Source organism: Lynx rufus, unplaced genomic scaffold, assembly GCF_022079265.1.
Source record: "Lynx rufus isolate CCGP_SWC_20201006 ecotype Redwood Valley unplaced genomic scaffold, mLynRuf1.p SCAF_7, whole genome shotgun sequence".
Lineage (NCBI taxonomy): Eukaryota > Metazoa > Chordata > Mammalia > Carnivora > Felidae > Lynx > Lynx rufus.
The window spans coordinates 74,875,611-74,999,921 of record NW_025814889.1 but is presented as its reverse complement, the minus strand read 5'-3'; the positions used below and the strand labels follow the sequence as shown (position 1 = coordinate 74,999,921).

Below are 124,311 nucleotides of genomic sequence, written 5' to 3'. Positions count from 1 at the left end.
AGCTTCCGACCTCATTTTTTTTCACCACTTTATGCCTCATTGTTTACCTTCTAGATGCACAAATCTGCTTGTAGTTCCCATATCCCAGCACACTTTCATGCTGCCATACCTTTATTCATACTGTTCTCCATGTTTAATGCCTTCCTTGACTTTTTTCCCCTTTAGTTTTGGACCTTAATCAGTTGTGAAATATAACACAAATATATACAAGTAAATAAACATATCTGTACAATTTAATGAACAAAGGTAATAGATGTATACTCACTATCTAAGAAACAGATATTGGAATCATCTCCCCTCCCCTCCCCAAAGCCCCCACTGCCATGCTGGAGTCAAGACTCTCTCCCTCCTACGGATGCCCACTGTCTTTATTGTCATGATAATAATTTTTCACTTTCCTACATAGTTTGTCACATGTTTATTACAACCCTAAACAAGATAGTGTGATTTTGCCTGTTTTTGAATTTTATATGATGGAATCACAATGAATTTGTTCTCTTGAACTTTATATGAATGGAATCACACAATTTATTGTTTTATGTCCTGCTTATTTTCCTCTTTTTCACAATATTAAATTTGTGAAAGTCATCAGTTTTGGGGGGGTACCTGTGCTTCATTCGTTTTCATTGTTTTACTGTATCCCATTATATGAACATACTGCAATGCATAAATATTTGTATTCTGTTGTGTCCTACCATTGATAGTTCAGTTGTTTTCAAGTTTCAGACTATTACTACAATACTGCTATAAATATTCTAGTACATGTCTCATGGTACATATAACAAGTTTTTCTAAAATAGAAGTTTTTCTAAAGTTTATACATATGGATGGACTTGCTGATCATAGGATATGCTTATCTTCAGCTCTACTGGAAAATATCAAATTGCTTTCAAACATGGTTGTCATAATTTACACTCCACCAACACATTTTCTCCAACCCTTGGTGTGTCAGACTTTTAATTATTACCTTCTCTCTGATATAATCCCAGGTGCCTAGAACAGTACCTGGCTCATAGTAAGCATGCATTACATATTTGTTGAATGAATCAATATTTCTTAATTTCCAAACATGAGACTTTTCTAATTGTCTTTTTTGTTATTAATAGCTTAAATTAATTGTAGTTGAAGAATACTTCCTATACAATATCAACCTTCCAAAAATTGTTGAAATTTGCCTAATAGAGAAATTTTTATTAATAATCTCTACATACATACATCATGAAAGAATATGTGTTTTGCATTTGCTGGATGCAAGTTTTAGATATATACATTAGTACAAATTTTTAAAGAGATTTATAAAGTGTTTATAAAAATTTTCTATATCCTAAGTTATTTTGCTACTTATATTACAAGTTACTAAAAAGGGGTTATTATAATCTTCCACTATATTTCTGAATTTACCTTCTGATAACTGATAATTTTTTCTTTATATATTCTGATGCTATGTTATAAGTGTAATCTAAATTTTTTAATTGCCATAATTTCCTAGTGAATTGAATCATTTTCATTATTAGGTGATTTTCTTGTTCACTAATAATGTTTTTTTGCCTTAAAATCAATTTTGACTGACATTAATAAGAGTTGCACCCGCTTTCTTTTGAATGGGGTGCATGATGTATCCTTTTCCATTCATCTACTTTCAACCTGTTTCCTTAAGTTTTTTGTTTGTTTGTTTGTTTGTTTGTTTTGAGAGAGGGAGCACAAGCAGGTAAGGGGCAGAGAGAGGGAGAAAGAGATTCCCAAGTAGGCTCCATGCTGTCAGCAGAGCCCCACATGGGGCTTGATCTCACAAACCATGAGATCATAATCTGAGCTGAAATCAAGAATCAGATGCTCGGGGCGCCTGGGTGGCGCAGTCGGTTAAGCGTCCGACTCCAGCCAGGTCACGATCTCGCGGTCTGTGAGTTCGAGCCCCGCGTCGGGCTCTGGGCTGATGGCTCAGAGCCTGGAGCCTGTTTCCGATTCTGTGTCTCCCTCTCTCTCTGACCCTCCCCCGTTCATGCTCTGTCTCTCTCTGTCCCAAAAATAAATAAAAACGTGGAAAAAAATTAAAAAAAAAAAAAAAGAATCAGATGCTCAACTGACCGAGCCACCCTGATACCCCAATGTTTCCATAAGTTTTAGGTATTTTTCTGGTAGGTAGAATATAATCAGATTTTATTTTGTTTTGCTTTTTATCCATTTTGACAGCCTTTGTCTTTTATCTAAAGCATTTGGTCTAATTATATTTAATATCAATACAATTAATATTTGGTTTAAACTATATTTGTAGACTTATCTATTTCTAATGTCTATTAGATCTTACTTCCTATATTTTGAAACTCTTTATTAAGTGATGATTGTTATGTTCTTTTGCTAAACTGACCACTTTACCATTATGAAATGGCTTTTCTTTATTCCTGGTAATATCCATTGCCCTAATATTTACTTAATCTCTATTAATAAAGCCATTTCAGCTTTTTAAATTAACATTTGCCTGGCATATCTTTTCCATTTTTTTCTTTTGTCATATGTATGCCTTTATGTTTAGAATATACTTAGGTCTTACTTTTTATCTAAACTGATCATCTCTACCCTTTAATTAGGATATTTAGACTACTTACATTTACTACAATTATGATAAGATTGGTTTTCAATCTCTCATCTTGCTGTTTGTTTTCTGTTTGCCCCATCTGTTCTTTGTTTCTTTCTTCTTATTTCCATTCCAGTGTTTACATTACTTGAATTTTAAAATGATTCCTTTTTACCTTCAATACTGACTTAATAACTCTCCTCTTTTCTTTCTCTTTTTCTCTTTTACTTTGCTGTTAGTATTGCTTTAGAACAGTTCTTTCCAATAGAATTTTCTGTGATGATGGAATTGTTCCATATTTTCACTGTTCAGTATGGTAACTACTAGCCACATGTAGATATTGAACACTTCAAGTGTGGCTAGTGTGACTAAGGAACTAAATTTTTAATTCTATCAAATTTTAATTTTAATAGCCACATGTGGCAAGTAGCTACTGTATTGGACAGCGGAGCTATAGAGTTTACACTATAAGCCTGCACTTTATTACAGTCAACCTTGAAATAGTGTTAAGCACCTCACAACATATTTTCATTTCCTCCTTTATATCCTGTGTTTTTGTTGTTATATCTATTACTTGTACATATGCTAAAATATCAGGTACATTTTTATTATTTTTACATTAGTCACATCTTTCCAAGAGACTAATATGTGGGAAATATTTTTTATATTTTATTTTATATTTCATCTTCTGTCTGTTTAAAATGCTCTTTATTTTACGTTTGTTTTTGAAAGATATTTTTGCTGAATAAAAACTTCTGGGTTGGCCTTGTCCGCTGCCTTGCATAGCTTTTATAAGAAATATGCTGGCATTATTTTCTTTGTTCTTCTGTAGCAGAATGGCAAACTTTTCTGTAAAGGGCCAGATAGTAAATCTTTTAAGCTTTGCAAACCATAAAAGCCTTTCAGACCACTGCAACTACTCAACTCTGCCACTGTAGCACAAAGCAGCCATAGCAAATACATAAATGAGTGTGTGGGGCTGTGTTCCAAATAAACTTTACTTACAGAAACAAGAGATGGGCCAGATTTGTCCCACTGGCCATAATTTGCCAACCCTTGCTCTATATGTAATACGTCTTTTTTATCTGCCTGCTTTTAGAATTTTTTTCCTTACCCTTGGTTGTTAGCAGTTTGATTAATATGTGCCTTGGCATGTTTTGTTTAAGTTCATTCTACCTGGATTTCATGCGCTTTCAAATTTAGAAATTTTTTAGCCTTTAAGTTTTATTTAAATATAATTTTAGCCCCCAACTCCTGAAACTTCAGTTGCATATATATTAAACTGCTTGATACATCTCAGAGATCACTTTTGCTGTGACCCTTTCTTTTTCAGCCTTTTTTCTCTCTGTATTTCATTTTAAATAGTTTCTATTTCTGTGTCTTCAAGTTCTCTAATCTTTTCCTTTGTAGTCTATAATTTACCATATTCCTCCTGTAAAATTAAACAACTTTTATTTATTTTTAAAAAATGTCTTTAGGGGCGCCTGGGTGGCTCAGTCGGCTAAGCATCCGACTTCAGCTCAGGTCACGATCTCGCAGTTCGTGGCTTTGAGCCCCGCGTCCGGCTCTGTGCTGACAGCTCAGAGCCTGGAACCTGTTTCAGATTCTGTGTCTCTCTCTCTCTCTGACCCTCCCCCATTCATGCTCTATCTCTCTTTGTCTCAAAAATAAATAAACGTTAAAAAATGTCTTTAATATTTATTTAGTTTTGAGAGAGAGAGAGCAAGACAGAGACAAAGTGTGGGGGGGGGGGGCAGAGAGAGATTGAGAGAGCCACAGAATCCAAAGCAGGCTCCAGGCTCTGAGCTGTCAGCACAGAACCTGATGCGGGGCTCAAACCCACAAACCGTGAGATTGTGACCTGAGCCGAAGTCGGACTCTTAACCGACTGAGCCACCCAGATGCCCAAAATTTTAAAAATTTTAAATTTGATAATTATGATTTTGTTCAATATTACATTTGAAAATTTGCGTCACATTATCACGGTATTACTTGACTCACAGTAACATTTTACATATTTAAATTCAATACAACCACGAAATAAAACTACTTAAACAGTATAATTCTCCTTTCATAGAAGTGGCTTTGTGTAACAAGTTTGATTTCAAACTGTCATTACCATTCCGCTCTTTGCCCCCCAATGCCCAGAGACAGGCACATTTCAACTCATTTCTGTAACGAATATTTTGTAACCAGCTCCCGAAGTTTGCCATTTCCTTTACCCTTGTAGAAATTCTTTAAAATGCATTAAACAGGGATACTATTTTTTGTCTGGTTAGATGGAATCCATAAGTGGACCTACTTTCTGGCATGTCCGCTATCAATTTCTCTGAAAACAAGGCCTTCAAAGCAGTGCCCAAACCCTGAGTTGGACTATTTCCCTAAAGTTGACCTTTAAGCCAACAAACACAATCCATAATGTTTGAAACATTTCTAGAAGGCAGCCTAAAGTCGCCTTTAGTTAGCTTGCTCCTTTTTCTATTCTAAGCAAAAAAAAAAAAAAAAAAAAAAAAAAAAGAAGAAGAAGAAGAATTTGTATAAGAATGCAAAAGAATGTATTTAACTTTATGGAGTATTTCTAAGAATATCTACTGAATCTTAAACCTTGTTTCCACTGAACAGGTGAAAATTTGGGTGCTCAGAGAATGGTAGCACTTGAGATAAAGGCCTTAATTCGTTTATGTAGAGAACGTACTAGTTCTTGAAATTTCCATCAAAACCACTGGTGAAATTCTATAATGTGCATCCCTATTTCTTTTCCAAACAGGTATATTGTGAGGTCTGCCTTACACTCAGATGCACATCAATGCTTGCAGGCAATCCAGATATAAGTTTATTAAATGCCCCTGCCCCTTTCTTTTACATGGAGCCCATCTGTGAAAAATGTTCTCTTCACATTTCCCTTGGCCAGAAGCTAAAATATTTGAAAGTATTAAACAATTTTCTTCATAAATGATGATACTCCTTAACTTCCAAGTGTCTGATCCCTTATAACTGTAATTCTGTAATGCTCAGAATTAAGAACAATCTGGAGTTGTCTGAGGAATCGTGAGGTTCGGCCCATGGAAGATGTCTGCGATCCGTCACTCAAAGATTCATCCATAGCTCTAAGTCATTCAGCTTGTTATTCTTCAGTAAGATTATTGCCTTCTTCAGAATACCTATGGCTTACAGATTTAATTTGAACACTCAATTTTTAACTTATTTGATTTTACATTTTTATTACTTCTTACACTGAACTTATTTTTATTTGCGTTCTCCTATACTGTACATAAAATGTTTCATGATACCAATATTAGTATAAACAATAAAATTACAGAATGATGTTTAGGATTCTTCACAGTTTGTTTTGTTATTAGGATATATTCCACCAAGGAAGGACAAAGTCTTGTATTCAAAGGTCATTTGAAAGAAATCTTTTGTGTGTGTGTGTGTGTGTGTGTGTGTGTGTGTTACCAATCACACACTTAGGTTTACTTAATTTGTTTTCAGTTTCAGGGATTGCCCTTTTTTCCCCCTCTTTTTGACTTAATTTACTTTTTGAATATGTAAAATAATTACATGATTCTAAAGTCAAAACTATATCAAAAGGTTTACTCAGAGGAGTCTCTTTTCTAATCCTACCCCTGATCCTGGTTCCCCATCTCCACCCACCTATAAGTAACCATTGTTATTCATTTCTGGATTATTCTTTAATGTCTAATTTTATATAAGAAGTAGCTATGACAAACATGGATGGAACTGGAGAGTGTTATGCTAAGTGAAATAAGCCATACAGAGAAAGACAGATACCATATGTGTTCACTCTTATGTGGATCCTGAGAAACTTAACAGGAACCCTTGGGGGAGGGGAAGGAAAAAAAAAAGGACGTTAGAGTGGGAGAGAGCCAAAGCATAAGAGACTCTTAAAAACTGAGAACAAACTGAGGGTTGATGGGGGGTGGGAGGGAGGGGAGGGTGGGTGATGGGTATTGAGGAGGGCACCTTTTGGGATGAGCACTGGGTGTTGTATGGAAACCAATCTGACAATAAATTTCATATATTAAAAAAAAAGTAGCTACGACATATACTGCTCTTCACCTTGCCTCACATAATGTATTGTCATGATCATTTCATAGCAATGCAAAGAAATATTCCATAGTCTGTATGACTATGTCTACTATGTACTATAATTTATTTACCTATTCAGTTCCTCTCTCTTAATGGCATTTGGGATATTTATAGTCTTTTGCCATTAAAAATAATGCCACAGTGAATAACCTTGTGCATGTATCATTCCAAATTTGTACAGATGTACTTTTAGAATAGATTCCTAGAAAATGTGCTTGCTGGGTTAAAGGGTGAATGCATCTATTTGTAATTTTGCTAGATAGTACCAAATTCCCTTCCTTGAGGGCTAAATCATTCTACACTTTCAACAGTGGCATATCAGTATGTCTCTTTCCCCTGTCCTTCGGCAACAGTGTGGTCTCAAACTTTTGGATTAGTGCCAACACGGTAAGAAATGCTACGTCAGTGTAATGTAATTTGCTTTTCTTTTTTTGAATGAGCGGAGTATGTTTTACTACTTTAAGGGACACTTGCATGAATTTGTTAGCTTTTTTATGTCTTAGTACCTATGTATATGTGGAAAATACATGATTTATGTCTTTATTTCTAGGAGTTCTTTATATGTCAGATTAACTTTTTCCCATGGCTTAAGTTGCAATTATTTGTCCAGTGAAACTTTTGTCTTTGGCCTTACATGTGGTATTTGAGTCATGCAATTTTTAAAAAATATTTATGTAACAGAATTTATGTCTTTTATTGACTCCAGATTTTGAGACACAGAAATGCTTTCCTACTCATGTTTTCTTCTATTATTTTTAAGGTTTCCATTTTTGTTTTGTTTGGTTAACTAATCCATGTGGAGTTTATCTTACTGTGCAGTATAAGCTATGAATCCAATCTTACCTATGTCCAAATGGTACCTGGATGTCTCAGCAGCATTTATTACAAAATCCATTTCTTCATTGTTTTTCAATATCTTTATTATATATTAAATTCCTTTATTACTGGATTTCTATTATGTTTCAGTAGTGTATCTTTCTATTCATGTACCAGTTCTACACTTTTAATTATGAACGCTTCATTGTATTTCAAACGTCTGGTAGGACTGGCCCCTCCTCATTGCTCTTCTTTTCAGGGCTTTTTCCTGGAAAGTTTTGTTTATACAAAGATAAACTTGTTTATTAAAAAAGTTTCATATGAACTTAAGAATTGATTTATCTAACTAAAAAAAACTTGTTAGAATTTTTATTGGAATTATATTAAATTTGCAAATTAAGGTATGTCTTTCATTTGTTAAAGTCTACTTTTGTGTTTGGGGGGAGTATTATAAAGTTTCCCTCACTGGTTTTTACATATTTCTTATTAACTTTATTCCTAGGAATCTTATAATTATGGCTGCTATTGCAAATGGGATGGCGAAGTTCTCTTCTACGTTATTCTCTCTCTCTTTTTGAGTTTATTTATTTACTTTGAGAAAGAGAGAAAGCTGGGAGGGGCAGAGAGAAGGAGAGAAAGAATCTCCCAAGCAGGCTCCATACTGCCAGCGTAAGGCCTGATGTGGGACTCGAACACCGCACAAACCGCGAGATCAGGACCTGAGCTGAAATCTAGTCTGGCGCTTAACCCCCTGAGCCACCCAGGTGCCCCACTTCTACGTTATTTTCTGCTGGTTCTTCCCTGTATGTATGATGCCTACCAACTTCTGTAAATTGCTCTTTTATCCTGCTAACTTACTGGATCATCTTTTTATTTACAGTAGTTCTCCCATTGCTTCGCTTTCATTTTCTAGACACACCGTCATATTATCTGCAATTCTCATACATCTAATTGTTTTCTCTGTATCAGTGCTGTGGCAAACACCTCCAACCCCACATTAGATGTTATAGTAACCGTGGACATCCTTGTTTTGTTTCAAACATGAGCAGAAATGCCTCCTGTGTTTTCCCATAAAAATAATAAGATGCTGGTAAGCAAGATGCTTTATGATATTAGGAAAAAACTCTTTTATTCCTCTTTTCAAAATTAGTTTTATTAGAAATATATCTTGAATTTTCTCATATATTTTTCCAGAATCTATGGAGATAATCACAAGACCTTTCTTCTTATATATAATAATATTAATAAATATATTAATGTATTTTTTAACATCGAAACATTTTTGCATTCCTAAAACAATTTCCACTTGGTCATGACATATTGTGCTGTTTGATTCCATTTGCCAATATTTTATTTAGGATTTTTGCATTGATTGGTCTGTAGCTTTTTTTTTTTTTTTGGTCTGTAGCTTTATATTTTGTATAACCTTTATCAGATTTTGGTTTCAATGTTATATTTATTTCATTAAAGAATTTTTGGGGGCGCCTGGGTGGCTCAGGTCACGATCTCGCGGTATGTGAGTTCGAGCCCCGCGTCGGGCTCTGTGCTGACAGCTCAGAGCCTGGAGCCTGTTTCAGATTCTGTGTCTTCCTCTCTCTCTGACCCTCCCCCATTCATGCTCTGTCTCTCTCTGTCTCAAAAATAAATAAACGTTAAAAAAAATTAAAAAAAAAAGAATTTTTGAAGTGGTCCTTTTACTGTGCTTTGGAATGGAGTTGGGATTATAATTCTTTAAAGAATCCTATTTGAAACATCTTGGATACTTTTTAAGGAGATTTAAAAAAAATATTCTATCCAGTATTTCAATTGTTTTCAGCAGATGGCTGAATCAATTCCTTCTTTTTCCGGAAGGAAAAAAAAAAGTCCACCTTTCTTTACCTTACTTACCCCTAATCCTTTAAGGCTCTGTTCAGTTATAATCTTCTCTAAAAAGTCTTCTCTGAGCCCTCCAGGTTGTGCTAAATTGTACCTTTTCTGGGCTTCTATTGGGTGGCATTTATTCTTGCATAGCTGCATAATACTGAAATAATTCATTAATATTATCATTATCTTCCATTAGTCAAAAGTTTCTTGTGGCAGGAATCCTGTATTGCCTCCATTTAAAAAAATTTATTTTAATGTTTATTTAATTTTGAGAGAGAGACCGAGCGGGGGAGGGGCAGAGAGAGGGAGACATAGAATCCTAAGCAGGCTCCAGGCTCTGAGCTGTCAGCACAAAGCCTGACGTGGGGCTCAAAGTTGCAAACCGCGAGATCATGACCTGAGTTGAAGTCCAATGCTTAACTGAGTGAGCCATCCACTCAGTTTAATTTCCAGTGTCTAGTGCCAAACACACTGCCTGAAAGTTACTAGGAGCCTTAATAAATATTTCATGAACTGATCTTTGATCAGATCCCCCCCCAACACACACACACGCACACACACACACACACACACACACACACACACACCTGTTTCCTCTCAAGTTCCTACCTTTGTTGATGGCTTCTCAATTCACCTAGGAGCATACAGAAAAAATCTAAGAATCACTGTTGGCAAACTGTACCCTCTCATCTTCAGTTTGTAGTCAATCACTCAGCCCTATTAATTCTAACCTAAAGTATTTCAAATTCACTTTTCTCCCTTTATATGGCCACCACTCTAGTCCAAGTCCCCATCACTTCTTGCCTAGATCACTTAATTGCTATTTTTCCTATTTTAGTCTTTACTCTGACCCTTCTATAATCCATTCTTCATCAGAAACTCAAAGTGATCCTTTAAATACATAGACATGATTATGTCACTTGCATAAAACCTATCAATAGCTTCCTATTCTTTTGGGATAAAGTTTAGAACCCTTAACATGTCCACCAAGACCCTGCCTGATTTGGAGCATCTGTTCCTTTTTGGCCTCAACTTGTGCCCTTGGTCTCCTTATCATTCTGGCTTCTTATTCTTCTTCCAATTTCGTAAGCTTTTTTGCTCTCACAGTCTTTGAATACTCTTGTCTATTTGCTGCAGTGCCCACTCCCTTCACCTCTGATCCATAGCTTTTATCTGGTTATATCCATTCATTTTCCAGTCTGTGCTCAGGGAAGTTTTCCTTTACCTCCCAGTGTTATAGAGGCTCTCTATTGAATGACCATATTACCCTCCATACTTTCCCTTTATAGAACGTTGTCTAGGCATTTGGGTGATTCTTTATCTAATGTTTATTTCTGACACTAACTATAGTTTCCCTGGAGGCAGGGACCATGTTGATCTTATATTCAATTGTATCTTAAGAATCTATAATAAGGAACAGCACATTAATAGAATTTAATAAGTATTTATTGAATGAATGGTTGAATGATGCATGAATGAACACAGAACTACTTGCTGAACGCTGAGCAAGAAGCCTGAAGGAACAAATTCTCTATTTCTCCTCTAGGGGGAGACCTACTCCTACTAGAAATAGCATAGACCTCAAGAGAGCACAAAATCATGAAGTTAACAGTAAGCTTCTTAAATCCCTGAAATTGATTCAGAGAATTCAATAATTCCTTGCTAGTAGAACTCTCCAGATCAGTCTGGACCACCCAGTGGTACCATAAGAGTGAGCATTTCCTGTGTTAATTTCCCTTCCTTGAACGATCTTAAAATCTCTCCTGCTAGTTGTCTATTCCAGTCTTGGTTTGCTAGGTGATTCAGCTGTAACTGATCACATTCTTGGAAAAATAGTATCTTTATATATTATCATTAACATTGTTATTTGTATTTTTACTGCATTCCCCCCTTCCAAATCCCTCAAGCGTTCTTTCTCTGTGAAGTCTCAAAATGTCTTAAAATTATTCTGATAGTGTAAAATATTGGTAACCTATAAGGCCAAAGTAATTTTCAAAAAGTAGTTATTTGTAAATTTCCCTGAGCCTTTGGGGAAAGTTAAAGGGAAAAAATAAAAGAACAGTGTGAATATTGGGAGCCTGTCTGCCTCTGAGCAGATTCTGAAAGAAGTCCTTGTTTAATCCTGATGACATGTCTTGGGAGACTACCCCTGCTGCACATTAATTCGGTTCTTTTCTCTGCTGAACTACTTTCTCTTGGACAAGGTTTAAGTGTATAAAAAGCTTCAGGAGGCTTATATTTCTCTGAACTTTTTTTTTTCTTTGCTCTATTTCCAAAGTTCCTTTTCAAATTTCCCTTTAAATGTAACTTCTGACATCTTTCTCGGGATCAAGGACCAGTACGTAGAGGCATTCTACTATTCCTGTCTTTGGGAGGTCAGTTCACTTTAGTTCAATCCTGTTTACATTTATCCAATACCTACTGTGTGCTGTGGGGAAGGGAGCAGTGAGTGCAGGAAATCTAGATCTGTGCCTTAGAGGCATTTATGGTGCAACTGGGAGAACTAGACAAATACAAAATATTACAAAGATGACATAGATAAGAACCAACATTTATATAGCTTACAAAACCACCTTTCACAAATGTGATCTAAGTTTTGTGAAATTAACTCTTGGGGTAAGTGTTGTTACTCTTGTCCTGTACAGATGAGTAACCTGAGATTTAGGTAATGTAACTTGCTTAGACAAGCAAAGTAACTGGAACTACTGTCAGAACTGGAAACTTAGTCCCTATGGCATTTGCAGATTATGATGTCTCTAAAATAAGAGATATGCAATAAACAATAGTTCTAAAAACTGAAGAAATTCAAAGAGAAAAACACTATTATATTAATGAAGCAACACTATTTTTCCTAACTAGTCTGACACTTAGATCTTATTTTTTCTTACCCTACTTTGTTAATTTTGACTGATCCCTTCTCTCTCCTTGGCTCTTAGGATATCACAAACTTCCTTTTGGTTCTCCTCCTCTTCCCCACCCCCTCCCCCACTTTGGTGACAAAAGCTCATTTGAAGAAATTACTTCTTACTTAAGTCACCTTTCTCTAGGAAGGGTGTCAGGAAAACTTTGCATCAACATTAGCTGAGTGGCCCCTGAAGAAAGATGAGTCCTTTTCAGACAGAAGAGGAAGAGATAAGCTCTGGCCAGAAGCCAGAAAACTGTTGTGAAAGGCTTTGGGTTACCACTTACAGAGGCTGCAAGACAATTCCTCTCCCCCAGCACACTGTCACTCTAGAGGATAGCACTCAAAATCAGGAAAACGTTTGGAGCCAGCAGGTGAAGAGAGGAGTTTTTCACTCCAAGAAAAGGAGTTGCACAAAAGCCTGTGCCTGTTAGGTAGCCGCCAGACTCAAAAAGTAAGACACCCAGGTCTGTAACCTGGGACACTTCAATGGCACCTACCCAGATACCGGACGCTAATACATGTTGAACAGCAATGGCATCAATCGTTACAAGCAAAACAGCATTATCAAATTTCTAGTTACGTTTATGCCAAGGTCTGAAAATAGGAACACTAGTTGTACTGTCAATCAACACCATCTAATGAACACTTCTTGAGAGCAGGACTGGAATTAGCAGGGAAGAGAAGACAACATAATGACCTAAAAGTCATATGAGAGACACACAACACATTTAAAACAAGCAAAAAACAACTCATTTGTAATCAAAGCACGAAGATCACAAATAACAGACTAAAATGTATAGGGATGGGGCTGGAATGTTGAATGCAAAATTCACGGATGTGATCAAAATGCCATTTTGGTTTTTGGCTTTTACCATCTTTTAAAGATACGGGGAAGGGATAATCTTCCCCTGAAATTTTCCCTGAATGGAAAATTGGGCAGATTCCCTGACTTTTTGGTTCGTTCTTTGATAACTGACAATCCTTTAAGTAAGTCACTTTAAGTCAAGAAAGAGTCTTGATTTGGTATTTAGAATGTTTCCCGTCCAAGATGGCAATCAAATACTTCAGTCTTCATTCTAAGCACTAGTTTAAGACTTCTCCTCCCCCTTCCCCACATAAGGCTTCTTGTGGCTGGTGGCTGCCTGCCTTCAGCTTTCTCCTTAACTTACCTCCTCCCCCTCCCCCCCCCAGCTAGCTGCTGTTTGACTTGCTGTGTAAAAGTGGGAAGCAAGACAGCTCAGGGATATGACAGATCTGTACTACCTGGGTCAGGCAGATGATTTAAGTTGAAATTTTCCTGTAGGGTACTTTAAAGGTTCTTTGCAGATTGCTCTCATCAGAGACCTCTCACTCCAGTCTTTTTGGCCTAAATAGATGCAGATGGTTGCCTCTGACATCCTCTGGGTATTCTAGGATTCCTATGTTTGTTCACCTCTAACTTCTGGTCACTGGGTCTCTCCACACCTCTAGACAACCCTTTTTGAGTAAACCAAAGGCAACACCATGCTGACTGTCTTCTGTATGGCCCATATCTGATCTTGGAAACATTCACACATTCGTCACTGCTATCGAATCTGGGAGTGCTGCAGATCCCTCTGCAGCCACCTCCGTTTTGTGGCTACTGCCTTTAAATTTTAGGCAAGAGCTGGTGCAGGCCACTGTGTTTCACAACTGTGGGAAACAGTTGCCAAGCTCTCTGGTCCCACAGAAATCCCTCTCTGGGCTGGAGGGCAAGGATGCAGCACCAGCACTATGTCTCCTTCTGGGTGGGAAGGTAGTGGGAACAAATTGAAGAAGCAAATTGTTCCTCAAGCAGAAACAAATTGTTCCTCAAGAAACGTCTTCACAGACCCTTCCCCTCTACTATTCTTTTGATATCACTCTGAAGTAGAACTGTTCTTCACCATTGACTTTGCATGTGAAAACTTTATTGAAATTATTATCCTGAATTGCAACTGACTGTTTGCAAATCTATATCCAACCCCTGAAAATAAGGGAATGTGTTTCTCCATCACTGTCTTCCCTGCACTGTGAGCCCTGAGCCTGGAACAACATAGGTGCCGGCAAATGTTTGATAAATGTATGAATGAATGGACCTGAAACTTCCTTCGGTTGTGCAGTGGATTCTCAGAAACATTATGAAATAATCTGCATAGATGGCCTATGCGAGTCTCCCTGGGAGACAAATAATTCTATATTTATAAGATGTTGGGAGTTTCGCAGAGTTTATACACCTCAAAATTTACCAATGAAGAAATTTTGAGAAATGAGACAACACAGGGAAAAATTCATATTTTTCAAGGAAGAAATGGATAAATAAACATGAGATAGTTCAATTTTTAGAAAACTTATGGGATGTCAAATCAAAACTTCCCCCCAAACTGTGAGAAGTGTGGATATTATCTGAATAGTTTAACTAAAAACCCTAAAGCTGAACAAAACAACAAAGAAAAAAATGATTTAAAATAATTGGCAAAATGTTACTGTGTTAAATATAGATGATGGATAGGAGTTCATCATACTATTCTCTCCAGTTTTTTCAGTATGCTTGAACATTATATAATACCAATGACATTTAAAAATTGGAAGCTTGGAAACAGCACTGTCTTTACCTTGCTTTAGAAAGGAGGCAACAGAAGAAGCAAAAATGGAATGGAAACTGTGTAGACTTTGGCATCCTATAATTAAGACTTCAAAGTTCCCATTAATATAGTAGTATTATGATAGTCATAAAACTGTACTCGTTTGATGAAAGTAAAAAATTTTGGAAGCAGGAACTTTTGCTTAGGAATTAAATAGATTCGGAATTATAGAAATGGAAGGATATTCAGAAATGATTTCAGCCAATGCTCTCACAATGAGAAAACAGATGCCCAATGAAATGGAATGAAATAACTGTCAGTCTCAGAGCCAGGACAAAAGCTAGACCTTCTGTACTCTGGGTACAGGATGTACTCCACCATCCTGGGTAGTATATGACATTGAACAAAAGCAGCCTGCAGTCACCATTCCCTCAATAGGTCAGTTGTCTGAAGCTCATTCTCCACTTAGAGAAAGCTATGGATGGTGCCAAGCAGAGCATCACTTTACTGGATCTACACACAGGGAGACTTAGCACACCTGGGCCCACTGCATGATGCAGTGGAATTTATTACACATCTGACTCTCACCTCATTAATTCCCCAGCTAAGTAGGATTCAAGGGGATTTGGGGGAGAATATACCATTGGGGTATTAATGTGAGTCACACAGTTCTAGACATAGGGATGGGAGTTTTGAGAGGTACTAACTGAACCGAGGTTAGGTTTGACAACACATGTAGTGGCTTGATTTTTCTATGATCTTCCCTGCTGGTGGCCAGGAAGGGTTTAGGTTCACAGGATGAACTTCCCCATTTGTGATTAGCACCAACACAGGTATCTCTTGCCCTTGTGTTTGGAGATTTAACAGTCTCTAGAGCCCTAATACAAATTTCTGGTTTAGAAGCAATGGGCACAGAATCAAACTGTTTCCATTCACTGAATTTGATCAAATGCTTTAGAGCAGCTTGCAGGGGAGGGGGGAGGGGTCTAGCCTCCTTCAAGCTTTCCTAAGTAAATCTATGAATTAAAAGCAATGTAGTTAATAGGTAGCTACAGCTTCAAGTCAACTCCCCAGAACCCCTCCCAATCAGAGAGCTACCCCTAAACCCTTCTTCCATAGAGCTGTCAATGACCAAAGCAGCCTTTAATCCCGACCAAAGCAGCCCTTTCTTTAATCTAGAGTATAGAATTGGTGGTTTACAAGGCTGAATGTTGCCTGCTTTCAAAATGATTTTTTTTTTTAATGTTGCCAATATTTGCAACTTGGAGGATTCACTTGTTTTAAAAAAACTGGGTATCAGCTTCTTTGGAAAAACTGAACAACCTCACCACAGCAGAGTGGCAGAAGGTGGGGGACACATTCCTGCATGGCAAAAATCTTTCCGTGCTTTCCGGAAAGATTCCGCAGGGAGGCTCACTCCTCAGACAAGGCGTGAGATTCTCCAGTTCACCATCCCCTCATTGATGTTCATGAACTGTCTGGGCCCTGCTTTATTCTCAAACTGGTTGATGCTGCTGCTTAGAACAAGCTTTGGGGAGTAGGTGTTGGGCTGTTCTTGGTTAAACAGGCAGCCAGGTAGATCACAGCACTTAAGAGTCAGCCTGTGCAGGCTGCTTCACTCTACCTGCACCACTACGTGCTGCTGGCTTCCAATGTTTATGCTTTTGCTTGGGAAGGACATCACGGAGACGCTGCAGCATCTCCCTGGCTGGGAAGGGTTACTGTCAGCGGGTACATCGTTTTCAGTCTTCGACATTTGGACTGCTACGCCTCTTAGGCGGTTGTTTATCTTCTGTATAGTTTCCTTTGAGGAAGGGTGGACACTATCCAGGAGGTTTCAGAAAGCACACGTTTCCAATATTATGAATAATGATGGAAGTCTCTTATTTTCCGAAGACACTTCTTACTAACAGTTTACTCTCCTAAGCAACTGAACCAATGTAGCAAGGTTAGAAATGAAGTGCCCAGGCCCGCTCTCAGCTGGAGACCGTGGGAGGCAGCGGAAAGCACGGAAGGACCCACTACAGGCCTGGTCCACATAGGGGCGGCCCCACAGACTCGGCCCGATAGCCGGGGGCGGTGAGCTTTTTGCCTAGAGCTGCGCACCCAAGACCCCGGGCAATGGCCGACAGCGCTACATTGCGCCGGCGCACAAACCCTCCGGCAGGGAAAGAAAATAATCCGTTAACTATGCCTGGGTAGGACGGAGGCTGCCTCACGACTCTGCGCAGGCGCCCCCCGCCTGCAGCCATTGGCCGGTGCGCAGGTGCCCCAATCGCTCTTCACATCCTGTAAACAGAGGCCAGCTGGAGACGCCAACTTCTGTTTCCGGGTCACACCTTGACAGCGGCTTTCACCGCCCAGCTCTGCCCCGAGGTTCGGTGAGTGCGTCCCTCGCTGCGGGCCTGCCTGCAGCCAGGTTCCCTAACCCGTGGCGCTACGCCCAGTAACTCCTCCGTTCCCCGCTCGGGTTTCGTTAGCCCTCGCGGCAGAGACAGGTTCCCGGCCTTGGGGAAATCAGGGAGGGGGGTGGTTAACCTCCGGGGCTCCACCGGTGTAGGTTGCGCGACCCTCTTTCACCCCTCGTTCCGGGAGACCTGCCGGGGTTGCTGCGATCTTTTCGGATCCCATGAGCAAAGTGACACCACACGTACTCGCATTTCGTGTCCTTGCCCTTCGGCCCTTTGCCTCGGCAACACGTAGCGGCCGCGAGCTCTCCTCCTCAGCAGGTGTGGTGGGGTTGGGGCGCCTCTGACTAGGCTGAGGGTCTCTCAGCTCGGGCGGAAGCTGAGGCGTCACTAGCACCAGAGCTGTTGAATGTCGCCTCTCTTCCACTGCTTCTAGCATCGCAGTAGCATACCTCTTGGTGTTTTCTTTGGATCCGAAGTGAAAGAAAATGTGGGAGAGAGGACTCTTAGTTCCAGCAGAGGAAAGGGGCCACTTGGGGTCAAACCGCGCACGGGCTGCTGTCGGAAGATAGGTCAAGTTTACATTGCCTTGACCCTTCCCGACAGTGCATATCGTCAATGTGCCCCGAAGTTTCACTCTTTACCGGGAACTTCGATGCAGCAGCAGAAGACCACTGGTCATACCCTGACTTAGGAGTTCTTAGCCTAGAGTCCCAAGAACGCCTCGAAAATGATTGCAGGGTTTAGTTTCTTCAGATCATCCATTGCCCAGAAACGGTTAACAGAGCAAGTCCAGTCTAAGCCTTCCACTTTAGATGCTCTGTCTTCTGCCCCCTTTCTTGGGATCTCTAGTTCAAATGCACCGGCTGCTTTTTTTCTCCTTTCGCCTTGCAACAAAGAAGTGTAAGATACACACCCTTGTTTCTGAGTTTAGTGGCTGTTAGATTAAAATTATGTCAAGTCTAAATTATCTAGAAAGTTTCAGAGAGACATATAAACAGGTGTACATGTAAGCTTATTCATTCATAATAACGTAGGGGAGAAGAATGCCTGATATGAATTATTGATACCTATGAATTGAATATTTTAACTTGCATTCTATTAATTAATACTGTATACAGTTTAAACAGATAAATAGTAAAATAGAAACTATTAAAGTATAAGGAGATACTTCATTACAAAAAGCAAAATTTACATAATTTGAAATGACCAAAGTCATTTTAGGTTTTTTCCCCTTAGTCTAAGTCATATACATAACATTTTTGATTATGCAAGTCTTGACTTTTTAAGGATCTAAAGTAATAATTTTTACATTAACTCAACAAATATTTATTGAGAAACTGCCATGTGCCAGGAGCTGTTATATTTGGGGCACCTGGGTGGCTCAATCGGTTGAGCATCCGACCTTAGCTCAGGTCATGATCTTGCAGTGCACCAGTTCGAGCCTCACGTTGGGCTGTGTGCTGACAGCTCAGAGCCTGGAGTTTGCTTCAGATTCTGTATCTCCCTCTCTCTGCCCCTCCCCTGCTTGCTCTCTCTCTCTCTCTCTCTCTCAAAAATAAACAAACATTAAAAAAAAAGAAAATAACACTATATTTACCCCCAAGGAGCTTATAGTTTAATAGGAACACTTATTCCTAAGCAGTTACACCTAGAGAGCTGATGCTGCATAGTATATTTTCTCTACAGTTTTTGATATATGCCTTTTCATGGAAATGTTCCACCTTGTTTGTTGTAATTTTAAATGTTTCCCAACTAGTATATGGCTCTTATATAGCCAAAACTTCTATCAGTTAAATTTAAGTACATTGCATTATGTTCTTTTCCATGCTAGAACCCTCTGTCATATTGTGGTTTGAACATATATTTGCCCAAATCTATTTCTCAGTTGTCATGAATGGCCAATTATTAAAATTTTTAATTCATTTTGCACTCTTAAATCTGCTTGTTTTCCTGTAGCTACAAACATACGTCGTTGGTGTGAACTTTGATTTTTTTTCTTATATACATGACTAATTATACTTTTGAGTTTTTTGTTTTAGAATACCACTTCAAATATTTCCCACTTTTTTCTTTGCTGAAGACATTTTAAACTGTTTCACAGATGTCTTGCCATTGTTAACATAGATGTATTTGTTCCATAACCTTTTCCCTCTCTTCTCACAGGTATCGATCACTTCTTAGCCTTTAGTCAATCAACCGGTATTTATTAAATACCTACTTTTGTGAGCCTCTGTGGCTGGCCTTACATGGACAATAATATAGAAGACAGGGACCTCGCCTTCTAATTGATTACAATTTAGACGAGAAACAATATAAACATAACTATACTGCAGGGCCAACTGTAACAAGTAAGCTAAAGGTGATGCTGATCGTAAAGACCACAAAGTCCAGAGGAGGAAAAGAATGTTTAGTGGCATTTTCTGCCTTTAAAAAATATCTTCTTCCTTGCCTGGTCTTGTTTGTAAGCTACACAGAGCTCCATAAGGGTCTTGGGGCCTCTTGAGGAAATCTTGTTCCAGACTATTCAGAGAGTAGAATTGAGGTTCTGAGGGTCAAAACATTTTCGTCCAGGTTTACCCAGCTCCCTGAACGACTATTATAATCTATTTCTCTGTGATTAAGAAAAAATATTAATTCATCATTGACCTCTTTGAAATCTACTTTTACTATTGGGAGGGCCTGAGAACTAATCCCAGGGACAGGTATGCTCAGTGATATTGTATATGCCTAAAACTTCTTTGTTTCAGGCAGTTTGGAGCATGTGAACATACTCTGAGCCTTGATGAGTTCCAGTATGTGGTATATTATGCAGAGCATTCAGAGCAAATACTCTCTCTCAGAGCGCTTAATCCGAACAATCGCTGCCATTCGTTCCTTCCCACATGATAATGTAGAGGACCTCATCAGAGGGGTGAGTTTGCTGTATTGATGGAGAGTACTTTGGGAGGTGAAGCGGGAAGGTTCCTGGGGAATCGTGATAGATTACAGATTTGCAGCATTGACTCAGCGCAAGATGACAAGGAGTTTTTACAGTCCTCATACATGTATTAACTTGACGATGCAAATACATTTTCCTTGTGTTTTGCTTCTCTTTCCTTCTCCCTTTCACTTTGTGCATCTGATATTTTTCTTCAGGAAATATGTTCTGGATGACCCTAGTCTCACGTTCTTTGTAAAATCTCTGTCTGGATATGATGCATATGGGATCCAGCAAGCTCAAAGTCTCCTACACGTGTTCTAAGGGAGGAAGGAGACGAGCAAAGCAGAAGCAGTTTTCAAATCCTTGTGGTTTATAATAATCACATAGAGAGATATCACTTGCCGTCTATCTTAACAACAGCTACCACTTTTAATTCTGTAAGGAATGTCAACCTTTAAATGCAGGGTAATTTTTGACTTAAGAAAGCATCTTAACATCTTTAACCACTGCCATTCAGCGATTGTTATACAACTAGTATCCTAGACAGTCTTTGAGATCTTCTCCTGAGTATTATTCCTGCTGAAGAGAAGTTACAGGGTAATTTTTTGATAACTAGAAAATGCATCCAGATGGTTGCTTTTGTACATTTCTTTTCAACAACAGTGGAATCCTTATTTACCGCCTGGAGCTCTGTAGCTGCTTCGGGGTTGTGTGGTGCACCTTTGAGAAGGAATAGTCCTACAGCGTTAACTTGTTCTCAGCAAAAGTGGTACCAGAGGATTCAGCAGTAGGAAGTTTGTCACGTTCTAATTCTAGCTCTGCTGCTGAGTCATTCGGCGACTTTGGTCTGACTGTGAGGTCCCCATCTCCTTTCCTCACATTTGAAAGAGCCATACCTCCGGAGGCTAGGTGGCAGATACTAGTATGGGCACATACTCAGAGGCTACTTTGAAGATGTTTATAAACAAAAAGATAACGTTAAGATGACCTTACTATTAGTGATGGTCATCCATTGAATGACAAAGAGGGTGCCAGGTCTCCTGGTTTCAGTCTGACCGACTCACTTTCTGGACTTTTGTAGAGCATGGCGGCCGTAGAAAGTGGATGGGTTTTCCAGCTTTCCTGAGTGGTGAGAAGTTTCCCATTGCTTTTGCACATAAGGTTATGTCCTCAGTGATGCTTAGATGGCCATCTGGCAAGTTACCTTGTGGAAAAACTTAGTAACTTGATCTAGGGAATTGATAGCTTCTTTCTTTCATCTTCAGTGTGTTCCCTCGGTTTGGATATTAGCATTACATTATTTTAATATGTAGTAGAAACCGGGACTAGTAGTGTTTCCACTACAGTCAGAGCTAGAGCCGTCTTCCAACCTGGACTCAGTTCTGAGTCTCATCCTACTCAGTGAGCCAGAGCTGAGCACACTGACTGAAGTTTCCTTGTGCCCGTAGGGAGCAGATGTGAACTGTACCCATGGCACACTGAAGCCACTGCACTGCGCCTGCATGGTGTCAGATGCTGACTGTGTGGAGTTACTCCTGGAAAAAGGAGCTGAGGTAATGTTTTTAACACTGTCGCGTTAATGAGCCACTACAACTGAGCTTCACGTTTTCTTAAAATTTCTGTCTCTTCTCCCGTCCCTTCCCACCTTCTAGCCCGTGGTAACATTGGCATAGCCAATATCAAAGCAGAACGTAATGGTAAATATATATGTAGTGATCCAAAGGATTTCATCCTTTGCCTTTCTTTCTTTAAAATTCTTTTTTTTTCAACGTTTATTTATTTTTGGGACAGAGAGAGACAGAGCATGAACGGGGGAGGGGCAGAGAGAGAGGGAGACACAGAACCGGAAGCAGGCTCCAGGCTCTGAGCCATCAGCCCAGAGCCCGACGCGGGGCTCGAACTCACGGACCGCGAGATCGTGACCTGGCTGAAGTCGGACGCTTAACCGACTGCGCCACCCAGGCGCCCCACCTTTGCCTTTCTTTCTTAAGTTGTCCCGGGCTCCAGGAAGAGGGAGTTTTATCTCCCCTTTTTCTCTCAGCCTTCTTTCTGGAGTTGTTTGCATTTCCATTCAGTGCTCTCACGGCCTGTTGACTGTCCAGGAGCTCTAAGTACCGAGGCCCCTGGAGTGATTAAATCTAAACCATTTGACACCTGCTACCAGACATGCACTTCTAATACCACTGTTTCTGGGGGATAGATGTCATTAGGTAACCCATTCCTCAGGATTGGGCTACTTGTGCTAGTTCTGCCCACTAATTATTTTCCGTTTATTGTATCCTGTTCCTGTCTTCTTTCTGACGTATCTTAAGATAAGAAACCTAGATTAATTTATATCGGCATCAGCAAGAAGCAGCATGGTATAATGAAAGGTTAAAAGAATAGACTCTGGAACCAGACTTCATGGGTTTGAATCCCAGCTCTATCACTTCCAGCTGTGGGACTTTGAACAAGTTACTTAAGTTTTCTTTGCCTCGGTTTCTCCATCCATAAAACGGGGGTGACAATGGTATCTTCTTCATAAGGTTGTGAAGTGTTTAGTACACTGGCATGTAGTAATTGCTAAGTAAGTGTTTGTTAAGTAAATAAATAAGTAAGCAGTTTTGACTGTAAGCAATCTGGAAGTTGCACGTGCTGAGGCGCCAATTGGAATCAGACATGCCGCGAAGCTGGTGGGCAGGCCCCAAACATATTGGTCAGTAAGCCTAAGGGGCCAGCCCGCAGCACCATCCACCCAGCCATGTTGTTCTCTACTTGTCATTATCTGTTACATAACTCTTGTGAGTGACCCTGAAATGAAAGCCAGTGATTTAATGTCAGTGATGAAAACTATCCCCGGGGGCGTGGAAAGTTTTTAGCTAAATAGAAAGTTGAATTGAGTTAAATATATCAGCTTATTTTTATTGCATTTTATGGGGGAAGATAATATGTTAGTCTTAAGTTTGGGTTTTGAAGTCTTTATTATAGGGAATGTTGATTTGTAGCAAGTCAGCTGCTTTTGCAGTATTGCAAGGTTGTGCTCTTCTCTTCACATGCCTTTATTGAGGTTCTCTTATGACTGCACGGCATAGTTTTGCAAGGGGCTGATCGGATTAACAATTTGAGCTTCTCAGTATGGTTAAAGAACGCGGCAAAGCTATATGGGTGGAGTTTGGCCTCATTATTTTTCAATCTGGTTGCCATCAGCCACAGGTTAGAGTGAGTTGGGATAAGTAAAATAATTCAAAACCTTTACTCTGGCTCATGTGTTGAAACTACTTTCCGATAAATATCTCCCAGAGTAGTTACAAGGATTTAGACTTCATCTTCTCTTTCTTTACCCTTTACCCCATGGTAGAGATCCTAGTGAATAGTAAAGAATGTAGCAGAAAAACCCTAAATAATGCAGGCCAGCTGATCAGTGCACATAATAGAGTGCTCGTTGTTTTGAGACCGCTCTCTTCCTATTTGCTCCGAAGCTCCTGACATCTCTCTGTCTCGATCACCAAGACTCCCTGGGAATTGCTTGTTGATTCTCATATTCAGAACATGACAGAGCACGGGTAGTGGATAAACACATGCAAGCTTCTTTGCCCACCCATCTTCCTCTCGGTAGTCTAGCTACTGTCATATAGTTCCTCCGTCTTTACAGGTGAATGCCCTGGATGGTTACAACCGAACAGCCCTCCACTATGCAGCTGAGAAAGATGAGGCTTGTGTGGAGGTCCTCTTGGAGTATGGCGCAAACCCCAACGCGCTGGATGGCAACCGAGATACCCCACTTCACTGGGCAGCCTTTAAGAACAATGCTGAGTGTGTGCGGGCCCTCCTGGAGAGTGGGGCTTCTGTCAATGCCCTGGATTATAACAACGATACCCCGCTCAGCTGGGCTGCCATGAAGGGAAATCTGGAGAGCGTCAGCATCCTTCTTGATTATGGAGCGGAAGTCAGAGTCATCAACCTAAAAGGCCAGACGCCCATCTCCCGCCTGGTGGCTCTATTAGTCAGGGGACTTGGAACAGAGAAAGAAGACTCTTGCTTTGAGCTTCTCCACAGAGCTGTTGGACACTTTGAATTAAGGAAGAATGGCACCATGCCACGGGAAGTGGCCAGAGACCAGCAGCTGTGTGAAAAACTGACTGTTCTGTGCTCAGCCCCGGGAACTCTAAAAACACTGTCTCGCTATGCTGTGCGCCGGAGTTTGGGCCTCCAGTATCTGCCAGATGCAGTGAAGGGCCTTCCACTGCCAGCCTCTCTGAAGGAATACCTCTTACTTGTGGAATAGGCTGGAGAAGTTGTTTGCACCATCAGGCAGGCAACTCTGGGTGAGATTTTTCCCTGTGGTACTGTCTCTTTGTCTTGGAAAACAGGAAAAGCAGTTGTTCCTGTTGTGTGGTTTATATTTAGAGGCAACATGTCACAACAGTCACCTCCACACCACGTCCCCTCCCCAAACCAAGCAACCAAACAAACAAACAAAAAAATCCCTTACTTTTGTTTTCTCTTTATTGCTTACTCGGCTTTTTATATTGCACCCTGCAAGCGAAGAGGTCTCCCCCTACCCCCCTACCCCCTTTAGGGAAAAAGTCAACAATGCAACTGAATTCTCTAGGAAGATGAAGAGTATTTAAAGAGTGTGTGTTTAGTTTTCCTTTGGGAACATGATTAACATTTCAGAAGAATCCCTCTAGAAACATTTTAACTGGTCAGTGAAGAAGTCTAAGAAAAGTCCAGCTAACAAATGTGGCCCAAAGGTGAAGATACTAAAAGCTCAAATGGTGTGCAGATTCACAGTTGGGCTGGATGATATTCCTAGAGTGCCACGTCATGGAGCATTCAGAAGGGACTGGCCCCCTCTCTCACCATCAAAGGAAACAGCGGTCTTGGCCTCTTTTCCACGGGTGTGCCCGAGGGTTCCAGTAGTTCAGCAGTGTTATTTCAGAACTAACATTTTCTTACTGCTTTCCACATAGTAGAAGAGGTAGCAGGTTCTGAGCAGTCCTAAGAACTTTTCTAACGCAGTTCTTTCTCTTGGTGAACGCCAGTTTGCTCCAATGGGCTTATTAGCAGGTGCTCTTGCACCTTAGATGAAGGTGTTTACTCTAGCAGGGAAGGAGATGGGCTGGGCTGCCTTTTCCCATGGGTCGTCTTCATTTCCCTTTAGGGAATTCACGCTACTAAGGGTTCAGAATTATTTTCCTTTCAGTTGTTTTGGCAACTTTGATTTTTACGGATCTATACAAGACATTGGGGGAGGCCAGCGAGTGGGGGAAGAGCATTATAAGAGCTGCTTTCAAGCTGGCCCACCTACTCAAAAAAGAACTGTTTTAGTGAACCATACTTAGTCAACGATACTCTTCCTTTTCATGTCCCTAAACTAGATCAAGTTGTTATTATCTTGGATGACCCAGATGCAAATTTGAAAAACTTTTTTTAAGTTGATCGGGAACTACAAATAAAAATGACTGCAATCTGCTGACACAGCTAATTTGAAAAAACATGTCTGCTTTTGCCCTTTTGCCATTGGTGTTTTTTTTTGTTTTTTTTGTTTTTTGTTTTTTTTTTTTTTTTTGCTCACTTAAAAAAGAAATAAACACTTCTAAAAGCAAGTTTGGCAGTTTCTACTGTTCCTGCTTTTCTCCACATTGTTTAATCACCCGGAGCCCCGTTGTCCGTAACTTTGAAATGGGCTGTCACCACCTCCCTCATAAGCTGTTTTGAGGATGCAGTGATACCAGGGCTTAATATTTACTGTTAATTTTTCTTCCCCTTAATGAACTGCACAAAGAGGATTTGGCTGCCTTAAGTCTGGACTCCTGACAAGCCTTCTCAGTTGCTGTTCAGAACTGTTTTCAGGGTGTAAAGGTAATACTTTGGATAGCCAGCAAAAGTGACATATTAGAGATCATCATTCCTCCACAGCTGGTAAAACCTTGAACCTCTTCCTGCTTCATCAGGCAAGTGAGGAAACTGGGTTGGGAGGAGTATGTACGCTTGTGCTGAGAGTCAGGATCTGGTTATTGGAGGCTAAGCTTAAACTTGGCATCAACAGGTGCCATCCTGTCAATTTGGGTAAAATCTGCGGTCTCGCTCCTGAAGACCAACTACATTACATGGTTACTTGGCTGATGAGGAAGAAGCTATTGTTATGGAATAGAAAACAAATGGAGCTGAATGAGAACTGACCGCTTTCTCAAGCAGTATTTCAGCCAGCCCACCAAACCGGGTCCAGGAGTGGGGGTCTCTTTCCCAGGCTTTCAAAATGTGCATTCTCCCCACAAATGGGGTCTGCGTTTCATCTAGGAAGGAATAACAGGGGAAGAGTTGAGAAGGAAGAACCCTGAGTTGTCAGAAAAGAAGTAGAGATCATGGAATGGCTGGAAAAACCCCTAGGTAATGGGTATATGATCACGAGGTGAAACACAACTTCATGCTTAAGGGAGACTGGCAGGGCACCTTATGGCTACAGAGGATGCAGGAGGGACTAGTGTGCGATAGGGGGTAAGGACCAGTATATGATGTTCTAGGACCGTATGTGCAGAGCCAAGAGATGGAGAGGAGTACATGGGGTGATCATATGGGCTGCATTTTCCCACATGTCTGTCTGAGCAGGGTCTGGTGCTTTGGGTTGACAGTATGACATTCTACTTACAAAAGTGACAACAGGAGAACCAAAAGCACAGTGACCAGTTGGCCTTTATTAGTGTTACTGCAGTCAGAGTAGTAGAGGAACCAAGACTTTGTTATCACAAGAAATAAATAGAGCTTATTTTTAGGAAGATTCTAACCGAGTAGTTGAAATCTAGCAGTAGCACTAGAGGAGCCCAGTCTTGTGTGACAGATGAAGCTGGGGTAGAAGTGATGATAAATTCTACCTCAAAGGACCTTCTACGCACTGCCCACTGCCTCAGCTCCCTGGCCAGAGCTGGTCATGGCTACAGGTGCAGATTAAAAGGAAACCTAATGAAAAATGGGCTAAAACACTTGAGAATGCATGGACTTGGATCTATCAGGGGGTGAGCTGACCATGATCAGACAATCCATTACCCTCACTCCAAAGAGGGTTAGATAGAAGCTTCTCCAGATCGCTTCCGGCTGATGTGCTCCAGGTGGGCGTGCTCTGTGGTGTCCAAGTCAATCTCATACTTGGCTAGGATTTTGAGGATGGGCCTCAGCTTCAGCCACCACTGCTCCTTGGGGATGCGGTGGCTACAGAGGAATGAGACAGATGATTTAATCTTTCAGCACCCCAACTGATTTCTATCAAAAGCTTATAGGAACAAGTTGAGCAGAAGAGGCTGGATTTTAGGACATGGCCTAAGATCCAAAACGGGTACGAGTCCAGGTGTTACTCCTAAGATAAAAGGATCGAAGACAGCGAACAGGTTGGGAAGAGCAGATCCTGAAACTACCGGGGAAGTAGATGTACTCACTCAAAATCCGTCTGCTCCTTCAGCTCAGTCACCGGTTGAAAGACCAGAGCCCTCTTACGCATCCCCAGAACACAGCCTGAGTCTGGTGTATTGGCGAAGATCCTCCCTGCAATACAGGATGGTCAGTAGGCTTCTATAATGGGGAACCAGCCACTATGGGGGGGTCTTACCCTCTTACCCCACCTACCATTACGGTAACTCTCTTTGATTTTCCCAGACATCCAGTTCATAGCCTTGGCACCCATCTTAGTGGCAAAATTCCTGTCAAACGGAGTTGGGCTTCCACCCTGGAAAAAGAATCATAAAAATTACAGAGGGAAGGACTCTAATGAAGTGGCAGAGATACCTGAATACACACAGAAAAAAGGAAAGAACAGGCCCCAGCTTTGCAGCTGGAAACAGGAATCCAAAAGTCTAACCATGAAGGAAATCCTGAGACAGCGCTGAGAACAGAGTGAGCTGGCACAGCTTATTTGGCCATTTACCAGGGGTAAGAGTAGCTAATTAGATATGGGGGGACCTGGTCTCACAACTGCTGCTTCTAGCTCCACAGCTGCCAGATCCTGTTCATTCACTTCCAGTCTGATTGGCCAGTCGCCTCCTTGCCCCTCTTCAGCCTAGCAGCTTTTGTCAGTCACCATCATCGACAGAAGTGTTCCTTGTGAACCAACATAGATGTCCTTGGTAGCACCTCAGAATAATATAAAACATCATGCAGATTTTCTCTGAACTAAGTGAAAGGAGGTGGGAAAGTGGGGAATAGATCGCCATGCTTTATCCAGTCACACCCCATTCCTGCAGGGGCTAATAAGCTCATTCAAGTTGAGGATACTGGGAATTCATAGGTAGGTAGACAACAGTCAAAGGTCCATACTTAAGCAGAATCAGCTGGGGACATTTGGGATGGGGAGGCCTAAGACCACCAGTACCGTCTGTGAGCGAGGCCTGCCGTAGGTGGGGATTGAATGTGGATAGCAGAAGGGAATTCGTTTCCCCCGGAGTGCATTCTGGCTCTCACCCAAGCTTGATGAGTGGCCCTAAAAAAGTTGTTTCTCCCGTCTGGGCCTCATTTTCTTCATCTGAATTAGTGGTTCTCAACTGGAGATGATTTTGCCCCCCAGGGGACATTTGGCAAAAGTCTGGAGACATTTTGTATTTGTTACAACTTAGGAGGGAGGTGCTACTGGCATCTAGTGGGTAGAGTCCAGGGATGTTGCTAAAGCATCCCGCAATGGCACAGAACAGCCACCCGCAACAAAGATTTATCCAGCCCCAAATGACAATGGTGCCAGTGCTGAGAAGCCCTGCCCCAGGAGGGATCACATAACCTCGAAGGCCATTTCCAGGGTAATGCTGTTTCGATTCTGTGACAGTAAAACCTGCAGGCTCGTGCTCTGTGGTGGCACCGACAGCCTCCAGCAGATTGGGGACCAGTGGGAGACCCAATGGCTATCGGGGATTGTGGCCGTCTGGTGAAGGGTATGACTGGGGTGTCTTCCCGACCTGCTGCATGTGCCCAAGCACATTCTTCCTGCTGTCAAATATGCCCTTCCCCTCCTCAGAGTACAGGTTGAAGATGAAGTCCGTGGTGTAGTTCTCATTGCACTTCTCATTCCTGCCAAGTAGAGACCAAAAGCCTGTGACTTTGGTTGTCTCCCCATCCCTCCCAACCCTTTTCTGCTTCAGTAGGCTTTGTTCTTCCCTTTTCTGTCTCCTCCCATGGCTCCAGTTCTCTCACTGTGTCCCCAAATTCCTCAGGGCATCCCAACCATGGATTCATTCTGTGGGCTAGAGCCAAAGCCTAACTGTTCTCTTCACTTAGGAACACACCATGGATGAGGTACCTTAACACCAAGCCCCTTTTCACAGTGGTTTTCATCTTATGCACCAGATGTTCAACATTTGCCTGAAAATAAGAGAGTAAATCTTAAGCCTTGCCAGGAGTGGATAAGGCCGGGCAAGTGCACGGATCTCTTGTTCCCCACCAGGCCTCTCCAGATGGGGAGAGAGACTGGAAGAGAGCAGTTTACAATCTGTGCCTAGTCCCTGTGAGAAGTTCAGTGCACGCTGCAATGTGAACAAAGACTCCAAACGAGCCAGGCAGAACCGGGAGAGGGTGAGTTAAGGACAGCCGTGGTAACTGCCGGTCTTCACCTTTCCACCTGCTCCCAGTGTCCCCTTCCAGGGGATTCTGCTTCCCTTCCCTCAGAGGGCCGACTCTGCTCTCAGTGTTGGCCTTTGAATGGGTTGCTTGTCGGTGCAGCAGTGATTCGCTTGGGAGGAACCAGTTCCTTCATCTGGGCTTTGAGCTGGGGATGAAGGAGGAAGACTCCCACCCTCCATTCCCAGCAGGGACTTGAGTTCTTGCATGAGGGAGTTCCCTCAGCCTGCTGCCTCTGCACTTTGTGGCTCTTCTTCCCTCCAGTGAACTGAGATCTTGGAAAACTAGGATCATACGGCCCCTCTGAGAAAAAGGAATCGGAGCGCCCTACCCCAACCCCGGAAGGGACAGGAAAGAGAAGAGTCTGCTTTGGTAGCAAGGGAGCCCAGGGCGGGTGGCATGATCAGTAGAGACACCACCGACTTTCTCTGTTAGTTAAACCACCTACTCACAAGTTTAGAAAAGTCTTTTAACCTCTCTAAATCTTTCTCGTCCATAACACGGAGATAATAATAGCTCCCTTGCACGTGTGTTTTGAAGACAAAATGCAAAAACACGTTGAGAAGGGCTTAGCAACATGGGGCTTTCAAAACGAATGCTCCAGAAACAGCAGCTGTGGTCATGCGTGTGAGGTTACACCGGAGATGCCCTCTTGCTGCTCTTTCTAGTTTCCTCGCAGGGCCCCAGAGACCAAGCAGCTATCCTCATCTTGAGCTCTCACAGCTCAAGATGCTGTGGGGACAGACTAGGGCAGGGGAGAGCTGCATAACAGGCTCTGAGTGACCATCTACCTGCAGGTCCCGAATGGTGAAGGGCTCCTCAAAAATGTAGGCAGCATCGGCCCCAGCTGCCAGTCCTGCCATGGTGGCCAGGTAGCCACAGTAGCCACCCATCGTTTCGATGATAAACACCCGACGCTTGGTGCCTGCCGCTGACTGCTTGATGCGGTCACAGGTCTGCAAAGACAGCGGGGTCTCAGTTAGAAAGACAGAGTCCGGGGTCTGATCCTTGTCACTTCTCTGCCCCAGAATGCCAACCTCCCCGGCTCAGCCAGGCCCCTACGCCTCATCAAGTTCTTGCCTTAGGGGGCGGCCGGCACACCTGCCAACTGCCCTGTGGAACTCGCCTCCTGGGAAGGAAGCTGTACTTACCCTCTGTGTTGTTCAGGGCAGGGAAATTAGGCTATCTGACCTCAGGACGGAAAAAAACATTTGGGACGCAGAGTACTGATGCGTTGGAGGCTGACAGGTGAGAATGAACACCGTAGCGTGGAGAAATAAAGTGCATAAGGGCCTGGGCTCGAAGAGGCACCGTTCGAACACTGTCACTTGGTTAGTACAAAAACAGTAGCTCACTCTCCAGCACACGTGGTCCAGGGATTACAGAGCTGGCCAGAGGCCTGGGAAGCGGGGGCGGGCTCTCACCGTGCAGATAGTATTGAGTGCTGTGTCAGCCCCCACGCTGAAGTCCGAGCCGGGGACGTTGTTGGAGACCGTCGCGGGGATGACCACAAACGGGATGCACAGCTCGTCAAACAGCTTCCTGCCCTCCATCAGTTCCAGGCCCCCTGTGTAAGCCTGAGAAGGAGGGTGGCAGCCATGAGGGGAGAGGGAAAAGTGGGGAGGAGGGGAACAAACGGGAGGGCACTCACCTCAAAGCCCCCAATGATGACAAGGCCCTGAATGTTAAACTTAGTGATGTTGGCACTGATCTGCTCAAAGCTCTTCTTGGGTAGAGTCCTAGTTGATTGGGATGAGGCGGGGTGGGCGACGAGGTGATGGAATTTGGAGAATTAAGCAAAGTTGAGGGAGAAAAAAGCTAGAATTAGAATGTGCTTTATGTGTAACTTCTTGACCTGTGCCCCCTTCCCTGCCACCCCTCTCATGGCTGTGTAAGTACACATCCTGGGGCTTAAAACTGCCTGAGCTGCTAAGAGATGTCTAGATATGCAGGCCTGCCCTCACTGAGGCAACTGTGAGCTTGGGGACAGAAGATGCAGACTACAGCAGTGTAGACGCTGACCTAATGAACTGACACCCACATTCCAAGGGACATCTTTAGGGGTGACTAGGAGGAGGTGCTTCCAAAATGCCACTTACCTTTTAGTCCCAAGTTTGGAACCACCTTGGCCAGTCCAGCCCCCAACATAGCTCCAGCCAGCTTCCTCGATCTGCAGGAAAAGATCACACAGGTCTGCCTTGTGGACTGAATGCTACTTCCTGAGTTCTGATCCCACCCCGACACCCCCCTGGCTGGAAGAGGACCACCACGCATCGGCTTTTCCCCACCTCAGTGAACTTCCTCTGGTCTTATTGCCCATTCACAAATAGTAAGCACCTACTTATGCCAGGCACTGCACTGAGCTTTGGGACAGAGAATTAAACAAGGTGGTTGCCTGTAAAGGGTTCATTTCTGTGGCTCCTGCCTATTCATACTGCCCTAAAATTAAGCATCTACTTCTGCTCAAACCCTGAGAGGAAAGAAAGGGAGAGAGAGAGAGGGGAGGGGCCAGGAGAAAGAAAAAGACCGACAGGTCACCCCTGCTACGTGCCTCAGAGTACGTGCCCTCCTCCTTTTAGTCCCCGTACCTGACCCTTGGCCAGGCCCTCGAAGCCATCATGTACAACCAGCACCCGGTTGCCCTGGATGAGGCCAATCCTCACGGTGGAACGGACGGCAGCGTTCATGCCTGCAGCTGGGGCCCCCACGTTCATCACGGCCACTGTGTGTATGCTACTCTGGGGAGAAGAAGTGGAGAGGGAGCAGGGCGAAGAGGGGGACAGGTCAGTAAGGGAAGCTGAACCCTGTGTCCCTCATGGTCCTAGGGTCAGGACATGTGCCTCTGGACAATGTACCCCCTCTCCAGGAATGCCAGCACAGCCTGTTCCCTCATCCTGTGGAAGCAAATTCTTTATCACAAATCAATAAGGAAAACCGCTGTCCCTGCCCGTAGATAGCATTACGTAACGAATGAGGCCTTCCAGAGCAGCATTTCCCAAAGTGTGATATTTGGACCGCCTGATCTCGGGAGCCTGTTAAACCAACCTATTCCTGGCCGCGACCCCAGAGCTAAATCCTCTCTGAGGGAAGGATCCAGCAATCTGCATGTTAAATAAGCAGCCCAGATGATTCTGATAGACACTCAGTACCGAGAACCACTACTTCAGGGGAAGAAGTGGCTGAAGTACACTCATATGCTCATTCCCAGGTCTGCCCAAAGGATTAACCCGTAAATCTCTTTCCCAGTCCTTGCACGCTACCTCGTCGATCCTAAATTGGATGTGGGCCTTGGGGCAGAGACGTCCGGGGCACATTAAGAACATGGGGCTGGTATCTGGGGGGGCTAAGAGAAAACTTCTTAGTAGGGTCAGGGACTCGGCACTGGAGATTTTAGTGGGGCGAAGAAGCTGGCCAGGCTCTAGGTTATACGAGTGGAGGTGGCACTTCACGGAGAGAGACTGAGAGACAGAGTCAAAGGGAGAGAACTCACCGGTCCCTTAGAGACTGGGGGTCTGACATGAGCCAGAAGCTTGTACACTTCCCAGTTGTTCATGAAGCTCCTGGAAAAAGTACAGGTGGGGTGGGGGGTCTTCAGGCCGCTCCTCACGGCCAGCAGCCAAGGGGATCTAAAGTTCTGTTCCCAGTGTGAAGTCCAGCTGGGCAAACCTCAAAGGACATAACTGGGACCTGGCAGGGACTGGGCAGGGGCTGAAAAAGGGCCAGTAACCGATCAAACCCTCCCTGAGGACTCTTCTCCCAGGCACTGCACTCAGCATGACACGCTGTCCCTTGGCTAGAGAAACTGAAAACCTGGCTGGAACCCACACAACAACCACCGGATTACAGCAGGCCAATCCCAGGAAGAGCATCCCTGGGACAAACTGTGCCTCCTGGTCACCTCACAACCAACTCTCTCAGGAAGGAACTGTCACAGAGACAATAAGAACAGGGAGGGGCAGAAGCTCTTATATTGGGTCTGAAACCATGTCCGTTTTTTGCTCCATTCCAATATCTGATTTCTGTAGCTAGTGAGCTTCCGGTCATTCCTCACCGGCCTCTCAGCTTCATGGCTTCATCAAATTTCCTGTCGTTCATGGCCTTGGTCACATCTTTGGTCTGAGGGAGGAGCACAGCAAGAGTCATGACTACAGGGCAGGGTTCTACACAGCTGGATTCCTAGCCCGTGGTAACGCTCTGTCTCCACTCTTATGCCTGGATCCTACCCACCACGCCTCCCACCTTTGCTATGCTCCCCAAACATTCACAGAAAGCAGCATCTTTGTTTTTCCTTAATTTTCGGAGAAATGAGCAGCCAAAGGAAGGAGCTGATTCAATGCTCTACTTATTCGAATATTTTTCAGAGTGGAGGAGTGCTCACAGATAAAATAGCATCTTCCTCCATTCCGCAACCTGAAAGTAGCCTCTAAACTGAGTGTATGAAGAAGACCCTACGGATCCCAGTTAGGAAGAAAAGCTGATCCCTGCCGTGTGTCTCCCAGCTACTGATTTCTGCTCTGTGAGCCCGCGCTTTAGCTTTTGGGATACATAGTTCCAAGCAAGGCTGGAGCCTGTCTAGGCTGTAGGTTTCTGGGACTCCCAGTTTGAGGGAGAAGCAGGCCAGGAAATGGGGAGCCAGCCCTGAGCATGCAGGCCAGTCCTAAGAATCAGCCAGACACCTCAGCCCCAGACACACTGGTCTGTGGTATCACAGGAGTGATTCCTTTGTAATAAGAGCCATTTCCTGAGCACCCGGTATTTTCCAGATACTGCATCAGACCTTCTACAAAGCTTCCCTCCGCTCCTTACAGTAGCCCTCAGGGTGAGTGTTAGGAACCTCACGTTGTTTCAGAGAAACATGTTCAAGGTAGAAATCATAGAAACATACGAGCTAGCCAGCCAGACCATAATACTATTCCCTGCTTTTAATAACGTTTGGAGACATACTCTGTTTCTTTTCCAACAAAGACATGGCAAAAGCATCCGAGGCTGGATATTGTGCGACGTTGGGTCTCACTACTTGGTAAGATGTAGCGTCTCCCACGTTTCTTAGGAACATTTAACAGATGGGGACACTGAGGCTTAGAGAGGGGACAGCTCCTATGCAAAGCCTACTGTGCCCTTTCCTCATTTGACTCTTAACTACACCATGCTGCCTTCCCATCTCCAACAGGAGTTCCAGTGGCCTTCGAAGTTGGTCTCTTTCCCTCTAAGCTCTAGCTCAAAGACAGGGGCTTGGGCTGTTAGGAAGGGGAGCTGAGGTCGGTACTTACCATTTGGACACACTCCATGAGGGGCAGGCGCACAGCCTGGTTCCCAGAGAGGCTCACCACACAGGCTGGGGTGTCTGGAGTCCCTTCCAAAAGTGCCATCACTGCCTCCACACCCATCCTGCTGCCCTGCAGGAACCCAGGGAGCAAAGACAGTCTGGTTCAGGCCTCCCCATCTGGACTGGGCCTGAAGAGCCAGGGCACCTGAGGCCCTTCCAGATCACAGGGTTGAATTGCACATTTAAGGACTACAGCTAAGAGCTTATGGGGCTTTATCTCCCTACCCAGATTTCATCTAAAGCTTGATTCTTCATCCTCTTACCATTAGAATTCTATTTGGTTCCAGAGAAGCATGTCCATTGTAGTAATCAAGGAGATTACTGAGGCTTAATATGCCCTTCTTATTGATAAAACAAGGGAGAGTATTGCCTCTCTCTTCTAACGAAAGTAGGATGAGAGGGTTCAACCTGAGTGTCTAAGGTTAGATCTTAATAATTTTACTAATGATCAAAGCTGAGATATTAGACCTCACTATTTGGAGAGCATATAATTTCCCATCATTTTTTGCAACAGAAGAGAACTCGGGTGGATGGGAATGAGTCAAGGGCCACTGCAGTCCAGAAGCTGGAGGGAGGCGGCATGGCCAATGGTGTAAGCCCCTGTCCTGGGAAGTGGGATTCTGCAGGGGAAGGACAGCAAGTCCTGGGTTCTAAGACGCAAGGGCCACAGAACCCCATGACTTACCAGGATCCGGTCAAAGGCTGATGGTGTCCCACCCCGCTGCACATGCCCCAAGACAGTGACCCGGGTGTCATATCCCAGACGCTTCACCACCAGCTGAGGACACCAAAAGAGGGACAGAGAGATACAGAGTCAAAGAGAAAAAACAAGCAGAGGCTTAGATAAACCACGATGGCTTAGCCTCTTTTATCTTCCTGGGAAACCAGGGGGCAGGAAACCTGGGGAGAGATGTACAGAAGGACTAAGGGGAGACTCAGAAGTCACTGGGGAAGGGGGTGGGGGGTGGTGTCCAAGGCCTCTCTGGTTTCATTCATACTAACATTCTTGATGTCTTCTGAGGTTATGGGTTTCCCAGTCTTGTCTATGGCACCCTCAGCCACAATGATGATGTTGAGACGAGAACCACGGGTCCTTGTCTGGTCAAGAACAAAGAGGAAAGAGGTCAGTGGGATGAAACCGATGGAGGGGAAGTGCATCATCAGTGAAACAGGCGAGTGGTTTTTCAAGGGCAAAATAAAGTGCCAGTACCTCACTGAGCCGGCGACAAAGATGTTCCTCCCAGTCGTCATCCGGTGGACACTCAGGAATAAAAACCCAGTCAGCCCCACAGGAGAGAGAGGTGACAAGGGCCAGGTATCTGAGATGAGAGGCAGAAGCGTCACACTAGGAGCCACGCTCCACAGACTGCCTAACCCGTACCTGGCAGGTCTGCCTGTTCCCATAGGTGGTGAAATGTGTGAGGATCTGTGCTTTCATGCTTGGGGTGAGGGTAAGAGCGCCGCTGAGACAGCCTCTCAGTGAAGTTTTGTCCCTGAAGGGCACCGTCTCTTCGTGCTCACCTGCCATGGTGGCTTCTAACCTCAGAGCGGTGTCTGTCCTGTGCACGGGCACACAGGCACACCCTTGCACGCGTGGGTACGGGGGTGGGGAAAGGGGGCCATAACCGAGACAAGCATGGACACCTCTGAATCTGCTATCCCTGGGAGACCTCTTTGGACTCTCTGGGGAAGAGAAGGCTACTGCTGGCTCCACAGAACAGATGAGTCGAGACGGGGATCTTACCCACAGTGCCGGCCCATCACTTCTAGCACAAACGTCCTCTGGTGGCTGCAAGAGACAGACACAGAACGTTTACAGTCCAAGTGTCCTGATGGTCCCAAGCCGCCACTCACATGTAGGCCGCAAAACCTCCCTGGGAGACGCATTTATATTGTTAGACCTCCCAGCAGGTTTCTGGAGAGACCAGGAAGACCAGGCTGACTAAAACATAGCAGTAAAAGGTGTCAGTACTGTGGCTCTGTTCCAGGGAGCAATGGGGTCCAGGAAAGGAAAGAGAAAATAGGAAAAGAAGTGAAGAAGTGAGGACTCGACCAGCATCAGCCTGGAATCCCCTACGATGACCCTGGCAAACTGTTACCTTCCGCCTCCCATTCTCCCACACTGCCTCCCCAGGCCGCCTACTGAGCAGCGGCAGTGACGGCCTCTACAGTCTACACTATAGCTGAAAGGGTGGCTAAGGTTTGGAGCTCCCTGGATTTGTCTCAAGTTGGACACTGATCATTTGGGAGACCCTACAGGTATCAAAGCCCTCAGAGCTACACTGTGGACAGTGGGCAAGACAGTGACAAGGGGCAAACATACGGCCTGTAGACAGCAGTGCAATTTCAGGGCTTTAGGGATGCTTCTTCATTAAAGACAGTGTTCCCACCCCAGAAAATGGGTCATTGGGGGTCTAGAGCCCAAGGGCATTAATCTTCTCTAGACGCCCTAGCCCTGTAGCCTGCCCCAGCTGCGATCCTCCTCCACTGCCCCACCTGCCCCCCGCAAGTCCCCTAACCTCTGAGCAGTGGTGGTGATGGCGTCCACAATCTCTATGATCCGGTGCAGGGCGGAATCAGTGCCAATGGTCATATCAGTGCCACAAAAGTCATTGTCAATTGAGCCCACCAAACCCACGATATTCAGATAGCTGGACTTCGTAGCCTCCTCCGCTGTGATCTTACCTGGCAATGAGAAGCAAACCAGGAGCCACCTTGACATGCCTAAAGAGCAGATGACTGGAGAGAGAAGGAACTGCAGCCAATGGGAAGCATAAGCAATGGCAGAGAAAGGAGGGCAAAGACCTCCCTTTTGTGTCTGGGTGATGATTTCCTCCAATGGGAGGAGAGGGGTGTGTGTGCATGCGCACAAACAATACTTATGACAATGTCTCACCCGCTTTCTGGAGGTCACTCAGTAAGTCACTCCACTCAGAACGGAAGGTGTCAGCCCCAGTGAGGCTGCCATCACCCCCGATGACACACAGATTAGTAATCCCACGCTTCACCAGGTTGTGGGCAGCGCGGAGTCGTCCCTCTCGTTCACGGAAGTCCTTGCACCGGGCACTTCCAATGACTGTGCCTCCCTGTGGGGAAGAAGTAGAAGTCAGCTCCCCAGATGACACAGCCAAATTTGAGCTCGACATGCTAAGATTTCCCCTATTCCAACATCGTGATGAGCTATCATAACTACCTGGCTTTCTAGAAAGTGCCCTGACATCCTTAAGAGTCATTTGTCCTTTCTAGGGGCATCTGGGTGGCTCACAGTTGGTTAAGTGTCCGACTCTTGATTTCAGCTCAGGTCACAATCTTGCAGTTCGTGGGATTGAGCCTTGCCTCGGGCTCTGCGCTGACAGTGCAGAGCCTGCTAGGGATTCTGTCTCTCCCTCGCTCTTTGCCCCTTCCCCACTCACAACTCTCTCTCAAAATAAATAAATAAACTTTAAAAAAAAAAAGTCATTTGTTCTTTCTAAAGGAAAGGGAAATAATTCTGGCTGAGCTATCATAGGGTCATTCCTATATTCTGCTACACCTCTTAGAAGACTGCTAAGATTAACCCATTTCATTGAAGGCTTTGTCATCAAAGTGATTATCCTCAAGGAGAGCAAAGGAATACATACATACTGTTGGCTTTTGGACAATCTCCGTCTTTCACATGTTCTTAGAAATGTAAGATGTAGCACTGACTTTAGTCTTTGGAAATTCTCCCCAGTGGCCTGACTTTATTGGATCGTGTCCACACTATAATTAGCAGTTCATCCCAACGTGCTTGGTCATCCCAATGTGCTTTCCCTCTTGAACTCACTGATTTCTAATTGTAACCAGGCCCTGCCAATCCTTTCCCCTTCACTCCTCGGGATCTATGGTGCTCGTGGAAGGAGACACAATATCCACATATTCACAGGAAAAGTAGTTCTGAGTATAGAAAGCCTTAAATCCCCAGGGACTTATAGATGCCCCAGGAGAGGTAAGTATACTTAGGGTTTTCACAAATCGTACAAGCTTCTGGCATTCATGCCTTTGGGAGTACTGATAGAGAATTCTGACTCATTTTCAGACCACTTAACAGCAGGCACCATTGCCTATAAAGAATCTTCGCTAAGTACTGCATATTGTATTTCTTCCCATGGATTTTTAGAGGACTGCGGTAAAGAATGGGGGTACAAATGTAATTTGTGGATTTTTCAGTAAATCAGAAAATAGGTATATAATGACTTACGGAAAGTAGCACAAAGGGTTATGGATACAATCCGCATAATCTTAAGGTATTTTTGGAAACTCTAAAAGGCTGTGCTGGTTCCTTCCTCCCTCAAACAGTGTGGTTTCAAGTGACCTTCTCATCATCACATGAGGACTGGCAGATTTCAGCTCTACTTCTGGCTCTGGCTCCAGGCCTCTGGGAAGGTTATTTTCCTGGCCAGACCCTCCCTGTGACTCCAGAGCAACTCCTGCTTACGTGCCAGTTCCTTAAGTCTTGCCTGTGACCTTTCCATAAAGAGCAAACTGTCCTGTGACCGCACCCCCACCCCCATGCCACCCTAGGAAACCAGGGTGATGTTTTCAAACGCAAAGAGTAAAGGGCAGTCGTGGCACCTCTCTTGTCACAGAACCCTTCACGTCGAGCCACATGGGGGGAACTTGAGCAACCATGAGGCCAAACCAGAGTGGGGTGGGACAAGGACAGGACAAATAAGGAACAGGAGTCCTCTGGAACATACCAGCTGAAGCATCATCGAAACGCTCTCCCAGGTGGCTTCCCTGATGTTATCTCCACCATCCACCAGGCCTTGATAACCCTGTGGAGCACATTACACCCATTCAACTTCTGCTAAGCCAGTTTTCCCTAAACCCCCACGATTAGGACAGGATCTCTGGGAAGCAGTTCTCTGAGAATCAAGTCATCTCCTCCCATTACTGATCCCTGGATGCCCATGACACTGTCATATTTAACACAGTCCAAGGAAGAAGACATCAACCTTTCAACACCCTCTTCTATTTCCCTGCAATCTCAAAAGGTCAGGATGTCCTTCCTAATATTTCATCCTAATTCTTCTTGCTTCTGGTTTATCCTATGTCCTCCAATCTGCTTTCCCGGGGAACTAAATAGCAGATAGTTTTGATAACAGTAGAGGGAAAAGAGAAGGGTGGTGGAAGAAGGGCAGGAGAGAAATGGGACTTGAAAAAATACAATTTAGGAGAAGGCAGATAAACCTTACAGGGAGAAGAGTGGGCAAAGAATGAGAGGGAAGGGAGAGAAGGAAGAGGAGTTAGAACTTCAGAAGGTACAGCAAACTGCAGAAATCTGATGAGACTTTGTTCTTTCCAAAGGCTCTGTCTCAGGACATACTAAATTTTCTCTGAAATACTCATTTCAGCTTCTCTCTTTGTTTTGGTGGAGGTAAGGGGAAGAGAGAGTTACTTCTTCCTTTAAATTGAACGGGCAACATGAGGACCCAATCTGTAGATCCCTATATCCTACCATCATTACTGGAGACTGGAGTCAGGGAGAGACACTCTTGGAGACAGGGAGCTGAGATAGGTCAGGCATAGCATGTAACTGGGAGGTGAGGAAACAGGAAGTAGGGAGGGGGGAGCATAAAACAGAGAAAGAATGATGGAGAACAAAGTAGAAAACCAACCTCATGGACAAAGAACACACGGGCACCAGTAAAGATACCAACTCGAACCACAGCCCTGACAGCAGCATTCATACCTGAAAGGAAGGAAGGAAGACGACAGGAAGAGGTTACTCCTGAGAAAAGCAGCCTGGACTACAAGATATCTCAGTCCTTCTCTTAGGCTTTTCTCTGAATCTAGAATACTCTTCTCCTCCAAGTCTTCTGGCCTCCCCCCCCCACCCCAACACTAAATTATCGTGTTCAGTGTTAATGTAGCTCCATATACCTCCAATTCATCTCCCTTCCCCCCCCCAATCCCATCTTTCTTAAGACCTTTCCCTGCCAGGGCAATCTGGGGAATAATAATCTTGAATGCTTACAGTAGGGTTAGACACTGCTAAACGCCTGTCAAACCTCATCTCATTTAATCCTCTCCACAACCCTGAAGTTACCTCTATTTTACAGATTTGGAAACTGAAGTTCAAAGAGGTAAAGGTCACAGAGCCCAGTCTCTCCACTGGGAGACAATCAGGACTAAAATTAATTAGGACTAAAACAGAGAGGAGAGCCTTTCCCCTCTCTCCCATGTTAAGTAGTCTCCCTTTCCGGTAGCTACTCAGTGACGAGAACTGTCTCTCCCAAGAGTACTGTGGAGGAACCACCCTGCACAGCACACAACACAAGGGGGAAGCTATAACGGCCTCTGTATTAGAAACAATGCTACTGATAATTGTGCTGAGCAGAACTTCCCCAGTGAGACATGGAACGCATACCTGGGTCTTGATCCCGGTAACCCCATCCTGCCCTGTCATGTGAGAAGGGGCTCACGGTGATGCTCAGGGAATCTCAGAGCCCTGATAGATCAATTTCTTGTGAACCATTTTAGCCACCTGCCCTCAGATACCCCAGAACATTTTTTTGTTTCAATCTACAATCTATTCCTAGGGTCCTTAACCCTGCCTGGAGAAATACCATGTGCCAGTGAGCACTAGAGAAACCAGTAATTAGAAAAATCTGCTAAAATCCATCATGAACTACTGTAAATTCCAAAGCTACCTGGAGCAGAACAGAACCAACAAAACCAAAATGTCTATTTTGGAGGGTTTTTTTCTGCAGGCTGACGAAAGTTGGTGTTAGATGACTATAAGCACCAAATCAAATTGAAGGCCCATTCACTCACTGAGCAAATATTGACTAAATACCTACCATACTCCAGGCACTATCTAGGCACTAGGGAAATAGCAGTTGAATGATACAGTCTAGGGATGCAAAGATACAGGAGACGGTAACGGTCCTCAAGACTTGTGAAGAATATAACATGGTTACAATATGGATCCCTATGAAGGAGATTTGTACAAAGTGCAGTGGGGACAAGGAGAAGGAGCATCCAAGCTGCCAGAAAGGAAGTCAGAACAGGTTATACAGAAAAGACAACATTTGACCTGAGACCTAAAGGACAATTTCCTTATAAATCTTTTATGTCAGGTGGCCACTTTGGGGGACAGTGCTCTAGGCAGGAAAATAGCACAAATAAAGGTGAGGGTCAAGAAACAACCTTAGGTAACTGGGTATTACAAAGGATAAAACGTAAGACAGGAAGTGGTGAGCAGTGAAGCTTCAAAGGTAAGCAGGCACCTGTATGCCACGCGAGGAAGCCTGGCTCTTATTCTGTAGGCCAGGATTTGATTGGGGATCCATGGGTGATGGTTTCAGGAAATCCATGAACCCATGAAACTGTATGAAAAGTTTTCTGGGCACGGGAATTTCCTTTGGGAGAAGGTCCACAGCTGTCATTTGATTCTTAAGGAGGTCTTTGGCCTAGAAAACAAAAGTTGCAAATGATGGAGAATCTCTGAAGAATTTTGAGAGTGGAGAGACATGACGCTATCTGTATATCAGAAAAGATCACTGGTGGCAATGTGGAGGACGCTGGGATAAGATGGCTCTCTGGCAGCCTAGACGAAATGAGGGCCTAGACTCAGAGAGTGGCATTTGGGACAAAACAGAGACACTGGACAGGAGGCAATGGGGAAAGAGAAGCACAGCACTGTGGTTAGATTTCAAAGTGTTGGAGAAGAAGATGGAAAAGCCCCATGACTGACAGGCAAAGAGTAAGACTGAGGTGCAATTAACTAAGCAGAGGCAAGTTTTGATTCAGGCAGGTAGGGGTATGGATGATACATTCGTATTTGGATATGTTGAGCTTGAAGCTCTTGTGGGACACCCATGTGGACTTGGGAGAGATGGTCTCACAAGAATATGTAGAATTAGAATGGGAAAGGCAAGGAATGGAACGCTGAGGAAAACCAACGCTGAGGGAATGGGCAGGGGATGATGGGTTCCATGAAGGAAACTAAGGAGCAGCAAGAAAGGCAAAAGGAAACCCAGGTCTTAGCCATGTCTTGGAAGCCAAAGGGAACAGTTTCAAAAAGTTGTAACACTGCCAAATGCTTCCAATAATCGATCTAAGATAAGAACGGGAAGGTTGGGCTTGCCAACAAGAGGTCACTGGTGAGCACTGCTGTCAAAGCCCACTTCCGCCATCACTAAAGCAAAGTCACATAAGTCTAGAAGTCTAGGTTCACATCCTCAAACTGAAGGAATCAAAATGGAAAACTCTGTGATGGGAGCAGGCTTCTCAGAAGCTTTAGGAAAAGCCTGCATGTATGAAAAGAACAAAGTCAGGGTCAATGCAAAGCCATCAGTGCCTTAGTAAGGATAAATCAGTAGGTCAGAACAGAAATGAAACTATTGTTGATTTATTTTCTAGACTTTCACAATTCCTGTGGGCTTGTCTATTGGATACCTACAGTTCTGGAGTATGAATTTGTAATCTTAAGAAATAAGGAAAAAACACTCTACTGAAATCTATAGGTTGGAATGCTGTTTCCTACTCCTAAGCTGAGTAAGGGTAGGGAGAAAAGATTTAAGAAAAACAAATGACTTAAAAGGTTTTAAGTACAAAGTAAACAATAGATGGCAGGTAGGAAATATCCAAATCTATTGGGCAGAAGAAAAATCCCATAAGAAAAGAAGATTCTTTCTCTTCTCTCATCCCTTTTTACCTTCTTACCTCAGTCTTATCAACCTCCAGAGGTCATCCTGCCTCTAAGCTGGACAACTGTTTTCCTAGAAATCAAGTTTTAGGACTCTAATTGTCCCCTATACCTGCATTTCAAACCCCCCAGTTCCCTAGAATTCACCGACCAGTATGTATACACATAACTTATGCTAGGGAGTCCCAGTAATTCTTTGGGCTCTCCTACTTAACATCACTGGCCTATTCTGGCCTCAGACCAGTCCTGGCCAGGATCTCCTTAGCTGTACCATGTTGCCCTAAATAACTCCCTATTCGCAGCTGTCTGACTTATTAGAAGCAAGACGAAGGATAAGATTACAGGCACCACCCAGGGGGTATTCTGGGTACAGCCAGGAGGGGCTCTGGAGAACATCAGAAGCACATACTTTGGCGTTTCTAATTACAGCCTGTAGGCAAGAGGCTTTGGGGAGAACTATGGGTAATGAGTCTCTATGACATGAGATAGAAAAAACTAATAAATGACTTGGTCACTATCTTTTTGAAAGCAGATGTTAGAAAGTTTCTACCTTAATTGAACTTTGAACAGGAAAAAAAATCCTTTAATTCCAACATGAAAAATAAATGTTAGATCTGAATTACACTTCTGACAAATATGTAATTAATATTATGAATCCTAGAATAGCAATCCAGAGAGGTAATAGAATCCCTGTTCCTGTAATCCTTTAAAAACAGGATAAACATGTATTTGGAATGGACTGCCCATCTGAAGGCAGAGGGCTAGAGCAATGACTGAGATCCTTTCCAGCAGAATAAGCCAATGTTGTGTGGGCAAATGTGGTATGGTTTAGCAGAGCTGGGGCCATTCCTGGACTGGAATTTGTATCTACTCAGCCCAGTTTCTGAGCTCAGGGTGTCTGAAATCTGGCCTCTCTTCTGCTTTAAGAGGTTATTGGCTTTGCTAAACTCAGGGAATGACAGAGCTGTGGCCTCTGTGGATTTTATAGAACCCAACCTTCACTTTCCCATGTGGCCCACAGCCTCTGGGTTAAAAGTCATTTCTGTGCCCTCTCCCTCGGAGAACTGAAGATCATTAAACCTATCTCTGGGCAGGCCGCTACTTTATTTGAGCTGCTCCTTCAGCTGAGACCTCTCAACTCTACTTTGAGTTTTCTGCTTTGCTTCCCTGTCTCCCTTAGTTTCTTCCTGTACCACCTGCTCACATGCACCTGTGATGTTATGTGGCCTCGCAGTGGGATATTTCCCTGGGTACACTGTGCCTGTCACAGGATCCCCTAGGCCTTGGTCCAGCTGGCCCTCCAGAAATCAGCTTATGCTAGCGCCTGCCTCCAAGAATGATCTTCCCTTAAAGCAGGTGATGGTCCCTCTAGAATAAGAGGGTTTCTGTGCTCAGGATCAGAAGCTGAAAGGGCTCTGCTGCTCTTAGACCCAAGTTAAATCCTAGCTCTCTCTCTCTCTCCCTCTGTCTCTTTTTTTTTCCTCTTTCCCTCTCCAGAGAGCCCTTCTTTTTCATAAATTCTTAACTTTGTATGCCTCACTTGGATTTTTAGCAGGCTCTTCTTGCTTCACTTAATCCAATTTCACAGGCCACCCTACCAAGGTTTTAGGATCAACACTCAAGAGTTTATGGAGCATGGGATTCTTTCCAGGAGAGAGCAGAGAAGCAATAGAAAAGCGAGGTCAGCCTCAAGTAGGGCTCTGCATTCCTAATCTGGCCACTCTTCCTGAACTCAGACCTCTGTGCCCCTCTTCCTAAGTGTCCTCATTCTGGCATTCTCATGTTCATAATACATATCACAATTACAATTAAATATACATTAGATAAAAAATATACTTAAAGCCTAGATTTACTAACATATAATGAGGATCATAAGAACAATGTGTAACTTTTTCATTGATGTATCCTTAGTGCCTGCCATCCTGCTTGAAATGCAGGTGCTCAATAACGTCCTTTGCATTTAACTAAGAATACGTTTATATAGCACCTACTTTGTACACCAGACACTGTGGAATGAAGAATTCATTCAATGAAGAGTTCAGTCTCTTGAAATCTACCTTCTCTGTGAACTCTTCCCTGGTTAATCCAACCAAAGCCTATCTGTTCATTATAGAAGTGGGTTCTACTTGGTTAGGCACACTTGATTCTTGTTATTTATAAGCCTTACATAAGAATTCCAGTAATGTATGCTATCTTTCCTCCTAAAACTATAAGTTTCCAAAGGAAATTAACCTCTTCATAACATACAAGGCAGGGCTCTAAGCAAAGTGGGTGCTTAACACAAAGTTTAGGAAGCCTACAGAGAGTGGTGCAGAGTGAAGGGGAGACTGGCTGAAATCTCTTTCCTTCTCTATTTTTCTCAGCACAGTCTCCATGTCCTGGTATCCCTCTCAAAGAGATTCTGAAGGTAGATTTCAACGTATTATAAATTACAATATACAAGATCATCAGGAGGAAAAAAAATCACACATTCCCTATCTCCCACTTCATTTTTCCATATACCTGATTTCCCTGACTTCCAGGCTTCTGGGACTCAACCCAGAAAGGGGTTCTCTCTGGCTTTGCTTTCTGCCCCCCCCCCACCTCACCCCATGGGTCTGTACCGATTAACTGCTGCTATTCCTGCTTATTCAAGGGACGAAGGAATGGAAGAAGAGGAAAGGCCAGAGAAAACTAAGCATGAAGCAGAACTGTGCCCAGTAGAAGGAAATGTGCTGTAGGAGTGTGGTGCCGGACCCTGGCTGGTACAGGAACTCTACGTACCTCAGAGGTAATACCTGAAGATCTAGCTAGGGCCCACCAAATACCAATTTCTGCATCTCCCCCTTTCCCCACCATTTTCAATGTATTTGAAGTGAATCCACCTACTGCTTTCTCAACAAGTTTATCTCTTTAGTCTCTTTCTTCCTAGTGATGCTTGAGAAAACACCAGTCTTTTAGGTATCAAAGGAACAAAATGGTCCCAAATCTTCAGAGAAACTTGGAAAGAAGTTTTATGAAGATTTGAGTAAATTAAAGTAGAGGAAATAATATCCAGAAGCACTTGGGGACTTAGACCTGACAGAGATTCTTGGGAAAGCCCAGGATTCCAGTGTGAATCTACAGCAGGAGGACATTAAGGACAGTTCTATTCTACAGGCTAAGGGAGTTAAGAAACTCAAAAGGGCCTACCAGCCATGGTTTTTTTGTCCCGCCCCAAGCAGGGCCTTCCTCCTTACCTTGGGCATCTCCACCAGAGGTTAACACGGCGATGGCTTTGCCAATCCCCAGGGTTTTGGCTGCATGGTGCTCTTCATGGGTCATGATCCACTCTAGAATCCAAGAGCACGATCAGTTAAGACACAGGTGGATTGAGGTGCTCAGGAAATGGCTCTGTTAGACTGGCTAGAGCCACCCCAGTCAGGCTCTCCTACTATACTAAGTCTGAGCTTTGCAGCCTGGGTGTTTTGGACTTCTTCCAGAAGAGGGCCACGCCCCCACAAACTGACAAGCTGAAATGTCACAGTAATCAAACCCAAGACTGCAAAGGTCCCAGCTAATCCCTCCCACCTGAATTGGAGTCTATTTGGAGAACAAGCTAAGGTCAAGGGGAAGGGCAGTTGACTGAACAGAAATGAGAGGGGCGCCTGAGTGGCGCAGTCGGTTAAGCATCCGACTTCAGCCAGGTCACGATCTCGCGGTCCCTGAGTTCGAGCCCCGCGTCGGGCTCTGGGCTGATGGCTCAGAGCCTGGAGCCTGTTTCCGATTCTGTGTCTCCCTCTCTCTCTGCCCCTCCCCCGTTCATGCTCTGTCTCTCTCTGTCACAAAAATAAATTAAAAAAAACATTGAAAAAAAAAAAAAAGAAATGAGAAAAGAAGGAGGAAAGTTAAGGTGGCCTCAAGGATTCCTCCTTTTAATGAAGGGAAGGGCTGCTGCAGACGGTAGGAATCGGGTGAGGTTTGGGGCACTGATGAGAACCAGCCAAGTGGAAGCAGAAAAGTGAGGGAAGGCAGGGTTATGGTGAAGATGATGGTTTCGTTTTATGCAATTGGGCTAAGCTGGAACTGGGGTTTGAGGTTTTACATGCACATTTGAGCCTGCACAAAATGATGGTTCAGGCTCAGGAATGGTTAAAGACATTCCATGCCTTCTCCCATCGCTCTCCGGCTTCCTGCCTCCTGAGCCTCTCTTGACTCATCTTCAGGCCTTGCCCTTCACACTACATGCTATCAAATGGGAAGAACAACACAGAATCATAGCCAGATATACATAGATTATGTACACACGCCATGTGAACACCTTCCTATTATTGTCTTTAGGGCTTATCTCTCTCAAAGGAACACACAAGACACACTTTTGTGTCCACAAAATGTCAAAGGAGTCATCACTCTACCAGTTATCCAGGTTAAAATCTAAATTTTTAAATTGATCTCCTCCTTACTCTGAGAGTCAAAAGTTACCAAGTCCTATTCTTCTCCCTTACTATCTTCCCTTATCCTTCTCTTATTTGCGATCCTCGGCGCCTCTCTCCACCTGAATTGCCTACTACAATAGCTGGTCTCCGTTTGTGTTTCCCTTCTCCACTCTACAAGAGACATAGAATAAACCTCCATGGGTAGGTCATAGGACCCTGAGGATGCATTCACTTGAACTGGGCCAAATCACTTGAACCGGGGCTGATGACCTTTATGCACAGCTCATGTTTCTGCTGTGAATCTGGGGAAATCAGGGTAGCCGCTGATAAAGACACAGGTCACATAAACACACAAATCTGCATACATACCAATAAAGTACATGCAATGAGACACTCGTGAAGACACACAAACACAAACATATATAGCGTTATTATGGGACACAGATTCACAGACATACTACATATAATCCATTCTGATGGATAAAGTCCAAATTCTTGAGTTGGCATTCAAAGCTTCCATGATCTAACCCTTGCCAAAGCTTGAACCTTTGTTCCCATGAATTTTCTGTCCCATCATCACCTGAACATTACTTTGCTCCTTCCCATTTGTGTAGCTGGGCACACTGCATTCCTCATCCAGAAGGCCACCTTGGCCCTTTCACAGATATCCCACTCCATCATTTAAGGCCAGGCCTAGCTGCAATCCTATGAATATTAAGACTATTAACTCTTCACTGATTACCATAGGAGGGATTCTTTGTGGACCTCCTCTAATCACATATTGTCTGGTATTAGATCATTCATTTAGCACTTAATTACTACTTTATATGGTATTTAAATTGCTTCTTATATATTGACAATAAGGTTGGACTGGATCAGGGGTCAACAAACTACAGAGCACAGGCCAAATCCAGCCCTTTTTTTTGGTTTTGTATGGTAGCAAACAAAGAAAGGTTTTTACATTTTTATTTTTCTTTAAGAAACTTTTTTTTAGAGAGAGAGACAGAGAGAGAGAGAATATCTCATACAGGCTCCACATTCAGCAAGGAGTCTGATGCAGGGCTTGATCCTACAACCCTGGGATCATGACCTGAGCCAAAATCAAGAGTCAGATGCTCAACTGACTAAGCCACCCAGGTGCCCCAGATTTTTACATTTTTAAATGGTTTAAAAAACCATTTCAGGACATGTGAAAATTACATGAAATTCAAATTTCAGTGTCCATACCATTCTCATTCTTTCACACATTATCCTATGGCTGCTTTTGTGCTACAACAGAGTAGATTATTGTGACAGAGACCAGATAGCCTGCAAAGACTAAAATATTTACTATCTGGCTTTTTACAGAAAGTTTGCAGACCCCTGGATAGATGACTGCTACGAGCCACTTTCCCTAACTAGACTGAACAATCCTCCAGGGAGGGATCACGTTCATTTTTTTAAAACTTTCCCACAGCTTAACCAAAGCCTGGTGAAGTCCATGCACATAACAGTTCAATAAATCCTTGTTGAAGGCATTAGTGAACTGACGAACAATACAAAACGCACATAGACCTATGAAAGCTTTTATTTAGTATGCTTGGATACAGAGAGCTCCATATTCTATTTCTAACGCATAGAGATACAAATAGGACTTAAGAAAGCATATAGTGACAGTGAAAGGAATGTAATAAACACATATGGATACAGACACTCTCCTATTAACTGGAGTGTTCATGTCCAAATTTCTGCTGTTCTCAAGAAAAAAAAAAAAGACTAAGTAGCTGGTGCAAATAAGAAGGCAAACATTTGGAAACGAAAGAACAAAACATGAGTATGCTGATCCCATTTTCCTTGAGTTTTTTCTTCTCATTCACTCTGGGAGCTCATCACTGACAAACTCACACAGGGATCTGCCACCCATGGAGTTTTCAGTGAGGGAGAGAATTCACCATTAACGAGGGGGAAGGTTAGGAGTGCTGACCTGCAAAAAAGAACCTTCTCCTGTATCTCTAAACCAGTTATAAGAGGCACAGGACACAGAAATGCACGCAGATTCATATATAAGCAACCTTTATAGATCCACAGTGACACACACATAGAAACACACAGACATAAAACCTAAATATAAAATCACATGTGTGAAGATAAGCAGGCGGGAGGGATAAATACAGGGAGGCAACATCATAGGTGCACTGATTTGAACTGGCTGAGTGCCAGGATAGGAGTGAGGCAGCCAGGGGTAACGAGGTCCGAGCACCACCCACCCATCCCTGATTCCCAGGGGCGGGGGCTGTGCGTGCTAGCGGAGGGAAATGAACCGAAGGGCTAGGATTCTTCACGGCTCCCCTACCCATCCCCCCTCTTCGCTCCAGCTTCTGATGCCATACCACCTCTTCTTTTCCCGTCCGCTCCTTCCAGTTCTCCCCAGCGCCTCCTCCCAGCACGGTCATCCCCACCTCGCTCTCGGCTTTCCCCCGCGGTCTTTACTCAAGGGCCCCTCTTGCCTTTTAGTCTTAGCTCTCCTCCGCCACGGCTTCCTTGCAGACTGTCCTTGGGGAAGGGGGAGGGGAGCTTGGAGAACGCGGGGAGGAGCCAGGTGGAGGCAACAAGGGAGGGGAAAGAGGAGAGGCTTCCCAACCTCCACTAGCTGATGCTGGCCCGGAGGCTCCGCCTCCTCCTGCTCCTGTTTCTCCACCCCTCCCTCCTCCTCCCAAGGACAGCTCAGATATGGCATCAGCTTCTCCTCAGTCCCCAGAAGGTTCTCGGGTCCCCATCTCTGTCTCGGGAGCCATCAGCTCCTGTACATAGTGGGAATCAGAAATTATTTAGTTGCCTCTCATGTTGTCTGCCGAGACAACTGTTTCCTAGCCAGACTGAGACTCCTTGCATTCAAACATCCTCAACAACTAATAATAAACCTCCCCCTCTGGCCTTATGCATTATCTCACACCTCTGTCACTCTTTGAACAAGCATTCTTGGAAAGTCTTTGCGCCAGGTTTTGTATTAGGTGCTGAGGATGAAAAGATAAATGAAATAGAGTCCCTGCCCTGGAGGAACATTGAACACCGGTATTTTCTGTAGAGGGACGCCAAAAACTCCTTTTATATTTATGTACCTTTCTCTGAGAAAATACAGGGCTACAAAGCAAACAGTGTCCCTGGAGGCAACATGGGCCAAGAACTCCCAGAGCTAAGGGTGCATCCTTTCCTCAGATCCTCTTTACTCTTTCCACTTCACCCAGGTCTTTGTTGCAATGCCTCTCCACAGGCATCTCTCCTCTCCTGACTTCCTATGCCCTCCCTCTTGCTTACTTTTTTTCTGCCCCTGCATATTCTGGCTGCAAACAATAAGAATAAAGATAAAACCACTGGAATACACAAAAGTAACTTTTGTGATGCAAATGTTACCATCCAAAGACAGCCTAAAGAATGGAAGAAAATATCTGCAAATCATATATGTGATAACAGATGGGTAGGTATCCAGAATATATAAATAACTCTTGCCACTCAATAATAAAAAAGATAATAACCTTGGGGCACCTGGATGGCTTAGTCGGGTTGAGCATCTGACTCTTGATTTTGGCTCAGGTCATGATCTCACAGTTCATGAGTCTGAGCCCCCCCCTCACTGATGGTGAGGAGCTTGCTTGGAATTCCCTCTCTCTCTCTCTCTTTCTCTCTCTCTGCCCCTCCTGCATGCACACTCTCTTTCTCTCTCTCAAAATAAATAAAGAATTTTTTAAAAGATAATAACCCAATTCAGAAATGGGCAAAAGGTCTGAACAGATACCTCACCGGTAAAGATACACAGATGGCAAATAATCATATAAAATGATGCCCAGCATCGTATGTCATTCGGGAACTGCAAATTAAAACAGAGAGGTACTACTACATATTGTTAGACTGGCTAACATCAAAAAAATTAATAAACCTGATAGTACCAAAAGCTGACAAGAATGTGGAGCACCAGGAACTCTTATTTTTTGTTGGTGGGAATGCAAAATGGTACAGTCCCTTTAAAAGACAATTTGGCAGTTCCTTACAAAGCTAAATAGAGCCTTACTGTATGACCCAGCAATCACATTTCTCTAAGTATTTACCCAAATGAGTTGAAAACTACATCCACACAAAAACCTGCACACAAATGTTCATAAGAGCTTATTCATAGTTGCCCAAAACTGGAAGTAACCAAAATGTCCCTCAAAAGGTGAATGGATAAACTGTGATGCATCAATTCAATGGAATAGTATTCAGCAAGAAAAAGAAATGACCTATGAAGCCAAGAAAAGATATAGAGGAAACTTAAATACATATTGCTTAGTCAAAGAAACCTGTCTGAAAAGGTTACATACTATATGTTTCCAACTAAGTAACATTCTGGCAAAGGTAAAACTATAGAGATAGTAAAAAGATCAATGGTTTTCAAGGGCTTAGAGTAGAGAGGGAATGATAAATATGTAGAGCACAGGGGGGTTTTAGGCCAGTAAACTTATTCTGTATGATGCTATAATGCTGGATACATGACATGGCATATTTGTCAAAACTCATAGAACTTCACAACACCAAGAGTGAACTTTAACATAAACTATGGACTCTAATCAATAATAATGTATCAATATTGGCTCATCAACTGTAACAAATGTTCCTCACTAAGTAGTAATAGTAAATGGAAACTGACCACAGGAGAGGAAACTGTGCAAACTGCTCAACTTTCTTTTTTTTTTTTAAATTTTTTTTTCAACGTTTATTTATTTTGGGGACAGAGAGAGACAGAGCATGAACGGGGGAGGGGCAGAGAGAGAGGGAGACACAGAATCGGAAACAGGCTCCAGGCTCCGAGCCATCAGCCCAGAGCCTGACGCGGGGCTCGAACTCACGGACCGCGAGATCGTGACCTGGCTGAAGTCGGACGCTTAACCGACTGCGCCACCCAGGCGCCCCTCAACTTTCTGTAAGACTAAAACTTCTGTAACAAACAAAGTCTACCAATTTAAAAAACATATTCTGTTCAGTGAAATATCTAACAAAATTGTAATATTAAAAAACAAAAAAATGGGCAAGGGTTTAGACATTTCTCTAAATAAAATATACAAATAACCAATAAACATATGAAAAGATGTTCAACATCGCTAATCACTAGGGAAATGCAAATCAAAACCACAATGAAATTCCACTTCACATCTATTAGGATGACTATTTTAAAAAAAGGAAAATAACAAGTATTGGAGAGGATGTGGAGAAAGTGGAACTCTTGTGTCTTGCAGGTACAAGTGTAAAGTGATGTCGTCACTATGGAAAACAGCTTGCCAGTTCCTCATATTAAACAGAGTTACCATATGACCCAGCAATTACACTCCTAGGTATATACCCAAGGAAAATGAGCACATATGCATACACACACACACACGCACACACACACATGCACACACACACATGCACACACACACAAATGTGTACACCAGTGGTCATGGCAGCATTATTCATAATAGGCAAAAAGTGGAAACAGGCCAAATGTCTCCAGTGATGAATGAATAAATAAAATGTGGCATATCCATATAATAGAATATTACTTGCCAATAAAAACAATGAAGTACGGATACCCTGCAACCATAAAAACATTACGCTGAGTAAAAGAAGCTAACACAAAAGACCTCATACTATATGATACCATTCATATGAAATAGGCAAATTTATAGAAACAGAAAGCAGATTAGCAGTTGCCTAGCACTATGGGGAAATGAGGAGTGACTGCTGATGAACACAAGATGTCTTTTGCATGTGATGGAAATGTCCTAAACTTAAAGTGACTGCAAAACTCTATGAACATAGTATATACCATTGAATTGTACGCTTTCATTTTAATGAAGTTGAGCTTATCAATTGTAGTTGGCCCTTGAGTCATGTGACCCCTATGCAATCAAAAATCTGTGTATTGGGGCGCCTGGGTGGCGCAGTCGGTTAAGCGTCCGACTTCAGCCAGGTCACGATCTCGCGGTCCGTGAGTTCGAGCCCCGCGTCGGGCTCTGGGCTGATGGCTCAGAGCCTGGAGCCTGTTTCCCACTCTGTGACTCCCTCTCTCTCTGCCCCTCCCCCGTTCATGCTCTGTCTCTCTCTGTCCCAAAAATAAATAAACGTTGAAAAAAAAATTAAAAAAAAAATCTGTGTATAAATTTTGAATCACAAAAAACTTAATTGCAGTTCACCCTTGAACAACATGGGTTTGAACTGCATGGGTCTACTTGTGCATAGTTAATAGTTACTACTGTTAGTAGTTAACTTTTGGGGGAGTCAAAAGTTACACGCAGATTTTCAACTGCATAAGGGGTTGGTGCCCTTAAGCCCTGTGTTGTTCAAGAGTCAACTGTACTAATAGCCTACTGTTGACTGGAAGCCTTACCAATAATGTAAATAGTTGATTAATACATATTTTGTATATTATACTATTATACTGTATTCTTATAATAAAGTGGGCTAGAGAAAAGATTATTAAGGAAGTTATAAGGAAAATACATTTATAGTACTGTACTGTAAAAAAAAACAAACCTGTGTATAAGTAAGTGGATTCACACATTTCAAACCTGTATTGGTCAAGGGTCAACTGAATTTCCTTCATGAGTAATGTCTTTGGTATTGTATCTAAAAAGTCATCACCATACCCAAGGTCACCTAGGTTTTGTCCTATGTTATCTTCCAGTAGTTGTATATTTTTTCATTTTATATTTAAGTCTATGATCCATTTGTAATTAGTTTTTGTAAAGGGCATAAAGTCTGTGTCTAGATTCACTTTTTTGCACATGGATGTCCACTTGTTCCATCATCTTTTGTTGAAGAGACTATCTTTGCTCAATTGTACTGCCTTGACTCCTATGTGAAAGATCAATTGATTATATTCATGAGGGTCTATTTTTGGGCCCTCTATTCTCTTCCCCTGATCTAGTTGTTAATACTTTGACCAATATCACAATGTCTTGATTAGCTTCACAGTAAATCTTGAAGGTGGGTAGGGTCTGTCCTCCAACTTTGTTCTTCTCATTCAATATCATGTTGGCTATTCTGGGTCTTTTGTCTCTTCATATAAAGTTCAGAACCAATATGTTGATACCCATAAAATTACTTGCTGGAATTTTGATTGGGATTGCATTTAATCTATATATTAAGTTGGGAAGAACTGACATCTAGACAATATTGAGTTTTCCTATCTGTGAACATGGAATATTTCTCTATTCAGTTCTTCTTTTATTTCATTCACCAGAGTTTCTAAAATTTTCCTCATAAAGATAATGTATATATTTTGTTAGCTTTATCCCTAAGTATTTCATTTTGGGAGTGCTAACGTAAATGGTAGTGTGTTTTTAACTTCAAATTCCATTTTTTCATTGTTAGTATACAGGAAAACAATTGACTTTTGCATATTAACCTACATCCTATAACCTTCCTATAATCACTGATTAGTTCCAGGAGTTTTTGTTAATTCTTTGAAATTTCCTGTGCAAACAATCATATCACCCGTGAACAAAGACCGTTTTATGTCTTCCTTCTCAATCAGTACACTTTTTATTAGCTTTTCTTGACTTGTTGCATTAGCTAAGACTTCTAGTACAACGTTGAAAAGGAGTAATGAGAGGAAACATCTTTGCCTTGTACCTTATCTTAGTGGGAAAGCTTCAAGTTTCTCAATATTAAGTATGATGTTAACTGTAAGTTTCCACTGATATTTGTTATCAAGTTGAGACAGTTCTCCTATAATCCTAGTTTACTGAAAATTTTTATTATGAATGGGTGTTGGATTTTGTCATATGCTATTTCTGTATTTATTGATATGATCACGTGATTTTTCTATTTTGATCTGTTTATGTGATGAATTATATTAATTAATTTTGAAGTGTTGAACCAGCCTTGAATACCTGTGATAAATTACTCTTGATCATGGTATATAATTCTTCTTATACTTTTTTGGATTCAATTTGCTAATTAATTGATTTTCAAATGTTGAACCAGATCAAATGGCTCTTGATCATGGTATATAATTCTTTTTATACTTTATTGAATTCAATTTGATAATATTTTATTGAGGATTTTTACATCTATGTTCATGAGAGATGTTGATCTGTAGTCTTCTTTTCTTTTAATATCTTTGTCTGGTTTGGGTATTATGGTAATGCTGACCTCGTCGAATAAGTTAAATGTATTCCCTCTGCTTCTATCTTCTGAAAGAGATTATAGAAAACTGGCAAAATTTCTTCCTTAAATGTTTTATAGAATGCACCAGGAATCTATCTGGGCCTGGTGCTTTTTTGAAAAGTTATTTATTAGTTCAATTTCTTTAACAGATTTATGCCTATTTGGGTCATCTGTTTCTTCTTGTGTGAGATTTGGCACATTGTATCTTTCAAGAAATTGGTCCATTTCATTTAGGCTATCAAATTTGTGGGCACAGAGTTGTTCATAATATTCTTTTGTTGTCCTTTTAATTTCCCTGGAATCTGTAGTGATGTCCCTCTTTAATTTCTGATAGTAGTAATTTGTGTCCTCTCTTTTTTCCCCTTAGGTAGCCTGTTTAAGTCTTACTGATTTTATTGATATTTTCAAAGAACCAGCTTATGGTTTCATTGATTTTTTATTTTCAATTTTATTGATTTCTGCTCTAATTCTTATTATCTCTTTTTTTCTGCTTACTTTGGATTTAATTTGGTCTTCTCTTATAGTTTCCCAAGTTGGAAACTTCAGTAATTGCTTTTAGACCTTTTTTTCTTATATATGCACTCAATACTATAAATTTCCCTTTAAGCACTGCTCCCACTACATCCAACGAATTTTGGTAAGTTGTGTTTTAATTTTCATTTTGTTCAAAATATTTTTAAATTTTTCTTGAGATTTCTTCTTTAATCTATGTGTTATTTATGTGTTGTTTAGTCCCCACGTATTCAGGATTTCCAGTTTTCTATTATTGGTTTCTAGTTTGATTCCATTATGGCCTGAAAACAAACATTGTAGAATTTCTGTTCTTTCAGTTAAGGTATGTTTTATGGCCCAGAATGTAGTCTATCTTGGTGAATGTTCCATGTGAGCTTGAGAAAAATGTGTATTCTGCTGCTGTTGGATGAACTGTTGATGTCATTTATATCCATTTGATAGATGGTGTTGTTAAGTTCAGCTATGTCTTTACCTATTCCCTGTCTGCTGAATCTGTCCCTTTCAGAAAGAAGAGCGTTGAAGTCTCCAATTCTGATAGTAGATCTATTTCTCCTTTCACTTCTATCAGCTTTTGCCTCAGGTAGTTTAATGCTGTGTTGTTAGGTGCATATACATTAAGAAGTTATATCTTATTGGAGAATTGACCCCTTTATCATTATGCAATGCCCTTCTTTATATTTGATAACTTTTTTCAAATTTTTTTTTCAACGTTTTTATTTATTTTTGGGACAGAGAGAGACAGAGCATGAACGGGGAGGGGCAGAGAGAGAGGGAGACACAGAATCGGAAACAGGCTCCAGGCTCCGAGCCATCAGCCCAGAGCCTGACGCGGGGCTCGAACTCACGGACCGCGAGATCGTGACCTGGCTGAAGTCGGACGCTTAACCGACTGCGCCACCCAGGCGCCCCTTGATAACTTTTTTTACTTTGAAGTCTGCTGTGTCTGAAATTAATAGAGCTATTGCTCCTTTTTAAAACTAGTGTTAGCATGATATATTTTTCTACCTCTACCTTTATATGTATCTTTATATTTATGGTGGTTTTCTTATAGTTAACACATAGTTGGGGCATGTTTTCGATTAACTCTGACAATACATTAATTGATGCATTTAGACCATTGACACTCAAAGTGATTATTGACATAGTTGGGTCAATATCTACCACATTCATTGCTGTTTTCTATTTATTGCCCTTGTTCTTTGTTCCTATTTTTGTCTTCTACTCTTTTTCTGCCTTTTGTGGTTTTTTTTTTTAATTTTTTTTTCAACGTTTATTTATTTTTTTGGGACACAGAGAGACAGAGCATGAACGGGGGAGGGGCAGAGAGAGAGGGAGACACAGAATCGGAAACAGGCTCCAGGCTCTGAGCCATCAGCCCAGAGCCTGACGCGGGGCTCGAACTCACGGACCGCGAGATCGTAACCTGGCTGAAGTCGGACGCCCAACCGACTGCGCCACCCAGGCGCCCCTGCCTTTTGTGGTTTTAACTGAGCAGTCTATATCATTCCATTCTCCTTTCTTAGCATATCAGTAATGCTTTTTTACTTTTTCAGTGGCTGCCCTAGAGTTTGCAATATTTATGTACAACTAATCTAAGTCCACTTTCAAATAGCACTATACCACTTCACGAGTGGTGTGAATACCTAAAATAACAAAATAATCCTAATTCCTTTCTCCTATCCCTTGTACCATTGCTGTCATTCATTTCAGTTATATATAAACATACATAAGCATATACAGTTGACCTTTGAGCAACACTGGTTTAAATTGTGCAGGTCCACTTACATGCAGATTTTTTTACAGTACCGTAAATGGATTTTTTATTCCTTATGATTCGCTTTTTTTCTTATGATTTTCTTAATAACACTATCTTTTCCCTAGCTCACTTTATTGTGAGAATATAATATATATAACATACAAAATGTTAATTGACCATTTATGTTATTAGTAAGACTTCCAGTCAACAGTAGGCTATTAGTAGTTAAGTTTTGGGGCAATAAAAAGTTATACATAGATTTTCAACTGTGCCCTTAACCCCCAAATTAGCAACAAACTCCCTCAATTAGTCTGAGAAAGTCTATTTCTTCACTTTTAAACAATAGTTTTGCAGGGTACAGAATTCTGGTTCTGATTTATTCTCTCTACATTTCAAATGTTTCACTTCACTCTCTTCCTGGTTGCATAGTTTCTGAGAAGAGGTCAGATGTAATTCTTATCTTTGCTTTTCTATAGGTAAGGTGTTTTTTTCCTTTGGCTTCTGGTACTTTTTCTTTATCTTTGATTTTCTGTAATTTGAAAATAATATACCTAGGTGTAGGAGCTTGATTTTATTTATTTATTTATTTGTTTATTTATTTATTTATTTAGCATATTACTGAGCTTCCTGGATCTGTGGTTTGATGTCTGACATTAATTTGGAGAAATTATCAATCATTGTTGATTCAAATATTTCTTCTGTTCCTTTCTCTCTTTCTTTTCTCCCTCTGGTATTCTGATTATGTGTATGTTACATCTGTTGTAGTTGTACCACAGTCATTGGGTATTCTGTTATATGTTCTTCAGTCTTCATTCTCTCTCTCTCTCTCTCTTTTTGGTTTTTGAGAATTGTATTGATATATCCTCTAGTTCAGAGACTCTCCTCAGCCATGTTCAGTTTACTAATACAAAAGGCATTCTTCATTTCTGTTATAGTGTGTTTTGTTTTTTTTTAATTTCTGGCATTTGGGAGGGGGTGCTTTTTCTTAGGATTTCCATCTGTCTGCTTACATTGCTTCTCTGTTTCGCATGCTATTTTATTCATTACAGTCCTTAGTACATTAGTCATAGGTTTTTAAAATTCCTAGTCTGCTAATGCCAACATCCCTGCCATGTTTGGTTTTGAAGTTTGCTCTGTCTTTTCAAATTGTGTTTTTTGCCTTTTTATATGCCTGTAATTTTTTCTTGATAGCCAGACATGATGTAATGGGTAAAAAGAAGTGCTGTAAATAGGCCTTTAGTCATGTGGTGGTAAGATGTGGTGAGGAAAGGAAGCATTCTATAGTCTTATGATTACATTTCAGCTTATGCCTCTAGACTGTGAACTTCACAAGCATTTCTCAGGTTTTTCTCCCTTTAGGTGGGACAGGATGGCTAGAATGGGCTAGAGTTGGGTATTTCTCCTCCTCAGGTCAGTTAGGCCCTGGTTAACTAGTTTCCTCTGAAGGCGGGGCTTGTTAAAGGAAAAGAATGCTCTCATGTATTTCAAACGTTTCCTTTTCTCCTCACCCTGTTGGAAGTTCCAGGGGATTTTTCTGATATTGCTGTGAGAATCTAATTGAGCTCCTGAAAGTAAATCTCACAGTATTATGGGGACTCCCTTTGACTCGGTCCCCCTGTAGTTTTTAACTCTCGGAATTCTACACTGAGCCTCCAACAACTTGTTACCTCATCACTGGTTCCGAGAAGACATCCGCTCATGGGTCTCTGCTCTAGGAACCTGTGATTAACTCTACTTGCCTATCTGTCTCTCCAACTTTGGGGCTAGCAGTTTCTTATGAATCCAAGAAGAACTGTTAATATTTCAGTCTTTTTACTTTTACTTATTACTTATTGATGTGGTGATGACTTCCAAGCTACTTACATGAGGAATGAGAAGTTGGAATTCCAAAGCCCAAATTATATACTTTAAGTAGGTGAATTTTACGATATGTGGACTATATCTCAATAAAGATGTCAAAGTTTTGGGAAAGGAAAATCTGGAAAAGTTCCCCCTACATTCTGGAGTTTCTAACTTTAACATAAAGATTGAAATTTGAGAAGAAATCCATTCCTGCCTCCTTCTACCAAATACCAACTCTTTATTTATTTGTTTGCTTGTTTTTTAACTGTTTATTTGTTTTGGGGGGAGAGACAGAGAGACAGAAAATAAGCAGGAGAGAGCCAGAGAGAGAAGGAGACACATAATCCGAAGCAGGCTCCAGGCTCTGAGCTGTCAGGACAGAATCTAATGCAGGGCTCAAGCTCATGAACCATGAGATGATGACCTGAGCCAAAGTCAGACGCTCAACTGACTGAGCCACCTAGGCACCTCTCAACTCTTTTTTTAAAAAAATATTTTATTATTAGGGGTGCCTGGGTGGTTCTGTCGGTTCAGCGTCCGACTTCAGCTCAGGTCATGATCTCGTGGTCTGTGAGTTTGAGTCCCGCTTCGGGCTCTGTGCTGACAGCTCAGAGCCTGGAGCCTGCTTCAGATTCTGTGTCTCCCTCTCTCTCTGCCCCTCCCCCTCTCATGCTCTGTCTTTCTCTCTGTCAAAAATAAACATTAAAAAAATAATAATAATAAAAACTTTATTTTTAAGTAATTTCTATATCCAATGTGGGGCTCAAACTTACAACCCCAAGATCAAGAGTCACATGTTCTACCAACTGAGCCAGCCAAGTGCCCCTACCCAAAACCAACTCTTAAGACTTCATTGAAAGTGTTCTTAATGAATTACTGTATTAATTAGTCTACCTTAACTAGGTGAAAGCAAGGAAATGTCACTGTTACTTATAGTCTTATCCCAAGACACTTGATCCTTTAGACTCCTTTTTCTGTCCAGGGATCAATCATGCCCAGGAGTTTCTGGAAAACTATGTAAGCACAAATCAAGGAAATACTATCTCAAAAGGCACGTAGGGAACTTTCAGGTCAGTTGGGGGTGGGAGTGCCAGAACAGAAGCATTTTCTCAGAAGTACTTAGGCCTTGCTTATGGTCATCTTAGTGCAATCTCCAAACTTGAAGATGTTATTTTCTGAGAATTATGCTAGTAAAAACCAACACAAAATAGAGACAGCTGATGGAAAAAATACATCATATTGAGAAATAGCTATAAATGTCTTCCACTTTTTAAAATGACTTTAATTAATTAATTAATTAATTAATTCAGAGTGTGTGCAAGCAGAGGAGGGGCATAGAGAGAGGGCAAGAGAGAATCCCAAGCAGGCTCCACACTGTCAGCTCAGAGCCAGAATCAAGAGCCATCCAGGTGCCCCTATATAAATGTCTTCCTAATAAGAATCTTGAGAGATCCCTATTCATTATTAATTCATACATTCAACAAACATTTATTGAGGACTCATTATATGCTAGCCACTGTGCCAGGTAATGAGTTATAATAAACTCTTACGAGTTTAAATCTGGAGGGACTATCAAAGGTTCACAGGAAGTTTACATTTCACTGGACCTGGGATATAATTAAAGAAATAAATAACCCAACTAATAATTATAATGTATCAAATTCTTATGACATGAATATATTAGTTGAGGGTAAATGAATTAAGAGAAAATAGAACCTGGATAGTAAGAATTTGGCACTGTTTATTTGTACTGTTCTTGAGTAAAACACTAAGGGATACAAATTTCCAGCATTAGAGAGATGGATGAGATAATGAAACAGTGATTAGCTCTTTAAAAATAGATTTTCTTATCAGGAGACTATAGATGCTGGAGAGGATGTGGAGAAACGGGAACCCTCTTGCACTCTTGGTGGGAATGCAAACTGGTGCAGCTGCTCTGGAAAACAGTGTGGAGGTTCCTCAAAAAATTAAAAATAGACCTACCCTATGACCCAGCAGTAGCACTGCTAGGAATTTACCCAAGGGATACAGGAGTACTGATGCATAGGGGCACTTGTACCCCAATGTTCATAGCAGCACTCTCAACAATAGCCAAATTGTGGAAAAAGCCTAAATGTCCATCAGCTGATGAATGGATAAAGAAATTGTGGTTTATATACACAATGGAATACTACATGGCAATGAGAAAGAATGAAATATGGCCCTTTGTAGCAACGTGGATGGAACTGGAGAGTGTGATGCTAAGTGAAATAAGCCATACAGAGAAAGACAGATACCATATGGTTTCACTCTTATGTGGATCCTGAGAAACTTAACAGAAACCCATGGGGGAGGGGAAGAAAAAAAAGAGGTTAGAGTGGGAGAGAGCCAAAGCATAAGAGACTCTTAAAAACTGAGAACAAACTGAGGGTTGATGGGGGGTGTGTGGGGGGGGGTGATGGGTATTGAGGAGGGCACCTTTTGGGATGAGCACTGGGTGTTGTATGGAAACCAATTGGACAATAAATTTCATGTATTGAAAAAAATAAAAAATAAAATAAAATAAATAAAAATAGATTTTCTTTAATTTTAATCCTAAATTCCAAGACCATATGTTTCACTTTTACCTACTTTTCTGTTTATCAACCAACTTTTAAATTTCAAATATAGTTTCTAAGGAATGTGAACAACTTGTAAAGGGTATTTTAGCTGGCTATGGTTGATTTATCTTACATATCAAAATTTGGATACATAATTTTATGGTAGATTGATAATGGGAGAGAATTTTGAGATCTGGGCAGTTGTAGGAAATATGACATATGTCCAACCCTCATCCCTCTAATGGGGGAGGCTGAGAAGCATCCCTCAGAACAGGTACATGAAGCCTACAGGTAAACACAGTATGGTGGCTAAGGAAGAGGGGGTTGAGGAAGAGGTCTAAACATTGCCATACAAACTAGGGTGCCTAAGAAAAGTGTCAGGAGTAAATTGCACAGCCTATTAGAGTTTAGGACCAGGAATTACAAGAGCAAAGCAGCAAGTTGGATAGACAAAAAAGAGATGAGACCAACAAATTCTCCAGGCAAACAAACTAAGCCAGCAGCTGAATTTGAACTCATTCCAAGATTACTTTCATTGCTGGTGTGGTTTAATGGGGCTGAAAAAGGATACCCTGGACACTTCCTCTAAAGGAGAAAGCTGAAATGTCCTCGGTTTGCACTGGGGCCCTCTGATAGGCTTCTCAAGGGGGCCTATGCCTGTTCTAATGATTTAGGTAACTAGGGGGCTGGTGGAAATCTAGAACTTTGTCCAACTATAATCAGCTTTATTCAGTTGTTGCGGTTGGTAGCTAAAATTCAGAATTTAGAGGACTTGGCAGACAATGAGGGGGGAAAAAAAGGACTGAACCCAAAAGAAGGCCAGCTGGACTGAGAAGCCCATGTGGTTAAAATCCACTATTTCTTCTTTCCTGTACTATCTGGTGGTGGTCTTCCTGTTTTCAGCATGTCAGGAAAAGCTAATATGCACATAGAAATGCCAAATGATATCTCACCTCATATGTCATGCCTTGGTAACAATGAAAGGCATATTCTTTATATTAATTTTCAGAGAACAGGAAGGTATTTAGAAGGTCCTCTTGGACTTCACAGAACTCTCCAGATACCAGTTAGCTACTGAGATGTTGGCATGAAGTCTAGGCAGAGAGTAGGTGCAAAAATTATAGTTATTATAAAAGAAGGCATTCTGGAGGAGAGAAGTGTCCAAAGATGTTTAAAGACAATTCTGCAACACCTAGATAGGTGCTTTGCTCTGCTTTATTTTTCTTCAAAGCACTTATCACTACTTGATTTATTTGTTTATTATCTGTTTTCCTCACTAGAATGTAAGCTCCATGAGGACAGATCTTTTTTTTTTTTCCATCCTGGATCCCCTTGAGTCTAGAACAGTGCCTACCATGTAATAGGTGCTCAGTATTTGCTGACTGAATGCGTGAAACCTAGAGTAATGCTATTTCCTATTCTTCTGGGTTAGAGTCATACCTGGACAACTGCCATACCTACTTCTCATCCCCAAATGTCCTGGTACACCATTACTAGCATCCTGAGCTAGTAGGGCACTTCAGTAAACCAGCTGAAGTATTCTAAAGTATGCGGTTCATATGCCCTGACCATTAGCTCTGCTAAGTAGTGGGTAGGTAAATGAAGATATAGAAAGCTTTGGACAGTACCCTCCAAACCAGTATAAAGCTAGACATTATTACCAGAAAGTTGAGTAGATCATGAAGACAGAACATCTCTTTGACAATGATTACCTAACGCTGGCACAGATTGGGGGGGGCAATAAAGAGAATGATGTATGCCATACTAATGAGCCATTCATTACCACAAGGATGGTGTCATGACTCTGGAATGGGTACAGATCTACATTTAGACCACTGTGATGAGATGATGAAGATGATGTTAAGGATGCTAGTAATGGTGTACCAGGACATTTGGGGATGAGAAGTAGGTATGGCAGTTTTCCAGGTATGACTCTAACCCAGAAGAATAGGAAATAGCATTACTCTAGGTTTCACACATTCAGTCAGCAAATACTGAGCACCTATTACATGGTAGGCACTGTTCTAGACTCAAGGGGATCCAGGATGGAAAAAAAAAAAAAGATCTGTCCTCATGGAGCTTACATTCTAGTGAGGAAAACAGATAATAAACAAATAAATCAAGTAGTGATAAGTGCTTTGAAGAAAAATAAAGCAGAGCAAAGAAGCAGAGTGACAGGGGCACCTGGGTGGCTCTGTCAGTTGGTTTTGGCTCAGGTCATGATCTCGTGGTTTGTGAGTTTGAGCCCTGTGTTGGGCTCTGTGCTGGCAATGTGGAGCCTGCTTGGGATTCTCTCTCTCTCTGTCTCCCTCTCTGCCAATTCCCTGCTGTACACCTGCTCCCTCTTAAATAAGTAAACTTAAAAAAAAGAAGAAGCAGAGTGACAGAGGTGCTATCTTAAATAGGGTGGACTGGAAAAACCTTGCTGAGATGACATTCTAGGAAGAGGTTTGAACATACAAGAAAGAAAACCTTGCTACCTTTGGAGGAACAGCTTTCAGATAGGGAGAAGGGCAAATGCAAAGGTTCTAAAACAGGAATAAGGTAGGAGTGTCATACCAGAGGATCACTAAGATTTGGACTTGACTCAGAATTGTAAATGGGCTACAATGATGTGGTGGGTTGATGTTGTGAAATACATGCAGCAATTGGGTATGAGCCTCTCTCTGAGTTGGAACATCTATCTGGTCCTCTCACTCCTACAAAACTCCTAGATCTCATCTAGTAATTATCTGTTTCCTTCCACCAGAATGGAAAACTCCTTAAGGAGAGACCCTGGCATAGACAGTAAACCACTGTCTGCACTGGAGAGTCATCTTTGGCTCTGGCTGGGAGAGGATGACTCCTGGAGACAGAGCAGCCGCCACCAGCCACTGATACTAATGTTTCTGATGTAGGGCACTGGTTTAAGACAATGCCAGTCTAGCAGATTCAGCATCATCTGGATATTTGTCAGAAATGCAAATTCTTGGGTCTGACCTGGAACCTACTGAATCAAAAACTCTAGGGGTGGGGTCTCAGCAATGTGGTGTAACAAACCCTCCAGGTATTCTGATGCACAATAAAGTTTGAGAACAATTGTTCCAAGTTGTGGAGGTCTGAGAACACCATCACTTGAAAAATGAACTTGCATGCCAAAAAGGCTTGAATAGGTCCTATGAAGTCATTTTCACCAATTACTATCAAATTCTTGGGAAAGCTAGCTCAGGAAAGAAGTCACAGGTGTCCAGATGACCCCTACTATAGGCTGAAGGCACTAACTTCAAGCCTTGATTAAGGCAGAGGAAAATGAACTCTTCAGCTAAGATATGTAGCCTCAAGCTTAGACCAGATAAACTTTTTCTTTCCTTAAAGAGGTAAGCTTTGGGGGGTGGGTGGGTATCAGAACAGAGAAGACAAATAATAATTACATAAGACAATCCTGGGAGTCTTCCACTTCAGATCTACTAATACCTCATCAAGCATGTGAAAGGGTTAGATGTTTTAGTAAGCACTATATTCCAAGGAATATATATTTAGTTCTTAAATCTATTTATCTGGGTTGACTTGAGAGGCAGTTTGATAGGGGACCACCCAGCGTAGGGTGGCCTAAGAGGATGCATGAGATTTTCTCTATTAATCAATAAAAGATGGGGGGAAAAAAGTGTTCCACAGGTCTAATGGTATCCTTGCATATTTGACTGAAAGAAGAGAATTTGTAAGGCTATTTTCTTACTCAATGATCTTCCCAATTCAGTTTACATTTGAAGAGTCCTGAGAGTTTCAGCTTCATGAAAACTTAAGTTCTCTGCAGCTAGTCCTAGAAGGTTGGGACCAGGAGATCGATGTTGAATGGCAACTAGTTGAGACTAAGATGATCTTTATAGAGGCAGAACCGCCACTGATTTTCCTTCAACAAGGGTACAGGTTCTTGGGTCACTTATAACATGGCATCTGTATATGGAGAATCTTGTGTCTGATGCAGAAAACAGTATAACCTGCTTGGAAGAAACTTTGGCTATGGTGACGTCTTTACGTATCAGTTGCATTCACAGTGTTGGAGAAACTTTGCATCCTGGTCTGCATAAACCAGGGCGTGAGCGGGTTTGATGGTCTCACTGTTAAAAGAACAGAATGGTGGGGGGAACTTCGGCAATGCTGGTGACAGACAGCCTAACTGAAGTGAGGAATCTGGTAGTAAGGTCTTACCCTTCCAAGGAGAAGTGGTAACACAGGGGCAGATGGGTGTCTGGTATGCTCCCTCATTTGCAGCCCGATATGTAGTCATCTCAGCAGTCACAGGTTACTAAGGCCGGTGAACAGGAGTGGTATATGCAGAGGAGAGGCTCTAGGTCTAGTGGGCAGCTGGATCCGCTGGACCAGAGTCTGGCCCACAAAGCTACCTGCTGCCCATGAGCCATTCTGCTGGAGATGAAGGTCTTACACTCTCGGTTCCCTGGGAATTCTAACCACCATTCTTTGCAAAGGTTAGGGCCTAGGTGACTCACTCCTTTGCTGTGCTCCAGTGTGGGAACCAATGGCTTCCCTATGTTAGGAACTGACACTCTAAAGGCCAGAAACACACACACACACACACACACACACACAGCCTGCCTCATCATAGTACAGGCAGAGCTGTCTATTCTAATGTGCAGGGATTTGGAGAAAATAGTAACTGCAGCTGCTTCCCTGCCAAGTGTGAGATTAGAAACAAAATGTGTTCCATTTTTCTTCAGGATTAGAGCTCAGCATGTCCACATATAGCTTCACTTGGGGCAAGAAGCTGACCATCCTAGAAGGAGTCCCTATGCATTCTTCAGGCTGGCAGCAGCAGCAGCAGCTGAGGGACGCCAGGCCAGGTTTTGGGGGTGTTTTGGCATCAGTAGCTCTGGGCTCACCTCTGCCAACCATGCTATTTGATGGCATGATTTCCTCACTCATGCCCTACGTGAGGAATGGAGCAAGGCAGTGACATTTCCCATCCCACCAGATCAGGTGACCACTCTTGCCCCCTCCAATTCATCTTCAACCCAGGGGCCAGACCTGTCACTCTTCAGTGATTTGACCTAGAAGGCATAGCATGATTTGGCTCTTATACTATCCTTATAGTTCACTCTCCAGCTACTCTTCCCTCACCCAAGTTCTACTGGTCTTCTCTATTCCTCTAATGAGCCAAACTCCTTCTCAACTCAGATTCTACTGTCCTCTTTCCCAAAAAGCTTTTCTACCCCCTCTTCCTGGCTAAGTCACACTCATCTTTCAGGACTTCCTTAGAAAAGGTGTTTCCAGGGGCGCCTGGGTGGCACAGTCGGTTGAGCGTCCGACTTCAGCCAGGTCACGATCTCGCGGTCCGTGAGTTCGAGCCCCGCGTCGGGCTCTGGGCTGATGGCTCAGAGCCTGGAGCCTGTTTCCGACTCTGTGTCTCCCTCTCTCTCTGCCCCTCCCCCGTTCATGCTCTGTCTCTCTCTGTCCCAAAAATAAATAAACATTGAAAAAAAAAATTAAAAAAAAAAAAAAGAAAAGGTGTTTCCAACCTCTCAGGCCAGGTTAGGTACCCTGTTTTTACATTCTAATTATGTGATATTATTGTTTTCCATGGTACTAGGACCATTCGAATAATCCCACTGTGTGTGATTATGTGATTACTTCTTACTCCCACAAGACTAAAACTTCATGCAAGTAGGCAATGTACTTGTTTTGTTTGCTGCTTTATTCCCAGTGCCAACTATAGTGCCGGACATAGTATGCGCTCGACCAATTTTCTTGGAAGGAATAAAAAGAAGGAGGGAAGTAGAGAAGGAGGAAGAAAAGGAGGAAGGGAAGAAGGAAGGAAGGAAACAAAGGGAAGCAGGCAGGGAGAGAGGCAGATAAGGAGGAACAGAGGTCCCAATATAGATTCTTCATCTCTAGTGGGAAAGCTGGAAGGATTCACTGTAGCTCTTACCTGGGGTCTCAGTGCTTAAAGGCAGAAGTTAACATCAGAATTTTTTTCCATGGGATAATGCTGAGTTCAAACCACAGAAGCAGGTCCAAATGAGTCATCAGAGCTAAGGGGGTCTGAAGTGAGTATTAGGTATAGAGCAAAATGAGAATGAGAAAAGCAGGGAAGATAAAGGAATAAGAAATAATCTATACAAATTCAAGGAACTGTAGGACAAGGCCACCAGCTGGGCTTATTTCTTATTCCTAACAGCTGTTTATGGATGGGCAAAGCAAGTCTGATTAAAGGGACACAGACCCCACATCGTTGTCATATATAGATACATATGACTCCAAAGTCATCATAAGTTGATATTCTTGTGTATAAACCATTTTCTTGTGAGTATGGTTAACTCTAGGTTCACTTATGAGACTGAATTAAGCTATAGTTTATGCATTTCAAAGCTTAGGACTGGCTCTTGGACCATAGTGCCCTGCCTACATGGTGCCCTGCTAGAGTTCAGTGAAGCTCTGCCTAAGCAGTCAGTTGGTACCTCCCTTCCCTACATCTCTGTGGCATCCTCTTTTGAAATTCAACATTTTGAACCAAAGGTATCCAGCCCTTCACTTACTTACTTCACTTACTCACTCGCTCATTTCGAACCAAAGGTATCAAGCACTTCACTTACTCACTTACTCAAAACTATCAAGCTCTTCACTTAACTCCCTTCTTGATCAGAGGCTCCTGGGGGAAAGGGAAAATGCTAGTTTGTGTTCACAGCTATTGAGCCTAGAATAATGACTTTGAATAGTAACTGCTCAAAAGATTATTGGATAAATGCTGCAATATATTTCACAGGTGCTGAGAGTGATTATTCCAATGAATTTAACTTCTTGAGGAAGATCACTTTAGACTTGAATTTCTTCCTGAAATATAAGGAGTTGGACTAAATAATCTGGACTAAATAATCTGTCAAACTGTAAACTATTAGAAAAATGACAAGGTTATGTCTTATATGTGTAATTTGTACAATGTCTCTATCATTTCTAGTCTATTTGGGGGCACATGTGGGAATGCAATGTTTGCAGTGAACTGACTCCAATATAGATGTATTTCATTTGAGAGGAAACCTAGGGATGTGTTTCCAATGTTTCATATAAATTGTGAGTTAAACACTATTTAAAATATACAACAGAAATTTGTTACTAAATGGATTCCTAAGGTGAGTATTTTTTACAATATTTGGAATCACTTTGCAATATAATAACTCCTTTATATAATCCATTGAGTTTCACATTTTTACATATCCAGGTTGCTAATAATAGTATAAACTAGATTAGTGCCTTACAGTTATGAGCCAGTTGAATTACTATTGACTAAATTAAGGTGTTCTTCATAGAGAGAACTGTCCCTCTCTAGTTTCCCAGATGATCTCCTACTTTCTCTATGTCCCCTCCACCACACACACACACACACACACACACACACACACTTTCTCCCTTGCGTCTTAATTCATATTTCAAATTTGGTAGTTGTATCCTAATTTATAATGTATGCATAAACTTCATTTTCCAACACTCCTTTCCACCTCTCCCCACCCCCTTGTTTAACTACATGCCTCACCAGTTTTCAAAATAGGTATGCCTTCCACAGTGTCTGGACCATCCGTAGCATGTAGATACTTCATGTTGTCTATCTCAGGTGGTGGCTTTTGTATGAGCATGCTGGAAGTTGAAGCTTCTCCCCCTGAAAAGCAGTATCTCTAGGTTACTTGAGGTTATCCTCAAGGTGGGATTCAGGGAAGGAAGTGCTACTTATTCTCCTTCATTTTCTCTGTAACTCTCAGCTGTCCAGGGCCTTTTTTCCATAATTCAGTGAAAAATTAGAGAAGTGATGACTTTTCTCAATATTATCTTACCTTAAAAAGGTTCTACTCCTTTGACATAAATGAGAGAAAAGCAGAACATATCTCTAGATACTTTGAGACTGAGATGTAATAGAAAGCCATTTTTCTTTGGAACTCTATCTTATAGGTTTTAGAGTATCAATGACAATTGTAACCAGGACTCCCACAGATGAGCCCAGAAAGGTTAAAATAATTCACAAAGGACAGAGAAATCAACTACCAGGTCATGTGCTATAAATTTTGTTCTTCCTTAACTCCCAAGTCCTCCTTACCTGCCTGGGCCTATTTCCACATATCAGACCAAAATCTCAGCTGATACTTGTGCAAGGAAGAGACATGACTCAGTGACAAATATTTTACGATAGTGGGGATGGAATAAAGTCAGTTGACCCCTAAAGCCTACATTTAGACTAGTAAGTTTTACATCCTGTATCGAAATTCCTGCAAGAGAACCCATTTGTCACTGGTGTATAATCAGGAGACAATGGTACCTGTGCTCTGAGGAGTCCTGACTAACCCGCGAGATTGAATCACACACATGAAAAATTTCAGATGAAATTCCTCCTTATGCATCGCTGTCTCCTAGAAACAGAGACGGAGTTTAATCCATATGAACAGATCTATGGAATGATTTAAGATGGACAAAACTGATACGGATCAGGTATGCCCAATACTACATGACAATATGTAGTATCAGCATGTGAAGTGATGCAAATAATCTACTTTTATGTATTTGACAGGGCAAGATCTCCTGAATTCAGCAAGCATCTCCTTTTTTCCAGAGTAGGTAAGAGGCTGGGGCCTACAGAGACTCCCGTTCTTTTAATAAAGTCTGAGCTCAGACTTCTGAGGTCTAAAGGGTCTACTCAGAAGCATTTCTCCAAAACTTCTAGACAGGGCCTGAGTCCAGAGGCCAAGTTGAAGGACTTTGTAAAAAGTCTGAATGAATAAACATATTTCTTCCAATTATTTTTTTTTTTTAAGTAGAGCACAGATTATATGTTAATCCATTCAGTCACAGGAGCAACACCAGGGCCATTTAGTTCTTCAGAGGGCAGACTCCTGGATCCTTTTCTATTTTTACTCGGAAAAGTAGGTCTTTGGTGGACCGCCAATAGCTTTCCTCACACCTCTCCCTATGTTTCAAACTCTTCCAGAGGTCTGTAAAGTGCCACAAGTTTCCAGAATCTAACTTAAACTAATCCCAAACTGCTTTTTTTTTTCTTCTCCCGAATGGCCAATCAAGCATGATGTAGTGCAAAGACTACAGGCCTGCAAATTAAGAAACGTGTTTCCTAGTCCCAGATCTCCCATGCACTTTATAACTTTGGGAAATGACTTCACTTCCCTGAAACCGTTAGATTAAAATATTTCCTACAAGCACTAACGTTCCGTGATTCTCAATGAAACACGGTATAGAGCTCGAGTTAGCTCTCAGGTCCACATCCGTCAAAGTGGCCACAAGTTTCCTCCGATTGACGGCCACAGCAAAAAGCTGCCATGGAAACCTGAGCGAGAGCAAAAATCGACAAGCGGAACCAGAAGACGCCGTGCAAGGGGATCGAGGGAACAGGAAAAAGCGAAGGACGACGGGCACACTAACAGTAATCCGAGAACGAGAACGGGAACGAGAAAAAATCCCAAACTGAAAGGGGAACAGGGAAATTATGACTTCAGCCTTAGATGGTCCCCGGGCTTCTCAGGCCTGGCCACACTGCGCAGGCGTCCCCCGAGTCCTCAACTCTGCTCTTTGACCTCCCGCCCCACCCCCGCCCCTCCACAGCCACCGGACGGCTCTTCCGGTGTTGTGGAGGCTGTTCCGGTTCGCGGCGGTTCCCGGGTTTTGCGTTCCGCGCCCGGCCGGAAACCCCTTCGCATAGCAGCCGGTTCCGGTTCGGTGAGTGGCGGCGGGAAGCTGGGGGAGGGGTGAGGATGGAGGGAGCCTGGGCCGGGAGGCAGTGCCGGTCCGGGCCCAGCGGCCTGGGTTGGGCTGGGCGGAAGCTGGGAGGGCTGTGGGGACGGCGCTTTTTCCTCTGCCCCGCCCCCTGGGACCACCTCCCCTCCCCCCGGCTATCCGCCGGCCGGGATGTGGCCGGCGGCCGTTAGTTAGGCTTCCCGAGGCCGTTCCTTCAGGCCTCTTTCTCCCGGGCCGGCGAGAGGCCGTCTCCCTTGTCGTTACCACAGGCCCCATCTCGGCGCCCAGCCCTCCTGGGGGCAAAAAGGCCGGTTGGGATTTCGGGGCTTTCCCGCCCGAGCAGGGTCTTCTCTCACGGGAAAGCTGTTTTCACCGGGAAGCTCAGCTTTCTGTTACACCTGCTTCACCTCCCGCCTTCCTTGAGACCTGAGTGATATTTCTCGACTACTTCTGCGTCTCACGTAAACATTTCTCCAACTCTTTTACTCTGTGGTATCTCCCTGAGACGTGATATCGCTAGTGTGCCACCACCAGAAAGAAACGTCTGGACCCTCCTGCCCAGGTTATGAAAACCCCCTTAACTGCCACGGTTTGCTTACCTGGCTCATCGCCTCCTGGTAATTCCCTTGAACCGTCTCTTTCTTGGTGTGCCCTAACGTGGTCTCTCTGGGTATATGCCCGGCTTCTCTTCAGTTTGGTGATTTCTGTTTATCGGTGCCTTTGCAGTATTTTCACTTATCTCGTTGGCAATAACTTACTCCTTTATCACTTTCAAGTCAGCCTTGTTGAGGTCATTTCACTTCACGTTTGGTACACTTATTTGGGGGGGGTGCTTCTTATAAAATTTATATAAAGCCTTAATAGAGGCTACCACTTACTTTACTTCGCGTCTTTGTTCTAATTGGATATTCTGAACGGAGTAGATCACACCATCTCCTCAGTCTTTGTGGAGCTAGTTGGTGTCACGGGCTCCTGTTGAAAGGTAGATTACACAGAATTTGGAATTACAGTTACAGTGAAACCTTATGCATCTCTTAAGCATGATCCCTGAATCTTCTTCCAGTTTAGAGATCCCTTTTTCCCCTTTAGTCCCAGTCTGGGAGCCTCATTTCATTTTTCTCTTGAGAAGTCTCTTTCTTCTCCCCCCCCCCCCCATTCCAATTCATCCCGACTGCAGACATGGTCTTCATGTCACCCATCTGATGAGTCAAGTCTAGAGGGAGCAAATGGATTAAAAAACAGGTTCTGCCACTTCAGGCCAAGGTGATGTAACTCGACTACTGCTTTGAAAGTCTTTTCTTTATCTGACTCCCACGCCTCCTACCAATTGCACTGGCTTTATTTTCTTGCTCTGAGGATCTTTTTATGGATCTGTTTTCCCCCCAGTTGGCAGTGTTTCAGCAGCAGGGACCATTTCTTACTCATCTTTGTATTCCTAATACCTTGTATGTAATTGGTGCAGAGTAAATGTTTGTGTATGAAAGGAATTGAATACTCAGTGTTTTAAGGCGTTACAGTGTTGAGGTGCTAGAGTCTAACTGGGAGAGATGGCATGTGAAAATACGAGAAACACAAGCAAATACGTGGTGTATACTACAAACTGTATCATATACATTTCCAGAGTTCAGACTAGAATGATTCACTTGGTCATTTCCATATTTCCATTCCCTTCTCATATCATAAATTATTCTAACCGCATTTGGTCCTGGATAAAGCTAATCGCCTCTCCTCAAGTAAATACTTTCTAGTAACTTCATTGTGGCTCTAAACATTCTCTTTTATAGTCACCTGTTTGCATGTAAGCTTATACAGGTTTTGCCATACTTGTTACATTTTGTTACTGTCAGGACTTCGCCATCTTTTTTTTTCTTTCAAATTTCCTATTGTTTTGTGTTCAGCTATTGACTTCACCTGAGTAGATGTAATAGCTTATATTCTTTTAGTAAATTAAATGAACAATGTGTGAACTAGGAAATATTGTTTGAATACTTTTTTAAAAAGTTTATTTTTGAGAGAGAGAGAGCATGAGCTGAAAAGGGGCAGAGAGAGAGAGGGAGAGAGAGAATCCCAAGCAGGCTTCGCACTTTCAGTGTAGAGCCTCACAAACCGTGAGACCATGACCTGAGCCGAGATCAGGAGTCTGACACTTAACCGACTGAGCCACCCAGGCACGCTGGAATACTTTTCTTAAAAGGCAAAAAAATCTTAGGGTTACAAGAGTTTGGTGGCATTAACGTTTCCAGATCCAGCATTTCATGTTGAATCTTGGAGTAAGATATCCCTACTTCTAACACAAAGGCAAATGCCAAAGAGAAAGTAACATAAGCACACTGAAGAAGCTGGATGCATTTGTGTTACGATGTAAATGTGGGGCTTTAATTATTAATGTGGAACCCAGGGGATTCTGCTTTATTTAAAAAGGAAGAAGAGGAAAGAATACCTGGAAAATTTCCAGATAGAAGCCTTTTGTTACGTTGAGCATTTGGAAATATATTTGAAGCCTGAATATAAGGCTTAAATTTTTTGGGAACCCTCCCCAGCAAGACTGGGTAATCAGATGATTGCTCTGCTTAGTCTGTAGCTATGCCAAGAAAAGCTCAAGCAGGCTTCCTTTGTGCCTGCATTTCATTATTGTGACCATAAGGAATACCTGTTATCATCATCTAGCCCTTAGTAGATTGATGCCCTGATATTGCTAAAGTTGATGAAGTTGATTGATAAGGTTGATGACAAACTAAAGTTGATGATATGCTCAATCTTTTTAAAATATGGTGGGGCGTCTGGGTGGCTCAGTTGGTTAAGCGACTGACTCTTGATTTCAGCTCAGGTCATCTCAGAGTCCTGAGATCGAGCCCTGCCTTGGGCTCTGTGCTGGGCATGGAGGCTGCTCTGGATTCTTTCTTTCTGTCTCCCTGCCCCTCTCCTGCTTTTGCATGCATGCATGTGGACTCTTTCTCAAAAAAATAAATAAACTTTAAAAATTTGGTAATGAGATTATGACGGTAATAAGTGTGACTGCTACCATCCCTAGTCTCCTCTTCAATCTGCCAAGAAGCTTGGGTGCCAAGGACATGTTTATTAACCTAGTTCCATGCAGTTAGGCTTCTAACTTCCTTTTTCTGGGAAAATTGGATACATCAGAGGAGAAAATTTCATGTAGGTAAAGGGGCTTTGGTTTGTAGCAGTTTAATTAATGATGGGAGAGAAAGTACTTTAGTACAATTGGGAAATATTCCTTGATTGTTCTTAGAGTGTCAGTAGCTTTATGTTTGGCCACTGAGTAAAACTTCTAGAAAAGAAGTCTAATAGGACCACCACAAGATCTATCACTTTTTAATTAAATGGTTTAGCATGAGGTAATAAAGGAACAGTTTGTGAAGAATTTCCAGGTTGTAATTTCAGTTCAGTCACTAACTTTATGACCATATATATACAAATCAATCTTTAAGGTTTGGCACTCCCAACTTCCTTCTTGCTGTAATGTTCTGTCATTCTGTGGGTAGTCTGTAATTGCTGTCTAATACAGCTCAGGTTCTGGAAATGTTTCAGATTGCCTCCGGTTAGTTTTAGTGTCTGTTTTCTCTTTCAAATCATCTCTTCTTACCATTTTATATTTTTCTTTCCTAAGAACACAAATGTCACTTTGAATGGCTTCCTATTCTATAATTGTATGAAAGAGGTGTTCCAGTATGTCACATTTCCGTTTTCTGTCTTCTTTTATAGAACTTTGTATCTTTGCTAAAGTCAGTGATGTGAAAAGACCTGACATGGGTAAGTCTAACTCTGAAGTAGTAATTGAGTCTTTTAGTTACTCTGATTAGTTAGGTTGGAATGAAAAAATGTTGTTGTTTTGTTTTGTTTTTAACATTTTCAGTATTTGCATCTTTGTGCTTAATAATAATCTTAAGAGAGATCTCAACTTAATTATGTAATACTGTAATACTAGACAATACTCTTGGTTGAGACATTGTTTATAGCATCATTTGGAACCATTTTCTCATTCATTGTATTGAAAAAGCCAAATACACACTAGCAAACATTTACTATGTGCCAGGCCCTGTTCTGAGTACTTAAAATATATTAATTCATTTAATTTTTTGCAACTGTCTTACAAGCGTGTTTAATATCAACAAGGAAAGTGAGACACAGAAATTAAGAAACAACTATAACTGGCAGAGCCAGAATATAAACTCAGGCAGCCTGGTTTCAGAGTCCCTGTTCTTTTGTACTATGTTATACCACCATCTATGTGATAAATAATTTGATTAGGGTAAATTTTAAAATTTCACTTAGCTGGTAACATTGAGAATTCACTATGAATGCAACATTTTGCATTATTCATAGTTCTTCATGTCTAGAAAGGGGATCGATACAAGGTCAGGACTAGTAGCCAATTAGGAATAGGTTGAACAGTCTATACAGTTAGATCTTACACATCTTATAACATCTCATGTGCTCCTTTTAGATTCACATTAGTCTTCTCTCTTGTTTCTGTTTTTTCCTTTTGCTTAGTCTACCATCTCTCTTACCTGGTCATTTGTTTCCCTTTTCTCTAATTGCTGATGTCAGTGTAAGTCACTGAATTCTGTCACTCTCATTTGCTTCTATTCTCTTACATTAACAAAGGTCTCAAAGATGGTTATAAAGTAAGGTTCTGCCACAGTATTATAGTAATTGAGCTGATATCTGTCAAGAGCCATATGTATACATTATACTTTTTGCAGAAAAGACAGTGCAGGTGGATTCATTTTTAAGCACTTTTTGAGTTAGACAAAGGAAATAAACAGTTATTAACTGTTTTTGAGTGTTTGTTTTTGAATGATGAGTTTTTTTCCCTGTGTGTGTGTGTGTGTGTGTGTGTGTGTGTTTTAAGTAGTTAACTTCTTTTCTAGTGAAAACATTCAACATTTCTTTAGGGAAAATTCAATTTTTTAAAGAAACTTTGAATTAAATGTGGTTTGTTTTTTTTTTTAAATACTTGTACAGGTTTTGAACTGTTTGGCAGATGATCTCAGTCAATTCCAAATGAGCCAATTTCTGCACATGGGCCTCTTTTTGACAATGACATTTTGAGATTGCTGGCCAATGGTTAGTTATGAAAGAGGTTTTATTTGACTATAGAGCTGTTCTTTGGGAATCATTTTTATTAGGTGAAAAGATTTGTTCATAGGAAAGTAGTTATTGAAGAATTATATGACTTGAACTAATTTTGGATTCTTTTCACAGATGATATTGCTGATAGGATGAGGATGGATGCTGGAGAAGTAACGTTAGTGAACCACAACTCCATATTCAAAACCCATCTCCTGGGACAAACAGGTTTTCCAGAGGACCAGCTTTCACTTTCTGACCATCAGGTTAGGAATAATTTTCTTCCCTTATTTAATGAATTATTTTGGTTTCAGTTTTCATCTAATGTAATTTAAATGCCATACTCAAAAGGACGAATGTATATATAAACTTTTTAGAATTGGTATTTCTGGTGTTCTGAATTTTGTTTGATATATTAAAGTTAAAACAAGAACCAGGCTATGTATGAGTTCTTTGAGAACTGTTTATTTTAGAAAACATTTTATTCCTGTGCATATTATAATCATGAAAACACAGGTCAGTGTTCTTTTAAACTAGTGTCTTAAAATTGTTGGGATTAAATGGGTAATTTGTAAATATTCAGAGGCTCTGAGATTTCCCAGTGCTATAAAAAGTGTAGTTTCTCAAAGGACCAGCAACAACAGCATCCCTTGGGAGCTTGTTAGAAATACGGAATCTCAGGCTTCACCCCAGACCTCCTCAGTCAGAATCTACAGTTTTAAAACTTTTTATCTGATAAAGAGAAATACCATGTGATCCAGTAATTCCTCTACTGGGTATTTACCCAAAGAAAATGAAAACACTAAATTAAAAAGATGTATGCACCCCTGTGTTTATTGCAGCGTTATTTACAATAGCCAAAATATGGAAGCAACCTAAATGTCCATTGATAGATGAATGGTATACATATACAAATGGAATGTTATATAGCATTTAAAAAGGATGAGATCTTGCCATTTGTAATAGCATGGATAGACCTAGAGAATATTATGCTAAGTGAAATAAGACTGAGAAAGACAAATATGATTTAGCTCACGTGCGGAATCTGAAAAACAAAACAAATAAATGAATAAACAAATAACAGAATAAGATCTATAAATACAGAGAACAAACTGATGGTTGTAGAGAGGGGAGTGGAGCAAAATGGGTGACGGTGAGTGGGAGATAGAGGCTTCCAGTTATGGAATGAATAAGTCACAGAAATAAAAGGCACAGCATAGGGAATATAGCGTGACAGATGGTAGCTAGATTTGTGGTGAGTATAGCATAACACATAGAAAAGTTGGATAATTGTGTACACCTGGAACTAAAATGAATACTTTTTTTTAAAAAGGAAAAAAATGTTCAGCTGGTTTATTTGCACATTAAGGTTTGAGTAATAAAGCAGTTTTTCTCAGTAGGAAAGCCATTACTAATATGGATGAGACAATTCTTTGCTGTGTGAATCTCTTCCAAGCATAGCAGAATGTTTAGCATTCTTGACACTTGGGCACTAAATGCCTGTAGTATCTGCCCCCAATAATCATTTTTAATAATTTAACTGAATATATATCCACACATTTCCAGATTGGTACTGGGGTGCAGTACCCACCCCTGATTAAGAACTTCTGTATGAAGTTATCAAAAGATTCCAAACAGGTACATTTTGTCACCCCCTTTGATAAATGATACAGCTGGCTTGCAGAACAGGATATACCACATGCACGTTTACCTTCTAGTGAACATCCTTTGCATTAAGTTGTGTAACAGATACTTTGCCCATTTTTCCCCTTGAAGCCTCAGTAGTTCCATCAGATTGTTTATGTATTTTTCTTTCTTATTAGTACGTAGTTTATTTATAGTGTATAAAAATACAATTATATTGAATTTTGAAATATGTCGGGGCGCCTGGGTGGCGCAGTCGGTTAAGCGTCCGACTTCAGCCAGGTCACGATCTCGCGGTCCGTGAGTTCGAGCCCCGCGTCGGGCTCTGGGCTGACGGCTCAGAGCCTGGAGCCTGTTTCCGATTCTGTGTCTCCCTCTCTCTCTGCCCCTCCCCCGTTCATGCTCTGTCTCTCTGTCCCAAAAATAAATAAACGTTGAAAAAAAAATTTAAAAAAAAAAAAAAAAAAAAAAAGAAATATGTCATAATCTTGTTTAATGGTACATTTTTCCTAGTATAAATTTTTATCCCATTTTATTGTAAAAATATGATTTATGAAAAATCTTTTGCTTTGTTTAGATATTACCTTCCAGGGAAGGAAATTTGGACCGATCTTATACATGTTCTACAAGAAGTGCAGCTTATAATCCAAATTATTATTCAGGTATGACGCATTGCTTGGAGTCAAGGCATTTATACCATTCAGATTTCTTCCTAGCAAATTGTTTGTGTTTACTATCTCTAAAGTGAAAACATTGTCAAGAGCAAAATTGTATTTTCTCCCATAAAACATCACTGTGTGTGTGAATGGGGAAGGAGCATTGCTATAATACTTTACTGACCTAGTCTCAAACCACATATTTTTAATGGAAAAGGTTTTTTTTTAATCCATTTCCTTACTTGTTCATGATGTCATTGTGAAAAGCAATACAGCTTTGGTTTTGGCTTTTTTTTTTTTTAATATGCATATATGATGTAAAGGATATTTGTTTTGGATGGATTTAAAGCACAGAGCTAGCCTATTTATTTTGCTTGAAATCATGAATCCTAAAAAATTATTTCTACACAAGCTTGTCCCTCCATCAGGGCAGGAAATGTTAACTACATGTTTCTGTCTAGCACCTGCCACAGCCATGCTTGCATATTCAAGGGCTTGCCTATTCAGCTTGTGATCCATGACAGAAGTCAGCATTCTCTAGGCTATTCCTAGTCCTTGGCCTGCCTGACTTTCCATCTGCCCCCTTCCTAAGGTTAGGACTTACAGTTATCTTCTGGCTCTGTCTTGGGGAAACTAAGAGGTTTTTGTTGGTTAGCTTCCTGGCACTACAACCCAGGAAGATGATGGTGGTCTTCCCATGTCTTTTCACTACTAATTCTTCAATCTCCTCACCTTACCGCAAATATGGGAATACTAGTAATACCATTGAACCTGCCCTAATGGGATTTTTATAAGGATAAATTGAGATTATAAATATGAAATGCAAATAATAATTATTGTTATTTGGCTTCCTCAGGATTCTTTGTCAGCAAGATGAGATCTCCTCCCCTAAAAAGACGTTAGTATGATGATCTTTTAGATTTATATTATATTTAAATGTCATTTAGGTGGGTGGTACTTTACCCTGGGCTCTGGATTTCCTCTCCTGGTATGGGAAATGGTCTCCACATAGTGTGTGCATAATTTGTATGGAAAAATCAGTTAACTGGCTCAGAAAGTAACTCTGCCATCATTATTATTGCAAAGGCCTTTCTGATGAGCAGAGAGCCTGAAATCTGGTTGGACAGCTCATTCTAGGGGAAGGACAGTTGAGTGGATAATGAAATGAGATCATTAATGAAATGAGATCATTAGTATTTCAATTTGAACTCAGGCTGTGTTTTCTTGTAATTTCATATGTTGATTTTCCATTGGGTAGAATATTTGCTTGTAGTTTAAAATAATTGCTTAATAATACACAGTTACATAAAATTATACTCAAAATCTGCTGACCATAACAACTCAACTCTGGCCTTTTCTAATTTTTATCTGTGTACATGCTTGGTGTACATCGTATGATTCAATACATGTAATCTTTTTTAGCCCATATATTTTTATTTTTACTTTTCCATCTGTTTACATGTTACTCTTTGTATCTACCTTTTTATGCTCATTTCTAATAATCCATGGAACTGATATGCACATTCACAATACTTTATGTACATTTCTAAAATCCAAAAAGCTCTGAAAACCAAAAATTATTTTCTTAATTCATTTGGTATCAAAAGTGACCTGACCTGAATTAATTCCTTGGCAAAACCTACATGAATTGACCTGAAGCTGTTTGTGTCTTTTATTTATCTATAAATATGAGTATTTATTTTACTGCAGATATATCACCACACATTTCACTGCAGATCCATCAATATGTTTGATTACAGGGTGCAGCTTCAGATTATACCTTGAAGTGCTACCATAGTATATACCAGGATATCTCTCTAAAATTCCAAAAATTTTAAATTCAGAAATGCAGTGGGACCCGAGGGGCTATGAGTTAGGATAATGGGCCCATGCAATCATTTGCTTCATTATTTTGCCTATAGTTTAGGTCCCCTTCACACTTACTGTTTTTAGCTATTGTAAAAAATATGACTTAAAAACATCTGTATGTATAGCTTTTTTTCTTTTTCTTTTTTAAAAAAAATTTTTATTAATTTATTTTTGAGAGACAGAGCATGAGCAGGGGAGGGGCAGAGAGAGAGAGACAGAATCTGAAACAGGCTCCAGGCTCAGAGCTGTTAGTGCAGGGCGCAATGTGGGGCTCAAACCCGTGAACCATGAGATCATAACCTGAGCCAAAGTTGGAAGCTTAACCGACTGAGCCACCCAGGCACCCCTGTATAGCCTTTTTTCTTCTAAATTTCATTAGACCCTTAATATTCACAAAGGATATATCTGAGATTATCTCAAATCCTCATGTTCTTGACTGTGGTGATATTTGGCCAGATTCTTGGCTTTGTACTCAGTGACATGATTCTTGAGAGTTAGATTTTTCCTGTTTGTCCTCATACCATAAATTGATCCTCGTATCAAAATCTTACACTGAAGTTTTTCTCTGTCGCTTGAAGGCCATTTTTTTTAGGAAAAGCAAAAAAATAACTTCATAACAGTTACTGTATATGTGATGAATAACAAATAACAACAGCCATGTTGAAATGGGGATGCTGAACTATTAGATTCATTCTCTAAATTAAAGCGTGAAGCAGAGGATTCAGATTTGTGCCTACCAAATTTCATCTTATCCCTGACCAAGCAAAGGTATGGCATGTCACAGACCTCCAGGGTTGCTCTCTGACCATCAGAATTTTTAATCTGTGAAGGCTAAGAGTTATATACTTTTTTCTTGTAATAAAACGTTCAAATCAAACCTACTTTTTATTGTGTACTTTTCCTAATTTCGTTCTCCTGCCACCCCCATTCCAATTGATTTTAAATCCTGCAGAATTTTGTCTCTACTATCTCTTTTGTATGTATTCTTTTCAATAATCCCCACATTAATTTCTGTGGTCAGTCACCATGAGCTTCACTGCTTGATTGGGCTAGATGTGGTTATCCCATTTACTGCTTTAGTCTTTTCATTCTGACTCTCTCAGCCTTTCATTCTGACTCTATTCTCTTTTCCATCAAGGTGAAAAAGAACATGGGAAAGCCCCAAAACTTTAGAATCTAGGGTCTGGAGCTTACCATTTACTGCTTTACTGGCTCTGCCTCTCTATATCAAGCTTTTAAAAAATCTGCTTCTTAATCCACTCAAGATTAACCTATTTAAAAACATTGATTTAAAAAAATCATTTTTAGAAAGCAGAGAAAATGTAAATCTTTCCGTTAATAACAATGTTGCTCAGACTTCAAGAGCTCTTGATTTGATTAAGAACACAATTTATTGTGTTTATTATTAAGGACACAAGAGAAAATTAAAATATTTTAAACCCTAAACAAAGAAAAGTAGATAAAGATGAAAAGAAATGATTTTGCTCAAGCTTAGAGTCATTATCAATGTCTTATCTTTGGAAAATATGTTAAACTAGGTTGCCACACTGGCATTTAGTAGATAATTTAAAGCATCCTGCTATTTATAACTAAATAAACCTGAAAGTTAACAAGAGCAACTGATGATGGTTACTTTCATAGTAGTGATTGCTTGATCTACATTTTTTAAAATATAAGAGTTTATTTCATTATGTTCATAAAATATTGCCTTGTCCTTGTAGAAAATTTGTAGAGAAAGTAGAAAAATACCTATCATTCTGTTATTGGAACACAACTAAAATTAAATTTTTGGTGTATTTCCTTACAGTTTTGTGTGTGTATGTGCACATAATAAGTAATCTTAATTGTGGCATTTGCAATCTGATCTCTTAATGATGACAGAATACCAGGCTAAACCAACACCAAAAAGAGAGTGTCTGCAGCCCTATGTTGGTCCCTCTCTATCGCTGCTTGATTACATCAGCAATACTGGACTATTCATTGCTTTCATTGAGTGGGGATAGAACCACCTTGTTCTGGTTAAACAGACTGCCTGATCGTGTGCTTTCCCCTTGCATTTGAAAGCTGAAGCCTTTGTCAAATGCCATTGAGGAGGCTACTCTAGCTTCTCCTTGGTCTCAAATTTCACACTTGTCAGGGTAATTTTGCATTTTTTGGTAGACTTATTCCTTAAGTAGACATCTCTAGGCAAATCATTCCCTAATCATATTGTAGCAAAAGGTGTGAGAGACAGATTTCTACTGTTATTACTTTGCATTTAAAGATAAAAATGTTCTGGCCTTTAATAATACTCATTTTTATTAGTCTTATGTTTCTCTCCTTAAAGTAACAGTGATAGATGTTATGCATAGATACTGATTACAAAGGTAAAAGGTTATAATTCATTTTGAAAGTAAATATAATTTCAGATTAGGTTAATCCACTGGTGGATCAACTGGTACTAACACCACCCTTGACCACTGCTGTTTTTCCTGTCTTATCCCAAATCCCGATATTCCTGATCCTAAAAAAACAAAACAAAACAAAAACAAACCTGCAATACAAACTTATTTTTGTCACCTGGTCTATTTTTTGGATACAGTATCAAGAGCTACATTAAATATTTGAAATAACATAATATTATGCAGAATTCTGTGGTAATTCACTTTGAAAGGTCTTCAAAATGATGTCCACATTAGGCAAAAATTCAAGAAGTAGACAATTATCATTCTCAGTTTTCCACTGGTGTTCCTCAGAGTTCCATAACCTAATATCTGAAGTTATTTTGAAGGTGCTGTTTTAAGTTGTCTGATCCTGCTGATAGGGAGAGGTGGGTTTAGAAATTATTCTAGTCTTAGGTGAAATTTCAAGAAACTTTTCTTACCCCAGCCTGTAAGCCACAAGTCAGAAGATTCAAATATAATTCTTACTTAGTCTGATTGCAATATCACGCATTGGAGGGAGTATTGATATGTCTGATGATTATGACATTAAGTGACTGAAGATAATCATACCAGAACCAGATGCATATGATGGGTCATTCCTGCCATAAGCCAGCCAGAATAAGCAGCAATGAGGTTATCTCTGCTCTTAGAGAGAGCCCCTGAGTCGTGAACATGGTAATTAAAAACAAAGTGACACCAGCTGCTTATTAAGCAATAACTGTTGTTCATTTGAATTACAATTCTCCTTGGCCCTCCACCTGCTTTCTTACTGGTCTGGCCTACCTTCTTTCAGGCCCAGGCCTGGGAGTGCTTGCAAGATATAGTTGGGGTAAAATGTTGACTTTTGGTGGACACCACGGAGTCACATTGATGCAGATAAGGCACATGGCTGTGGCAGGATTCAGCTCCTTCATCAATTTTCAGGTTAGTATGGCTGAATCAATTATAGTTTGTAGAAGTTCCCTTACTGCAGACTTTACTGGCAGTTGAGACTGGGATCTTTCTTCCATGAGAGACATGGTGCTATGCCACATTACTTTGGAATACAATGTTGGACATGGTTGCAGTCATATGGAAAACTACTACTGTCGGTATTTGTCTAATTATTCAAACTTTTATTCTTTTAGACAACCCTTCCTCAGACAGTTTTCTTGGCTCAGGAGATTTAAGAACCTTTGGCCAGAGTGCAAATGGCCAGTGGAGAAATTCCACTCCAGCATCAGGTTCAACTTTACAAAAATCAAGAAACAGCCGAAGTCTTTACCTCGAAACCCGAAAGACCTCAAGGTAGGTATTCTGGCTGCTTAGTTCACAAGTCTTTCCTCTGGTATAAGAGAAAATGGCCATAAGATAGTTGTTAACATTGGGATTTTAAAGGTGTAACACCATTTCTGAACTTTAAACCATGAAAATATGGACAAATGCATTTTAAACTTTCAACTTTTAGTTGGTGCTGAATTTTGGTGACATCCAAAGCTTCTCATTAGAGGAGAGTTTTAAGGGAAATCTTGGTGCATATGAATGAGTATTTATTTTGGGATTAATATGGCTATTATGAATCTTAACGTGGAAGTCGTTCAATTTCTACAACTTCAGTAGCAAAGAAATCAGCGCATTTTTATAGGCTTTCACATGAGCAGAGACCTGGCTCAAACCAAAGAAACTCTGCACCCCATGGCCTCAGGGCTTTATCCTTTCAGCCCAATTTCATAAGCACTACCTGTTCCCTTACTAAGCTTATAAAGGTTTCCCTCAAGAACTTTATTAGTAAAATATTTCTTTTTTAAAATGGTATTTATGATTTCTTAAATTTTACTCTAGTGATGGATTTTAGGAATATGGTATCATTTAATTTCCTGCTTAGTTAAAGCTAAGCTTGCTGGCATTGATAGAAACCAACGAGATGGCTTTTATTTTATGATTATCAGCACATGGACTCTGGAAACATGTGTCAATACTCCCAGGGATAGTCTTCTCCACTCCTTATTTTTTTTAATTACACAAGAATTCATTAATGCATTCACATTGTAAAAATTAAAACATTGCCAAAAAAGCTGAAGATCCCTTGGCCACTGCTCACAATTTTATTCCCCTCCCCTTGGTGTATTTCCATCCACACCTTTCCCTATGTTTGTTTCTCTTTTGCTCTTATATAGCGTGAGATATATGCATGTGTACTATGAAATGTATAATGTTATTTTGTCTTCATTAAAGATTTTCTATATGCATCATTTGGCAAGTTGCTTTTTTTACTCAGTAAGGCTATACTGTTATTTTTAAAAATAACATTATTATAGAAACAAGTACATGTGCTTTGTGAAAAATCAGAAAATACAGATAGGTAAAAATAAAAAATAAAAACATCATGTTTCCACCAGTTAAAGATCACCTCTCTAATATCTTAGTATATTTCCTTCCAGATGTTTTGTTCTGCATTTATACACATTTTTTCAAACATGAATTCATACTGTGCATACTTTTATAATAATCTGCTTTTTAAGTCAATCACATCTTCTTTTCCATTCAGTAAATTTGTCTTGTACACTAAACTGTATTTAAATTTTCCTAGTTGACCCAAAATATCCTTTATGGCTTCTTTGTCCAAACCAGTATATAATCTAGGATTGCATCTGGTGGTTATTGCCTTTAAGTCTCTTACAATCTAGAAAACCCCTTTTTTTCTTATGACATGATTTTTATACATAGTGTTCCACCCTTTGGATTTGACAGGTTTCTTCATAGTATTATTTTGTCATTTATCCTCTGTATTTTTTTGTAAACTAGATTTTTGTCTTCAATAAAAACTAGTGATGTGTTACATCACATTAGAAAACCTCTAAATCTGGTTCTCCTATCATTAGTGATTCTGGAGTAGAGAGGTAACAGTCTGGTCCTTTCGTACAGTTAGGTATTCCCCCTTGTGACTAGAATATAACTGATGTAAATGATGTTACTTTGGTGTTCTATCAATGACCAGTTTCGTATCAGCCTAATAGTTATTCACATCAATTGATAATTGTTATCTGATAATTATTTTAAATTGAGGTATATTTGACATATCACATTATATTAGTTTCAGGTATATAAACATAATGATTCAGTATTCGTATGTATTGCAAAATGATCACCATAGTAAGTCTACTTAACATCTATCACCATACATAGTTACAAAATTATTTTTTCCTGTGATAAGAACTTTTAAGACCTCTCAACAACTTTTAAATATGTAATATGGTATTAATTATAGTCGTCATGCTGTACATTACATCCCCAGAACTTACTTAGAACTTGGAAATTTGTATCTTTTGACCTTCTTTGGCCTGATAATAATTTTATTAGAGTTAATGAAATAATACTTTTCCAGTGTTATCATTTCTTCTACACTTATTGTCACTCTGCTGTGAAGGAGAGCTTTTTTTTCTCAGTAGATAGGGTTGTTTGGTTACCTTAAGATACATCTACTGGGAAGGCAGGATATACGATTAGATCTTCTTTTCCATTACCAATTTTCAAAGTGAGGTTTTTTTGTTTTTTTTTTTAATAGCCACTTCATGTGGTTCAGAGGAATTTTTCTTTTCTTTTTTAATGTCATTACAGATTCAGTGTGTTTCAATCTACCACCATCGTTACTCTTGTAATGTTCACATTCTCACAGCTTTATCCAGTGGGAGTTCTTTCAAGCTTACTGCTGTGTCTGGCCCAACCTCATTAATTGTTGGAAGCATCCTTGCTCTCTGGCATTGCAAGATGTTCTCCCACTGTTTTTTTGTTTAGAAAATAAATCTTTTGCATTAAACACACACACACACTCTAGGAAGCATCAATAAAAAAGACATTGTGAAGAATTCATTATATCTTCACCAAGCCAATTATACTTGCCTTTCTTTTTGTAGCTGCATCCACCCATCCTAAGGCCTATTCCCAAAATTCTGAGTCCTTGTTCCTTTCCCCACTCTAACACACATAGAAACCACTATAATTTGAAGAGTTAGAGGCAGAGCATGTAAGTGCTTTTTTTTTTTTTTTTAAGTTTTTAATTCCAGTTAACATACAGTATTATGTTAGTTTCAGGTGTACAATGTAGTGATTCAGCATTTCCATACAACATCCAGTGCTCATCAGAAGTGTATTCCTTGATCTCCATTACCTATTTCACCCATCCTTCCACCACCTCCCCTATGATAACCATCTGTTTGTTCTGTATAATTAAGAGGCCGTTTCTTGATTTGTCTCTTTTTTTTTTCCCTTTGAGAGAGCATGTAAGTGCTTTTTGATTTTCTTTAGACTAGTCTGATTTCATTTGGATCCAGACTAATTGTACTGATTTAAAGAGTTGTTTTCATTGAATTCAGCTTAGTCAGCTGTGTATTCTGCATCCTCAGCAAAAAAAAAGAAAAAGAAAGAAAATTCAGTATGCTAAGAGCAAGTACCTTATACTTACTGGGTAATAATAGATGAAAAAGACCACATAGAAAGAACTTTAAATTATTAATCAAGTCTTAGAGATAAGACTGGGCTTTAAGTTCACAAAAGCACTTTTCCTGCCAGTGTTTTCCTTTATTTGGGGGCACAAACAGTTTAAAGAAACAAAAAAATTCTCCTTCAGAGGAGGTAAATAGGCCAGAAGGAGAATTGGCGGAGAGCGATGCAGCCTAAAAGAAAGCCTTCTGGTTGTTTTTAATGAAGGATGGGAGCCCTCTGTTGGCTTTTTAGGAAATTTTAAAATTCAGTTTAGATTTTTTTTTTTTAACATTTATTCATTTTTGAGACAGAGCACAAGCAGGAGAGGGGCAGAGAGAGAGGGAGACACAGAATCCGAAGCATGTTCCAGGCTCTGAGCTGTCAGCACAGAGCCCGACGCAGGGCTCAAACTCACGAACCGTGAGATCATGACCTGAGCTGAAGTCAGGGGCTCAACCGACTGAGCCACCCAGGAGCCCCTAAAATTCAGTTTAAAAGCTTCTTTGAGAGGCTTTAGCTTTATCCATCTTTGCATAAATAATTCCCCACAAAGGGCTTGAGGGAGGGGGTTGCAGCAAGTAAATAGAAAGTGTAAGATATATAGACCCCAAGTTTACTGAAGAAGTCTGACCTGATATACTTTTTGTCATACTGCACAGGTCTTTGGTTCCTGACCAAAGGAACTATAAAGTTAAGAAATGCAATTTTAGATGTTTGGTAATTATGTAGTATGGTAATCTAGGACTTCTTAAGTTGCAGAACCTGGTGCAGCAACCCATGCATCATTTCTTGTATATGTCCCTCAAATGGTACATCCATTATTCTACCTGTTGGTGTTTTGTTTTTGGTATTTCTTGAAAGTGAAAATCACTAGGTTGGATTTTCTTGCTGTTTTTTTCTTATGAACTTTTTTTTTTTTTTTTAGTGGATTATCAAACACTTTTACAGGAAAGGCAAATCATCACTGCCATGTGTCTGCATACGAAAAATCTTTTCCTATTAAGCCTGTCCCAAGTCCATCTTGGAGTGGTTCATGTCGCCGAAACCTCTTGAGCCCCAAGAAAACTCAGAGGCGACATGTTAGTACAGCAGAAGAGGTAAGGAAAACCTGCGACAAACGCTGCTAAAGGTTAGAATCTTTCCCTGTATTCTGCCGTTTGTTCCTCTGATTCAGACATTTACTAACCATCTGTTCACTTAGTCCTTTTTCTGCTTTTTGTTTCTTAATTTAGATTTTAGGAGGACTTCATTATTTTTCTTATCATTTTCTCTATTCCTGTTGGGCAGCAGACTTACTTTTCAGTATTTTCTAAATGAGTTCTCATATATCGAACTATCTCTGTTTTTTTTTTTTTTTGGGCCCTTCCTCAACTCTTGTTTCATATGGCAAAACTGTTAATCTTGCTGGATTTGATGAAATACCTGCCTTTATTTCTTTATTAGGACAATTTTCCCTTAGTGTAAGAAGAAAATCAAGAAGCCAGCTAAATAATTTACAACCCTTCATTGAGTAAGAAGATCTTTGAGATCATAGATGTTCCCCCCAAAAAAGATGTTTTGTTGACACTTTGGTTGTTATATGCATTCAGTAAGCCTAAAGGAGAAATTCAATTCTGTAAATATAATATAGCATATAACTTATGTGGTAGGAAATGTGCTTGTACCTGTTAAGTTAAATACTATGCATCTAGTCAGCTTTGGACTGCTTGCTATGAAGATACAAATAAATAACAATACCTTACATTTATATTGTATATAGAGTTTCCAGTATGCTTTCCACATGTATTACTATGTTGAGTCATTTTAATGCTGTGAAATAGGTAGAGATGATATGCACATTTTATATATTAGGAGAGTAAAGGTGAGAGGTCACACAGTAAATGGCCAGCCTACAACCCAGGTGTTTTGGAGTCTAGTCTGGTATGCATTGTATTAGACAACCCAGCGGTATGGCTCCAGCCCATTGGAGCTTACAGACTGGAGAGTCAAGAATATAGCACCATGTGCCAAATAACTAGATAATTTGTTAATGATGATTGTTTAAGTGGCAGAACTTGATTATTTGTGACACGGTTAGTAAAAATGCTGTGCATTTTTTTTTTGGTTTTAAGTTTGTATTGAATCTAAAATATTCAAGCGGAGGGTGGCAGAACTAGTAAGTCATATTTAGTAGGTAAAGGATAGATAAGAAACTGGCAGCAGTTGCCTTTGGTGATAAGAACTGAGCAATAGTAGAGATTGATTTTTCACTTTTGTACCATTGAATTTAGCACCATGTATGTATTAGTTATTACATACATAAATCATATTTTTTTAACTACTGGGGCTGTGCTTCTGCTGGATCCTAGGCAGCCTATGGGGTACAGAGAGACTTGTGGGGGAGGAGACAGCAGCATGGCAGCTGGATACTGGCCTCCCAACCCTCCCCTGCCCCAGGTGGCTGCTGCTGAGATCACTAGGATCCTTAAGACTATGTGCGTTCATTGTAATCCCACTAGCTAACCAGTCCTTTGGACCACTCAGCCCCTCCTCCTTTCACCTCTGCCTTCAGCCTGAGGACTTGGGCTAGGTGAGTAATTTTATCCTTCCAACCAACCCTCTAGGCCAATGTCCAGGGTGGGCCATTGGAGGACATGAAGGTGGAGTTTTTCTTCCTTCTACAGTGTCAAGAAGATGCCAAAGATTGAATTTATTCTGTGAAACGAGATGCAGAAAATTTTGCCTCATTTGTTTTTTAGGTCTATATTCTGATATGAAAATCAAGTCACTTGTAGTACAGGAATATGGGATTGCCCATATAATATGAGTAAGATAAAATATTGGACCAAATTTTATTAAACTATCAACAGATTAATTATTCAGATATTTAGTCTTGGATAGTACTAGATAATCTGGATTAAAATATAATTCTTTTTCTTCCCTTGGGAATAAAGAATTTACTGATGGGAGCTTACAAACTGAAGGAAAAATTATTTTCCATGGAAATGTTGGGATCTCCAAGGGAGATACAGTTTCTTATGTTAAGGAAGGAAAATTAGATATTAATCTTACTGCTGGATTTATTTATCACCTTCAGGAATATAAAGTCATTTATAAAATTAACATGATGTTAACCACTGCATTGTTCAGCCTTACAATAGAAGTTTAAAAAGAATACATAAAGAAGAATTTGGAAATATGTAAGTGATGGCTAGACCACCACTTGGCTGAAGGCTGATTCAGGGATATCATTAAAGAACGGTACTAATAGGGTAACCACTAGCCATATGCACTACTTAAATTAATTCAGATTAAATTATAATTTATATATGTAATATAAATAAATAAATGTATAAATATAAATTAAAATTTCCTTTCTCAGTCATACTAGCCACATTTCAAGTACTCATTAGCCACATATTGCTAGTGGCTACCATACTGGACAGTGTAGAGTATTTCCTTTTTAACTGAGAGTTCTGTTAACGTTGTTTAGAGGAAATGAATTTCTGTTTGGGAAAGAGAAAATACTAGGGACAATAAAAATGTAAAATGTTAAAAACACATGTAGTTTCTTTTCACTGATATGTTGCTTCCAGACATCCTTCTCTGCAACATACTGAGCAACATTTTAAGATGTCGGGCTTTCTTAATAGCACTGATGGTTTTATTCATAAGAAAACCCAAAACCTTTTACAATACTGGGGTTTTTTTAAGCTTTTTAAAAAATGTTTATTTATTTTTTGAGAGAGAGAAGGGAAGGGGTAGAGAGAGAGGGAGATTGAATCCCAAGCAGGCTCTGTGCTTTCAGATGTGGGGCTCAAACCCACAAATCCTGAGATCATGACCTGAGCTGAAATTAAGAGTTGGATGCTTAACCGACTGAGCCACCCAGGCGCCCCTACAATTTTGTTATAGCCAAGAATTTTGGACTTAAAAACAGAAGGTTGTTGAATTATGTACCTTTGATAGTTGAGGTTTATATAGTATAAAGCTTTTACTTTAAACAGAATCAAAATTGGAGTATTTATGAAGTTTTTTGAGTAATTTGTAACAATAAGTTATACCAGTTTCCTACAATTTATTTTGTGTTCTCTGTTAAATTTTTATAATCTTACAGACAGTTCAGGTTTATGATGGAGCCTCTTACAGATGCATTTAAGTACAAGAATCTGGCACATATTTTAAAAATAGAATCCAACACCTTAATTACCTTTATACTGTTTGAAACTTTCCTTGGTCCTTTATTAGGTTTAACACATAACATTATCCAGCTTCTTTTATTTTAACATGTTACCAATTAGTACTTCCTTTCATCCTAATTTAATAATTTGCTTACTCAGTAGAAATAGTTTAATAAGTAATATACAAAGAAGGATGTTTTCTTTTACTTTATTTGTAATACCAGATGCTCCAAAAAAAGAATTGTGTTTGAAGTTTCAAATGACTTACCTTTTTGGATTTTCTTTTGGAAAAGTCAAATATTACATACATGTTCTTTTGAGAGTTGCATGGACTATCTTTTCTTTGCCTGAAATGGTTCTAAATAGAAGATAAATTCTTGTGACCTCTAAATTAACATTTAGAGGCTTAAAGAGACCTTAGATAATTGTTTGGAATATAGAACATCTATTCCTGTTCATTTTATGTTGTCTAGTAACTGTGAGGTTGTTCAGGCTTAGAAGAAGCTTTTCTTTGAAGATACATGTACTGGGGAAAATGATTTGTGGGTGAGTTATGTGTGTTTAATAGACTTTTAAAAATCAGTTCTTACATTAAACTGAGGGTTACTGGAGGGGTTATAGGAGGAGGGATGGGCTAAATGGGTAAGGGGCATTAAGGAATCTACTCCTGAAATCATTGTTTCACTATATGCTAACTAATTTGGATGTAAATTTTAAAAAATAAAAAATAAAAAAAAAAAGAATGAAGACTAATTAAAAAAAAATCACTTCTTACATTGAATTAATCTAGGTGAGTCACTTAATGGCACTTTGTTTCTTAATGTTTTATTTATAAGGATAAAAACTTATTCCAAGAAACCATTTTGCTATGTGTTGGGAGGGAAGAGAGAAACATTTTTAATTTTATAGGGTTGAAGTCAGTTTATGAAGGTTGAAGGGTACCACAAACAAAGATCTTTTCTATTTCACTGTTCTCAGTGTGCTCTTGAAGTCTTCATGGGATGGGGATGTTTCTCTACACCTTGGTGTGCAAAGTAACCTCTTACACCAGTTTATCTGCTTTATTCTCCTTCCTATGATGTGATAATGCAGTCAAAGCTTTTTAAAATCTAGTTTAGTAAGGAGGTGGAAATGAACTAAAATGACTGGTTATTAAGAGTTATGGGTGCCTGGGTGGCTCAGTTGGTAGAGTGTCCAAGTTTGGCACATTGGGCTCTGCACTGACAGTACGTAGCCTGCTTGAGATTCTCTCTCTCCCTCTCCCTCTGTCTCTCTCTCTGCCCCTCCTCACATGCATGTGCTCTCTCTCTCTCAAAATAAATAAACTTTAAAAATAATTTAGGGCACCTGGGTGGCTCAGTCGGTTAAGCGTCCGACTTCAGCTCAGGTCATGATCTCGCCGTTTGTGAGTTTGAACCCCGCGTCAGGCTCTGGGCTGACAGCTCGGAGCCTGGAGCCTGCTTCGGATTCTGTGTCTCCTTCTCTCTCTGCCCCTCCCCCACTTGTGCTCTGTCTCTCTCTATCAAAAATAAATAAATGTAAAAATAATTTTTTTAAAAAAGTGTTAATTTCCATGACCCAGGTGGTATTATTCTTCTGATTTCCCTTCATGCCCTCCATTTTACCACTCCTGAAAACGTGTTAACCCCATTGTATTGTGGATTATGAATTCAGTTATTTGGTATAGTGGGAAAGTGGAGTCAAAATTTACATTGGGAGGTACTGAAAAATTTCAGTCATGAAAGTGCCACATAACACAGCTTTCCTGTGTATAGATCACTATGTAGTTGGTTGTCAGTCTCTTACAACCTAAATAATTGTAATGATGCTTCATTCTTCAGACTGTCTACTTAAAGAACCTTTATGATAGCAAATTTAGGCTTTAATAAAAAAAGACATTTATTTTAATTACAGTTTTTAAATTTATCTCTCAGATACTCATGGCCTCCCCAGTAGAATAGCTAAAAACTACAGATTTGGTAATTGATATTAATGTATACCTGTTAATGGTCTTTCTCTACATTATAATTTTTGTGCTGTCACTGAAGTGCCTGTCCAATACTGCAGACAATCTCTTCACAAACACTAGAAAAAGAGTATGTCATCATCTTAAATACAGTATTAATGTATAAAGGATAAAATAATGCAGTTTATTTTCTTCATATAGAAAATTGCAATTTGTTTTTCCTCCGGGTCTATTTTTCCACCAAATGCTCAACTAATTCTACTTATTTTCTTATTATCCATCTATTCAAATTTTCTCATTATTCATCTATTCAAATTTAAGGATAGCTCTTTTTCATAAGGAGTATTTATTTACTCATGCCTCATAGTTCAAGGTGAATCTTGTTAGAACAGTAACATTATAGTGACAATGTAATTGAAATTTACTATGTAGGAAACAGTGATCAAGAAGAGAAAACTTAGTGTGTTTGCCTTTGCATAGATAATTGCTTAATTCATTCTATTTTTAGCAAAATGCTTCTGCGCATATTGAAATGTCACAGTGCAGGATGCTGCTAGCCTTGCCACAAAGTATTATTTTTTGAAGATTGGTGGTTATATTAAACTGTGTATAAGATTTTTTTTAAGTACCAGAGTATATTATTTAGTGAATGCTTCCCATTGTTTCTCTGGATCAGTATAGAATAGATGCTTTAGTATAGTTACAAGTCCTTATGTAATCTGGTTCTCTGCTGAGTGACCTCATTTCTTACTGCTCTTCTGATTCACGCTGACCTTTTCCTTGAACACATCAGGCACATACCTGTTTCAGGGCATTTGTATTTGCTATTCCTCTACCTGGAATAGTCTTTTATAAATTTCTATGACTTACCTCTTCCCTTGATTTAGGTTTCTATTGAAATATCACCTTTTTAGAAGGGTCTTACCTGTTGCTGCTATTTCCCCTCCATCACTTTCTATTTCCTTGTCTTTATTTTTTCATTTTCATTTTCCATAATTTTTGATTAGTCTCGCTTGCTAGTCCCTTTAACTGTAATATAAGCTCCACAAGGACAGGAATATTACTTTATTCAGTGCAGTATCTCTAGTGAGTGGTGCTTAGTAGGTATTCAAGTCAATACACGAGTGAATGAATATTATGGAGTATGTGCTTTTCCCTAAACTTATTATTGGGGTTTAGGAAAAAAGAGTAAATATTTGAGATAAAAACCATCTTTGGAAAATACTTACAATGTTAAAATTGGACAGGATAGAAGACAGCAAGGTATCCCACTCTGATCTTGACTATTCTAGTTGCTTCCTTGTGACTTTTTTAGTAGATGTCAGGAATCATGGGGTTTCTTGGAATCCTAATTGAGAAGTCCTCAAATGTTTTGTTTCTGGGACTGTCTCAGTTGACTCAAAAGTGATTGCCTATTGGCCTTCTGGTTTCATATCCTATAGTTTCTCTGCACTATTATTTACATATATGTCCCATAATTTTCCAAAATATAATATCTGGTATTTATTTCATTTAATTCCTGTTATAATTTTCTAGATATCCCTAATGATAATTCTTAATTATCTTGAAGGACTCTGCCTTAACTTTGGCAGAGCTTCTGGGAGTCTAGATGCTGCTTTGAGAAAAAAGTTGCCTTATTGGATGTGTTTAAAATTTCTTCTTTTTTTTTTCTCTAGACAGTCCAAGAAGAAGAAAGAGAGATTTACAGACAGCTACTACAGATGGTTACAGGGAAACAGTTTTCTGTAGCCAAACCCACCACACATTTTCCTTTACACCTGTGAGTCACAGAAACATATATCAAATGAATTTAATTCTGTACTTTGTTATGTGATATTAAAACTGTACTCTCCTCTTGCTAGGTCCCGATGTCTTAGTTCTAATAAGAATACTTTGAAAGACCCACTGTTTAAAAATGGAAGTTCTTGTGCAGCTCAGATTATTGGCTCTGATACTTCATCATCTGGATCTGCCAGCATTTTAACTACCCAGGAACAAGTGTCCCACAGTGTGTATTCCTTATCGTCTTATGCCCCAGATGTTGTTGCATTTGGATCCAAAGATTCTGATCCTCTCCATCAACCCCAACATCATCACTCTCTTCTACATCAGCCAGACAACTTACCAGCTTCAAATACACAATCGGAAGGTAACAATGGTTTCGTATATTTTCAGTAATAATAACCACTTAACTGTTTATGGGATCTATGGGAATTGCAAGGTTGTAATGTGCATGTAATTTAATTAACATATAAGATATTTTAAATATATATAATTCAGTTAGCCGTACCACAAATAAACTAAACCTATAAATAATTTACTTTTTTCTTACATGGAGATGCAAATGATTTCATATAATATTTTACTTAAAAAGATTAACTTCCTGAGCAACGTCTAGAATCAGAGTATAATCATCCCAATTACTTCAATACTTTCTCTGTTTCTAGTACTTTGTGATGAACATTAAGTACTCTGAAGTTCTAAGTTTTGGAACATCAATTAAGTATTGAAGTAAAAGTTCTTAACTAGGTAATACTTGGTAGAAAACCTGCATACTAGGTTTATGCATTTTAGAATGGTCATCAGCAAATTTTGGAAACAAAAAGTTTTCTGTTTAACTTTTAGCTAACCAAAATATCCAGACACTTAGCATTCCAGTTAATTGAGGTTTTCTATGATAATTTTCTTTGTTTGCTTAGTTTCCCCTTTCTTTAGGTGTGTGTTATGTGTGTTTATGATAGTATGTATTTAGGTATATAACTTAAAACGAGTTTAAGGTTAAGTGATTAGACATTAGGGATTTTTTTTTTTTAATTTTTTTTTTTTTTTCAACGTTTATTTATTTTTGGGACAGAGAGAGACAAAGCATGAACGGGGGAGGGGCAGAGAGAGAGGGAGACACAGAATCGGAAACAGGCTCCAGGCTCTGAGCCATCAGCCCAGAGCCTGACGCGGGGCTCGAACTCACGGACTGCGAGATCGTGACCTGGTTGAAGTCGGACGCTTAACCGACTGCGCCACCCAGGCGCCCCTAGGGATTTTTTGATAGATCAGTCTCTAAGGCTCTTTCCTCCTTCCTTAGCTTTTTTTTTTGTTTTTTTTTTAAGATATTTCTCACTTTCTTAAAATTTTCACTTGGGGATTAAAATTGTTAGTGGCATCACTATATAGCTATACGTATTCATGAAAACCTTTATAAAATTTTGTGAGATGATTTACTGGGAACTACCATTAAAAAAAGCCTTTAACTCAAAAACATAGCATTGTATGACAAATGCTTAGCTACAACTAAACTGAAACGAATATGCTATAGTACATTGAATGTTTCATTACTTTCCTTGTACCATTTAATAAATATCCTAAATGAGGTGTCAGTCATTTAGAAGGACATGATTCCTGCCTTTATCAATAACACAAAATAAATGATAGAATTTGTACTTTTTTAGACCCTGATACTTCTGTAGCTTTTTCTCTTTCTGCCTCTGCCTCCCCCTTCCCTCTCCCCTCTTTCACCTTATTCAGTCTCATGGTAGTTCATGAACTAAAGACTTTTGAGAAGTTGTGGCTTATTCTTGTTCCCCAGGAACAGAAAGAAGCAGCATAGGAATCAAGTACAGCCCAGGAGTAGATGGTGAAGGGCATATATACTTGTATTTTTGGAGCGACTTCTTTCTTTGTGAGGCAGGCTCTTCCCTAAGCCCTATTTCTGGCTCAGTGAAAGTGGACCTGCCTCCTTTTGTCTTCCATCTTACCTTTGTCCTTGTGCTGCATTATTTTTATGAAAACAGAATACACTGAAGTATGGGAGCTTAAACTATAGACGCCTGGAGTGTATAACTGGGTAGAATTTTTTAAATAATAATATGCTGTTGTGTTTCTTTTTTTAGGATCAGACTCTGTGATTTTACTCAAAGTGAAAGATTCCCAGACTGCAACTCCCAGGTAAACTATGGAAAAAAAGACATTCTTGATATATTGTTTTCTTTTCCCTCTCTTTAATCACAATTTCTTCACTAAGAGCTGCATAACGTAAAAGTAAAACTGCCTCAATTCAGATTTCTCGCCTGTGTTATTTGAATTATTTCAATGACTTTTTAATTAGTCGTCTTCTTCCATCTTCCTTGTTGTGCTTCATTCCATCTTCCGCCATATTCTCTAATCAATTCTTTGCCTGTTCTTTTCCATCTTCCATTCTACATCCAGAGTGGTCTTTCTACAATGCATATCTGATCATTCATTAAACTCCCTTAGGAGTGGCTATCAGACATAAAATCATGCCCAAACTCCTTAGTATGGTATACAAAGCATTTCCTCCACATGCCTTACTTCCTATCACACATTCTTTCCTTTAACAAGTACGAATTGATAACCTACTGTGTGCTGTGTCCTAATATAGACATTGGGGATAACAGCAGTGACCAAAATGAAATCCCTGCACTCAAGGGGCTTACATTCTAGTTGTAAGGGGTGTAAGGAAAGAGGTGGGGGACAAATTATGAACAAATAAATGTGTATGTCTGATAGTGATAAATGCTGTGAAGAAAAATAAAGCAGGGCAATATATAGACTGGGGTTAGGGGGGCACTGTTTATTTGGGTGGTCATGGCAAGGCTGAGAAATGACATTTGAAGAGAGACATGATAGAGGTGAGAGAAGGAGCCATATGGGAAGATGGGAGTCTTTCATGTGTTAATTACACACACATTAGTAGTGTGTGATATGTGCTTTCTTACCTGCATAGTCATTGTTCCATCTGCCTTGTATGTAACCCTACCTCAACTTGTCTATCTAAAGAAGCAGGAGTCTCTTTCTTAGCTTTTAAGTCTCAATTCAAATGTAATTTTCTATGATACTTCTATATGGAACTTCTTGCTCTGTAATTCAGTAGGTTACTACTTAGATTGCAGTTTCTTTGCCATTAGCAGTTCAGTTGCTGGAATGAAAATAGTATCCATTTTCCATTGAGAAAATTAGGAATAATGATGTTTCTTTTTTTTTTTTTTTTTTTTTTAAATTTTTTTTTTTTTTTCAACGTTTATTTATTTTTGGGACAGAGAGAGACAGAGCATGAACGGGGGAGGGGCAGAGAGAGAGGCAGACACAGAATCGGAAACAGGCTCCAGGCTCCGAGCCATCAGCCCAGAGCCTGACGCGGGGCTCGAACTCACGGACCGCAAGATCGTGACCTGGCTGAAGTCGGACGCTTAACCGACTGCGCCACCCAGGCGCCCTGAATAATGATGTTTCTTTCTCATCTCAGTTTCTGTACTTCTTTGCAACTCTCCTGTGTGTCCTAAATTTTAGATATTTTAAAAAAATTCTGTTATAATTTCTCAAGGAGACTTTACAGTTTGGATTCCTTATTCTTTATGTGTGGTTTTATTTTATTTTGTTTTGTTTTTATTTTGAGTCAGACCTGGGTTATGATCTTGTCCAGGCATCACATAACTTTAGACAAGTTACTGTTCTGAACCTAGTTTCCTTATCAATAAAAATGCCAGTGTTAATACGTTACTGTTTATTGAATTGCTGTGAAGGTTAACATACAGAAAAATACTTAACAATGAAAGTGTTTCAGGGTGCCTCAGTTAGTTGAGTGTCCAGCTCTTGATTTCAGCCCAGGTCATGATCCCAGGGCTGTGATATTGTGCCCTGTATCCAGCTCCTCACTGATACGGAGCCTGCTTGAGATTCATATTCTCTCTCTCTCTCTCTCCCTCTCTCCCTCTCTCCCTCTCCCCTTCTCTCCCTCTCCCCCTCTCCTTCTCCCTCTCCCTCTCCCCCTCTCCCCCTCTCTCACCCCCACTGCCCCTCTCTCACCCCCACCCCCTTCCCTGCTTGCTCACTTGCTCTCTCAAATAAAATAAAAGTCGTTTAATGCGTAGTGCACAAAAGTAGGTATTCTTTATTGGGAAAAAGTCGATCTCATGTAGAGAATGCTTTTAATTCTTCAGTAGTTCTTTACTCTGTGTGCCTTTCCTTTATGGAGGATTTCTATTAGTGATGCCTGAAGAATGAGAGGGAGGGAGAAATGATCTGTTGGATAAGGCCGATTGAATAGTGCTGTTTATTGCAGTTGGAGCCTGCTTTCCCAAGTCTTGGCCAATTGGCTCTTTATTCTTAATCTCCCACCACTGCCTGTCCATTAAATTCTAGCAGTGAAGATCTGCCCTTATTTCCTAGAATATAGCATGCTGTTTCCTGTTTTTGTGCCATTGTACATGCTGATCCTAACCCCTGGAATTTCCTCTCTTTCCTTGTCCACTTGTTAATCTCGTTTTGCTTTTCAAAATCTGACTCAGGTGTTATTTTTTTCTCAAGACATTACTCTGACTTCTCCAGATAGTATTAGTCTTTTCCTCTGGTACTTTTATCCCTATATCTTATTTATTACTAATACTTTTGCATTTACCATCTAGTGTGGATCATAATGCCTGGCACATGATGGATACTTAGTAAATAAATCTTTGTTAAACAAATGAATTTCCTAGAAATCCTAAAAGGCTCTCTTGCATAGCCCAAGAACTCATCATCTTCATGTTGGTTTAAGGCTTTGGTTTATTGAAAGGTATGTTACAATAGTAGAAATCACAGTCTTTGGAATTGGACAGACACAGTTTCTAATCCTGACTCTTCCAAGACAGTTGATCCTTCTAAACTTCCCATTTCCTCTTCTATACACATGAGTAATAATTCCTTATTCTATATTATATTGAGGTTTAACTAAAAGAGAATTATCATGAGGCTTAACTAATATAAAGCAGCTAGAGCAAAATTTCACACAGAGTACTAAGTAGGTGCTCATAAGTAGTTGTAGTTATTTTTACTGTATGCTTCAATCATAATGAGAAATAATACATAATCTCTTTGAAAAGCAAGAAGATTTTGTTTTTTCCCCCTGCATTTTACTTTCCTAATCCATCAAATACCTATGTCTACTGAAGAGAAATACTTTTCCCTTACATTATTCACGTATTCAATAAACACTGAGTACTTGCTGTGTGCCAGGCACAATTCTTGGTGCAGAGGATACAGGAGTAAATAGAAAAGACAAAAATTCTTATCCTCATTAAGCTTATGTTCTAATAAAGGAAGCAGGCAAATTTCAATAGCAAGATCTACTACTATGAAATTCTGGGCAATTCCTGTCACTTTATGTTGTGCAGTCAATGTGTTTTCATGTTGATTTGTTTTTAATATCACATACTAAGCCCCTCACAGTGCTACCACTGATCTTTGTGGCTTTCTGTCTTGGTTGTTACATCAGTATCCACTGTGCCAAAGGCATAGGCCGCTTCTCCTATGTTTTCCCCTTATTAACCTCAGTGACAGTGGGGAGGCAGTAGAACAGCATATTCATTGCCAAACCCTAGCCTAAGGATGATTGGGAATACTAATTCTCAAAAGGTAGTCTGGGGAGCAAGGGATACCTTCTGAGTCCTTGTTCTTGCCTTCACTAAGACAGACTGTAGCAATTCAAGAACTGAAAGGGATTCTAACCTCCATGTTTTAGAAATTTGAAGCTAAGGACCATGGAAATGAAGTGACTTGTTCAAAGTCACACAGTGAATCCGGGTCCACTCCAGGAGATCCAGGTCTCTTAACTCCCAATTTCATGCTCTGTGCACTTCTTCTACTTGTATCTGAAAGTTTTTTTTGGAAAAGTGTTCACTCTTCTGTTTGTTTCTGTGAGAGATCACAGTTAGGGATTGGCGAGGAGATGAGGATGTGTGAGAAGAGCAAGAGGCTCTGGAAGAGGGAACATGCCTGTGACTATGCTAAGCATTATTCATTTGGGTTGTCAGCAAGAGCCTCGTGGAATAGAATTGGTTTCTCATCTTTGGAGTGGAGCTGTATCTTGCTAATTCTTCACTTTCGTTCATTGGCTAACTAACCATCTGATACAGACTATTCTGTCGGTGGGGATTTTCAGTATCCATTATGACTTGGTTGAATATATTTTGATTCAAGTAGACTGACAGGAAGAAGTCCAAGAACCCATAAGGTTTGACTAAATCATTAATAAATCTGTCAATCTAAACCATTTTGGAAGAGTAACGTTCTAGTTTAATATATTATCTTGACAAGTGATGTACTCTTTCACGTTGGGTTGGTCTCATAAGGAGCAAGGTGCAAGTAAGGACCTGTGTTACAGTTAATTTCTCTGCTGAACTTTGGGCCATCTTTTTAACTACTATGTATGTGAGTGACTCATAGCTGTATTCCTTTAGTTCCCAGTTGCAATTATTTTATGTAATTTATGACCTTCGCTTTATTGTATACATATAAAGCATTCTTTTAAATTATTTCAATGATTGATTTTCTTGGTGAAAATATTTGAATTTTCTTATGAGCCTCCTGTTCATTTGCCATTTTTTTTTCCCCACCATAGTCCTGCATTTTTCCAGGCAGAGCTGTGGATCAAAGAATTGTAAGTTATTGTTTTTGGTATCATTTTTCTTTCTCAATCTCTTCCTTCTCAGAAGAAGTCAATTAGCCAATCACCCTACCTATTTTTAGTCAGTAAAAATTCCCTATTTATATCTATTTATAAAACAGCTTTTAAGTTGTTGGGTTTTTAAAATTCTCTTGGGGTTGGGGCATTTCTATGCTCAGGTTTATTAAATATATAACAATTGCTGAAGCTAAATTGAATTGGAAAACTATTTTGATATTAAGTATTACATAGAAAGGAAAATAAGTGCCCTTATTTTTACATTGGTAGAACTAATTTATTGAATAATTCACATTTCTGGAGTTTGCAAAATCACTAAAAGTTTTTAGTTTCCAGTTTTAATAACTCTAAGGTATTCAGATCCCTGGACTTGTTCACTGTTTTTAGAGAAAAAAATCCATATTTTTTCTTTTGGATCATAAGTACAGTATTTGAATTAAAACCTTGATAGTATCTTGTATTATTTGCTCCTTTGGGATTCAATCACATTTTTGGATTTCTAGAATGAAGCTTCAGTCTCTCCATAGTCTTAGAGATTATGTTAATCTCTAAATTTTAATGTTAAAAAAAAGTACTACACATTTACACATAGCCACAAATATCACCTGTTCACATTTAGCAACAAACTAATAATTTCATCATTTGATTAAAAATAGTTGATAATTTCAATAACACCATGTGGTTTCACTCTGTCTTAAATAGCGATAAGGTTAGTGTAGGCACTTTAGACTTTCTATATGGAGGTTTTATGTTTAGTGCTCATTGTTCATCAATAACATGCATGATGCTAAGACAGTGGTCTGCATTTGTGTCACATTCCTTTTCATTTCCTAGAACTAGTGTTTATGATTCTCGAGCACGGGAGAGATTGCGCCAGATTGAAGAGCAGAAAGCACTAGCATTGCAGCTTCAAAACCAGGTAAAAAACAAAATTGGGGATAAGATTGTAAATAAATAGCACATCCAAGTTGCAACTAATTTGGAAGATTACCTGGATTTGGGATCAAAGTTGTAATGGCGAGCTGCTATGATAGCATAGCACTTATATTGTGTGATTTAGTCTATGTGCTTGGTCTCTCCAGATGGTTCTACTCAGTGTATGTAGACAAATAGTAGTTTTCTTTATCCCACTTATTCTAAAGTTCTGTTTTGCAGAGACTGCAGGAACAGGAACATTCAGTACATGATTCAGTAGAACTGCATCTTCGTGTACCTCTTGAAAAGGAGATCCCTGTAACGATCACCCAAGAAACAGAAAAGAAAGGTCATAAATTAACTGATAGTGAAGATGAATTTCCTGAAATCACAGAGGTAAATTATGTACTATGGATTCCTGTGCTAACAAGTGTGTTTAGAAAAGATACTTAGAATGAATTTCAAACACAGAAATAATAGAATACCTGGCATTTAAAGTATCCATTGTATTGCATACTCCCGCTTTCATTTGTATTACTAATCTTGGCTTTATTTTTAAAGGATTACTGAAAATTGAAGAAAGAATTGTGAGTGGTTTTTCATGACTTCAGTGAAAAAACATTTAATAAATTTGTGTTTTATGTACATTTTTACTTTTAATGTATATGTACGGGTAGTTTGACATCAGATAGTAAGTTGAGGCTTACTATTTTTTTAAGTAATAAAAAATCAGTTAAATATATTAAAGTCTGTACATGTTTTTAATATTTATTTTTGAGAGTGCATGTGTGCATGCACAAGCTTGGGAGGGTCAGAGATAGATGGGGACAGAGGATCTGAAGTGGGCTTTGTGCTGACAGCAGAGAACCCAATGCAAGACTCAGACTCACAAACTGTGAGATCATGACTAAGGCTGGGTTGAATGCTTAACTGACTGAGCCACCCAGGCACCCCAGAGTCTTTGTACATTTTAAGATAATCTGTTCCTTGACTCATTCTTCTGTTTGAAAAACTATCATATAGTTAGTAAGTATAACACATGTATTATAGTGTGCTGGATTCCATAATTTACATTTTAAAAACCCAAATTTGTCTAGAAAAATGTCTGAAACACACTACCTGTATCCCCTGCTACCTTTTGGGAAAGAGTCTATTTGTTAAGAAATTGTGTGGGCCAAAGATATGAAGTATAATTAGGTCTTCTTGTAGACTTAGAAAATTTGATAGCAGAAGGTTATTTCAGACTTTAGGAATAAAAGGAAGAAAGGTCTGAAATGTTGTGCTGCAATGAGAAGGGGGGACAGGACAGAATGAAAGGAGATAACCCAGGAGATTACTGGAAAGAATAAAAACCAAAATGTTAGAAGTGAACAGTTGATTACTGATATAGTCTGGGGGTTATATGGGGTTTGGTGAGAAATCTAGTGTGTCTGTAGCCATGTACACTTCATCTCTGGTACCTCTTGGTTCCCTAGGAAATGGAGAAGGAAATAAAAAATGTATTTCGTAATGGGAACCAAGATGAAGTTCTGAGTGAAGCATTCCGCTTGACCATTACACGCAAAGATATTCAAACTCTGAACCATCTGAACTGGCTCAATGATGAGGTAATCTCGCACCTGTTTTTATATTAAAATAGTAAGCATTAAGTGGAAACTAAGTCAAGGTGTTACCTCACTGTTTCTTGAAATGTGGTCCTCAGATGACCTGTGTAGAATCAGCTCTCTTAGGGTTTCTCCATTCTCCTGAATAAGTATGAGACAGTGTGGTGGAGATACTCATTTTAAGCAAATACCCCAGTTTATTTTTTATGTACCTTCAAGTCTGAGAACTGCTGATTTCCCATTTTATGTATAGACAGTTTAGACACTGAGGGAGAGGACATTCATTCTCACTCTCTTTAAGGCACCTACCCAGCAGTTCATCTATTGAACAAATGTTTAATAGTGGACTGTGTTGTAGCATGAAGGAGTTCTTTGGGATTTCCATTAGGGATTCCATTTCTACTTCCTTTTTTATCTCTACTTGTTCTAGATCACTTAGGATATGAGAGATAAGCTTTCTCAAGTAGCCTACATTTATAAGTAGCCTACATTTATTACATATATGATATATATATTTTGGAAGTGCTTATTTTCGAGAGCGAGAGTGCACATGTGTGTGCAAGTGGGAGAGGGGCAGAAGGAGAGGTACACAGAGGAACTGAAGCAGGCTCTGTACTGACAAAAGAGAGCCCAGTGCCAGGCTCAAACTCACAAACCGTGAGATCATGACCTGAGCCAAAGTTGGATGCTTAACCGACTGAGCCACCCAGACACCCCCGTGATATTTTTTAAACTGACATTGAAAAAGCTGTATTATTAAATATTTGATGTACTGGGTTGAAAGAAAGGAAAGAAAGCTATGGCTCTCAGCTTCTGCTAATAATTTTAAGTAGATTAATTATACTACAGTCTTTAAACAATCTTAAACTTGTAGGAGCCTATTTTATTTCAGAGTGATATTTTCGTGGCAAAAGAAGAGAACTGGGTTGGGTTTTTTCCCTGAGTAACTTCTTCCTTTCTTAGGCCCAGAAGAAACATCCTTGCCTGATATATTGAGTATACTCAAAACTTCACAGCTGTGGGAGATTTTTAGAAACTCAGTATAGTATGCACTAGCTATTCTAGATACCTAAAGTTTTGTCTTGCATGCTTACAGTCTTCCAAATAATAATATTGGCTAACATCTTTTGAGCATTTACCTCATGCTAGGCACTATTATTGTAAGTGTTTTATGTGTTCTATTCATATAACAGTCGCCACAAACCTTGGAGAGGTATATACTGTAGTTTAACTGTCTCTGTTTTATAGATGAAGAAACAAAGCCTGGAAAGATTAAGAAACTTCTAAAGTTATATGGCTAATAAGTAGCAGAGCCAGGATTTAGACCCAAGCGTTGGGTCTTATCTGTTATACTATACTGCCTCAGAATGTTAAATTGGATCCTGTCTTAGGATTAGATGTATTGAATGTGAGAGCCATATGCCATGCCCAGCATGTTGATTTTCTTTAGGGCCAGCTGGACTAGCCCCATTCTTTTTGCCAAAGGTCAGTTTCTAAAATACAAATTTCAGAAGTTCATCACTCCCTGAATAAATCTTTGAACAAAAATGTTAAGGAATATATGGTTTGACATTGTCTTGCTTTAGGGGAAACCACCCTTGCTCAGAATAGTGATAACTAGAACATTGGATCAAATAACAGAAAGAAAAAAAAAGAGTTCACCAAATCAAAGGGCAAAATAGAAATCAAAGACAGTCAAAAGTATCCACCAATTAAATGTTTTTGATTTTAAGACATTAATCTGTGGTTTCTTGCCATTTTTTGCCTACTACTGCTAAATGGGAAGAGGTCAGTTATTCTATTTGGCTTGTAGCTCATTTGTTGTAAATTACGCAAAACCTCCTAGAGGGCAGCAATGAGTAGGATATGAGCTGAGTCCTTGCTATTTACTGTGGCAGTTACCTCAGTGAGATACCTTACAGAGGCAGCATTCATCAGGACATATTTTCCATTCCCTCGGCCCATCAAAGGTTTGGTTTCTAGCAAGCAAAGTTAATGGAAATTACATTATGTAGGAGAGTCGAGGAGAAGGAGAGATTCCTTGTCTACTTTATCTCTACTACACCTACCCATAACTTGTGTAGGGAGTGCTTGCTAGAATTATGTTAACCTTGAAAGCAGGTACCAGTTCACATGTCTGTGATGATGATAACTATTTTGAAGTGCACCATTGTCAAAGTACTGTATTTTTCAGGCTTTTAAGGTTACTGTTCTTGAGAAGTTAACATTCTGATGAGGAAATAGTAGATACCCTTAAGTATTCATGTTCATTTAAAAATAAGTTATTCGTTTCTCAGTTGTGAATTCTCAGTTTTCTTTTGCAAGTAATTTGTCCTCTCTTCAATCCTGTTCTTCCCTCAAATATATATTTTCATTATAACCATTTCTCTTCTTTCTGTATTTCCTATCACTTTTATAGGCTGCTTTAAATATTTCTCCAAAATAAGGTAACTGATATAATATTCTTACCATTTTATAGACAAGGAATATAAGATCCTAGAAGTAAAAGGGATCAGATTTAGTTTAATAAGGAAAATAAAACCTAGAAGTCCTGTATTTAGAATATGTACAGAAAGCCATTAGGCTACCCTTTCTCTGATCTCTTTACTAAAAGAAGAGTTGGCTACATTACCTGTTCATAAAATAGGTAACTGGCTGCCTTTGTAAAGAATACAAAAGGAGGCTGGAAGGCTGATAACACCAGGGACATTATAGATGGGGATTTCTATACTGGGTCTGGCAATTAGTTTTGAATAGAAATATCTAAAGAAAGGAGGTCAGGGTTAAGAAGAGGTGGAATTAGTTGCAAAACTAGATTAAAAATCACAATCAAGAAACAAAGGAAATGTTTTAAAAATATTTGTTTACTTTTAATATAATTTATTGTCAAGTTGACTAAATAGTATATACAGTATGCTCTTGGTTTTGGGGGTAGATTCCCGTGATTCATCGCTTACATACAACACCCAGTACTCATACCAACAAGTGGCCTCCTCAGTGCCCATCACCCATTTTCCCCTCTCCCCTGTCCCCACCCCCAATCAAGCTTCTGTTTGTTCTCTGTATTTGTCTCTTACGGTTTGCCTCCCTCCCTCTCTGTTTGTAACTATTTTTTTCTCCTTCCCCCATGGTCTTCTGTTAAGTTTCTCAAGTTCCACATATGAGTGAAAACATATGATATCTTTATTTTAGAGAGATTGAGAAAGAGAGAGAGAGCGTGAAGAGGGCTGGGGCAGATAGAGAGGGAGACATCAAATCCGAAGTAGGCTCTGGGCTCCACACTGTCAGCACAGACCCCAGTGTGGGGCTCAGACTCAAGAACCATGAGATCATGACCTGAGCCAAAGTCAAATGCTTAACTGACTGAGCCACCCAGGTGCCCCAGAAAGGAAATATTTTTAAATGGATGCCAGCACTAGAAATTATTTGTTGATTCCTGGCGATTGATTTAGGTAACTTCTGTGATTCAGTGGCTTGATGTTTGTGCTTTATAGCCTGATGATTCTACTTCTTAGAGGGCTTAAGCATTGTTTTATAAGTCTTCAGATAAATTTAGAAATACATGGAAATTATGTAGGCATACAAATAAATGGATCTGACTTCTGTTTCTGGTCATGATAAAATAAAATGGATGACGTTTGCCCTTTCAGTTTAGCTAGAAAACTGAACAAAACATGAGACAACAATTTTCAGATGGTGGACAACAAGATCCCTGAGAGAAGGAAAATGAAAGGGATGAGCTGATGATTTCCCCACCTCACTAGGGTGGTATGTTGAGGGTAGAGAGCTGGAAGAACCTGGAAGTATCTAACAGTCTTGCCAAGTGGAGGAGACAATTCAGACATCAGGGAGGTGAAAGTCGCTAAGGTTTGTGAGGTACAATACTGAAGGGAGGGTGGCTGCACAAAGAGAAAGTCCCAGAGACATGCAGAGGCCCCACTTAAATCTTTGACTGAGCATTGATCTGTACGTATATAGAAAGAAAATACCAGAGGCTAGGGAAAGAACACCAGAAAAAAGGAATCGGAACAAACCTCAAAGCTAACACAGGTGCTTAGAGTAGTTCGTATTCCAACCAGTTAGAGTGGAAAGGTCATGAGGCATTGAATAGAGCCTCAAAAGGATATTACCTCAGGAGTTGGGCCAAACTGGCCCTAGAATAGAGGCTACTCTGGACCTATGGTAGCAAAGTTTAATTTAAGCCTTGAAAACTTGAAAATGAGTTGAATGACTTACCTGTATCACAGAACAAAAGCCCAACAATATTTAAAGAAATACAAACATATTCTGGTAACAACAAAACCTAGTGACATGAAATCACAATATCCAGCATCCAATCAGATGTTACCAGGCATATAAGGTAGAAGGAAGCTACCTTTTTCAGATACTGAAGGAAAAGGGTGCTTGGGTGGCCCAGTCAGTTAAACGTCTGACTCTTGATTTCTGCTCAGGTCATGACCTCATAGTTTGTGGGTTTGAGCCCCACATTGGGGCTCTGCACTGTCAGTGCTTGGGATTCTCTCTCTCTCTCTGCCCCGCCCCCATCTGAAAAAATAAACTTAAAAAATTTTTAAGAAAAAGGTACTGAAGGGAAAAGAAAACTTGTCAACTTACATTCCATACCCAGCAAATACATCTTTCAAAAAACAAGGGTGTACTTTTTACAGACAAACAAATGCCGAGAAAATGCATCACTAACAGACCTGTCTTATAAGAAATATTAAAGGCTATTCTTCAGGCAAAAGGAAACTATGAGGTAGAAATTTGAATCTATACAAAGGAATGAAGAGCAGTGAAAATGTCCTCATTTTTTAATACCTCTGTAAGACAATTGACTAGTGAAAGTGGAAATAAAACAATGTATTGTGGGATTTGGAATATAAGATATGACAGTCATAACACAAAAGAGGGGGGAAGTGAAAGTACATACTAGCATAAGATTTGTACACAGTATGTGAAGTGGTATAGTGTTATGTGAAGATAGATTGTCATAAGTTAAAGACCTATATTAAAAATCCTAGAGCAACCACTGAAAAACAAAAATAAAAAACAAAGAGGTATAAGTATAAGCAAATAATGAAGATAAAATGGAATAAAAATACGCAATCCAATGGAAGCCAGGAAAAGAAGAAAAAAGATATGAAGAACAGACCCAGCAATATCAATAATCACATTAAATGTAAATGGTCTAAGCCAGCACACCCAATAGAAATATAATGTGAGCCACATATGTAATTAAACATTTTTTTTAATGTTTATTTTTGAGAGAGAGAGAACGAGCAGGGGAGGGGCAGAGAGAGGGAAACACAGAGTTTGAAGCAGCCTTCAGGCTCTGAGCTGTCAGCACAGAGCCCGACACGGGGCTCAAACTCGTGAACCATGAGATCATGACCTGAGCTGAAGTCAGGTGCTTAACCGACTGCGCTATCTAGGTGCCCCTTAAATTTTCCAGTAGTCACATTGAAAAAAGGAAAAAGAAACAGGTAAAATTAATTTTAATAGTATATTTTACTTAATGTGATGTATGCAAAATGTGTCATTTTAGTGTATAGTAAATATTAAAATATTATTCAAGAGATATTTTTACCTCCCCTTTAAAATTTGTACATGGGGGGCCTGGGTGGCTCTGTCATTTGAACGTCAGACTCTCAATTTCAGCTCAGGTCATGATTCCAGGGTTGTGGGATCGAGCCCCACACCCAGCTCCACTCTGAGTGTGGAGCATCCTTAAGATTGTCTCTCTCTCCATCTGTCCTTCTCCCCTGCTTGCATGCAAGTGTGCTGTCTCTGTAAAAAAAAAAAAAAAAAACAGAACTGTCACAAGAAAGAAACCCATTTTGTTTTATTATTTATTTCAAATCCCTGTTTTTGCTTTTTTTAAATTCTTTTTAGTAATCTCTACAGGTAACATGGGGCTCAACTCACAACCCTGAGATCAAGAGTTGTGTGCTCTTCCCACTGAGCCAACCAGGTGCCCCAAGAAACCCATTTTAAATGTGAAGACACAGACAGTTAAAAGTAAAAGGATGCAAGTACTAGTCAAGAGAAAGATGAAATATAACTGTATTAATATCATATCAAGTAGAATTCAGAGCAAGGAATATTACCAGTGACAGACATTTCAAAAGGAGTAGGTTCTTCAAGAGTACTTAACCTAGATATGTATACCCCTAGTAACAGAACTTCAAAATATGTGAAGCAAAACTGATAGAACTGAAAGGAGAAATAGATAAATCTTTAATTACTGTTGGAGACTTTCGCATCTCTCTCAACAATCAATAGAAGAAGTAGAAAATCATTAAGGATATAAAAAGCCAGAGTAGGGGCACCTGGGTAGCTCAGTCAGTTGAGCATCCGACTCTTGGCTTCAGCTCAGGTCATGATCTCGCAGCTTCATGGATGCAAGCCCCACATTGGACTCTGTGCTAACAGCACAGAGCCTGCTTGGAATTCTCTCTCCCTTTCTCTCTGCCCCTCCTCCACTCAGGCTGTGTCTGTCTCTCTCAAAATAAATAAATAAACTTAAAAAACCAAAAAAAGCCAGAGTAGGTACCCAAATGCTTGTGGGCAGGAAACACTTCCTTCTCTACATAGCACTAAATATGCCCTATTCCATGTGGAGAGACAGGATGATGCTGTCCGGTCTCTTTATTTTCCCTCCAGGACCCTGTTCTTCCTATCATCCCTTACTATTAATTTACATGGATGAATTAGGAAAAGAGCAAGCAGACATGTCTTTCCTTATTAATTATTGTCAATTATTTCCAAAGTGCAAAATCATTAGACTGTTGGAATTTTGTATTTCTGACTTCTTTCCAGCTAGGGAAACACCATAAGGAAAAGACTCATAGCATTTATGGGGAGTGAGGGAGTACAGGTGAATTAAGGTAGAATCTATGTAGCAGACTGACTACACTGATGACAAACCTAACTAGCCAGGCAGACTAATTACCTATTTTGTAAGTCTCATCTCTGAAAGGAAAGAAATGTCTTTCAACTATCCTGTATCACAATAGCCTTGTGTATAGAGAAGTTAGTCTTACTTGATTGATAGTAGGGAAGTAAGAAGTAAGACTTAATAAGTGATATACTAAGATCATCTGACTTTTATTGCAGAATCAGCATCTGAAATCAGAGCACATAACTCTGCCTAGCATTCTGACTTTTGTAACAAAAGTGGAAATGGAGAATTAGCAGTGATCGCAGCTTCCTGGTTGTTTCCAAGAAGCCGTTAAATTTAAGTGATGCTCAGTAAAGAGAGCAAAACATTTAATGTAAAACATTAAGCCCAACTAGATAAGCCTAGCACAGGGAATAGGTTTTCCTTAGGGAATAAAAAGTGATTCCATAAGAAGGGGAAAGAAACTAGGCAAAATGAGATAAATTAGTTAGGTGAATATGATGTGTCTACCATATGCTCTGTACTCTTACATGTAGAATAGTGATCAGATTGGAAATTTCAGTGTTTCTAACATGACTTACTGGTAGGTTCCACATCATTGTAGTTATCTCTTAAAGGTGTTTCTTAATAGAACTAGTCCTTTTGATAAACCAGGGAATTTATGCAGGGTCATAGGGAGAATAGTAATTGCAATTATCACAACTCCATAAAAATAGATGTTGTCTGTCTTTGTCTAAAACTTTGGCAGTAATTCTAATAAATAATTTGTTACTTGAATTTGCATGTGAGAAAAATCCTGGGTATGTGTTCACAGTGAGGGATGCAGTACACAGAGCTTACCTGAAGTCTGCCTTCTGTATTAATTAGGTTAGATCTTAGGGGCAAATGACCTGACTCATAAGTGCTGCTGCTTGTCTTATCTTTGTGGTTTGTGGTTGACAAGGATAGATTTAATTTAACCATCAGAATAGGGAGGTCAAGTTGAAAATGTAGAGAAGTAAAACAGGGAAAATGGCTCCCCCCAAACTTGCCTTGGTCTCTGCTTAGGAGCACTGCTAAGCCCAGGACTTTCAGAACATTTTCTAAGCCAGTTAGAAAGGTTTAATGTGTAGAATTGGGAAGGGTTAAAAGTTAAGATAGTATTGTTATTGAGATGTTTTACTTCTAAATGGATGAGAAAACAATAGTTTAGCTGGTTTACTGGGTGAGAAGGAAGATACAAATAGCAGTGGTCATTTATGTCATTGTGGTAACATACAGGGAAAATATTGAGTCCTTAGTTTGAAAACATTGTAGGCTTCTTTTTTTAAAAGAGAAGCTTTTCCAGCTTCAACCTGGCAGCTCTTCAAATAAAATCACAAAGGAACAAGACACTATAAACAACAGTCCCACCCCTCAAAAAGCACTGCATAGACAAGCAGGCGCTCATGGCCAAGGCTGTGAAGGCAGGAGGAGGGGCAGCCCCTTAGTCACTGGAGCCGCAGCGGGCATACAGACAAGTGTGGGCCCCAAAAAGAGTGACAAGTGGACCAACACTGGCAGTTGTCCCCACATACTGGTATATTGGCAAGACAAACACAGCACAGGGCTGATTTACTACTTTTAGCCACCTTATTTCAAGGGGAATTCAAGATCTTCTGGCACTAAGAGAGTCTTGTGTGCAAAAAAGCTCTCACTATAGGAGGGGAGAGACCCTTGCCTTCACAAAACACAAGCAAATGCTCTATCACTGCTTCTCTTTCATCTTAAACACTGTGATCCCTTCTCTCATTTCTTTTTCCTTCATCTTCAGCCCTCCTCTGTGAGATGACACGTAGGATTCTTTTTGTTCTCTAACTCCTAGCTTGTTTTTTTTGGTATGATTGTGTCTTGGCTGACCTATGGCAATTTTCCTCATTTGGACAGAGTAATAGCTGAAAAACTGAGGAAACTTGGATTTTCGTTCTGCCTCAGATGTCAGATTATACATCCTCAGTTAATGGGAAGGAACATTGAGGCCACCAAGCTCCCTCCTACTGGGATACAGGGGAAGTGAAAAAGAGCCCAGATCACTCCTTAGAGCTAATTAACAAGCTGACTTTGGAGGAGGTCCTTTCCCTCACAGTGGACAGACCTTGGTTGGAGGCAGAACTGAAGCGATGGAAGAGGGATTCTCAAAGGAATTAGACAATGTGGTATCCTGATCATTAGGTCTCTTTTCTTCTTAAGTTGGGTTGGTCTTCAGCTTTATAGTCCATGCTTTTACAATTAAAACATAAAAATAAAAAACCTAACAATCCAGGCTGTGTAAGTCTAATTTCATTGGTTTCTAGAACTCCTTCCTCCTAGGAAAATCATGGGTAGCATGATACTCATTTATGTCATCCTTTTTTACTTCAGGGTAATGATCCCAAAGGTGATGCTCCTCTGATAGACACCTAAGGGAGATACCTCTTCATGGCTTTCATGTGCTTGGGCCTCCTTATTTCTGCCTGATTCTTTCCATCTCCTGCTCGAGTCTTTATTGCCTTTTAGAGTACATGACTTGTCTGCACCATGGAAAATTTGGCTTACAATGAATGGCAGTCATCTGCCTATTCATTTCACCCCTTGGATTGAAGGGTTTAGCCTCGTAACATGGCTAATGCTGTGGGATGAGTAGAATACCAGAGGAATCAATCCTTTCTTGCTGATTTTTTTCTCACTAGAGAATGTAGTTTATAGCCTAGAAATCTGTGCCTGTTGGACAAGTCTTCCTGCATTCCTGGCTGCCTTTCACAGGCCTAGAATCATCGTTAGCACCATTATCCTTGGGGGCAGAATTAGATTGAAAGCCTCCATTTGAGAAATCTGTGATCCTAATTATGTTTTGATTCATCATCATTATTTAAAACAACTGAGCTCCTGTTATCTATTGGGCATCACACTAGGCAGAGGATTAGCCACAACCCAAGTCCTCTGGACCTGTTGGGCCTGTTGCTCAGACTTCAGAGATGCAGGCAGAACAGTGTCTGTCTTCAGTCCTAGTCTTCCCTCCCACCCCCACCCTCAGAGCTCTGCTTCAAGGCGAGTGTGGTTTCCCTGCAACTGCCTAAGCGTCCTCTTCTATAGGCCCTTTCTCTAGTCTAGACCATGTTTTGGTGTGTTCCTGGCAGTGTTCCCTGCTGCCTACCCAGTATGTAGTTGCCTACTGTTGGGCAGTAGCTCACTGCTCTGGCATCCTAGTGTGTAAATATTTGTCAAAGGACAGGGGCGTTTTCCCATTCCCCAAAAAGCATTCTGAAAAATGTGCCTGTTTTCTTAGTCATATTTCCAAGCTGTGGATCAGTTAGCCCATTCATTCCTTGCAGTTGACAGACACTGGCCTGGCCTTAGCTGGCCACATAAAGTCAGTATGCAGTAACTTCCGGCACGGTAACTTTCAGGCTTGAGTACCACGATGTCTTGGACCTACAGGAACCATAGTGGACACGGTCAATATTAGAGAATACATTGTTTCATTAACAGAAAGTATCACGCATCTTCCATAACGTGAATTAAATTTCTTTCGCTCATACTTGATACTGGAGGCATAAATAGAGTCAACAAAAATGAGAAAGCTAACCATATGAATTCTGGAGGAGAACTTTACTCTTCATGTTTGTGACTGGGCTTTCAGGTCTCATGTAATGTAGGTTTTTATACAACATCCGTGTCTGCCTCTGTAAAGGTACAGTGCTGAGCTGTCAGTTTAGAGGTGTTTTTCCCAGTGCAGTTGATGGTTTATCCTGTCACTCAATTCTACTTGAGACCAAAGCAGTTTGCCTCTGCAAGATGGCTTATGAGGCTGAAAAGGCAGTCTTTAGCCATGGAACAGTTTTCTGTCTGTGCAAAATCATGTGACCCACATGTAAGGATTGAACTGTTGGTCTTAGCTATTATACTAGACTGTGAGCTCAGGATTTCTTTAAGTTGTTCACCTAGCCTCAGTAGATTAAAGTAACTACTACTGTGTCTTATCAAAATGTTTGGCTCCTTCCTTTCCTTTTCTCTTAAGTCTCGCCTTCTAGCACCCCTTCCTCCTCACTCTTGTTTTTTGACCTAATCCTCAGTCTTCTACAGATCTGACCAGTATGCTCTCATATGGATCCTACAACCCATAATATGTGTGTGTGTGTGTGTTCACTTTTTCTGTTTTCACTGTTTACAAGTACCTCAACCTTCCAGAATTTGATCTAGGGGCATGAGGCTGTTGGGTGTTGAAGTCTTAATTGATTAGGAAACAATAATATATGCTGTGCAATACAGCAACTGCTTTTCCTTCATAAAATACAACTGTTTTGAAAGGACTGAATATCTATTTTAATACATAAATTTCTTCCCATAGATCATCAATTTCTACATGAATATGTTGATGGAGCGAAGTAAAGAGAAGGGATTACCAAGTGTGCATGCATTTAATACCTTTTTTTTCACTAAGTTAAAAACGGCTGGTTATCAGGCAGTGAAACGTTGGACAAAGAAAGTGGATGTGTTTTCTGTTGACATTCTTTTGGTGCCCATTCACCTGGGAGTGCACTGGTGTCTTGCTGTGAGTACCTCTCCTTTAATCAAATTTAAAAGAAATCTACATAATTATAGAATATACAGAGTAGTGAGTAGTAATTCTACATTTTCACTGGATGATTGTGAGAAAGAATAGTATTTAGTTGGCTGAAAATTGGATAGATCAATGAACTTCCTGTCAAGAGTGGGAGATACTTAGACTTTGAAGAAAGTTGTGGAATTTCCTTTTCTGGAAATATTTAAAAGGGAGTTGTAAGTCTATAAACAGCCTCAAGGCAAGGCATGGGGAGAAAAAGTGACTTTTTATGATGCTGCCAACTCAGATTCTGTGACTATTGTTTTCTGCCTAATCATGATTTGCATACTTGGTAATTTAATACTTTTTATGACCCTGAGAACATGAATACATTAGCTTAATATATTAACAAAAATATAAAAGTTATTTCACAACCTATTTTGAATTACATTTTAAAAGCATAAAGCCAAAGAGAAATTCTGTACATAAAGAACAAAACCCCAAATCTTTTACCATCTTTCTGACACTGTTTGGAAATGATTTTATTCATCTTACAGTCTCTGAAGAGCATGTGTGTCTTCACTGTTGTCTGCATTGCAGATGAAGAACCTACATACGAGAAAAAGATTTCAGGGCCACTAATGAGGTCACCATAGTTCCATGTAAATAATCCCCTTCTTCTTTCCTCACAGCTTAAGCATGGTATAATGCAGAGTATCAGTTAAACTTGTTGTGATTTCACAAGAAATCTGGCAAAAGGCTCTAAATTCCAGGGAAGGGAAAAGCTGAGAAACTACTTTTCTTCATTTTATAAACATGCAGATTTTTTATTCCCAGGTTGTGGACTTTCGAAAGAAGAATATTACCTATTACGACTCTATGGGTGGGATAAACAATGAAGCCTGCAGGATCCTCCTGTAAGTAGGGAGTTGAGGACAAAAGAGTTTGGTGTCAGGGCATATGTTGTGTTTTTCCAGCTGTTGAACTCAGTTCTTTTGTTACCGTCAATGGAGTGATTAATAAAGTAAATTTTCATATTAAGAATGGATATTTTATGTCTGAGTAAGTCAAGTTTAATAGTAATATATTGATACCCAAAATATATGGGACAACTATTGTCCCAGTGCACTAAAAATAATGAGTGAGTCAATATGTATATATAGATAATAGAAACTACTTAGAAATCATCTAATCCACCCTCCTAATTTTTCAGATGAAGAAATCAAGACCCACAGAGGTGACTTTGATATGCTCAGGTCCTACTAGTTAGTGGCTCAACTGGGAACCAGAATGCAAATCTCTTTATACCCTTTATCTGTTTCTCTTTCCAAAATGCCTCTTCCTCACTGTACCACTGTACCACTCTGGTGGCCAGGAGGAGGTAGGTTCCAGAATGGTGAACAGTTTGCACTTAAGAAGAGTGCTGTATATGAGGTATGCACTCATCAAGTTGTGATTTGGATTGAATTTTCACACAGGAGAGTCAAAACTAAAAATAGTGAATAAATGTCTTGATATTGCTAGAGAAACCTTCTTCCACGAGACTGAGTTCTAAAGGACCATATAAACCAGGGAAAAGAATCAAAACTCGTTCCTCAGGATGAGTAGCAGGTAGCAGGAACCTGGGTGTCAGAGGCAGAGGTCATGTTTCTCTTGGGTTGCCAGGGTGGGCATGAATTATGGGGAGTTGCAGGGGAAGTTTAGGAGTCCAGAGATTCCCTGCCCAGCATTGCATTATATACTGTTTTCCCCAGAAGTGCAAACAAAATCCTTCTTAAGGATTGTTAGCCCCATTCTTAAGGTGGCAGCTGTCCTCAGTGTTCCCACAGCTCATCTCATTCTCTCCCAATGCCTTTAGCCAATACCTAAAGCAAGAAAGCATTGACAAGAAAAGGAAAGAGTTTGACACCAATGGCTGGCAGCTCTTCAGCAAGAAAAGCCAGGTACATTTCATCTTGATAAAGTAGAAATCCTGGGAAGGAAAGGGTTTTACTGCTTGATTCCCAGGGACCTTCTATCTTAGTGTCTAGCCTCACTTCAGCTTGGTTGTTTGGTTCCTCAGGGAAGATAGAGTAAGTTCTGTGGGAAAACTGGTAATGTGTTTCTCATGCAGAACTAGGTTTTCTAAATGCCCAGCTATTTTGCTGAGCTTTTCACTCCTGTGGGAAATGTTTGCTGATTGGCCGTTGTGGGAGGGACTAGTCTTTACATCCTTGGGTGTCATGGAAGTCTAAGAGAGTCTCCTGTGTTATTAATATGAAGATTAATATTAATATGAAGACCTGACTGAGATGCTATATTTTTTTTTTATTTTTTTTTTTATTTTTAAATTTTTTTTTTTCAACGTTTATTTATTTTTGGGACAGAGAGAGACAGAGCATGAATGGGGGAGGGGCAGAGAGAGAGGGAGACACAGAATCGGAAACAGGCTCCAGGCTCTGAGCCATCAGCCCAGAGCCCGATGCGGGGCTCGAACTCACGGACCGCGAGATCGTGACCTGGCTGAAGTCGGACGCCTAACCGACTGCGCCACCCAGGCGCCCCGAGATGCTATATTTTTTCCTCTGAGCTTCTGTTGTTCTGGGTGGTGGACTTAGGGTCATCTCTTCAAAATTCAGGGAAACCTATAACATTTATATTCTTTGGTTCTTATTTATAATCTAATTAGAAGGAAAGAAGCTTGGAACAATGTTGCCTTTTCGTTTTTGATCTTTCAGGAAATTCCACAGCAGATGAATGGAAGTGATTGTGGCATGTTTGCCTGCAAATATGCTGACTGCATTACCAAAGACAGACCAATCAACTTCACACAGGTGAGCTGAGCCTTCAGGAAGGAGCCCTGTGACCACCCTGTCTCCAGGCTGCCCGATAGATGTATTTTCATCCACTTGCTCTGCTTATGGGACTCTGTCTGTGGCTCATAACACTGGTGGTTACTGCCTGTACCACATCACAAGAAAAAGGATAGTGATAGGCTACATCCTGGGTTATCTTACATCACGTATTGTAGTCAAGGAATCCTGGTCATTAGCAGATTCTTCTTCTCTGTCTCTCTCCCCCACCTACCTCAATTCCTATAGGAAACAGAGAACTGGGACCAGAGCACGTTTTCTTCATTTTCTCTTTATTTAGTTAGCAGTCAGGTTTTGGAACAGGCCACACCTTGAACTCCTAGTGTATTTGTCATGTTGCTTTCCTCCTCTCTGCCCCTCACCTGATACAGCTGATCATTCTTCTCTTAGTTTGTGATTGTTTATTTCTGTCCACGTGGTCCTTCAGAGACCAGAGTGGATTGAGACTAGAGATTATGGTTTATTCTATGTCCTTCACTTCACATTAATGGTTTTACCAGACTTTTCCACCATAGCCCTTGAGTGGAGCTGATCCTTGCAGTTCCTATAACTCTTCCCCTAACAAGTGAATTTTTGATTTTTGGGCCCTAGACTCCTACCTTCTTCAGGGTTCAACATAGAGGACTTGATAGACACCATTCTATCAAAATTCTTAGAGAAGTTCAGGTATAGCCTGGGTACTTCTAGCAATGCCCAATAAAATTTGTAAGGCCACAACAATGGAAAACAGCAATAGAGATAGCAGTAGAAAATAATAGAAGAAAATTACATGTAATCAAGAATTGAGCAATTTGAAAGACCAGAAATGCAACTGAGGCTCTTTTAGTTGTAAATCTTGAGAAGGAAAGAAAGGAGTATTGGGTCTGGGTAAAAACAATGAAAAAAATTAAGTGTATCTCTGTGTCCCTACAGCAACACATGCCATACTTCCGGAAGCGGATGGTCTGGGAGATTCTCCACCGGAAGCTCTTGTGAAGACTGTCTCAGTTAGCCGACATTGACCTTGCGGGGGACCAGCTCTTTGTTGTCTATAGCCAGAGACCTTGGAGACAGCTGCTCCCAACCCTCTGTTCTTGTAAAGCCCTTGATCCTGGACCAGGCCCTGGCGAGATGCATTCACAAGCACATCTGCCTTTCCTTTTGTATCTCAGATACTATTTTTGCAAAGAAACTTTGGTGCTGTGAAAGGGGTGAGGGACATCCCTAAGCTGAAGAGAGAGACTGCTTTTCACTTCTTCAGTTCTGCCATCTTGTTTTCAAAGGGCTCCAGCCTCACTCAGTCCCTAATTTGGGGGCCGAGAGAAGCTTGGACAGATTCTTGGTTTCATATAAACTCTTGTTAGGCCTTACTAAGAGGTAGGAAAGGGCATGGGCAAAAAGGTAGGGATGAAAACCACCAGCATATACACGCACACATACATACACACAGGATTTTCAAGATGTGTTGTCAGGAAAGTGACTGTAAACTGGACTTTGGGTCACATGCATAAGTCCCTCCTCCAGGATTTTCCCTATTTATATGCCTCTTTGTGAAATCCGTCTGCTTCTGTACAAGGCTATTTTATCATCTGTAGCTTCCTCCCATCCTGAGGCACAGCACATGAGCCCTGGGTGGACCCCAAAGTCCCAGGCAGTCCTTTCCTTAAAGCAGGGGTTTGCATGTGCTCACAACACATGATATGGGGAAGACCCACCCAGGGAGCGGTTTAGTGGAGCAACAAAGGCACCACTTTTACTGCCGCCTACTTCTGACCAAGAAGAAGGACCTCAGTCTTTAGCATAAAATTCCAGCATTGGATGAATGCAGGTCTAGTTTGGTCTGTGGCTAGTTAGTTTAAATATGTTTCTAACCACAGAGAATTTTATATATATATATATATATATATATATATATATATATATATATATATATATATATTTTTTTTTCACAGGGATACGTGTTTTTTTAAAAGGCTGAATGTGTTCACCACTTTAGCCTGTAGATTTATTTCCATTTTCCAAATTTAGCTCTAGCACGCACAGATCCCAGCCCCTATGTGTAGGGTGTTTGTGGACTTCCTAACAATATTTTGAGGCCTGAATGAACTTTGGCTTAGGGGTAGAGGTTACAGAGGGAGGCAAGATTTTCAACTGGAAAACGGGTGGAATTTGGACTGATCGACTTGAGACTAAAAAAACCGCTATTCCTTTTGTTCTTTCTAGCATCTCCCCCACCCACCGAGCGCTCCTCAGGCTAGATAGTGAAACGATCCAATGCCAGTGTCATTTTGTACTTCAGTTCCAAAATAGGAACGTTTTATACTTTTTTCTGTATTGTAATAGGTAGTTTTGTATGAAATATTTTCTCTTCTTCCCTTGTACCCCATCCTTTCCAACATTGTGCTTTCTCTCTGGGCTTATTTGAAAATTTTACTCTGTTTTATACCAAGCTTGTTTAGTACATTTTTCTATGTTTTACCACAGGTTACAATTTGAAAAGAAAACTATTTTTTTTAAATATTCCATTGTTAACTGAATGTTACTGTTTCCACTCCAGCAACTAGATGTCCTACCTTTTTCATAACTGCCTGCCTTTTTGGGGAAGACCACCTTTTCTTTCTTTTCTTTTCTTTTCTTTCTTTCTTTCTTTCTTTCTTTCTTTCTTTCTTTCTTTCTTTCTTGTGTTTTTCTATAGGAAATAAATAGCTTTCTATTTATGAGTTGCTGAGACCTTTCACATTCTCTGTTAGAAAGCTATGGCATGCAGGCTCATTGTAGGACTCCTGTACATGGATTCTTGGTACTTAATGTGTTTCAGTGGCAACTTGAAAGGTGGCAGTATGGTATAGATTCTGATTATGAATCAGAAGACCTGAGTTTTTTCAGGTGCTCTTGCTACTGTCTGGGGGACTCAGAACAAGATAGTTCTCTGTATTTATTGTTTGTCCATTTAGATAACGTCTGTCTTACCTTCCTCACAGACTTTTTGTACAGACCAAAGCAACAAATATTTATTGCCATGTATAACAGAAAATGAAACATGCAACAAAAGCACTTTGAAAAATATATAAGGAATTGTTGAGCCTGTGTGAACGTGGACCCCCTTTCTGGTCGATACATTTTTGTACAAGGGGAAGTTAGTGATCCTGAGACCACCCTACATGGGTGGACCAAGCTGAGACATAGGTTGTGGCCCAGGGTGGCTCAATGGGAACCACTCATTTGACTATATTTGGGTCTATATTTGACTTCTGTAGTGGGATATTTTTCCAGAAAGCTAGCCACAAGATCAGGACTAGCATCTGGAAACTTAATTTCTCCTTTATTTAAGGGTGGGCTTTGATGACCAGGGAGGGGAAAAAAAGAGGTTCTTGCATTATATGGCTAAGGGCATGCTACCAATATCTTATTTAAATTGCTTTAAACTAAAGCCTATTGCTTTCCTTTTCTCCTATCTTCCATTCTTCTCTGTGCTCAGTGCTCGTAATGACCTACCTCCCCTTAAAAAGGAACACTCGAGAGATGATGAACTCTATCTAGATATAGAGCCTTCAACAGAAACCACAGTCCCAACAATCACTCCTGGACCCTGTACAGAGAAAATCAGAACATTTGAGAATACATGGCCCAAGGCATGGAGGTTAGTTCTGTCCCATTTTTTTGCCTGGGACCCATCGTTGCTCCTGGGAGTCCTGTTTGGGTTGAATGTAAGAGTTCTTTTCCCTCTTCCTCTCCATCACGGAGACTGTGTATAAATGTGTAAATTGACTTCTCTATATATGAGATGCTTCATACATGTGTGTGGTATCAAATTTTCTTTAGCCCCTCTAATTGTGTAATTGTGCCAGCATCTTCTACCCACTGTCCCTAGCAATGTTAGCCCCAAGTTTTAGTGTCCTGGGGCAGACACAGGTAGCCTGAAAAAGTACTGCCAGCAACCCCATCCCATAGTCTGTCCATCACCACCCTTTCACATGGCTTATAAAAGGCCTAGAGGAGGAGGAGAGGGTTCACTTAAGAGCACCAGTGTTTTTAATGTTTCGGCTTCTGGTCATTCTCCCTTGCCATCCCTCCAG

General features: G+C 40.5%; 3 protein-coding genes across 10 annotated transcripts; 2 read left to right on the top strand and 1 right to left on the bottom strand.

The window, feature by feature from the left end:
* The first annotated feature begins 17,059 nt into the window (after positions 1-17,059).
* ASB8 (ankyrin repeat and SOCS box containing 8) lies at positions 17,060-25,747 on the top strand. 3 transcript variants are annotated; one of them, XM_047066474.1, is made up of 4 exons: positions 17,060-17,229; positions 20,011-20,170; positions 21,628-21,732; positions 23,811-25,747. In XM_047066474.1, exons 2-4 carry the CDS (start codon positions 20,042-20,044, stop codon positions 24,441-24,443), a joined length of 867 nt encoding a protein of 288 aa, XP_046922430.1. In that variant the 5' UTR covers positions 17,060-17,229; positions 20,011-20,041; the 3' UTR covers positions 24,444-25,747. The 3 variants fall into 3 exon arrangements, with proteins under 3 accessions (XP_046922430.1, XP_046922429.1, XP_046922431.1); XM_047066473.1 differs by having other exon boundaries at positions 20,007-20,170; XM_047066475.1 differs by lacking the exons at positions 17,060-17,229; positions 20,011-20,170 and adding an exon at positions 20,190-21,308.
* Positions 25,748-26,836: 1,089 nt separating this feature from the next.
* On the bottom strand, positions 26,837-73,357 carry PFKM (phosphofructokinase, muscle). 2 transcript variants are annotated; one of them, XM_047065412.1, is made up of 24 exons: positions 73,319-73,357; positions 70,522-70,644; positions 46,971-47,063; positions 40,718-40,791; positions 39,797-39,874; positions 37,975-38,164; positions 37,598-37,763; positions 36,823-36,867; positions 36,289-36,397; positions 36,081-36,176; positions 35,764-35,856; positions 35,023-35,148; positions 33,804-33,868; positions 33,243-33,312; positions 32,341-32,490; positions 31,852-31,922; positions 31,404-31,491; positions 31,177-31,329; positions 30,544-30,708; positions 29,436-29,497; positions 29,095-29,206; positions 27,779-27,878; positions 27,592-27,697; positions 26,837-27,367 (listed from the first exon to the last, which is right to left on the bottom strand). In XM_047065412.1, exons 2-24 carry the CDS (start codon positions 70,619-70,621, stop codon positions 27,223-27,225), a joined length of 2,457 nt encoding a protein of 818 aa, XP_046921368.1. In that variant the 5' UTR covers positions 70,622-70,644; positions 73,319-73,357; the 3' UTR covers positions 26,837-27,222. The 2 variants fall into 2 exon arrangements, with proteins under 2 accessions (XP_046921368.1, XP_046921367.1); XM_047065411.1 differs by lacking the exon at positions 73,319-73,357 and adding an exon at positions 71,296-71,377.
* Positions 72,472-124,029, top strand: SENP1 (SUMO specific peptidase 1). 5 transcript variants are annotated; one of them, XM_047065413.1, is made up of 19 exons: positions 72,472-72,701; positions 76,443-76,490; positions 77,946-78,076; positions 80,032-80,116; positions 80,967-81,008; positions 85,530-85,689; positions 89,789-89,960; positions 96,666-96,769; positions 96,852-97,138; positions 98,877-98,931; positions 103,382-103,420; positions 104,279-104,363; positions 104,600-104,755; positions 105,835-105,966; positions 117,210-117,413; positions 118,242-118,321; positions 119,263-119,347; positions 120,122-120,217; positions 121,169-124,029. In XM_047065413.1, exons 1-19 carry the CDS (start codon positions 72,488-72,490, stop codon positions 121,229-121,231), a joined length of 2,238 nt encoding a protein of 745 aa, XP_046921369.1. In that variant the 5' UTR covers positions 72,472-72,487; the 3' UTR covers positions 121,232-124,029. The 5 variants fall into 5 exon arrangements, with proteins under 5 accessions (XP_046921369.1, XP_046921371.1, XP_046921370.1 ...); XM_047065416.1 differs by lacking the exon at positions 72,472-72,701 and adding an exon at positions 72,802-73,336; XM_047065415.1 differs by lacking the exon at positions 76,443-76,490.
* Positions 124,030-124,311: the final 282 nt, after the last annotated feature.

Excerpts from the sequence above, each read along its gene's own strand:
- SENP1 (XM_047065413.1), top strand. The coding sequence starts at position 72,488 with ATGGTCCCCGGGCTTCTCAGGCCTGGCCACACTGCGCAGGCGTCCCCC. Across the intron at positions 72,702-76,442 it reads TAGCAGCCGGTTCCGGTTCG|AACTTTGTATCTTTGCTAAA; the intron begins GTGAGTGGCGGC and ends CTTCTTTTATAG. Across the intron at positions 96,770-96,851 it reads ACACATTTTCCTTTACACCT|GTCCCGATGTCTTAGTTCTA; the intron begins GTGAGTCACAGA and ends TCCTCTTGCTAG.
- ASB8 (XM_047066474.1), top strand. The coding sequence starts at position 20,042 with ATGAGTTCCAGTATGTGGTATATTATGCAGAGCATTCAGAGCAAATAC. Across the intron at positions 20,171-21,627 it reads TAGAGGACCTCATCAGAGGG|GGAGCAGATGTGAACTGTAC; the intron begins GTGAGTTTGCTG and ends TTGTGCCCGTAG. Across the intron at positions 21,733-23,810 it reads TCCTGGAAAAAGGAGCTGAG|GTGAATGCCCTGGATGGTTA; the intron begins GTAATGTTTTTA and ends CCGTCTTTACAG.
- PFKM (XM_047065411.1), bottom strand. The coding sequence starts at position 71,377 with ATGCATAAGGAGGAATTTCATCTGAAATTTTTCATGTGTGTGATTCAA. Across the intron at positions 31,492-31,851 it reads TCCAAACTTGGGACTAAAAG|GACTCTACCCAAGAAGAGCT; the intron begins GTAAGTGGCATT and ends CCAATCAACTAG. Across the intron at positions 29,498-30,543 it reads TCACCATTCGGGACCTGCAG|GCAAATGTTGAACATCTGGT; the intron begins GTAGATGGTCAC and ends TCTTATTTTCAG.